The 142,247-nt window shown below is 41.4% G+C and overlaps 6 protein-coding genes across 14 annotated transcripts in view; 5 read left to right on the top strand and 1 right to left on the bottom strand.

Moving 5' to 3' along the window:
* The window catches only part of LOC101162115 (calreticulin), a 4,630-nt gene extending 3,481 nt beyond the window's left edge, over positions 1 to 1,149 (top strand). Inside the window, exon 9 of the mRNA XM_023954580.1 lies at positions 196 to 1,149. Within this exon, the coding sequence (XP_023810348.1) occupies positions 196 to 405 (210 nt within the window). The 3' untranslated portion in view covers positions 406 to 1,149. The remainder of the gene's footprint in view (positions 1 to 195) is intronic.
* Positions 1,150 to 1,738: 589 nt separating this feature from the next.
* Positions 1,739 to 22,020, top strand: eps15 (epidermal growth factor receptor pathway substrate 15). 4 transcript variants are annotated; one of them, XM_011474559.3, is made up of 25 exons: positions 1,739 to 1,867; positions 4,026 to 4,067; positions 4,604 to 4,693; positions 4,771 to 4,818; positions 4,920 to 5,015; positions 5,140 to 5,208; positions 5,468 to 5,593; positions 6,654 to 6,713; positions 7,404 to 7,634; positions 7,828 to 7,973; positions 8,169 to 8,325; positions 8,674 to 8,756; positions 12,055 to 12,127; positions 13,751 to 13,912; positions 13,982 to 14,179; positions 14,284 to 14,664; positions 14,747 to 14,824; positions 15,813 to 15,975; positions 16,083 to 16,127; positions 16,223 to 16,611; positions 17,042 to 17,111; positions 17,184 to 17,254; positions 18,411 to 18,546; positions 18,620 to 18,837; positions 20,384 to 22,020. In XM_011474559.3, the coding sequence occupies exons 1-25, from the start codon at positions 1,814 to 1,816 to the stop codon at positions 20,522 to 20,524; spliced, it is 3,327 nt and encodes a 1,108-aa protein (XP_011472861.2). In that variant the 5' UTR covers positions 1,739 to 1,813; the 3' UTR covers positions 20,525 to 22,020. The 4 variants fall into 4 exon arrangements, with proteins under 4 accessions (XP_011472861.2, XP_020558420.2, XP_020558419.2 ...); XM_020702761.2 differs by having other exon boundaries at positions 1,748 to 1,924; positions 17,045 to 17,111; XM_020702760.2 differs by having other exon boundaries at positions 1,748 to 1,924.
* Positions 22,021 to 25,179: 3,159 nt separating this feature from the next.
* ttc39a (tetratricopeptide repeat domain 39A) lies at positions 25,180 to 48,028 on the top strand. 2 transcript variants are annotated; one of them, XM_011474557.3, is made up of 21 exons: positions 25,180 to 25,426; positions 26,035 to 26,085; positions 26,269 to 26,319; positions 26,622 to 26,675; positions 32,840 to 32,944; positions 37,385 to 37,516; positions 39,742 to 39,782; positions 39,931 to 39,998; positions 40,089 to 40,153; positions 40,254 to 40,353; positions 40,509 to 40,574; positions 42,397 to 42,505; positions 42,597 to 42,664; positions 42,754 to 42,813; positions 43,179 to 43,340; positions 44,178 to 44,269; positions 44,753 to 44,873; positions 45,302 to 45,413; positions 45,522 to 45,636; positions 45,722 to 45,838; positions 46,498 to 48,028. In XM_011474557.3, exons 1-21 carry the CDS (start codon positions 25,374 to 25,376, stop codon positions 46,610 to 46,612), a joined length of 1,857 nt encoding a protein of 618 aa, XP_011472859.2. In that variant the 5' UTR covers positions 25,180 to 25,373; the 3' UTR covers positions 46,613 to 48,028. The 2 variants fall into 2 exon arrangements, with proteins under 2 accessions (XP_011472859.2, XP_011472860.1); XM_011474558.3 differs by lacking the exons at positions 25,180 to 25,426; positions 26,035 to 26,085; positions 26,269 to 26,319; positions 26,622 to 26,675 and adding an exon at positions 29,530 to 29,659.
* Positions 48,029 to 48,380: 352 nt separating this feature from the next.
* rnf11 (ring finger protein 11) lies at positions 48,381 to 67,166 on the top strand. The gene is made up of 3 exons (XM_004068370.4): positions 48,381 to 48,957; positions 63,086 to 63,255; positions 65,292 to 67,166. Exons 1-3 carry the CDS (start codon positions 48,835 to 48,837, stop codon positions 65,461 to 65,463), a joined length of 465 nt encoding a protein of 154 aa, XP_004068418.1. The 5' UTR covers positions 48,381 to 48,834; the 3' UTR covers positions 65,464 to 67,166.
* A 2,101-nt stretch (positions 67,167 to 69,267) lies between these two features.
* cdkn2c (cyclin dependent kinase inhibitor 2C) lies at positions 69,268 to 72,713 on the bottom strand. Of its 5 annotated transcripts, none has more exons than XM_020702759.2 (4): positions 72,380 to 72,713; positions 72,208 to 72,235; positions 71,392 to 71,512; positions 69,268 to 70,157 (listed from the first exon to the last, which is right to left on the bottom strand). In XM_020702759.2, coding segments are annotated over exons 2-4 (498 nt in total). In that variant the 5' UTR covers positions 72,210 to 72,235; positions 72,380 to 72,713; the 3' UTR covers positions 69,268 to 69,782. The 5 variants fall into 5 exon arrangements, with proteins under 5 accessions (XP_020558418.1, XP_023810347.1, XP_020558416.1 ...); XM_020702757.2 differs by having other exon boundaries at positions 69,269 to 70,157; positions 71,392 to 71,524; XM_023954579.1 differs by lacking the exon at positions 72,380 to 72,713 and having other exon boundaries at positions 72,208 to 72,370.
* Positions 72,714 to 76,392: 3,679 nt separating this feature from the next.
* Positions 76,393 to 136,917, top strand: faf1 (Fas associated factor 1). Its single transcript, XM_004068368.4, has 19 exons — positions 76,393 to 76,692; positions 77,919 to 77,987; positions 80,689 to 80,735; positions 82,494 to 82,759; positions 83,248 to 83,339; positions 83,658 to 83,749; positions 91,935 to 92,040; positions 98,603 to 98,689; positions 106,638 to 106,733; positions 106,808 to 106,931; positions 107,026 to 107,089; positions 107,200 to 107,281; positions 116,411 to 116,565; positions 120,147 to 120,283; positions 120,370 to 120,458; positions 123,376 to 123,456; positions 123,612 to 123,689; positions 127,543 to 127,758; positions 136,422 to 136,917. Exons 1-19 carry the CDS (start codon positions 76,633 to 76,635, stop codon positions 136,503 to 136,505), a joined length of 2,025 nt encoding a protein of 674 aa, XP_004068416.1. The 5' UTR covers positions 76,393 to 76,632; the 3' UTR covers positions 136,506 to 136,917.
* Positions 136,918 to 142,247: the final 5,330 nt, after the last annotated feature.

The raw sequence follows: 142,247 nt of genomic DNA, 5'->3' as shown, positions 1-142,247 counted from the left end.
CATCTAAGATGAGTGGAATCTCCGGTTAACCTTGTTTTGACACGACTCCTTCTGAGACTTGACTAAACATAACGGTGATCTGCCTGCTCCTTAGTACCAATCCCATAATCGGAGCTCCAACGTTCCGAAAATTCCCTCTTTTGTTTTTTCAGGTTTTTTTTTTGTTTTTAACATGTTTTTTTTTTTTCCCTTCAGGATGCAGAGAGGAAGATGAAGGAAAGCCAAGACGAAGAGGAGAGGAAGAAGCGCGAGGAGGAGGATAAGAAGAGGAAAGATGAGGATGAAGAAGAGGACAAGGAGGAGGAGGAGGAGGAGGAGGAAGACGAAGAGGAAGAAGACGGAGAGGAGCCTGAACTGGAGGAAGAGGAGGACGAAAGCCCGGACGCGGTGAAGGATGAGCTGTAAGCTCAGAAACTGCTCAGACTGTGCATCAGTGGGCCGCTGGAGACGGAAAAGGCAGACCCCGGCGTCTGACTCCCCATGGGAGGGACAGACTTTTCATTTGTTTACAAAAGGGGGGGAGGGGTCAAAAGGGGCATTTCTGTTGTTTTCCTGAGCCATCACTACTATCTGTACTAGGAAAATTGGAAAAACACAATCTATTATTGAATGTCAGGATCAGAAATGTCAGCAGAACAGGAAAAATGGGATTTATTTTAAAAGGAACCTGGATTTTTAGGAAGTTGTGACAGAAACAAAAGATGGACCGTGCCGTAGAAATGTTTGTTTACCTCATCTGTTTTGTTTGTCTTTTGTTTTGTCTGTTTTTTGTCCAAAAATGGGGGATCCTATTTAAACAGAGTGGAGAGGATCTACTGCTGTTGGGGGGGTAATCTGGAGTGGAAACAGATGCAGTCGCTTCCATCAGTTTCTGTTTGACACCGTTTCTGTCGCTGCGCATGAACTGAACTCTCAGATGTGGTTTTCATTAAGAACAGCCCAGGAGCAGTAGATCTTATCAGGTTGTTTTTTCTTCATGTGAACTGCAATTCATTCATAATTTCAACTTTTCTGCACTGCTGTACCCCAAACACTCTCAAAGATGCTCCTTTTTGTAAGACTCGTTTTGTACTAATGGAAGGAAAAGACATTTCTCAACTGTTGCAGTAGAAAGGTGCTTTGTCCAATAAAAGCCACCGAAGAATTAAACCCTTTTTTCCCTGTGTGTGAATTTAAATACTCTTGTTGTCAATACAGGAAGTTGACTTGAGTATTGTCAGCTTAAACTGTTTTATAATTAAATTTCACTCGTTTTTTATTTAATTTGACATGATACATGCTAACAAAATGTTGAATCCAACTGCTGAAATTCAAAACTTGAAAAATGATTGAAGATGAGGCAAAAATCTATTCTTTCTTGGCAAATGTGAGGGATCACTAAATGTTTACATTTGTTCTTTTACTCTGAAAAAATGTACGTTCATATTGGAAATGCCAAATTTTTCTAACAACTCAATATAATGTAGATGAATGTTTATTTCAAGCAATAAAAAGAAAAATACATTAATTTTGATATCAATTTAATGAAGATATTAATAAATTGAAAAATAAAGAAAATAAAAGATGTTAAATTTGTGACATGATTACCCCTAATAATAAATATATTTGCACGGATACATACAGTAAACATTAATATTATGTTATGTTCAATTCAGTTTTATTTTATTCATAATTAGGGTGTTTTATTTTGACATGTTCGACGTGAATTGACGTCACATTTCCCTGAAAGCTGCCCGCCTCGCGCCCGTTCCTGCGCGGAGGTCCAGCTCCGGGTTTTCCAGCGAGCCCCGTCTGCGCCCTGCAGCACAGCAGAATGAAGGCAGTGGGAAGCAGAAACACTATGGCTGCCAGTCTGTCTCTCACTCAGGTAACACTCCTACAACTCAAATGTAACGGCGCCGGAGCTCTTTGGCTTCTGACTGTTGTGAGTTCCGAAACTGTAGCGGTGTTGGTTCAAGTGACCTCATGGAAACGGGGAGTTTGTTTCCCCGCGGCGTCTCTTTTTGGAAGTTTAGTCGTGCTGTGACTCTGAAAAGTTTCTGGATTCTCTTTGGGGACGGCGTAAGGGCGTAGCTAGCTAGCTAGCATGTCGGCTAACAGCTCGCCAGTGAGTGTCGGGCTGCCTCATTAAACTTCATCAACGACGCGAGGCTGACGGAGCCCGGAGGGGTTTGGCCCCGGCCTTTGCTTGGGGTGGTCGGTCCCGACAGAGTTGGGAATACGGGACGCCTGGTCTGGTGGAGCGGCTCTGGGTCACTGACGCCTCCTTTAGTTCTGCTAAAAACACCAAGTTTAAGTCACTAAGTTTGCCGCCCAGAGTTAGTTGAATGCCGATTTTCCGTGGATGTGCTTGTTTTGTATAGTTAGACTGGGTATTTAACCTGATTTGGGCTGTTTTTAGCAGTAAAGTGGGACTGATTAGACCCCCTCTGACCTTTCGGAAGTGGACGGCGTTAACTGTTAGCTTGCTAGCCGCCGTTAACTCACGAGCGGACAAACTCCGATCTGGTTGAGCTGGGGGGGGGAAAGAGGAAGTGAGCCCGAACACAATCCATGTGTGTGCTGTCACACACACACACACACACACACACACACACACACACACACACACACACACACACACACACACACACACACACACACACACACAGCCTGTTGCTTCTGTGATGAAGAACGCAGCTGTCACCGTGGGCGGGTCCTGCCTGTGTGTAACTGTAAGCAAGTTATTTAGCATGCAGAAGTCAGGTGAGGAGGTTCCTCTAGTTACCTGAGGAGCTGTTGCCTGTGGCAACCGAGGAGGTGTCTGCCGGCTGCAGCCATCCCTCCACAGAGGAGTTCATCACATGGATGTAGCTTTGAGTCCCCAAACGTGGCCCCATGTGTGCCTTTGGCCCTGAGTGTGTTGCTCTTTGCTGTTTCTTTTTTATTCTGAGTGACAGGATGATGCAGCCTTTTCTCCCCTCAGTGCTTGTTGGAGGTCTTCAGTACAATGACCACAGTGTTACAGCCTGCAACTGTCCCAGCGCCTCCATTGTGGAGGCAGAGGCTTGTGTTGCCTGCTATCTGGCAGTAAATCATCCGTTAAAGAAGGCTAAGCGATAACCGCTGACGGCCGGCCTCTTCCACTTCCCCTTTGCCACAGAGCGTTGGGGTCTGGAGGCGCTTTTTGGGTCTGGGTCTCTGCAGCTTTGAGTGTCCTGTTGAGTTCACCCATGAGACGCCGACCGCTCTCCGCTCTCCTCCTTCAGTTCACCTGTGAACTGAAAGCCTCTGCGTCTGTTTCGGCCTCACGAAAAAGGAAATGCTGATTCGTTTCCTCTTCAGGGCCAGCAGCACACAGAGGAAAGAAGTTTTTTTTTTTTTTCTTTTTTAGGAAGTTCTAGAGGAAAGATAAATCTAGTTTTGTCTACGCCGTGACAGCTTGTTGTGTATTTCTGTTTTCCACGTCGATTATGAGCTTTGGTGGAGGAAATGTGTCCTGCAGTCGGCTCTCACCGCCATCCTCTGAAGAACCTTTAATGTTTTTTATAAATATCAAGCATCAGGCGTTGTACTTTGTTGCAACCCCACCTTCAGGGTTTAGACTGCATAGTGAAAATTTAAAATGCTTTACTTTTTCCTTAATTATAAGGATAACCAAAATCTGGCTTGAAACGGTAGCCGGGTAGCTCAAATATTTCCCGCCATTTTTGTTGCACCGGTAATGTCAGGTTGGGGTATGGGGGGGCTGTGATAGCGGGAGAGAGTGTAAACAGAGAGCTCTCAGTAATGGGGAGGTGTCGCTGGAATGGTCCCGTTTACAACTCTGAGGCAAATTTCTAATAAACTTCCGTCCTTTTTCAAATTTAGGCTAAAAGCGACGTAATCGTAATTAAACATCGTGAAAACAGATCAAAGGGTGATGGGAGTGGATCAATGAACATTTGCTCTATTGGGAATTTAAGTGTCTGTGTTTGTCATGTTTATGAAAATCTGCTTTAAGGCTATAAGAACATTTTCTAACATTGTGTAATTTTCTTGAACAGCTCTCCAGTGGAAATCCCATCTATGACAAATACTATCGACAGGTATGAACATGTACTGTATCTCACAGTGGACATATCAATCTACACATTCTATGTGGTTTTGTAAAACGTCTTATTTTGAAAGTCAAAAAGTTGAGACCTTTTCTTTGTAGCTCTTACTTTGAAAGTTCAGGGTTACATGTGACTCACCTGAGATATTCCTTAGTGTTTGTCTCTTCATAAGGACAGAGCTTTGGTGTTGCAGTGAGCTCTGATCTCTTTCATGCCTCTGCAGTCAATAAAGGACATGAATTAATGATGATTTCCCTCAAGCCAGAGCTCCCAGGGATGAGCTTCAGGGAAGACGATGGTTTCCCTTTAACCCACGATGAGGTTCAGTTGTAGGGCGTATGGATTCATGGCGTTGAGCTGCTGTATGTCACGGGGCGGGCAGGAGAGCAAGGCTAAACGGAGATGAAACAAACCGCATGTTGTTTGACATCACAGCCGCTGCAATAAAACCCAGTTTTGAGAAACACGACGTGCAGAACACGACTGACGCTCGCGGCTCTGGCGTGGGCTCTTCTTTGCACGAGCAGGTGGATCCTTCTGGCAGCGGGCGTGTCGCAGCAGCCGACGCCGCCCTGTTCCTGAAGAGGTCGGGGCTGGCTGACCTCGTCCTGGGCCAGGTAGTTTTGACTTATCCAGGTTAGATTCTGATTTACAGATTGAAACCTGTTAATATTTCTACTTACTCTCTCCATAGATCTGGGATCTATCAGACTCTGAAAGGAAGGGTTCGTTAAACAAACAGGTAGAAATCCTCTTTGGATCGTCTTTTGAGTTCTAATTAGATTTGTGACCGTCAGATCGTTCCTCAGTGACTTCTGTCTTTTTTAAATTTATTTTTTGTAGCAATTCTTCATTGCGTTGAGGTTGGTTGCGTGTGCCCAGAATGGCCTGGAGGTGGCGCTCAAGAATCTCCATGTGGCTGTTCCTCCCCCTAAGTTTGTAAGTTTGCCTTTAAGCTTTGGTTCCTCGGACTTCATTGTTTGTTAAAGTGAGGAAATATGAATGAAGGTTGATGTTTTTCAGTGTAAATGTTGTTGTGACTGATGTTTGTGTGACTCTCCAGCATGACAGCAGCAGCCCGCTGTCAGCCGGAGGAGCGGCGGCGGCGGCTGACGCTCCCTGGGTCGTCAAGGTGAGCGTCTTCCTACAGGATGAAGGGGTTAAAAATGACCACCACGGTTTAGTTTTTGCTTCCGCTTTCTGTTTTGTTCATCAAGTCACCACGAAATCAATATTGTGTTTTGTTCAATTCCGTTTTATTTTTGTCAAAAAGTTACTTTAATTTTTACATTTTAATGTTGTAACAGTTGGCCTATAAACATGGTTTGGGTTCGTTCTGTTCTGTCAGTATGTTTTCGTGTAACTACCTTGTTGCTGTTTTTATCTTCCAGCCGGAGGAGAAGATGAAGTTTGACTCCATCTTTGACAGTCTAGGTCCCGTGGGGGGGATGCTCTCTGGAGACAAGGTCAAGCCCGTCCTGCTGAACTCCAAACTTCCAGTGGACATCCTCGGCAGGGTAGGAAGCACCAGAATGCTTTCTGTTTATCTGCAAGGTTGGACCCTCACAGAACGTTGATTTAAAACCTAAAGGAAAGTAGGTTCACATCAGATTAGCGAAACATCCTCATCAGAGTCTAGAGTCAACTTTTGTGTGGAGAACTGCTCCTCACAAATAGATTTGTCTATAAGTGGTGAGCAAAAATCATATATATCCTTAGTTTTCTGGTTAAACAAGTTGACGTGTAGCCGGTGGAAAGGATAGTTTGGCGTGAAGTTAGTTCTGGGGAACCATCCCAACAATTCCTGTCTTTTTGTGTGATTTCTCACTAGACGGTAGTCCTGAAAAAACATCTCGTTCTTTCAGGGCAAAATCACAGGATCTTAACTTTGATTTTGCACATTTCCATAAAATGAAGATGCAGTGATTGGATCTATCAAATTCAATCACTTTGATCATAACCAATTAGTTTAATTCTTTCATGGGGGGGGGGGGGGGGGGGGTTGCAGGCTTTGTTCCTCAATAATGAAGAATTACTGCAGCATGACAGACATTTGCCTCATAATAGTATGATTTATTCTATCAGCATCCTGTTTGGTAAGAAGAAACCATTATTTCTGTGTGAACAATTAGGTGAATCTGAAGAGACTACAGAATAATGAAGTTTTAGTTTTGTTTAAAAAGCTCTACATTTCTGGCGAAAGCTTCTTTCCATCAGCTGAACTACAATCCCCGTTTGGGCTAAACTTTGTGGTTAAAAACCTCGATCCTGTTAAAGACCTCTTCTGATGAAAATGATGTTTTTAACAAGCTCTAGTGGCATTTCTTCTGATGATGGAGGACATTTATTAAGAAATGGAACCTCTAAATTGCATTTGTCAGTCCTTCTTTGTCTAAATTGTGAATCGGGAGCTGACAGAAGTGATGGATGGGGGGGGGGGGGGGGGGGGGGTCTTGAAGGGTCTGACGGAAGAAAAGTCATGACGTTGGTGCAGAGGTCTAAAAAATTTCTGATGTAAATCTCAGCTGGAGGAAGCGTGTCTGACCGATGCTGATGACATGGTGTTGTGTGTTGAAGGTGTGGGAGCTCAGCGACCTGGACAGGGATGGCATGTTGGACAGAGACGAGTTTTCTGTGGTGAGAAATGACTTTCCTGCACACAGATCTGTTCAGACGTGTAGCGTTCCTCCACGTATTGTGGGAGTTGACTTTGGATCAGTGAAATTCCCACATTTTCCAGATTAAAGGTCTCTCTATAGTAAACGTTGCAGATGCCAAAAATGCATAATGAAGAAAAAACAAACATATTTAAGTTGCACTTTTGTGAGAAATGTATTAAAGAAAGAATGGACACTTGATCTTGGAAAGCAAATCCTTGTAACGCTTTTGAACATCTCCACCGAGGCGGATGCTTCTTCCTCTGCGCTAGCAAACACAGAAACACGCCGACATCTTTAGTTTTTATAATTATGTATTTAGGCAGTAAAACTCCTTTATCGCAAACTTTGTACGCTTTTCCCAGACAAACATGAACATTTTCACACGAGAAAAACGTGTCCAGAATTAGAAGATTTATGTAACTTTGGCAAACTGAAAGGAGATTGATTGACAGTAGTCAACAGCCAATCAGGATCCCAAAAAAAAACGTGCAAAATTGCACTAAGAGAAAAATCTCCCAGACCGCCAAAGGCGAGCCTTACAGCCAGAAAAAGTGAACATGTGTGTGGGGTTGTTGCTGCACTTCTGTCCGTGTTGGATGGTTCAGTAACCATGTCCCGTTATTGATGGATTTCTTTTCTCTCCCCTCTGATGCTGTTGCCCCCCCAGGCCATGTATCTGGTCTATAGGGCTCTGGAGGGCGAGCCCGTTCCCATGTCCCTCCCTCCCCCCCTGGTTCCACCCTCTAAGAGGAAAAAGCCCGCCGTTTCTCCCCCGATGCCCCTGCTCCCCTCGCCCCCGTCCGTCAAAGATAGTCGCTCCTCCCACGCCGGTCCCAAGACCGCCTCCCACCCTCCCAAACCTGCTCCAGCTCCTGCCCCGACACCAGCAGCTGCCCCTGTGAGTACCGTCTGTCCTGGTCTTTTATTCTTCCGCCTCTCCTCGCGGTTAGGATGCTTTCACACCTGCTAGCGCAGAGCGATTTTCAAAGCAGCCCAAGTGAGGTGCAGGTGAGTGGGGGGACCGTGATGTGGGCCGCACTGGCATCCAGCTGTTGCTGCAGCATGAAAACCTTCTTTTCCTGCGTGGACAGTGGGTGGTGACACCAGCAGAAAAGGCCAAGTACGATGAGCTCTTCAGCAAGACGGACGGGGACATGGACGGCCTGGTGTCCGGACCAGAAGTCAGGGACATTTTCCTGAAAACGGGGCTGCCCTCTGCCACACTCGCTCGCATTTGGTGAGTAAAAACAGGAGATGCTGATGCTGAAGCACACATCTACTAAACAAAAGCCCACATATTTGAGCTGAACATTCTGTCGCCGGAGCGTCACTTTATCGATTCTCCTCCTCACATCAGCTTCTGACCCGCTGCCACCGTTCTGCCCAGAGCAGAAATCATTTTCTGACGTCACCCTCATAACTGCGTTTTCAGGGAGCTCTGTGACATCGGAGACATCGGGAAACTGACCCGGGAACAGTTTGCCTTGGCACTTTATCTCATCAATCTGAAGCTGACCAAAGGCTTGGAGCCTCCGCAGAGTCTTTCCCAAGAAATGATCCCTCCCTCAGACAGACAAAACATCAAGCAGGTCAGCCAGTCAGGCCCTTTTCTTTCTCTTTCTTCTACTTTTCTTGATGCACGGCTTCTTAATCGGTTTTATTTAACATAACACGTTTTCTTGAATGGGTCCAGTCAGCTGGACTGAACAAAGGGGGCAAAAGTAAATTTGTTTGTGCTCATTTTCGTCTTTTTCTGGTGACAGTTTTTCATCATTAGACGTACAAATGTTTTTTTTGTCTTAGTTTGTCGTTCATCTCCGATGTCAGTTTTACTTCCTCCCACTTTTTTTCCGTTTTTGCAGTTACGTCTCATTGTTTCTTTTGAATATTTTCCATCGTTTTGTTGTAACCAGCAGTTCTCACTGCTTCTTTTCCAGAGCAATGCTGCCAACCTGGCGGCTGACTTCTCTGCCATTAAGGAGCTCGACTCTCTCAGTAACGAGATTGTAGAACTACAAAGGTAATTTTAATTTGTGCATCTATTACAAGCAAATATGAAGCCATGAGTCAAGTTGGAGAAAAGATAAAAACAAACGTCTGGCTGTAGTAAAGCAGGGGGTGGAGTTAAAGAAACAAAATATTTGTATTAGATCACGTTTATCAGTATGAACCGTAGATATACTGCAAATGTTGCAGACGGAGGTGTTAAAAACAGGACATGACTGAAGCTTTTTTAGGTTCGATCATAAAAAAAGACATTTACATTTACATGCTGTATCCCAAACTGACCAGCAGGGGTCAGTGTTTCCAGTAATCCATTTTTTTGGATTTCTGAGTTCAGTTCTGTCTGAAACCGGTATAATTAACTGTAAACATGTTAAACATTAGTTTGAGATTTATTCTGAAGATTCTCAACCACCAACAGTTACAACTTTAGTTTAAGAAAATGTCTTTACCAACACTTTTTTTTAAAGAATCTTTCATGATTAGAAAGTTCTTTGCCTATAATTGGTTGGATGCTAAAAATCCTTCAACCGTTGTTTTCCTGTTTCTCTTTCTTTATTCTAGTATCTTCCACCATTTTTTGCTGCTTATCTCCTTCTACAATTTTCATCTGTTTCAACCATTCAACTATCCAAATGTTCAGCTCTTTCAGCTTTTTCCAGCTGTGACTTTTGGTCCTTCAAATCCTTGAACTTTTCCAGATATTCCAGGATTTCTGCCTCCATTGAAATCCATGGGGAATCCTTGGTGCAGAAGCTCGCTGGTTCGATACCCGGCTCTGGCATTTTCCATAAACACATCTTTTGATATTGTGCTGTTTTGACTTTATTTATGCTCAACTTTGATCATTTCTTTCTTTATTTATATATATTTTTCCAATTATTCCCCTTTAAGTTTCATTTTCATTCAGCAATATAGCATCAACCCTGCCTTTTCCTCTGGAAATGTCTGTTGGGCTCACTGTCAGTTTCTGTTGCTAGTTTCTTCCTCACACTAAGCCAGGGGTCGGCATCCAGCGGCTCCGGAGCCGCATGCGTCTCTTTCCTCCCTGAGCTGCGGCTCTCTGTGGTTCAGGAAAATAACCGTCGTGTTCTCAGATGGTCGTGGAGCCGTTAACACAGTCAGGTAGAGCGAGAGAGCAGCGGAGGGGGCGTGTCTGCAGCTGTGAACGCCGACCACAGTCTGTTATGGGATGGAAAGACGGTCAGTGGCGATCTCGTAGGGGACACATGAGCGCCCCCAAACAATCATTTCATCCCCCTAAACTAAAACCACCCATTTCCACATGAAATGAATTAAATTTGCTATCAGGGGCCCCCCACTACCCTGTCACCGTGCTGCTACGATGGCCGTATGTTGATCTGTCTGTGTAGAACACGCTGCGGGGGCGGGGCTTATGTTTCCAGACCTACCACAAACTAACAGCTGCTTCCTAATAAAAAAATAGTTGTCATCCATAAAATTAATATAATTTATTGGGTTTACTGGATTTAAAGAAAAATAAATAGAAATGGAAACGTCTGCATCAAAGGGAATTTGTTTTGACAGACAGAAAAGTCTGTGGAAAATGGACAAAAGATCAAAGGAAATATCACGCTCATAAAGAATAAAAACTAATTAAAATAAATAATTAAATAAATATCCTGATGAACTATAGTGATATATCAGCAAAAACATGTTTTAGTGCTGCAGCTCCCTGTTCTTTCATCTCAGTGGGAAACTGATCCAAATCAGAGGTTCAGGTTTCTGACTCCTGCATTAAGCTAAAAATACGTTTTTGTTCATGAAAGCTGAAAGTGAGAAGTGAAAAAGTGGTTTCCAGCCCAGCTGCTCTTCCAAACAGATCACAGTTTATGGGTTAATAGATGCGTGGAAGACTCAGAAGATTCACCATAGATCAAACTTGACACAATGATGTCCGTTTGCTGCTGTTTCAGGTTTTGGCAGCGACTTTCTCAGCCAAAGGATTCTGGAGAATGTGATGCGACGTAGGAGCAGCAGAGGCGTGAGCTTTACTGTTCTGACAGTCAAAAATATAAATGTGAAAAACATTAGAAAGATCAAAGGAAGCCTTTGGGAAATGCTGAGGAGGCTCCATTTATTCAGAAAGGCAACCAATTTATGAGCAAAAAACACTTCAGCTGCATTAATATTTGTTAATATATTAATATATTGTTTTTAATAACTATTTTAAAAAGTTTCTAAAATGAGAATAATTCCAAACCATTTTGAAAGAATTGCCTTGACAGTTGTAGTTTGTGAACTTGAGTTTTAAAAAGGAGAAAACTAACCGAAAATTCAAACTTCTTTCAGGTTTCAGTTTCAAGGATTTTGTTTTTCTAACTTTAAAATGAAATTTGCAAGTCGTCCATGTTATCTGCAGACATTAGGAAACTTCTGAATTTCAGTTTATAAAGTTAATCAATAAAATGCAATGATTATGCTTTTTCATTTCATTTCTGGCTGCAAAAAGCGGCATTTCAAGTCAAATCTTGGGTGAAAATTTGGCTTCCTTTAAATGATCCTTCACCGTCTTCACTCCAGCTGTGGAGTTTAAGCTTTTTCTAAAACCTAAATGTGACGGCTCCAAAAACAAAGCTCCTATTCCTCTGGATTTCCTTTCAGTGCTTATTTAGAGTTCTGTTTTAAATTTCTACCTTCAGAATTGTGGATCTGTTCTCGGCTTGACGTGGCTTTAAATCATTAAATGCTGTGAAAAATGAAGAAACAGGAAAGTTTCTATTATATATATTTATAAAAAAATCCAGAATCTACCTGCTTATTTCCTTATTTCTCATTTCCTTTGAGCTAAATCTATATTTTTAATCACTTAGTTTTTTCTCTGCCTTATGTGAACTTGCCGGTTTGTGTTTGTAAAAAGGTTTGCTGTTTTTTAAAATGACTTTTCTATGTTTGTCTGGCGTGACGCTGGTCTCCATGTGGGCGATCCTCTAAAGTCTGACAGGAGCTGTAGCTCCTGAAGAAGGTCCCGAACTGCTCGTGAGCTGCAGGCCGGCTCTTCCGGACTCCAGCTTCACCCCCTTCATCACTGCTCCTCCCTCCTCCTCCTCGCTACGCGTCACGCGTTCGCTCACCTTCGCACCCCGGGAAACTGACGCCATGACCATTTCTGTTGGACTGCTTCCCGCCTGCCTCAGCTGCAGGTCTCTCTGGACCACGATGGTTCAGGGAGAGGAGGTGGTCTCCTCTCAGGGGCGGGGGGAAGGAGCCTTGCTGGGACTGGTCGGCGTACCGGGCGGGAAGCGTCTCTCTTTGCTCGCTAAGTACTCCTGTCTTTTGTGCTGGAACCCCAGGGAGAAGAGCTCTGTGGAGGAGGAGATCAAGGAGAATGAGGAGGCCATTCGGCAGCGCAGCGACGAAGTGCAGGTATGTTCTCCTCCTTCCTCCTTCAGGGATCCAGAACAGACAGGTGGACTTGTGGTTTGGCTGGCAGGAGAACGGCTCTCTGCTGTGAGATGGATATTGGAAATCTCAATTTCTGTCTTTGTGTCATTTAGATGGAAACCTTCACCAAAAAAAAACGTTTTTATTTCTGATTTATTAAAAACACCAGATGACACGGATCATGTTTTGACAAAGGCAGCCGTTTCCTGGAGGAGACGAGGCTGATGTCCCGTAGTTTATTTTTAGAGCTGTGTATTTAAAGTCTGTTCTATTTCAGGACGATGGCGTCAGAATGAACCTCTAGAGAGTCCCACTATAATGCAGCTTACCTTTGAATTGATTTTTGTATTCCTAAGAGATCGTTCCATTTAGGTTTGAAGTCGTTTTCTTCCACACAGAGTTCGATCCTCCTGCATCCCTAAGAATTTGGACATTTATTTGGGGAAATCTGGATATTTTTAAAAGCTAAATCTCTTTTTACAGCTTTGAAACATTTTCTATAGCAGTGGTGTCCAACCAGTTTGTACCGAGCCAGGACCAACATTCATCCTGTTTTTTCAATTGATAATCCAATTCTGAAGGAAGTTTTATTTTGGAAAACTACTGGATTCTCCTCAACATCCGACTCCTCGGTCATCTGCTACTTTCTTTAAGCGTCTCACGCCAACCACTACATCGAAATCCCCAAACCAGCAGTTAGCAAGAACAAACGAGTCAGGAAAGTTTCTTTTGACAGAAGAAAGGAAATGGAAGAAAAACCCTCGACTTCAAAATAAAAGAACGCTGCATTTAACAGACAAAAACCAGGAGTCTTTACTCCAATCATGGATTTAATGCAACAGTTTGCTCCAACAGACCATAATAGTAATGCTGAATATTCAGCAACCGGCTGTCTAATGTCACGACGATGCTGCTAAGAAAGTTGCTCAAACTGTGGAATCCTGTTTTTTTTTGTAAATCATATTAAAGAAAAAGAAAAACTGTTTTTTATATTTATTTCTATCTGTTGAAGTTGGTTTTATTTATTTAATTTATTTATTTATTTATTTATTTAAACTTCCACTATGACAGTTAAGGATAAATCACATTTTAATGGTGCCTACATCAAATCTAGTGTACAGATAAAGAATAAAGCAGCTGCAGACATTTTACAGAGGATGAAGATAAACAGATGAACTTTAGCCTGAACAGTTGAGGGAAACTGGAAGATAAAAAAAACTAAATGTGAAACCCCCGTCAGCCTGAAAAAGTTCGGTGACCTCTGATCTGTAGCATTCTTTTTTAATCCCAGGTGTGCTTTTACCTGTTAAAATGTCGTGTTACTTGCTTTACATCTGTTGTCATTTTATTTGAAGTCTTTCTCGTCTTAAACTACCCGTTGGCCGTTAACCAGTTTTAACTGGTTAAATGGTTTTGTCATTAAAACTGTTGCTGTAGAGACGATTTCTGAGAACTCTGTAGTTTGTTCATTGTAATCTTAGATTAAAACTAATTGTTGTGATGATGATTACTATATACTTTGCTCTTCATTTCATTTTCATTTGAGACTCTCAAACATCTGCTTCCTGAAGCTTCCTAACCTCCGGTTTGGATGTTTTCCCGAAGGATCTTCAGGATGAGGTGGCCAAGGAGAACGAGGAGATGCAGCGGCTCCAGACGCAGCGGCAGAAAGTCCAGGAGGCTCTGGAGGAGCTGGACCAACAGAAGAGCTCTCTGGAGGAGCAGCTCGCCCACATTCGACGGCAAACCAGCCAGGAGGCCAAACTGGTGGGTTTGAATCTTTGGGGATGAAAGCATCTCTTTTGTGTGCTCATCAAAACGTTTCCCCCTCTTCAGATCGCTTCACTGCAGTCGGAGCACGGTGAGCAGGAGCAGAAGATATGCCAGTACGAGGAGGAGCTGGTCCAAGCGCGGGAGGAGCTGCTGGCTCTGCAGGAGGAGAGCAGGAGGCTGCAGGAGAAGGTGAAGGCTGCGCAGGAGCAGCTCACGCCGCTGCAGGAGTCTGTGCATGACTCCTTCACACAAGTGTCACAGGTCAGAAACTCCCACAGGAGTCTTAGAAAAACCAGACGCGCTCCATCCAGAGCAAACGGGGCGTCTCCACAGGCTGATGGCGTTTATCCGTGGTTACCATTTAGGTCCGGCAGAAGGTGAAGGACCTTCAGGTGGAGGAGAGGTCTGTGACCGCCCAGCTCAGCTGGAAGAGAGCCCTGGAGGACAGCTCTCCGGTCATGGTCAACGGCGCCGGGGGGCACCACGACAGCTCCCCAAACCGGGAGGATGGGCCTAAGGAGCTGAAGGTGGAGGAACCTCCTGCTGCGTGCAGACAGCAGGAGAACAGTTTAGATGAAAAGCAAAAGACCAAAGAGACAGAAGGAGAAGAGGGGAAGGGAGGTGAGAGTCCAAAGCCTCTGCAGGAAGAAGGCGCCAAACCCGACGCCCTGGATGACCTCTTCGCCTGCTTCGCCTCTTCTGATTTATACAACAGTCTTTCCAAGAATCAGGAGGCCACTGTTGGGGTAAAACGGATCCCTGACACAAGCGGAACATCATAGATCTGTAAAAATAAAACAGAATCTTTACTAAACTGTGTGTTGACAGGAAAGCAGCTCTGCCCTCAATATCTCCTCTGAGACAATCGATGATGACGAGGAGTCGCCTAAAGTCACACCGCTGAAGGTGACCAGTCTCATTATTATATACATTTCACCTCAAAACGTTCTCACCTTTGCGTCAAGTTTTGCCCAAAAATCTGTGATTTTGATGTCAGCCTGAACTACAAATGGCAAATTCATGAAAAACAGTTTTTTTCAACATTGCAGCTTTTCGAGTGGATTTGTCTCCATAGCAACTACTTTATTTTTTGGTCGCCCGGGGGCAACGAACAGGTCTAAGTAATATTTAAGAAGAATCTCCAAAAGTAAAGCTTTGGATTTCTTTGTTTTTGTGATTAGCGATTTATGTTGCAGGCCTATTCTGATTTAAAAAAAAAAAAAAAAAAAAAAAAAAAAATTTTTGGGAGATCGCCACGGTAACACCACTCAACATCTGCAAATGTTTAATTATCGAGTTTCCCAAAGATATTTAAGGAGTTGAGAGGTTCTAGATCAAAATCCTTGGGAGGAGTTTAAATTTAAAAATTATTTTAAAGCTGGTGACCTCTAACGAGGTCAGAGGTCAACGAAACTGAAATTTCATGAAGATAATTGAAACAAAAAGTTTCTTTTCCTGCATTGTGTGAAAATGTTACAATAGCCAAATTTCGTGGTTTGGCAGAAAATGGTAGGTGCTGTGGCCATCCCATAATAATTTCAAACCTACCTTTGTATTTCGCAGACATCTCTTTGGGTTTCTTTTGTGGATTATACATTTTTTGAGCCCCGTTAGGGATTTCGGCCCCCGTTCATTTATTTTATGGTTTTTCCTGCTTTCATTTCATTTTTCTTTTTCTTGGGGGGGGGGTTGTTCACTTTGCCCAAAATGCTTTTTCACCGGGTTATCTGTCTGTGCAAATGAGTTTCTGAGCGTGAACCTTTCCCTTAAATGTGCAGCAGGAAGGAGGAATGGCGGCAAAAGTGTAACCTTTTATCTAGAGAAGGTCGTCTCCACTTGGAGCGTAAACATCTGTCAGCGCCGCGCGCTAACGCTTGTCCTGGGACCCCAACAGGTGGAGTCTCCAGAGCCGGAGAGCAGAGACGACCCGTCAGAGTCTGCAGAGACGGCCGCCTCCTCTTTGCCCCCTCAGGTCGTCCCTCGCTCCTTACCGCCACAGACCAGCCCCCCATCCCTGCCCGAAATGGACTTTTTCCATTCCGACCCGTTTACCGACCGTAAGTGCTGGACGGGTTCTGTTCTGACCGAGCTGATGAAGGTCCAAGCTCCTATGTTTGACAGTCTGATGAAAATATGTCGATGACGTTATTGTTTTTCCTCGCAGACGATCCCTTTAAAGATGATCCCTTCGGAAAATCGGGCGGAGCTGGTGAATTCTTTGATTGACATTGATGTTTATGATAAAAACAGACCCTTTGATGTCAGAGGGGAACTTATCTCCTTTACCTTTTCTGTTTGGGGCAGATCCGTTTGAGGGAGATCCGTTTAAAGGTACAGACCCTTTCGCCGTGGACTCCTTCTTCGCGCAGACCTCCGAAGTCGCCTTCTCCACGGAGGACCCCTTCTCCGCTCCGGCCGACCCGTTCGGTACGACTCCCGGCATACCAGAACCGGACCTGTTTGCGTCCAAGCTGAATGACGCGGCTTCAGGACAAGCGGCGGACCCCTTCGTCTCCAAGGACTCCAATCCTCCTCTAGCGCCCAAAGATCCGTTCAGCTCCGCTCAGAACCAGGGGAACGCCGCCGATCCGTTCAAGGCGAGCCCTGTGGAGGGCGAGACGGACCCGTTTGCCTCTCAGGACGGAGGATCAGACCCGTTCAGCAGTTCTCCACCCAGCTCTGAGCTGACAGTGGTGAGTGGGTCGGCTTTGGTTCCTGATCTGATCCAAATCTGGCCCTTAGATCCCAAACACTGCTTTAAAATACGTAATCTTGTTTTGAAAAACCTTTAAAAGGTTCAAAATTAAACAGCTGAATGTTTAATAATTCATTTTAAATAAAAAACTTTAGGTTCCTTAAAGTCTAAGAGGAAAACATTGTTTTAAATTTGACTTTTTTGTTCTGATTGAAATGAAAAATGAAATCAATTAAACGAAAAAAATCTGATTCTTTAAGTAAAATAATATCAAGACTTAACTTTTAATGTTGAAATACTGCATATAAATGTAGGAGATTAAATAAGTTCTAGTGTTCAATTCTTAATTTTTTGTTTTACTTCATCAGCCCTTAAAAAATAAAATAAAGTTGAATCTTTGCCTTGTTTTGTTTTCCTTCCTTTTATAGAAGCCCCCCTCCCTCAACAACGACCCCTTTGCTCCAGGTGGTACTAAAGGAAACGCCTCCTCAGATCCAGGTATTTCCACAGACGCAGCGCCCCCTTCTGGCAGCACCTGGAACTAATCAGAATCTTTTGCTCTTCTTTCAGATCCCTTTGCTGCCGTGTTTGGTAACGAATCGTTTGGAGAAGGCTTTGCGGATTTTAGTGCCTTGACTAAGGTAAATGGTCGTTTGTTAAAACCTTAAAGTATTTGGACTCTGGCAGAAAGATCCGTTTGTTGTTCTGATTCCAGCAGGAGATTTGAAAGTATGAACATTTACACCCTGTTGGAAAAAAACTCCCACAGTTTTGTTGGAATTGGTTTGAATTTCGGGTGGAGGTAAATTTCTGATGCACTGTGTTGGTGTGTGAAGGAGTATGAGGTACTCTGTTACTCCAGAGTATTCTGATTACTGCTGCCGAGTATGGTTGGATGTTTTTTAGATTTGATCTTTTCCTGCTGCTTCAAAAAGAGCGCAGGGATTCAAGGATTCAAAGGGTTTATTGTCATATTTTTCCTGGTTCAATCAGATGCTTCCTTTGCTGTTCACTCTGAATGCCTTAAGGTTAAAGGTCAAATAAAAGATGGGGCAAGACACTTTGTTTCAACAGCCGACAGTCTTTCTTTTACGCGTCACTCCCTCCACCAGGTCACTGAATCAGAAACTTTTGTTTAGTGCAGCAAAGGTTAAGCATTGTGCCTGAAGCTCCGCCCACCCACGCAGCCTCACCTGTTCTCAGATAAGCCCGCCCACAATCGCTTGGAAGTTGCAATGAACGGCTAGAACTGAGTAGAATTCAACCACTGACATCCCCGTGTTTCTACCATCCCGGTGGTACCGTACGCTGGGTTCTAGCCCCCCCCCTGAATGAAACGGTGATGCAGGTGAAGGTACAGGTGAAGGGATTGTGGACGTCGTACCTGAAGGAGCTCAGGCATCGACTCTTTACCCGGACTGCGTGAGAGTGGCGTCCGTAGAAAATGCTTTTGCTTCCCGCTTAAAGTCAATTCAGTCGCCGTTTATTCCCAATTCGGACACCTACGACAAATCTGTCAGAGGTTTTGAACTTTTGACATGGCTCCGCCTACTTTTATTGAAACATCTGATTGGTCCGTTTATGACATAAATAACTTGAATTACAGAAAAAGGGATGAAGAAGATGGTTCTTCTGACCAACAGAATGAAAGAGTAACAGCTGTTTATCTAAGGAAGTCTGTGGGATTTTAACTTGTTGAAGCCTACTTCCTGTTTGGAACGCCAGGGGGAGGGGCCACTCAGTCCAGTTCTCCCATACAGTCAATGAGCTCCGGTGTTCTGAATGTCTCCGTTTCAGTCAAACGGACCCGACCAGTTTGGCATCAACAACAAGAACCTTTTCCAGGACGAAACCCCGCCTGCAAGTGCCGACGTGCCGCCAGCTCTGCCCCCCAAAACCGGTACACCCACGAGACCTCCCCCTCCCCCCCCAGGTCAGTACCCGTAGGCGCTACGCCTCGGCTGTCTGTCGTAACGCTCAAGCCTGTCTGTGCCCCCCCCCGGCAGGTAAGAGATCGTCTGTCTCTAGAACCGAGTCCTCCGACTCCTCCTTCCAGCGAAGAGCGCCGTTCCTCCCACAGACCGCCGGGGACTCCTCCTCCTCCTCCTCCTCCTCCTCCTCCTCCTCCCTGCCTGTCAAGGACCCTTTAGCCGACCCCTTCGCCCCCTCCTCCCCTCCTCGTCAGAGCGTACGGGAAGCCGATGGGTTTGCCAGCTTTGATAAAGTGAGCACCTCCCTCTCATCGTCTCCTTCACCACCACCTGAATCTCAGTAGTAGCTCCGCCTCCTCCTCCTTTTTATTTTATTTTATTCATCCTGCCCCCCTCCCTCCCAAAATGGACCAGCCTTCTGAATCTTTCCATTCACTGCCACTACAGTCCAAAAGGAATGAAATGAGTGACTTTGGTTTTCTGCTGCTGGTTTCTAGTTGAAGCACTTATGGATGCTAGAAGCTGACAGCCAGAGAAACGGAGGTTCGTCTTTTATTTGGGTTTAGCCCAATTTGATGATTAAAACGTTACAGTTTTAGTGCAAATGTACAAAGAATTCATGAAACCTGCAGCACTGAAATCATTTCCTGGTATTTTTGATGGCAGTGAGTGGAGATGGGAGGCTGCTTGCATTTAAACCCACCGGTTGATGAGAACCAGGAGTTTGGTGACATAAAACGATAAGCTGACAGAGATTTTAAAGCTGCTTTTAAACGGGGTCGCAGTCGGCCTCCTTAAATTATGACTGCGGGGGTTTTCTAACCCTCTTTGTACAGTGATGGAAAAAGGTGCCTCACTTCAAGTTAAATACAAGTTACTCCAAACAGAGAAGCAGCTCTTCTCCGTTTCCCCTCAATAACTTCTGCAAAAAGGCTTGACAAAAGTGTCAAAAAGCAGCAGATATTTCTTTGTATTAGACTGGGGTGTAAATATGGCGTGCACTTTCCATCCTGTGATGCCACCTGACTGCATGTGTGTCACTCCTGCATGCTCTAACACGCCATCCCGGTTTCCCTCGTTCACTGCTCTCCACTTCTGTTTCTGTCCATCTCCTCCATGGCTCCACAGTCTCATCCCTCGTCCTGTGCTGTGGACCGGTCTGTACTGTCAGTGTGTGTGTTTCTGTTTTTATATATCTGTGTCCATCAAGTTGAATAAAGTGTTGAATCAAGGGCAACATCTCTGGCTTCTGTGTGCATCCGTGACGTCTATCTGGAAATAAACCAAACCTGAGCATGCCGAGGCCCCGTTTTTGCATTTTCATCTCGTTTATCATTCAGATTTGTTTTGCTGGGGAGGAAAAACCTCTTTAAACATTTCAAATTTAATTTACAAGCCTTTCAGGCTTAACTTTATATTTAAAGTTGAGCTTTTTTTGCATCAAAGAAGGCAAAAAAAGTGATAAATGATGAAAGAAACATGCAAAAACTCTGAAAACCCCCAAACTGGTTTGAATCCACATCCTCTGACGGCATTGATGTCCAGCTTCCATTTTTCCTGTAGAGTCATGCATGCTCTGTGTCGCTCACCGTGATCATCTGCTCTGAAAACACGTGGAGGTTTGGTCCTTGCATGGTTGCGTTCACGCAGCTTTCTAAGCGCGGTGAAACCGAGTCTCTGCTTTCCCCGCTGCGTCTTGTTCCGCGCTTCTCTGCTGTGCCTGCTGGGAAAAATGAGGCGAGCAGGTTTGGTTTGGGTGAGCGGCTTTCCTCTGTTCCAGGGAAAAACCCGGCGTGTGCTTGTAATGGCTTTTATTTTCTGTCTGTTTCCATGGAGCAGTATCCAACAGAAGAAGACATGATAGAATGGGCAAAGCGCGAGAGCGAGCGCGAGGAAAAGGAGCGGCTAGCAAGGCTAACCCAGCAGGAGCAAGAGGACCTGGAGCTCGCCATCGCTCTAAGCAAGTCTGAACTTTCCTGAAGAGACTCGTCCCGCTCCGCTGGCCTGGCTCCGACAGGCGCGGCCCGGCCCGGCACGGCCCAGAATGCACCAAAGCAGCTCGGGGAAAGGATGTGGCCACCTTAGACGGCAGACAAAAAGACGGCAGATGCGTTCTGGCATCTTCCAAGTCCCAACAGAACCGGATTCAAGTTTTATTTCCTACTTTTTGGTTTTGTTCTTGTTCAAAGAAACAGCTGTGAAGAGCATCTTCCACCCAGACCACAAATGCAAGACGAATTCTCCAGAATGTCATTTCTTTAGCTTCCTAGCTTCTAACCAAACTCACTACACCTTAAATCTCACTGTGGGAAGGACATCTACACCTAAAAACCACACTGCTCTGAAGGTTTTTCAGGACCATTTTGGAAAGTTTAACGTCTGGATCTCTTTGAACTGAAGGGACCTTGTTGTTCCAGAGAACAAATGAGACGTTTGTCTTCTGGGTCTTTCTGTTCATTTCTACTCTGTTAAACTAAAATCTTCAGTCTCCTCAGATGTGAAATGCATGTAAGAATGGACAAAAAACAACATAAATGACACTTTATTTCTCTGAAGTGTGCCTCCTGACAGCAGCTTTTAAAGGGGGGGGGGGATTTTTTTAAAAGTTGAGGAACACTACAGTGATTTTTTTTTTTTTTTTTTTTTTTCACAGGCAGTTTGGCATTTGCTGCCTAAATAGCACTCTTAGCTTTGATACCAACTTTCATGAAAGTGGCCTGCAAAGGTAACGTTTCTGCAGAAAGAAAACCTTTCTATTAAACGTTTAAGAGGCTGAGGGTCCCGCTGAAGGATCCACTGTTGTCGCACAACCATGCCGCTGTTTTTCACCTGTTATTGTCTCAGAACATACCAACCAGGGGGCTCCGCTCAGATCCATTCGTGCTCGGCGTGTTTCTGGAAGACTTTTCCTCTGTGAGAAACGCTTTCGTCTTAAATCGTCTGCTTCCCAGACTCCATGCAGGGGAAAAGCCTCCGCATGTTGGGAGGATCAAAGCTGGCGTAGAACCGCACTTTCACTCCTCACAGTAACCTCTTATTTCTGTTCAACGTTTCTAAAAAAGGCACAACTAAAAGTGAGTCTTCTCTGACCAAAACTTGCACCGTCTGTCCGGATTTCTGTTCTGGGGCCTGCAGTACTTATTTTTTAATTTAACAGTTTACTCTGCAGTTAAAACGGGCCTTGCTACTTTAAGTGAATTGTAAATACAGGAATATTTGCATGTGTGATTTTACGCTAAACTCCACGGTAGTTTCTTTCAAAGGCTCCCGTACATTTAATGTTACTGTCGTTTGTACAGAAATAAACCCACAACCCCAGAAGTCTATAGGCTCGCTCCTGAAGTCTTTTTTTAAAATGCACGCTAATTATTATATTTTAATTTGTTTCTTGACTTGTAAGAAAAGCATCATGGAGACTGTCGGCCAAAATATGTCATGCATTTAACTGAAGCTGAATAATAAAATGTCTAGTTTTATGATGTGTTTGGGGTTTTCTTTTAATCTTTAATCCAGATGTTTAAAATGTGTTTTTTACCAATTAACTTTTTAATTATGACAAGCTAAAAACCTTTTCTGCTTTGGTGACATTAAGCGAGAAATGTAAGTAAAATATGTTTTACAGTGGAGGACAAAATAGTTGGTACCCCTCAGTTAAAGAAAGAAAGTCCACAATGTTCCCTGAAATGACTTGAAACGTTCAAAAAAACAAATTAAAATTTATTGAAAATTAAATCATCAAAATCAACCATTACTTTTGAGTTTTGGATTAACAGAATTATTTAAAAAAAAACAATCTTACTAAATAGGACTGGACAATAATGATGGTACCCATAACAATACTTTGTTGCACAACCTTTTGAGACAATCACTGCAATGAAACGGTTTCTGTATTTGTCAATGAGCCTTCTGCACCTGTCCACAGGTATTCTGGCCCCCTCCTCATGAGCAAACTGCTCCAGTTGGCTCTGGTTTGACGGTTCTCCAAATGGCATGTTTCAGCTCCTTCCACTGATGTTCAATGGGATTCAGATCTGGACTCATAGAATCCTCTTCAGAATAGTCCAACGCTTTTCTCTCAGCCATTCTTGGGGGTTTCTGGCTGTGTGTTTTGGATGGTTGTCCTGTTGGAAGACCCATGACCCAAGACTGAGACCAAGCTTTCTGACACTAGGCAGCACATTTCTACCCAGAATGCCTTGATCATCTGGAGATTTCATTTGACCTTCACAACTTCCAGACCCCCTGTGGCAGATGCAGCAAAGCAGCCCCAAAACAGAACTGAGCCTCCTCCGTGTTTCACAGTAGGGACAGTGTTCTTTTGGTTGGATGCTTCATTTTTGAGTCTACCAACATAGAGCTGATGTGCCTTACCAAAAACCTCCAATTTTGTCTCATCTGATCCCAGAAGCTTTGTGGCTTGTCAACATGCATTTTTGCAAATTCCAGTCTGGCTTTTTGATGATTTCCTTTCAACAGTGGTGTCCTCCTTGGTCGTCTCCCATGAAGTCCACTCTGGCTCAAACAACCACCAATGGTGCCATCTGACACTGATGTACCTTGATCTAGGAGTTCACCTTTAATGTCTTTGGAGGTTGTTCTGGGCTCTTTGGATACAGTTCCAACTATCCGTCTCCTCCATTTGTCATCAATGTTCCTCTTCCATCGTCCAGGGAGGTTGGCTACTGTCCCGTGGGTCTTAAACTTCTGAATAATATGTTCCACTGTGGTCACAGGAACTTCAAGCTGCTTAGAGATGGTTTTATAGCCTTTACCTTTACCCTGTTTGTCTATCATTGTGTTTCTAATGTCCTGGGACAATTCTCTCCTTTCTGTTGTCCATGTTCAGTGTGGTTCACAGCTTTTCACCAAACAGCAATGTGACTATTTGTCTCCCTTTAAATAGGCAGACTGACTGATTCTGGGTTTGAAAACAGCTGTGATGTCAATTAAAGGTCATACCTGAGTTCATCATGACCCCCTGGACAATAAGGTCTTTTATGGAGGTACCATCATTTTTGTCCAGCCTTATTTCATTAGTTCGTTTTAAATTCTGTTAATCCAAAACTCAAAAGTAATGTCTGATTTGGATTATTTAATTTTCAATACATTTTATTTTATTGTTACTTTGAATGTTTCAAGCAATTTCAGTGAACATTCTGGACTTTCTGTCTTTAACTGATGGGGATCAACTATTTTGTCCACCTCTTTATGCTTAACAATAAGGACAGCTTACATTCAAAAAAATCCTCAAAAGCAGAATTTTCTGTACGTTGTTTGATCTAAAAACAATTTTTTTTGCCGCACAAATGAAATCTGCATCGTGTTTTTGATTTGTTTATAGACAGTCTGATTTTCCTCCTCGTGCTTGAGAGCTCAGAGATTGAGAAATTCTTTATTGATCCCACGTTGGGGAAATTCAATTGTTACAGCAGTTCAAAAATCAGAGAAGAATGATAGCAATGTGCAAAAGAAAAAGAATGAGGGGTGTTAAAAATGTGCAAAAATAGGAAAAGTTAAAAAGTAAGTAATAACTTATGTACACTGTTACCACATAACGTATGTTATGCGTAATAATAAAATTAAATAAAGTAAAAACACAGAATATACAGATGGGCTATGGATGTGTGCTAACCGGTTTGTACATGCATATTTAAACTGTGGTATTGTAGAATCTCACTCAGTCTCAGAGGAGACGATGAAGGACTTCACTTCCTCACCTGGCTGGAAGGAAGGCTTTCAGATACCTGCAGGGGCAGGAGGACACGCCCACATGTTTACTCTGACAAAAAGACATAAGAATTTAAAAGATAAGATGCTTTTTGTTGCTATTAAGGAAAGAAACGGCTTTCAAATGACTTTGAAGGAAAAATTTGGCAAAGTAAACCTAAACCTCTTTTTCTTTCTGCTTCTGTTTCTAATTAAATGTTATTAAGATGAAAAGAAGTGTGGTAACTGTCATTATTGTTTACATTTACTGAAATTATTTTTCTTTTTTATTGACTTTTAGGGAAAGTCAAAGGGATACTTCAGATTTTTTGTAAGAAAATCTTGAAATTTGTCACAAATAAAAACAGAGAATGAATCCATATTATTCTTCAAACAGTGCAAAACCTGATTTAAGTTAACTGTTGTGCTATTTTATTTCTTTTATTTTGAAATACAGCCCCAGATGCATCTGTTAAAAGCCTTCGGATCTCCAACAACCCAGTCATTACTGTCGTTAGAATTATCTGTTTCTGCAGCAACTTTACAGTTATGAGTAAAACACAACAGGCATGGGATAAATAAATGTTTTTTTTATTACTTTTATTGTGTTTTTCTTTTTTGTTTTTCTTATTTCTGGAAAGTGCTTGAAACAAACCAATTAATAACATTGATAGTTATTGTTTGTAGTCAAGTATTTGGTTTCTTCATACTCTGCTGCTAGATTAAAGTTAGATTGTTTTGTAAGTCTTTTTAAAATATATATTTTAACATTTTAGCTCTATATTTATTTATCAAACAGATGTCTTTAAATAAATAAGAAACAACAAAAACGCTAAGATTTTGTATGTTTTGACAGTGGCGCTTTAACAGGTCGGGCTTTAGGACCAGGAGGCCGCCGGTGTGGCTCCGGTGTGAGGGGTGTCCATCATTATGCTGATGGAGGTCACACACCTTTCTTGCCTCGCCCGGAAGACGGAAGGCGCAGCGGCATTTCCCCGTCAGCGTCCGTGAAGCCTTTACGACCGAGCCGCTCCGGTCCTCTCCCGTCCGCAGCTGTGAGTCTCTTCATGCCCGCCGCTAAATCCCGCTCCGCCGCTGTTTCACCGGACCCCAGACCTGTGGCATGAGTTTTATCAACAAATGGAGACGAACGGTGAAGAAGGATGACGGGAAAAAGTGAGTGTCGTTCATGAACTGTCGGTAATTTTCGGTTTCAAAGTCAAAACATCGATTTGACTTGACTTTACAGTAGTCACGGGGGTTCTCGCCCGCCGTTTATCTTAATTACGCTAAAGATAAGATAGAAGGCGGGCTGGTCTTTATGAAGCGCGATCCGTTTCCACGCGCTTTTTTAAGGAACATCGACAATTCCCATGATGTCCGTGAAGCAGAAAGAAGCGCCTTCGGCTTTCTGGTGTCTGTCAACGCTTCAATTAGGTCTGTGTTTGAAGGAGTCAGCAGCTTGTTGGACAGCATTACTGTCGCTCTGCGGTCGGGCAGAACCATGATGTTCATGTGATCCTAATGTTTTGGATGACACTTTTATGTCTAAATGCTCATTTTAGCTGTGGTCTCACATTCTAATGTAATACCGCCTTAATTACGGCGTAATCCGGGTTCTTCTCAAACTATAATTTCTATTTTCTTTAAAATAACTTTGTTTTAAGAACCCAAAACAGTGTCTTTTTTTAAATGTAAGCATTTAGATCTTTTTTTCTTCAATGTTTATTAAGTCTCGGTTTCTTATTTATGTTTGGATTATTTTTTTTTAAATCTCCTTTCAGGGATGCCACGCAGGCACAAGACGTCCCTGATGATGTGGACTCCCCGGGCCGGTATGGTCACATTGTCCTTACAGCCATATTTTCTTACAGTCAGAACAATAAGTTGCGTCACAAAAGGAAATAAAAGAAAAGGCGCATAGAAAGACAGAAAGAAAGAAAGTTCTGCGTGGATAGATGTAGAGATTAAGGTGGCATCGGTGAAGCTGAACTGTCTCTCTGCTCCATTTTTTGCAGGTTGTCAGTCATAAACGGTCCAAACATGGATCCCATTATTACAGACTTCAAGTAAGTATGTTTTAAAATGAAAGTTTTCTTTTCAGACATGTGGCGAGTCCACATTCCTTAGCGATAACCATCCTATCCTTCCACAGTTTACTCACACGGCAGGTTTTTGTAAATTGAACTTTCACCAAAATCACCTTTTCTCAAACTCCATAAATCAGAAAACCACAAAAGCAGGAGCATGGGAGTGACGCTAAAGACGATCATGTTCCTCGAACAATTATCCCTGAGAGAACCCTTTTTGTTGCTATTGTACTCCATAAATGCCATCATGTTAATTTTTTGCTGTTGTTTTTTGATTTCAGTTTACGGCTAGAAGACATGAAGGGTTGTCCAGATCCAACAAGTCCCTCAAATGGGTGAGATGAAGCTCTGAACTTGGAAAAGATAGATACTCACCACATGAAGTCATTAATATTCTGTCAAGGTTTTTAATCTTTGTTTTTATTGGTGTTTTTTGTTGAGATGCATATATTTAAGATGAAGATGGTGAGTTTAGATGAAAAAATCTGGAAGAATTTAGTCAAGAAAGAAGAGATAACAGTAATATTTTAAATAACTTTCAATTATAGACATGTTTTACAGAAATTTCCTTTTGTTTTGTCTCAGTGAACCTTAAACCTTGAAATGATCACAGTTGTCCCCGTGCTGTAATCTATCCTTAATACTGTCATAATTAATGAGGAACGTTTTGGAGAGCACAGAAGAGAAGATGTGGATGTTGTGGAGCAGGAAGCGCTAAAGATCAATGAGGATGAAGTGAGGAAGACCTTAAAGAGGGCGAAGAGTGGAGGTGTGAAGAGTTTAGGGGAGGCGGGAGTAGAGTTTCTGACCTGGACAGACTAGAAGGTGAGGTTAGACAGGAATCTCTGTGGATCAGCATGTTTGCAGATGACACTGTGATCTTTAGTGAAAGCAGGAAGCAGGTGGAGAAACATCTAGAGAGGTGGAGGTTTGAACGGTGAGGTTTCGGGGAGCAGAGGTGAAGAAGGTCCATGAGTATTTTGGTCCTAGAACAACAGAGAGTGTAGGAAAGAGGTGAAAAGGTGTCTGCAAGCAGGTTGGAACGGGTGGAGGAGGGTTTAAGAGGTGCAGAAGAGATGTAGACGCTGAGGTTTATCTTTGGGACCAGGACTGAATCCATCACAGGAACAGATCACGGTAGACGTTTTAGAGACAGTTTGAGAGGAGGAACAGTGATGGTGAGAGGACGATGAGGTTGGAGCTACCAGGAAAGAGGAAGAGGTTCCTGGATGTGGAGGAGGGTGGTTGGTGAGGAAAATGCAGAGGAGAGGGTTTGATGATTCAGTGTGGCGCCCCCTAAAGGGAGCAGCTAAAAGTCAAAGATTTAACTGAAAGGCATGAAAAGGAAGTAAAAAACTTAAACCAGGAAGAATAAAATATGAAATAATATGATTGTGTCATCAAGTGGTTAAGGATACAAAAACAGGCTGTTGATTCATTATGAAGACTTTAGAAAACATAGAAATATTTTTTTTTTGTCAAAACTATAAAAAATGTTTTTCTATATTCACTCAGCTGATTCAATATTATTTGTGGATTAATACGTGCGAAAAGCTCAACAATGATGTTTTTTTTTCTGTTGATGTTTAAAAAAAATCATTTTATCATGAAAATCTTTACACTCCGAATATTCCTGTTGTCAGTCATCTCAGCTGCTTTTTTTAAGTTTGATTTATTTTATTTCTCTTGAAAAAATAATCATTATTTATTTTATCCTATTTTCTTTGTTTTTATTTATACAGTTGACTCACAAACTTATGACAAAGTATTAGGGGCCACCATCAAAGAAAAATAAATATACGAGGAGAAGGTACTAAAATTATGAGGGAAAATTTTTTGTAAAAATATAAGAAAAGAGTCAAAGATTTACGAAGTTTTAAAATTATGAGAAAAATGTTGTAAAATAGGGAGAAAAAAGTTAAAACGTTCAAGCTGAGAGAAATTCTTACAAACATGAGAAAAACGTGTAAAATTATAAGAAAAAAGTCAAAATTTTAATTGAATTAAGTTGAGCAGTTATTACTTTAGAATTTTACAAAGTAAAGTCATTCTTTTTAAACTTTTACATTTAAAATGTTTTAGCACAGACAATCTGACATAAACTTTGTTGCAGGACATTAAATCTCACTAAATCAGTTTTACTTTAATTTTTTTTTAAGAAATGATTTTTTTTATTTTAGAAAAAAGTATGTTTTTTTCCTTGCAGAAATACGACTTTTTAAGTCATAAATGTAGGATTTTATTTGAGTTTTTTTCTCACAATTTTACGGCTTTATTCGTTTATTTGCTTTCTTTTATGGCTTTTATCTTTTCTGCTCACTTAAATTCAGTTTTCAACATGAAAAGTTGAAGAAAAATGGAAGCCTCTGTGTTCTGACAAAGATTCAGTGCTTGAATAAAACTTTATTGACGTCTGCTTAGCTGACGGCTGCTCCTCTGAGCACAGAACCTGGATGAGGTCAGCAGATGTGACCTGAAGCCAGGGAGGAAGTGACTCTTCCTCACGCAGTGACGTGTCATCCGTTCCTCCTCCGGTTGACCTCGTGTTCGAGTTAATTTTGATTCCACACGAGGCGATGAATCAGGGTCCTCGTGGTTTTCCTGACGTGCTCACGCCTCAGACGGAGGCGCAGACTGAAATGCTTCGTTCACATTTTGAACAGAAACTCAAAGCAGGCGTTCGGATAAAGCCACGTGTGCTTCCTGCTGTGCTGTCCCCTCTCAGGTTTTTGGTTTTTTTTGTGGGGTAGTTTCAGAGTTGCATGTTTGTCCATGGGTTGCAGATTCAAACCCTTTTTATCTGGACTCACTGCAGTGTTTCTGCAGCACGTCGGACCCCAACCATCCAGCCCTGCTCCTCCTTTTTGGTCCCTTTCCCATCACAGATCCATCGTTCCAGTCTTTCCATGACTAAAGTTTTTGGAGTTTCCCATCTTACATAAAAGTCCCGGGCTGTGAAATCCTGTACATGTCGACCGCCGCCTCATATCCGTTTCAGCCAATAGGAGCAGAGAGTGCGGCGTGTGATGATCAGGAGGCGGGGCATGTTGTGTGTGTGTGTGATGGTCATCCCAATCTTATTAGGAGCTGCTGTTGCTGCTACGTCCCTCCTCCCTCCCTCCCTCCCTCCCTCTCATTCATTCCTCCTCCTCCCTCCTCGGTTTCTGCCCCCCTCCCACTGTGTCTGCAGCTACAGAGGGAGGCGCAGATCATTACGCTGCACTGCTGGTGACTCCTGCGACTCTCCTGCTGCTTTCCTTCTTTCTTTCACGCTTTGCCAGATGAAAATGTCAGGAGAGGAAGACTCTCTCTCAAATGGGTAAGCTTGCCGCCGCCCGTCACGGCCGGACGACGCCTTCGCCTCTTTTTCTGCTGCATCACGTGAGCGGGACTTTGTGCGTGGCGTTTTGTGGCGTGCTGAAAAACTTGTTGGCTGTCTGATCGGGGCCATGAGGAAAACAGCTCTGATAAGCTTTTCCCCAGGCGGAGCCCGCAAACTGCCCCTCATCCCTCTGGCCCCGCTGAATGCCTAATTGCTGGCTGGTTTGCACGTTGAGCTTGGTGCGCCCCCCCCGATAAGGATCCTCATTGTGCAACTGGAGAGACAGAATTGCTGACTTGCAGCTCTTATTAAATTATTTGGACAATGCTTGGCATGCTGCTCGTCCTGAATGCAACAGGCTCTGCTGCTTCTCTCTGCGCCTTTTGTTCAAGTCTTCAGGATCCCCCCCCCCAGCTTGTTTTCCCAATCATCCCAATATAAAGATATTGATTGTTTGTTTTCTCATGAACTTTGGCAGCACAGTGTTCCCTGTTGGTTTACCGATGAGGTTTCCCCATCGATCCAAACCGTCTGAACTGACGGCTTATGGTTATTATCTGAGGCTAGCAGCCGATCAGACTCCAACTTTTAGGATTTGCACTAACCGGACCTTCAGGAATCATTTGTTCTTGATTTTTTTCCAAATGTTTTTTTGGTTAAAAAAGGTTTAAACTACGGGAAAATGTCAGTTTTATGCATTTTCACTTCAAATTTTGACATTTGCAAATGGAATTTGTCATTTCTTTTCTAATTTTTCCTCATTTAATTTTATTATAGGGAGGAAAAGTTGAAAGCAAATCAAGTAAAGATTTAACAGACTCTGCGTTTTCAAAAAATGTTGATGTTTTAAGCAAATTTAACAGATTTTTCTCTCTCCATAACATCCAATTTCCAAATCTGCTCACTAAGCAGGAAATTATGATTAAAAAAAACACAGTCTAAAAATGGAGCAACTTACAAAGGTTTGTTTATGCAATAACATTTAAATAATATCATTCTGATAATGTTAATTTACTCTGCTGCTTTGAAACCATCTAAATGGAGGTTTACAAACGTCAGAAAATGTTATTAATACATTTAAATAAGCTGAAATGATCATTAATTTGATCAGAATTCAATGAAAATTGATTGAAGCAAATAAATGTTGATCCGGTAGTTAACTTATTTTTAAAATGTATGAAAAATGTACTGAAATATGGATATAAAAGTACCTGGAAACGGCTTACAAGAAGCTTTTCTGCACACCAGCATTATTTATGGAAGAATTGAACAAATCTATTGATACGATCATCTTGAAAGGGCTTTAACATGAGTTGTAAAGAGAAAAAAAGCACGAAAGTGACAAAAATGCAGTGGGAGCGGCCACTTAGTGGAGAATCCTCAGGTCAAACTTGTTTGGCTCGTCCAGATGGAAGCAGATTTACTTTCTACTGCCTTATTCTTGAAACTTCCTGTTAGTTTCCTTTTTATTTTATTTGCTCTAAACACAGTTTAAGGGCAGAGTGTAGGATAAGCTAATTATTATAGCTGATGGCTTTTAGTTTTGTTAGTTAAAACCCTTAGATAATAATTCAGTTTGGAGGATGAAGCCTGAAAGAACCCACTCATGTGGTGTTCTGCTGGAGACGAGTGTCACTCATCTGTGTGGGAAGCTCAAAGCAGCTGCCTCTGTGACAGAGTCTGTGCTCTTATTGTGAAGCTCAATTTGCTGCGAGTCATATGGCGAAGCCGGCAGTCACCCGCATGTCATTAGCCAGAAGAGCTCGGAGCTGAGAGGGAGGCCGTGTCCCCGCCGCTGAGAACGTGCACGAGTCTTCTGCAGCCGTGTCCCGCTGAGAACGTGCACGAGTCTTCTGCAGCCGTGTCCCGCTGAGAACGTGCACGAGTCTTCTGCAGCCGTGTCCCGCTGAGAACGTGCACGAGTCTTCTGCAGCCGTGTCCTGCTGAGAACGTGCACGAGTCTTCCTCAGCCGTGTCCCCGCTGAGAACGTGCACGAGTCTTCTGCAGCCGTGTCCCGCTGAGAACGTTCACGAGTCTTCTGCAGCCGTGTCCCGCTGAGAACGTGCACGAGTCTTCCTCAGCCGTGTCCCCGCCGCTGAGAACGTGCACGAGTCTTCTGCAGCCGTGTCCCGCTGAGAACGTTCACGAGTCTTCTGCAGCCGTGTCCCGCTGAGAACGTGCACGAGTCTTCCTCAGCCGTGTCCCCGCCGCTGAGAACGTGCACGAGTCTTCTGCAGCCGTGTCCCCGCCGCTGAGAACGTGCACGAGTCTTCCTCAGCCGTGTCCCCGCCGCTGAGAACGTGCACGAGTCTTCCTCAGCCGTGTCCCCGCTGCTGAGAACGTGCACGAGTCTTCCTCAGCCGTGTCCCCCTGAGAACGTGCACGAGTCTTCCTCAGCCGTGTCCCCGCCGCTGAGAACGTGCACGAGTCTTCCTCAGCCGTGTCCCCGCTGCTGAGAACGTGCACGAGTCTTCTGCAGCCGTGTCCCCGCCGCTGAGAACGTTCACGAGTCTTCTGCAGCCGTGTCCCCGCCGCTGAGAACGTGCACGAGTCTTCTGCAGCCGTGTCCCCGCCGCTGAGAACGTGCACGAGTCTTCTGCAGCCGTGTCCCCGCCGCTGAGAACGTGCACGAGTCTTCTGCAGCCGTGTCCCCGCCGCTGAGAACGTGCACGAGTCTTCTGCAGCCGTGTCCCCGCCGCTGAGAACGTGCACGAGTCTTCTGCAGCCGTGTCCCCGCCGCTGAGAACGTGCACGAGTCTTCCTCAGCCGTGTCCCCGCCGCTGAGAACGTGCACGAGTCTCCTGCAGCCGTGTCACTGCGTCTTTGCTCCAGAGATAACACCACTGAAAGCCCAATGGTCGACGCTTGGATGCTCTCTGTATGTCATGGTTTCAGGTCGGTCATATTTCATCCGTCACGTGACCACGCCATAGCGTGGTCACGTGACGGATGAAATATGAGGAATGTGCAAAAGCATGTGATGTCATTATAAGATTAAAATCCCGTTTAATCAAAGTAAGATTTTTAGCTAAAAGAAATGTGTTATTTTCCATTTTCAATGTGTAAAACGTGTGTAAGAACATGTAACAATGTAACAATGTGTAAGCTTGTTTCTTTTTGGTCATCCGTCTCATCTCAACATGAGGATCTCATGGACGTCTGCTTTTCTCGGGCAGGTGCTCGCGCTCCGACCTGTCGCTCGCTCTGGAGGACTGCATGGCGGCTCTGGATCAGTTCCTGAAGAATGAGTTCGAGGAGGCGCAGGCCCGCCTCCGATGCAGGTGAGGAGCTGATGCTGACAGCCAAACATGATCTGCATCGTATTTGTTTGAAGAGAAAGTCCTGAAAACAGCAGATTATGGCTGCAGGACTTTCACAGAACAAATGGTGAACATCACTCTAGTCTGCCTCTGTTAAGTTGAAGTTCCTCTTTGTCAGGTTGGCATTTTCCAAAGCTAACCTTGACAAGTATGGCTTAAATTTAAACCTTTTTTTATAATCAAGTATTTAGGATGATCACAAATTTCAAAATAAAAGCAAAAAATATTTGATGTTGGGAAACAAAAAAAGGAAAAAAATGTCTGATTGGTGTTTTTCCTTTTTGAAAACGGATCTGTAGCATCATTTTAAAGATTGTGTTCTAACCACACAACTGTCTAAGTCGTAACGTTTTGCAAAAACGACCAGATTTGATGAGGTGAAAATGTGTGAGGGCCAAACTTCAGCCGCACATTCTTTGAACCATTTTAACAACATTAAATGCAAACTTAATGAACATTTATTCACGATTCACCAATGTATCTAAATACATTTGAACCCAGGTTATTGTCAGTTTGTCCCTCTTAGCTTGCTGTAGACAGTCTCTTGGTAAATTAGGCAGACAAGGTGGTTCCAAAACTCTGTCCTGGACGCCGTTGTCCTCACTGCCAACCTTCTTCTTTTATTTCCACTTGACATAATAGAAATGAGCTAGAAAGTGTCACACGACAGTGTTGCTGTGGATTTAAAATGACTTATTACTAAATGTAGCCAATCACAATGAAGAAGGCGAACACACAGTTTTCAGAAAACGCTGGGAGCTGCATATTATGGATGTTATGGCAGGAGCCTGGCGGCCTGTGGGAATTTGAATGTGGCCCACAGGCCGGACTTTGGACGGATCAAAATGAAGCAAGGAGGTTTCAAAGAAATCAAAATAACATCACATCATCAACATCAACCTCACAATTTAGAATGGGTTTGTTCTACACTACAAAAGCAGGTCATGTAAAAATAATTCAAAAATTCTTTTTTATTTTTATTTTTTTAACTTGTCCTGTCCAACAGCTAGGCAGGCAGATGAGAGCTGAGGGCCTCTTGGGTTGGACATATTTTACTTTAACATGAGGGGTTATTAACCTTCAGACAAACCAAAGGTATGTCTGAATAAACCCCTTTTGGAATTGAGGCCAAATTTTATTAATTTCAACCATGTTTGAAAATCTTTGGTGTTGGACCGGACGGAAAAGGAAAGAGGGGAAGAAGAGAGAGGGACGTTAGAGGGGGGGGGGGGGGGGTTAGGAGGGTGATAATAGGAGGGGAAGGGGGAATAAGACAATGAAGCAGCATAGAGCAGACAGGTTTACTGGTTTTTTATCGTTACGGTACAGTTCAAATGTAGTACAAAAAGGGCGGGGCCTGTTCACACACACTCAACTATTATCAACACACCTGCTAGCTGCAAAAATGTCCACCTGTCAACATGTACACAAAACAGATAGTGTTCACACACGCATACTTATGCCTTTAAACCAACTAGTGTGAAATCTTTCATTCCTTCAATCATGCAAACTGTTAGTGCAAAGGTGAGCTAACACCTGAGCGCAGGTGAGTGTTCATGTTCTTCTAAAATGGATGGTGGAATGTGAAAAGAAGGAGGAGGAGCGCCCAGCCACCCCCACACCCATACCCCCGCCGCAGCAGCAGCAGCAGCGGCAGCCGGTACCCCCCCGACGCCGCACGGGAGCAGGCAGGGAACAATCTGCCCCCCGGGCGACCAAATCCGCCACCCAGGCCAGGGCCAGCCGGACTGCCGTGAGGCCCCCAGAGCCAGAGAGCAGGGAGGCACGGAGGGAAAGAGAGCGCCGCCCCAGCCCAACCAGGAGAGCAGCCCCCCCACCGCGCCAGGAGACCCCAGCACAGGGCCCCACCGGAGAAGGGCGCCCACAGCCCCAGACGAGCACCCCATCACCACCCAGGAGTTCCGGGCACTCCCCCGCCCCAACCCCAGGTACGAGCCCGGACCCCCCCAATGGAGACCCGCTCCGCACTCCAGGCAGCCATCCGCCCGGCCCACGGCTGGACCAGGGAGGAGCAAGGCAGGGGCCCGCCGCCCCCGCCCAGGAGGGGGACACCCCGGGGAAAAAGGGGGGCCCACAAGGGGTGTTGTAAACATGGCCCGACCAGGCTCGGCCACAGTTGGAAATTTGCCGGGGCCCAGCGCCTAGGGGCACGGACCCGAACCCACCAATTCAAAAATTCTTAAAAAAATCTGCTACCGGGGAAGAAAAATTGATATGTCCAAGAATTCTAAAGAGATAAATATTTTGTCAAACTATTATTTTGTTTTGGAAAACTTTCTTGATAAGGTTATTGTTCTTGCAAGACAGAAAATAAGACACTTTTTTCTTTTTACTCTAAGATTCAGTTTTTGCAGAGTTTAGTCAACTTTAAAATTGAAATCCTTTAAATGTCACATCATTGGTAGCCTTTGGGATTTCCTGACCCACTGAGGATGTTTTTTCAGGTTGTTGACTCTCTTCTAGTTTCTGCATTTCAAGAATATCAAGAAAAAGGCTTTTTTTGGCATAAACAGCACTTCTTATGGAGACTAGGTTTAATGCCCTTCAGCGATGCAAACGCAAACCAGTCGGGACAGAAGCTGAATATTTCTGCCTCATTCGTTCATCTTACTGCTGGAGAATCACACAAACATCTGAGCAAGAATTTTCCCTACAACAAAACCAAAATACGCATCCAGTTTCGAGTTTAGAGAAAGATCATCTAAGCATCTGAAAGTGTTGTTTGGCGTCAGCTGTTAGAGTAATAACTGACACCTAGTGACTTGAACGGTTCCTGTTTCCTGCTGATTGATTTCCTTTTTTTTCCTTCTGTGTGGAGTTTGCATGCAGTTCGTGACCCTGTGCGGGTTTCTAAATGTGTCCAGGGTGTGGATGCGGTAAAGAATGAAAAGTCAACAAATATATATTCCAGTTCGTTTACAGCCAAAGACCTTTGAACGCTGCAGGAACGCTTGGGAGATCCATGAACGGGACTGAAATCAGGAAAAACACCAAAACACGGCAGTGGAAGGACCATGATATGGATGGAAGTTCTTTCCTTTGTCAGCAATAAAACTCTGTTTTTTGTTAATCCAAATGTATTCTTAATACACAAAGTTTTTGTCTTTTTTGTTGTTACAAAAAGATTTAATTTCATGTCAGTTTGATGCTTAATGAACGTCCAACAACAAGATCCCCTGGTATCCAGACGCAGAACGACGTCTGTTCATTTTCTGGTAATTATTGACGCTCTTTTGAATGAGACGACGAAGGTGTGCCTGCCTTTCTAAAGGGATTGGAACCGTCACGAAACTCTGACAAAGGCTTCAATGGGACGTTACAGACGATGCTGCTGACGGCTGAACTCACATCACAGCTCCGTCTCAAATAGTTTTGCTGCTCCAGTTTGTTACTTTTACTTAAGCCAGTCAGACGAACTGCAGCAGACGTGTTTTGGTTACTCAGCCGGTTCTTCCACCTCTGTTGTTGCTGCGTCATGGTTGTGGTTATTGTGTTTTCTTTATATCTGCATTTTCTTTACAAGATTTTTTTATCTTTATTCATTTTTACATTTTTTTTTGCCTTTTTTTTCTCATCCGTTTTAATTTGTACACTGCAAAAACTAAATCTTAAGTAAAACGACTCTTGTTTCAAAAAAATTCTTTCCTGTTTTGCCAAAAAAAAAGATCTTATCAAGAAAATTCTAATCTAATCTAAAAAAATCTAATCTTAGTTTAAGGAAACAAGTTTAAGTGACTGGAAATTTTTTTTCAAACTAAGAATATAGAAGATGATTTTTTTTGTTTTGCTTAAGGAGAAAATCTTTCAAATTTTATGGATTTATGACTTATTTCTACGGGGCCTGTTTTTGCAGTGTAGTTTTTTCTTCTCTCACAATCCTTACATTTAACAGATCTTCATTTATTTTGTTACAGGGCAAACACGAGGACCTAAATTCTCCGTCTTGTCCTTGTTTTTTAGAATATATATTTATAATATATAGTATGTGACCTCATATAGAGAGTAAACGTAAGCAGCATTGATGCTGATGCTTCCAGGTTTTCAGAGGTCAGCAGTGAAAGGTCGCAGAAGCAGATCCACAGCATTCCTGCACACACACCTGTATGCTAACAACACACTAAGCTCTTTTTTTCACAGACGTCACTGGGGTTTAAAAAGATCTGAAACTGGTTAAACGTGTGTCTCTGCTGCTACAATGTGTGTTACGCAAACGCCCCATAAAAGCCATTAGGGAAACAATTTAAGCAGAGGGTGTGATGTGGCTGCGCAGCTGCTGCAGCTATAAATACACACAGTTTTTCTGTCTTTCAGGTTCCAGACCACAGCTGTCTGCTGTTAAGATGGAGGCCATCTTAACATATTTTATTTATTTTTTTGCAGGACAAAAGACAGCATGTACCACGCTCTAACCTACGCCACCATCCAGCAAATGCAGGCCATGATGACCTTTGACCCCCAGCACATTCTGGCGGCGGGCAGCACCATGAAGGAGGCGCAGACGATCTGTCAGCGGTGAGGCCTCCCCACAGCGTCAGAGTTACACGTCGCCTCATGCTTTGCAAAGAAACCAGGAATCAGCTGCAGAAACGAAACTCATGAACGTAAAAACATCTGAATGTTGGTGCAACGTTCAGATTAAAATGTTCACCACAAGATCAGCAAAATTCTGGCACAGTTTCAGTAGGTGTACCACGTGTAGAATAGTAGCACTAAAAGTGAGGGAGTACACTTGAAGTTTACTTTTTATCTACTATCTTTATATTGTAAACTTAAAATGTTGAAATTACGTTTGAAGAAGTATTTAGTATACTTTATACATGGTCTGTAGTGGTGGTCTCCAGCCTTTACCGGGCCACAGACCGGTTTAATGTCGGACAATGTTTTCACGGACCGGTCCGTAGTTTGCGGCCTCGGCAACACACCTCCATAGAAAGTCCTTGTTAACGAGCGTTCATTCGCATTTTGGCCTCTCAAAACTTTCATGCGTCGCCACATAAGTGTTTAAGTCTGTTTTCGGGCTCTGCGTACAAAACGCGCCGCCGTTGAGCGCGCGGTGAAAGTTAAACCGGCTGAACCTTGACCGATCGAGGGCTTGGATTGGGTCGGCACGTACGGATGGCGTCCCCTTAAATTCACACAATTGCCAACCGTTGAAGTGATCATGAAGGAGAAATTAATATTTGTGGTTTGAGCTCGACTGAAACTAGAAAGAAAAAGCCTGGAACAAGATTCAGCGCTTTGATATTGTGCACTTTTGTTGGTACATGCGTTAGTATGGGGTAGCGGCAGGCCAGTGTGAACACCGAATGCCATGGGAGTCAAATGAGTGCAATAGACACAGAACTGCCTATAAGGCTGACTGCAAAAAGACAAAAAGGGACAATTTAGAGTCATCAGTTCATCTATGAAGCATGTTTTTGGACGGTGGGAGGAAGCCGGAGTCCCCGGAGAAAGCCCACGCGTGCACGGGGAGAACACGCAAACCTTTATAAGCAACCAACGAAGCACAGACGAGCTCACGTACGCCCCCTACAGTTGTGGCAGAGCTACTGTCTACTTCACCTGGTGTCTTCTCATATAATTCAGATTCTCATTCAATATATCTACATATATGTAAATATGTAGATATATTGAATATCACCCATAAATATCTACATTAAAACTATTTGCATTGTTATCGTTCACTGAATTAGCTGTGATTAAGCAGAAAATGCACAAACTACAGTATAAAATGATGATAATCATACATATAAATGGCATTTGTAGCACAGATCAGTGGACACATATTCATTTGATTATTACCGTTCATCTTATGATGGCAGGTGAGGATGACGGATGAGACACTGCCACCCCTGCCTGCACCCCCCCCTGCTCATTTTGACCTGAAACAGCAGAAAGTGTCCCATCAGCTCTCTCTTTGTAGGTCAGCTGAGGTCAGAGCTGCAGCTTCCTACTGACAGCTGTGAAGGCTCATGGGAAACAGCGGCTGGTTTTGTGGGAGCGTCAGCTCACAGCTCAGCATCCTGTCTTCAGCAGAACTGAGCTCAAAGTTTCTAGAAAAACACAGTGAGGGCGGAACTGAGGGGCCTTCGCGGTGCTGCATCACTTTAACCCTCCTATTATCCTTGGGGTCAATTTGACCCCATCCAATGTTTATTATTCAAAAAATAATGGGTGACTTTTTTTTCAATTGCTTCATATTTCATGACTTTCTAAATTGATGGGGACAACTGATTAAGCACATAATTGCCATGATGATATTTTGTCAATGTGCTGAACACATATTGCATGCATTAGTGTTCCTCTGGGGTCAATTTGACCCGGGTAACCACAGAGAGAAAAATAAGTAAATAAATATATTTACAAGAGGAAAGAGGGGGTCACCAACATCCATCAACATGCTTCATTCTGTGAGAGTCATGAATGTTCACCCAAAATTAGAAAAGATTTGGATGAAAGATTTTCCGGATGCACTAACTCTAAAACTGAAAGTTTGTCCTGATGGTGGCGCTAGAGAACAGATCAACTCACTGATAGGTTTCATTATCAAGGGGTTATTTCTGTATTCAACAAAAAATGTGCCTGACACAAAAACCTGGTTGACAATTTTATGTTTATCATTTTCTGGAGGCAAATATCCCTGGGGTCAGATTGACCCCATGGGTAAAACGTGTTTGTAATATTTGAGGATAGTAGGAGGGTTAACAGTCTGAAAACCTTTTTGTGTCGTCTGTCAGGTACCGGAAGAAGTCCAGTTTCAACAGAAACTTCACAGAAGGTCTGTAAAGTCCTTAGACCCAAATGTGTTTTTTGTCAAACACTGTAAGCCTCTATGCACACGTGTGCACACCTCATACAGGCGTGTGCATGCGTGCACACGCGTGTGCATCCCTTCTCTGAAGATGACGCTGACATTTTGCTCTCAGAGGAACTCCATGCTGAGGTGTGCTACGCCGAGTGTCTCCTGCAGAGGGCAGCACTCACTTTCCTTCAGGTCAGTGTTTCCAGGCTTTACTGCTCTGCCTCCTTTTGGTTCATTGGTACATTCATTATATATATTTATATATATTAACATTTCCCACAGGATGAAAACATGATCAGTTTCATCAAAGGGGGAATCAAAGTGAGGAACAGCTACCAGGCGTACAAGTGAGAATCTGTCCTCTGTAATCTGACTCTTCCTTCACAGTCGCCTTTTTTTAAGCCATCTTGTCCTCTTGCTGTGTCACGGCTCTTCTTCACGTCACAGGGAGCTTCACACTATCCTCCAGTCGTCTGGATACACTAAGGGTGACGACCACAGGCACTTTGAGGGGGGTGTTAAACTTGGAGTTGGAGCCTTTAACTTAGTAAGTTGCAGCTAAATCCAAAAATGTATTTTAAAAAGAAAGAAAAAAAGTAGTGTATTTATTCAAATGAAAGAGAAGCCAAACGGCGCCATGATGGGAACCTCCTGGTGCTTTCATGTTGATTTTGGATAACGCCGCTCGTCTGCTTCCTGCAGATGATTTCCATGTTGCCCACTCGGACGCTCAAGCTGCTGGAGTTTGTCGGTTTCTCTGGCAATAAGGTGAGGCTTTGTGTGACAATATTTGATTTCAGACGTGTGCTGAAAGTCCCTCTCCTACTACAATTTCCCAATGGTCTTTTAATTATGCTAAGACAATTTCTAGCCAAAAAAATGTCATTTTTAAGACATCATTTCTGCAGAACAGCAGGAGTTATTTGTAAATTTACCTCTAAGTTGGCGTGCTAGAAAGCGTCTGCCGATATCCCATCATCCCTTTGTTTACACTCTCTCCCGCCAGCTTACAGCCCCTCAAACCCCCAAGCTAGCATTAGCCGTGCAACAAAAACGGCGAGCAACAACAAGCCAAACAGCCGTACAGTTTTGAGCCTGATGTCAAATCAGATGAGGAAAATAAAGACGTTCGTGGATCTTTAATAAAGAAATACTCAGATTTACAGTTTTAATCTAAAATTCTGTTACATATGTCCTCCACCGTGAGGAAAATGCTACAAAACACCAAAAACCACATTTTCATTGGAGTGGGTCTTTAAAATAAAAGATGGGACAAAATAAAAATCCAACAAATATCTGAAAGTGAGTGAGAAGACGTTAAATTAGCCTCATGAGTTCTCACCGCCATGCCCTAGACCAGGGTTCAGTCACCTTCAACACTTACAGCCATTCGGGTTTCCCCTTTTAGAAAAACGAGACACTGATTTGTATTTATGCTACTGTTACTGTAGCCATAAATGTAAATGAACTGTTGATTTTTTTTGGCCATAAATAAAATAAAACAAAACAAAACAAACAAAAAGCCTTGAATTTGTTCAAATCTAGAAAATGTGCCTCACAGTCTGGTTGTGTTTACAGACCTCCATTGATTGTCTTTGCTACCCAGAGCTCAGAAATCTGTCCGAAGCCGCACTGCTTGGTGGATTATTGGAGCATTATTGACCATTTCGGTGGCCTTGTGGTGGAGTGTCCTCCCTGAGACTGGAAGGTCGAGAGTTCAGATCAGTGGTCGAGTCATACTAAAGACTAAAACGGGGACCTCCCTGCTTGTCAGACTGCAGTAAGGGATTAGATTAAACCACCAAAGGGTTTCTCAGCTGTGGCTGCAGCTCCCCCTGGGGTGGGGTCAAATGCATAAACAAATGTCAATCACCAAGAGGCGTGACGGCTGATGGGACTTGAACTTAACTTTATGGGGACAGTAGTCAGGAGCTTCACGGAGTGGAACTCTGTGCTTTAAACATCTGTGAGTGATTGGAATGAAGTTTGACTCGTACAGACAGAAACGGAGACAAATTTGACACACATTTGAATTCATTTAAATTCTGTTCGCCAACAATCTCATAGTCATTTTGAATGTCATGAACATTTACAGACGTATTTAGACTTTGTATATGTACGTACCAGTCAATAATCATACTTCTATGCTTGCTCTTAAACGTCTTTAGGTTTGGACTTTGTTTTAAGGTTAAACCGGTTATTCCACACAAAATCCATTTCTTTTAGCAAAATGTACTTTTTTCCCTTAAACTTTTCTTTCTTTCTCTCCTTTTAATAAATTAATTTTGTATATGTTTTGGTAATGAATTTTCTTCTGCTTTTAGGTGTGCAATATTCTACCAAATCCCAAAATTTGAGTTATTTTGATTGTTAAAAGCGCAATAAAAAAGCGATCAGTCAAATAAATCCCTGGTGTCATTAAGGTTCAGTCAGACTGAGAAGATGATGAACTTGATTTAATCAAACCAGATTTTCAAGAAAAACATATATGTGAGGATCTTTAGGGTTTAATTATCTGATGGATCCTTTTGCAGAATATCTTAAACATACTGACTCGTGACCAAACTCCCTTCTGTGCGTTTGCTTGCAGGAGTTTGGACTCCAGCAGCTTCATGAGGGCTCTGCAGAAGGCACCTTCAGGTCTTTCTTGTGTAACATGCTCCTGCTGTGTTATCACACGTTCATGAGCTTCATTCTAGGTGAGCTTTGACACATGCAAACCTGCACACGTGCTGCTTCAGAGACGCAAATAAGAGGGTTTTCTGACTGTTTTCTGAATCTCTTTGGCAGGAACTGGAGAAGGAGACGCTGAAGAGGCAGAGAAACTCCTGAAACCATATCTTGAAAAATATCCCAAGGTTTGGCAGAACGACAGTCACCATTTTCTGCTAAATATAACATGTTTTTTATCTAAAGTTAACTTGTTTGACCTTTTTTTTATCTGTAGGGATCCATCTTTTTGTTTTTTGCTGGTCGAATAGAAGAAATCAAAGGCAACCTGGATGGGGTAAAACATTTTTCCCTGCTGAAAACGATATTGTGCTGCGCTGCTGTTAGAAATATCATCATGACTGCAGCAACTGTTCTGTTTGTTATAGAAGAAGTTTCATGACTGCTTTTATTGAGAATGGAGGGTTTGAGTCAGGCCACCTCAAAACTGATCAAAAGAATGAATGAAATCTGCTTTCTGACGCATTTATGAAACTGAAACCAAGTTCCACAAAGCTATATTCACATTGTCATTATTGTTATTACACAGTACTTGTTGGGGGGGGGGGGGGGGGAACCACAAACTTGTGATTAATTGATAGAATTCTAAAGACGTGAATGATGAATGACGCGTCACACCTGAAACCCCCGTGCTCCTCTCAGGCTATAAAGCGGTTCCAGGAGTGCTGTGAGGCCCAGCAGGAGTGGAGGCAGTTCCATCACATGTGCTACTGGGAGCTGATGTGGTGCTTCACCTACCAGAGGCACTGGAAGATGGCCTACTTCTACGCTGACCTGCTTAGCAGGGAGAACTCCTGGTCCAAGGTGGGAAATAACACTTTAAAAATACCAGCATCCTCTGATGCCAAGGTGAACCACTTCAGACTGTTTCATGAGGTTTACTGCTGTGGCAGTTTAATGCTTTTATACCCTCTAGTTTTTAGGTTTGGGCTTATTTTATTCAACTGTAAAACTTTGGATTTTGCAAAAAAAAAGAAAAGAAATCTAGAAGGAGCTGCGTTTCCAGAAGAAAATGCAGGTTGATGCTATATCGCTGAATAAAAATACAACTTAAAGGGGAATAATTGGCAGAAAAAAGCAATACAGAAATGATCAAAGTTGACCATAAATAAAGTCAAAACAGCACAATAACAAAAAAAGATGTGTTTGTGAAAAAGGACAGAGCCGGGTATCGAACCAGCGAGCTTCTGCTCCAAGGATTACCCATGTATTTCAATGGAGGCAGAAATCCTGGAATTTCAAGGATTTCAAGAACCAAAAGTCACAGCTGGAAAAAACTGAAAGGGCTGATCATTTGAATAGTTGAATGGTTCCAATAGATGAACAATTGTAGAAGGAGTTAGGCGGTAAAAAAACGGAGGAAGATACTAGAATAAAAAGAGAAACAGGAAAACAATGGTTGAAGGATTTATAGCATTCAACTTTATGGTATTCAACCAACTAGAAACTGTTTATAGAAACTGTTAATAAAACGTGTCTCAGTCTATGAAGAGGAGAGAGGGTAGAAGATTAAAGCTCTGCTAAATTATGTCTTTTCTATGTGTAAAGAAGTTTTGTTTCTTGAAAAAATGCAATCAAAACACTAGTGATTTTGCTCAGAGAGAAAGTTTTGTTACAAAAATCCAATTTTGTGTCCTTCAGGCCACATACGCGTACATGAAAGCAGCTTACCTCAGCATGCTGACGGAGGATGACTGTCTAACCTTTGGGGAATCTGCTCCAACTCTGTTCAGGTAGGAGAGCAGATGCTGCTAAAAAAACTCCCCAGACGTTCTTGCTCTCACTGGAAAGTGCTAGAAAAGGACTAAAGGTCTGGATAAAACCACAACTCCCAATCAGCAGTTTGAGGAACGATTAGCATGAAAGCAACAAGAATAAAAGGCACCAAATTTGGCAAATATATGTCTGAAAAATATATCATGTAAAGAATTAAAATAAAAAAAGAGAATGTATTTGGCTTTAATGTTAAATTACTGATCTTAAAAACTTTCTAAAAACTGACACTCAGAATTTTTTTTACAGAAACGCAAAAAACATCTAAAACTTTTTAAAAATGGTGCAAAACTTCTTAAAATGACAGCGAGGCTGCAGGTCTAAAGAAAAACTAATGTCAAAATGTTTTTTACCCCGAAAAAGTTTTGATTTTGTCAGCTTCTGAATAACAATATATTTGCACAATAAATGCATGTTCGTGTCTGCACTACGCTGTGATCCAGGCAGGTTCCTGGGCTGAAGCAGAAAATCGCAGGGAAATCTTTACCAACGGAGAAGTTTGCCATCAGGAAAGCCCGCCGCTACCTTGCAGAAAACCCGATTCCTCTTCCTGTCGCTCCTCTGGTCAGTACCAATCGATGCCTTTGAGCTGCTCCAGCGTTTTAACAAAGAAATAGAGTAACAAAGCAGGAAGGTGGCTCCTGGATGTAGTGACTTCTTTGTTGCTTCTGCAAATGTAAAAAAAAGCAAGAAGCAAGTCAAATCTTTGCCATAGTTACTCTAGAAAAGCTGCAAATACAGACCTATAAATGCTTCCTTCAGATTTTAGGAGAAACTTTGTGCTCTTTTTTTGATTTAAAATGACAAAAACAAAAATCAACATATGGAAATCCCAAAGAGATCAGGTTAGTCGTAAAGCAGCATGGGGAGAAAATTACAAACAAGGAATAATTTAGCTGCTGATGTCAAGACTTTATCTGAGTTTATGGAACTAAATGGTTGAAGGATCTGCAGGAATGACCGTTTGTGGTGCGTGTTTGTTTGTTATCCAGGAGATGATGTACATTTGGAACGGCTACACGGTCATTGGAAAACACAAAGAGTTAACTGAGGGCATGCTGGCAACTCTGGACGAAGCACAGACTGCGCTGGAAAGCTCCCCAAGTATGCAAAAACACTCGCTTGAACTCGCTTTTTGGGTTCCTTATTATTTATTTGTGTGATTTATTTGAAACTGTGCATAAATTCCCTTTTTAATGCATCTTCTATTAGGGTCGGAGTACTCCACAGATGACCAGTGCTTGATAAGCTTCTTGAAGGGGCTTTGTCTCAAACACATGGGGCACCATGAGGAGGCTGAGCACTTTTTCACCCTGGTCCTCTGCAAGTCAGTAGACACGAGTGTGGGGTTGGGCTGTGCACGTGTTCACTGCTAATCTAAGCATCCGCTGCTGTTTGTCTGTTTTCTGCAGTGAGGGTCAGATCAAATATGACCATTACCTGGTTCCCAACGCTCTGCTGGAGCACGGTCTGCTGTGTTTGGAGCAAGGCCGGAGAGCTGAAGCCATGAAACTCTTAGAGGCAGCCAAGTGAGTCTTGTACCTGCAAATTACCTGCACAGAAAAATCCTTTTTTAAAGACCCACTCCGATGATTATTCTGTTTTTGGTGTCTTTAACGTGTTCTTTGTGACATTTTTCTCTTGATGGAGGACATTTATAAGGAGAATTACAATTGCATTTCTGAACATTTTATTTATTTAAATTGTTGCGAATCGGGAGGAGACTTCAAAATGCCGTTTATAAAAGAGCTTATTTGTGAACGTTGAAAATTAGATCAGAGTTCTCGGCAACGGGGATGGGAGGGCGGAGTCGCTCCACGCTAATGGTCCCGCCCACAACTCTGAGGCGAATTTAATGAACTACTGTCACTCTGCAGAAACTATGTCCTAGAAAACGATACAGGTTTTATGACTTTTTGGCTAAAAACGACATCATCGTAATGAAAAGGCCACTGGGAACACTTTGAAAATGGATCCATAGATGATCGGAGTGGGACTTTAACCTGTTTCCAGTGTTTAAGTGAAAAGTATTTTTTGATTTGATCACATCATATTCAAGCAGACTTTAAAAAAAATTTTTAATTTAATGTTTTTTGGTTTTTTTTTAAATAAAAAAACAATATAAAATGCTTTTCCTATATGTTTGTTTTTGAAGCGTAAATATGTCAATAAATGTGTTCTATTCCAGAAACAATTTCAAAAATTACTCCATGGAATCCCGGACACACTTCCGTATTCAGGCTGCTTTGCACAAGGCCAAAGCAACGGAGGAGAATGGAGTCCAAACGCCCTCAAGCCCATGAAAGGCAGCAGACGGGGACGCCAAGGCATCAGTCCGTCAGAGCAGTTCTGCCGGTTAGCGGTTTGTGTTTCTTCATCCAGAGTGTAGGAGGAAGAGGAGGCTACTTTTGCCCCCGTGTTCTGCCCTATAGATGCCCATCTGTTCATCCAAAATACAGATCCAATGAGAAATCTAAAATATGCAAAAATGCTTATGAAACATTTACTGAGACCATCCACACTATCCATGTGTGATGTTTATTCATCTCTTTTTCACGACCTCCACATGACAAAAACATACATGTAGCCAATAAACCCTCTTCGCTCTGCACCCAAGTGGCAGGCGCACATGAAAAGATGCACATTTGAGTTGCATGCAGAAATATTTCTCAAAATGCATGGAAGGAATTTGGAAAGAGGGAAGTTATCTAATCTTCCAGTGATGAAAAGAGAATTTGACCTGTTTCACCACAGATTTACAAAAATGAGCTTCGACACAAACGTCATTGCAGGACCGCTGAGCCTGCTCCTTACTTTAGTAGTCATTGTCTACAAGTAAAGTTTTACAGATCAAAACTCCTCTGATCAACCAAGTTCTGAAAGTTAGATTAGTCGGTAATTAAATACACGCTTGTGTCATTTTTAGTTTCTACCTAGTACTTGGAACTTTCTTCTCGTCTCTCCACTGAAAAATGGTTCAAGTATATTTTATTTTTTTCTAGTTTTGACACACTTGCAAACAATTCCTATTTTTTGTAAATGTGGTATTCGGTGCATTTCCATGGCACCATCTGTCATTTTTAAAGACGTAAATGTTTCTCTTGGAAAAGCCATCCTTTCTCCACTGATCTACAAGAGCACACAGACCGCGTCTGCCTGCTGCATGAAATATTTGTGGTTTGTCAACGTCATTTGTTCTGTCTTAATCAGCTGATCTTTCAAAAAAGACTCCAAATTCTCTGTCAAATCCGTTTGTAAATAGGCTCCCCTTTTGAATGATTACTGGTTCGGTTACTAGGAAAACTATCTGCAAAAGGGTTCAAAAACACAAACTGAGATGGTGTCAAGTGTTGCAATTAGAGCACGACTGTTTTAATAATAGACGAGTACGATTTGGGATCCGACTGATGACTCGGAATCAGTTTCAAGTTGTCTTTTAATGGTGATGGAAATTTATTGTTATTAGCATCCCAGTTGCGATCAGTCGCTAGAATATTTCCATAGTGTATAAAAAGTTGCTTTTTAATTATTGATGAGGCTTATTTTTATGTTGACCTGGGGTGGCAGACAAAGCTGTAAAAAAAAAAAAATCGAACCCAACATTGTGTTTATACGAAGCTGTATGATGGCATGGCTGTCAACCACAAAGAATGACTTTCCTGTAAATGTCACTGTAATTTATAATAAATTGTTGAGAGCAAATAAATGTATTATTTGTTGTTCCTTTTCTTTCATTTCAACAAAACGGATTTTGCCACAATAAAATATTTGCAGAATAGGGCCTTGCTAAGCAAAGATCAGTGATGTAAAAATGCTTTAGATGTGTTAATATGTATTTACTATGCATAAATATATCAAATTCTAGTAGTTTGTTGATGAATCATTTAAATTTGGGCTCCAGGTTGTGTTTTACTGCTGTTTTGAGGATTTGTTTATCGGTTTAAGCTCTGTTTATATTTTCAGCATCGGACAAAGGGACTACAAACATGATTGGCTTACACACAGACCAGCTCTGACGTACATGAAAGCCCATTGGTTTAAATCTCTGAGGGGGCGTTCCCAAGTGTCGCTACGTCACCCTCTTTTGTCGTTACTCAGCAGCTGCCGTGAAATTGGAAAGTCCCTAACAGTTGAATAGGTTTCGGGCAGAAAATTGCGGTTGAGTCCGTCGCTCTTGAATGAGCACTTGTTATATTCGTTTGGCGTCGTTTTCAAATATGAGACTGGCGTCGCCTGTTTGAGCCGCGAGTTGGTTTCGAAGCGAACATTTATGCTCCCCGCCGAGTAGCTAGCGTAGCGGGCTAGCTCTTTGTAAGCTAGCAGCTAGCTCGGGGATGTGTTGTTGTTGTTGAGGCAGGCAGCCCTCCCGTCGTCTGGGAGAGGGGGGGTCCATCAGCTGTGCATGGAAATACGCCCTTTCGACGCCTTCCCAGACACTGATTCAATTCCGCGACAGGAACGGGGGGGATTTGGCTGTGGACAAGCGACGGAAATCGAAGGAAAGGTTCGATTCTAGAGGAAGGAGATGGGAAATTGTTTGAAATCTCCGACTTCTGATGATATTTCGTTGCTTCATGAATCCCAATCGGACCGGGCCAGCTACGGAGACGCTGCTGACTTCGACCAGGAGCCCCCGCCCCCTTATCAGGTAACTTTACATTTTAAACATTTATCGTAGCTTTCTGTCTTGCATCTTCGGGAGGAACAATCAGTGGCAGCACGACAAATGCCCAGATCCAGCATCATCCTCCGACTTATCCGTCCCCTCCTCCACGGCACTGAAACTAATCTAATCCGCTTTGTTTTATCCAGGGAGCTTGAAGTCATGTCGTCAGAAAAAACTAACTATGATGAACTTTTTTTGGTTTGTGGGTCATGATGAAGAGGCACACATGTGTGTGTTTGTCCCTTTAATGACTTTGTCCTCTGCTCCTCCAGTCAAGAACTTGTGGCGGACTAAGAGGCCTTGTTTCCCGCATTAGATCCTCCACAGCCACGCGGGGGGGGCAGCTGTTGGTGTAAATACATGTCTGTGTCAAACTCCTGTTTGGAGATGCCCTCCGTGATGGAAACGGTCTGTTCTTTAGTCAGAATGATAGACGTTTAAATACAGAAGAGTTGAGTCAAACTCTTTTAACTCAAAGTTAATCAAACTAATTATTTCTAAAATATTTGTGACTTATTCTAAGAAAAGCGGATGAATGTAAATGTTCTTGATGAGTTTTTCCCCCCATGATATAAATTCATAAAAGTGGATCACATGTGTTTAATTCTTTTGCTCTTATGTCATTTAACAGATCAAGTGGGATTTGGTTTAGTTATAGTCTGTGCTAAATGATTGTTATGGGTAAATCAGGGGGTGGAGGTGTAATTAGTTAAATTTAAGTTCACAAAGTAAATGTAAAGACCATTTTTGGCTTTAAAATATTCTGACATGTCCCATACATCCACACCTGCACTGACAGCTGCTGGGGTCCATATTTAACTCCTTAATGCCTATTAAACCCCTTAGTTACCTTCATTTAGCATCTGCTTGAAAAGCAAAAACATAAGGGAAAGGTTGGTGCTGCATCATGTGTCTCAAATATCCAAATGAAGAAAAGGCTGAAAAGACGGAAAAAAGAGACAAAACACTGAAGATAATACAATAGGAAAACCACATACCTTTCTATTTTGCATTTTATTTACAATAGACAACAAAAAGAGATGTTACATCTTCAGCCTGGATTAAAGACATAAACAGGAATCCTTCCATCTTATTTTTTTTTCTAATGAGGCTAAATGAGATTTGTAAACCCCGGTGACTTATTAAAGATAACAGGAAAAAAAATAAGAGAACAAAAGGAAATAAAGTTTATGAAGGGGTTGTCAATGCTGTCTTTATACAAAAAAAATGGGTTGTAACAGTAAAAAAAGAAATACCAGTAGTATCTAAATCTGTTCTCACAGGGGTGATAAATAAAATTCATTTGTGCAAGATTTGGTAAAAATTGTTTTCTTTTATTCTTCATTAATAAATCCATTTTCCCTCGTGAATATTTCTGAGACAATTCCAAACCAACCATCCAAAGTGGGTAGAACCTGACTCAGCCATCTTCCTGTACCAAAAATAACTGGAGTATAAATGGTACAAACCTCAGAGTCTGAGAGCAAAGCAGTATTGGAGTGTTGACAGCAGCACTTTGGGATGTCCTTCCCAGAAAATAAGATAATGGGGACTAATAAAAGGGACACACACTTAAATGTTCAAAAAAGAAGGAAGTTACACGGGAACAGAGCGAGGAAACGCGCTGCTCCCCGGCGGTAACCCATGCGCTTCACAGAAGCAGCACCAAGCAAACCAGCGTCTCAGCATCAGGTTTCTGTAAAAGCTGCATTTTCCATGCTTAAGTCCATTTCTCCTAGCCCATAAATGTACGTCAGAAGCCCTCGAGGAGCAGACTGTTGCAGCTTTGCAAAAGAAAATTAGTTTGACTAAAAACAATAATTGAGTAGATGCAAAGTCAGCTATAACGGACAGTGCTCAGGCAGCAGGTTGAATAAAGACATTTTCCCTTCCTGTTCTCAGTAGCACATCATAACTTTCCACATGTACCTTTATTTTAAGGTATAAGAGTCATTGCGTTTAGTGTGCATTTAGGTCAGCCAGCTGTGATATCACAGGAACACCTAAATAGTGCACAGTCAGTGGAAGAGCTCTCAGCCCTCCATTGTGTTGGGAAAGTCTTTAAACAGTGCAGTGTGTTCATACCAGCAGCCTTTCATAAGAGGGTTACGTCCTCCATGGAAGTTTCTCATAAAGGACTCTTTCAAACTTGCCAACGTCTCCCTTGTGACCACAGTAAAAAGCTCCTTCACGGCCCTAAACCTGCTGAAGAACATTTGTGTCTACTTAAAGTGGAGCGCGGCACACTGCATGGAGAAGCAGAGAACAACTGAACAATTGCCTTTTGAAACTGAAGTACTTTTTTTCCCATGATGCTGTAATGCAAGTAACCAAACAAGGTCCGCCATAAAAGACTCGGGGTCCTAACACACATAAATCAGTCGTGGGGTTGGAGTCTGTTCCATCTGTTATCAGGGGGGGTGAACACTAATGTTTGCACAATGTCAGTAACAGCAGATGACTGCATGTGAAATCTCTGCACAAGTGTGTCACTGATCTGCCTTGATGACCAGACGTCATTGTTTTGACCACAGCTCTGTTTACCTGTTGGGACTCACCTGTGAATCACAAAACACCTGGATCTCTGATATTTACCGAACGTTACCGGTTGTTATGCTGAGTTCTCCATTCAGCTGAAGTTTAATTAGCTAAAGTTACAATTTCATCTGTTTCATCTGTTATTTTATATCTTTTAAATAAAAAAGAAAACGGAGGTTTAAAGTTTATTGGCCAACATGTGTATAAAAAAATATCAGAATATTGAATAAATTGGCAAATATTGAATGCAGAACATTCCAAGTTTTTCAACTACAGGGAAGTCCATCATATAACACATGTAGCAAACTTGATGTGTGGATTTAATTATATATGAGGCCAAAAACCATTCCGAAAGCTTTTGCAGTGGTTTTTATTTCCATCAATTTTTATTTTGAAAGTTGATGGTTGGATAAGTTGATCTCGGCGGTGTAGCTGCGCTGACTTTGGGTGGATATGAACATTTAAAACCCAACATTTCATTTTGAAGGCAGGACATCTCTTGAACCGGTTTCAACCCATCATGAATGATTATTGTATTCCGTCTGAAGGTCTTTCTCGGTTGAAGATGATGGTTGGAGAAGAATATTAAGACGGGAGCAGATTTTTCCGTTTCATGTAGCAGACCCCTGTGTTTATCTTTAACCACAGCAGTCGTGTCTATAAGGAGACTTGAACTGTTTGCTCCTCCAGAGCATAACTTTAAAAAAAAAAATGACCTGAAGACATTGTTTGGATGGACTTTGTGTTGATGCCGAGTGTTTCAGCTCAGTGGGAGGAGTGACACGGCCAGAGGGAGGTCATTTCTGATTGGTGTGTGTGTGTTTCACAAACGTGTTGTGTGTTGAATGTCTGGATTTGACTAATGGTTGGTATAATAGGGGCTGACTCACTGTTGTGGGACTGAGCTGTGGGAGTGAAGGAGGCCTGGTGTGCTTGCATCACTGTGTGTGTGTAAATACCTGCTTCTGTGTCTGAATTTGTCTTGTGTGTTTGTGTTAATATTTGCATGTGTATATACATTTGGATTTCTTTTGTGAGTATTTGTATGTGTGTCTGTGACGTATACTAATATAGCTCTTTACTATCCTCACACATGCGCACACACATTTACACACTGATAGTGGTCCTGCTACCTAAAGGCCGTGCCACAGCCACTATGTACATTTTGCTCGTATTGCACGGATGAAAATTGGTCATACGTGAATATATGTAGAAAAAAATGATAAAAGTTTTGGTCTTCACATGAAATTTGTAATTTGTATCACGAGTGAACCACTGAAGAGATACGAATAAATTATTATTATTAATTCTGATACTTTATTTATCCCACAATGGGGAATTTCTTCTCCACATTTGACCCATCCCCTGGGGCAGGGGTCTCCCAAACCCCGAGCGGGGGCAGGCCCACTAGGTAATGTTAATTGCTCGCCAATATATAGTAATATATATTGATGTGGTAATTGCCCCAGTACCATTCATTCCAATCGAACCTTGGATTCCTGCATGGTAGCCTCTCACCTTACCAACCGAGCTACCCAGCCGCTGAGATTACGCAAAGAACACGTAAATCAACTTAGAACATGAACCGTGCATCATTATTGCGCTGTTATTATCTATCAATTAGTGATTTGTGCGTCAATTACTTAATATGAATTAATATGAATGCTGTATACGCAATATAAAAGTTAAAATTTGAAAAGTGGTTCATGCATGAAAAGTCTATTAGACAAATGTGAAACGGTCATGGAAAGACACAAATTTGTGTATGCATCCCACAAAAATCACGCACAATTGCGTAATATTTAGATAATAATTTCGTATAAACTACATAAAATACGAATAAACTGTGTAATTCTCAGCTGACCAAAAATTTTGAACAGCTCAAAACCAAATTCACGTAAAGAACCGTCGGGCGAAACCCTCAACGGACAAATGCGCACATCAACAAACCCAAGAAACACTTATGAATGACGTATATCACACATGTATAAGACTGATATTTCATACGTCCAAAATGTATGCAGTGGCTGTGTGACACGGCCTTAAAATTGGCGCCAACCTATAATCACCAGGAGTAATGTGGGGTTTAGCGTCTTAGGTAGAGGTAAGATCGGGCCTAAAAAATCCAGCCCAGCCCGACCCGACCCAGGCCCGCGGGCATTAAAGCCCAACCCAGCCCAACCAATTAACTTGATTTGCAGGCCCAAGCTCGAAGCAAACCCGAAATTTCAATTTATCCCATAGTATTTTTGTCAGAAAAAAAAAACAAGATTTCTTAAGGTTAAAATATCTACATATCTTTATGATCATGATAAATGCATTTGCACAACGAAATAACGTTGGAACACAGAATAAGAGGCCAGACGAAGTGAGTGAAAGAGAGATCTTGATGCGGACTCGCTTCATTACGCGGAGAAATACTGCGTCTGCACTTCCTGTTTAGTAGTTATATAGCAATGACCTTACAGTGCCTTCTCTGTTTTAACCAAATTATTTATTTATAACAAGTATTCCTTAGTTTAGTATCCACACCGTTTTAGTATACATTTTTATAAACATTTATTTATTAAAAAAGTCACACTTAGAGAGAAGCCCGACCCGACCCGAACGTAATGATTATCATTTTAGTCCCCGACCCGACGCGAATTTCGGGTCGGGTCGGGTTCTGACTCGGGCTTAAGATTTTACCTCTAGCCCAAGGACACTTCCACACATGGGCGGGCAGGTAATTGTTTTTAGTTGATGAAAATGTAGAGTAAGGTTAGGATTTTTTTCAAAGACGTTTTGTGTTTGCACCAGATTTTGGGCCCGTAGTGGCTCAGCTGGTTGAGCAGGTCGTCCAATGATCAAAGGGTCGGCGGTTTGATCCCTGCTCCCCCCAGTCAACTGTCATTGTATTCTTGGGCAAGACACTTCACCCTCCCTGCCTCCAGTGTGGCTCCACTGGTGTGAATGTGTCTGAATGTCCCAGTGATGCTCAGAGGGAGCGTAGGCGCCAACTGGCAGCCACGCCTCTTCCATCACCAAGTATGAATGAAGAATGGACACATTGGAAGAACTTTGAGCGTCTGGAAAAGGACAGATAAATCTAGTCTATTAATAGTATTATTATTATTGATGACATTTATTGGGACTTCCATCACCCACTGTGACTTTGTCTGAAACTGATTTTTAAACACTGTCACCCTTAATGTCAACCTTTATTTGTTTTTACAAAATTATAAGGAAATGTTCATCTGAAATGTAAACTGGTAAAAACGTTAGCTGGGATCTTTGTGTGTTTTTGAGAGACCTGAAGGCAAGCAGACAATCGTCTTCATGTTTTATTCTACAGTTTTAAAGAGCCCATGTCATTCTATTCTTAAGCCTTTTATAGGAAACAATATCCATGTATGGATAATGTTTCCTATAAAAGGATTAAGAACATTTAGGTAAATATTTTTACCTTTGGCACTAGAGCTGGTGTAATCAACAATTTCCTCGATTGATTCGATTTACCAGAGCCTGGATTGAATAGATTCTTTCAACTTCACTAAGTCAATTCGATTCACATTTGGATATATTTTTATAGAAATACAATAATAATCTATATCTGTTTTGAAAATATTCATTTTATTTTGCTACAGTTCACATACTGTAAAATGTATTAGTGAAAGAATAAGCCAATCAGGTTGTTAACACCGTGCAGCGTTACACAGTTTCTCAAACAGAGAACCTCCAACAAAAATGTGCAGATCATTATGGTCTGCCTCTCCTGATAATAACACCAGTGAAACATCAATCTCTGGTAACATATACCGCCTGTTAATGTTATGCAAACAGGCTCAGTATGTGGGAATCACCTGGTAGACTACTGGTTGTTTGTCTTTGAGTCGTAGCCTCTTCTTCCATCTCTTCTTCCATCCCTGCACTTATCCCTTATACATTTACATAGAAACATTCCACATACAACTTTTCTCGTGTAGCACGCTGCCAGACTACTTTTAGCGCTAAAGTGACGGAAAAATAACCGAGAGAAACCTGTCGATTTTCAAAACCAGGAATTTTCATAATAAAAGAACAATCAAACGTAGTCATTTTGCTCCCCTGACCAAACTTTACAGCTTTATTGATCGAAGGTGGAGCTGAGGGAATCTGGTTGTTTTTCAAAATAAAAGATTGTCAAGACTCAATAGAAGAAAACTGGCATAATTATTTCTTCCTCTGCCTGGTGCCAATTGATCGGCCCGGTGGTTTAGCACAAATGGTTACTTTTAAAATAATGTTTCCTTACAAGAGCCTGTGAGCATATAAAGCTCATTCAGTCAGCAATGTATGTTTACGTCGAATGAGCCTTAGCATTAGCCATCCTACGGGAAATTCCATTACACATTAGCATCTAGCTAGCTGACTTTGGTGCCGTTATGCTTTAAGTAGAAGGCATAAAAAAGGAAAGGCATAAAAGGCAGATCTCTACTTTTATGGAGGGATCAATTATTGCTTTATTAAGCTTGGATCGATTCAGATTGATTTTATCAGCCTTTCCCTATTTGGCACACAAAAGAATGATGTTTTAATGAAAGTTGGTTATTTTCCTCCCCGGAAGTAAAACGACTTGATCTCGTAGGCTCCGCCTTTCTGTCATTATGACGTCAACCTAGGGCTGGCCTCAGCAGCATGTCTGCGTCTCGCCCACAAAAACAAACAACATTCGAACTTTAACAAAGATGGTTGTTCATATTGTGCATATAAAACAAAAGCATTTAGCCGATCACTGCTAGCTCCACTGAGAAAGTGGGCGTGTGTGTTAGTCTGGGGGCGGTCCTGACAGTGCAAACTCTTCCTGGAAGGGGCGTTTCCCCACTTTGTGACATCACAATGTGAGAACCCCCTTGTTTTCGTGGATTGGGAGGGGCGGGTGATCAGAGAGCTGGTTTTTAGAGGAATACTCAAACGCATGAACAGTTAAAAATACCACTTTGGGGTTGTTTTTTGTTAACATAAAATGTTACAGGGGTACACATGTTTGTGATAAAACAGTCAGAATCTGATTATGACCGAATACATAACTGTTCTAAAAAATACTCTGATTGCTTCTGTTGAATAATGTGAGTTCCTGTTCGTTGCAGTGATCCTTGTTGTGTGCTGCCTCTGACACATTACCTACTTTTTTGTCCAAATATGGAGACAAAAGCTCCCTGTAGCAGAGGGGAGCGCTCCTCTTAAACAATCATTGTGCTGCCGGTCAGGGGGATAATCTGCCAGAATTACTTTTAAATGTGCATATTTTTTAGTTCTCAGCTACTGCTGTAATTGAACATTTATGAAAAGGTTCAAATTCACTGTTTATTTCTACGTTTAGAGCTCATCTAGTCTATTTATTTAATGAGAAAATTAGCATTTAGTGTGTCAGTTTCATGTGGTAATTCATGCAGTAAGCACATCCTGTAAAGCTACAGTTGAAACTACAAGTTTATATACACCACATAAAAACACATATGCTTTTGTTTCTCACCATCAGACATAAATTAAAAGTAAACTTCTGTTTTAGATCAATTACAATTAACAACATTATTTGTATTTGCAAAATAATGACACTAGGGTTTTTTATACACGTTCTTATTACTTTTCCTTAAAGTCAAAACTTTACATACATTTCATTATTTGCTACTATTGCCTTTTAAACTGCAGTACTTGATCCAAAGGTCTTGAATTTCCTTCCACAAGCTCCTCATAAGATTTTGTAGGAATTATGGCGCATTCGTCCTGACAGAACTGATGACACTGAGCCACGGTCATAGGTCGCCTTTTCAGCTCTGACCATAAATGTTCAATAGGATTAAGATCTGAGCTCTGTGATGCCCACTCCAAAACATTGACTCTGAATGATTAGAAGACCATCAACAGATAATCCAGTTATGATGGCTGATATTTACTTTCGCTAATGTATAGTATTGATAAAAATTACAAAAGCAAATGGACTAAAGTCTACTTTGGGGATGATGGCAGGAATAAAATGCTATAAAGTTGTGGTCCACCGTATGTAAATGATTCAATTGTTTGATTTTTCGACAGTCTCATTTTTAAACTGCATTTAACCCTAAAGCGAACAGATGCATTTCAAGTAAAGCCTGCACCTCCAGACAAAAGAGGAAACACTCCACCAAGAAGTGATTGTAGTCACTGTGGGTGTGGCCATAAACCACAAAGTGACTAGACGTGAGTGAATAGATTGCAACAGTTGAAACAAACAAAACACCACAGATTTGGCTCTTCTTTTTTTTTCCATTTAGTTTTTTAGAAAACACATATTTTCCCAGTATGGATGTGTTTGCAAAAATACAAAGTTGGATAAATCTAGAAGATGTCATTTATATTTTAAACATTAAAATAGACATGCTTTTTAAATTGTTTTTTAAACGAGTTTAAATCTTTTGTTTTGAGGTGATTTCACATCATATTTCCCCTGTGAATTACCGGTAAGTATGTGTAGCAATAATGTAGAAGTAATGTGTTACTAAAGACAGTCGCCTAGGTTACTATAAACTGTGGTGATTAATTCCAAATAAATTATATGAAGGTTTTCAAAACTTGAGCTCATTCATCAAACATCCACCCCTGGATTTACTGTAGTTAGAATTTATGGGACTTGTAGTACAATCAATCATAAAAACACAAATGGAATACAACAAAAGATGCAGTGTCAGGACTACACACGGTGAAAATCATAGAAAGCATTGATTTGATTGATTTCAAGCATTGTAGTCAAAGCAGTAAAGAATTTACACAGATTTATCAAACTCAATACAGAAATGTTGAAATGTATAGTTAAAGAATACAGAAAAAAAACAAAAAAGTCACTTAAATCACATTTTGTTTAATTAAAAACAGTGATCATTAACTAAAGTCAAGTAGATTTTGATTTATTACTTGAAAAGGAGCAGGAAGAAGTGAGTTTATATAATCCCACTTTACTGAGTTCATCATTTGATAGTTTGACAGTTTTTATAATCCGGTTCTGATCCAATAGATTATTTTCAAGTAACAAAATGATTGATTATCTTCAGAAAATATTCATTCCTGATTTCAGTAAACTGTAACCGTTATGTAATAATCTTTGATTATCATTAGAACACATGATCACAATGAACCAGTAATTATTGATACACATTGCAGATCAAGTAAAGAAAATCAATAGTTATTGATCATAATTCAAACATTTCTGTCATCATTATTACACATTACAATGTAACACTCATTGATTGTCATTAAAAGAGCTTTGATTATTTCACCACAATCAAGTTCACACATTTTTGGAAATAATTTGGAATTATCCAAACACTTATTGATGTGAAATCAGAGTTTCTTTATATCTTTTCTTGAATATTTGGACATTGAGCTCATCACTGAACCCGTCCAGAGTTTAGTTTCACACACCGACACACAGAAACTTTTCTTTGTGGTTCTTTTCAGTTTGATCTGGAAGTTTCTACATCCCCTCAGTTTTTAACCTTCGTTTTCTAAGAACTGTTTCTGGATATTGAATGGTAACGATTTCCCACTGACTGTATGGAAGTTTTTGGTGTAAAAATCCACAAGCTCATGCGGTTTTAAAGTAAATAGTTTGTGTGATCAAGATATCCGGCTTTATGTACAATTCTGATCAACAGAGAGGATGTAGTGAACTTTTAGAATTATTCCCTCAAATGTCTATACAGTTTGTCAAATATGGTAATATTAAGGAGCAGTACAATAAATATTTACTGTTGTATTCTAATAAATGTTTAGATTTATTTATGATTGAAATACTTTTTGAGACTTTAGTATGTGTCGAGTTATTTCTTTTCATTTTCATTTTCAGAAATGTGTCTGATGTGAGGCTTCCAACTTAGTTTGTCATCGATTAAAACCCCCTTTAGAATTTGATTTCTGTAACACAGAAATTTTAATTGTATTAATTATTTTAATGAAGAGCTTGGTATTGAAGTAGTTACCAAAAACACCACTTTGGTTTTATCTAGGTTCAAAGATACTTTGTTGTAATCTATCCCTGATTTATTTTGTTTAACTCCGTGTTTTCCTCATTGATAAGTTCCCTATGGTTGTCTGTAGAATAGAATATGTTTGTGTCATCAGCAAATAATGAGTTTCATAAGCTTTGAAACATTGAATATATATTTATGTAAATATTGAATAGTAGAGGTCCCATGATTGATCCGTGTGGGACACCACAACATATCTCTACGGTTTCTGATGTAAATTCATCAATTCTTGACAAATTGTTTTCTTCCTGTTAGATAGCTTTTGACTCAAGTTAGTGCTAGTCCTCTTATCCCAGACACTTCCAGTTTGTCAAGTAGGATGATTGAGAGTCAAATGCGTTTTTAAACCATTAAATATTCCAACTGCATATTTCGTCCACAGCAGAGGTGCTCACACTTTTTCGGCATGTGAGCTACTTTTGAGTCGACAATGTCTTGAAGATCTATCTGTGTGTGTGTGTGTGTGTGTGTGTGTGTGTGTGTGTGCGTGTGTGTGTGCATGTGTGCGTGTGTCTGCGTGCGTGTGTGGTTGTTCGCTGTGGTCTTCTGCCGGGGACTTGACGTGCCGCAGGACAGAAAGCGACTTTCTGATGACAGACAGAATTTGGGCTCAGTGAATGTAAACACGCATGTGCAGTGACGTATGTATTAGAAGATGTCCAATTGGCCGTTCTGCATGTCAATCAAGTCCCGTACTTCTCGTGAGGATTTTGATTGGCCTGTGGATTTTTTTAGAAGTACATTTTTTTTGTTATTTATCTTTGCTGGCCTGCGATTTACCGTATTTTCCGGACTATAAGTCGCCCTTTTTTTCATAGTTTGGCAAGGGGTGCGACTTATACTCCGCAGCGACTTATATTAGAAATAAATTGAAATAAATACATCGTTAACCCTCCTGTTATGTTCATTTGTGAGGAACAGAGATGATGTTACTGGGTCAATTTGATGTATGAGGTATGTTAAGTGTTAAGAGTATGTTAAGTGACTCAGAGAATCAGCAAACTTTTTTTTTACAGTAAGATCTTGAAGGCTAACAACATAATATTCTATTTTCCAATGATTTCATAGATTCAGAAATGCAATAAAATGACAACTGTTTCTACAAAAACAGGATGAAAACAGAGAATTAGTTGGACAATGATGCTTCATGAAAGGAATAAATAAATAAGTTTGAGAAAAAATTACTGTGAAATTATTAGATAAACAGTCTGCTATGATTGTGTCATATAAGGTTGTGAAAGTTAAAATGCGACTTATAGTCCAGTGCGACTTATCTGTGTTTTTTTCTACTTTATAATGCATTTTTGAGCTGGTGCGACTTATACTCCGGTGCGACTTATAGTCCGGAAAATACGGTGCCCTCATGTCGTTGAAGATCGATCGGTCGATCCCGATCGACGTAATGAGCAGCCCTGGTCCACAGCATCAATGACAGCCAATGAGGTTGATCGGTTTTCTCTAAAACCATATTGGTTTTCATTTATAATGTTATATTTATCAATAAATGTAACCAATTTATCATTAAATATTTTTTCTAGAATTTTTGAGGATTGTGCATTAGTTAGTTAGTTTTTTACACTCACTATGTGTCATTTTAGTAATTGTGTCCAATCCTGCAATGAGATTTTCACCCTTAATCCTTCAAAATCTGCCCTTTGTCATCCGTTCAGTTTTAATCTGATTCCTTTGTTCCTTTTTAGCGGTTTAGCTGCTGTTATTTTGCTTTTTCATTTCACAAAATAAATCACTTTTTTTTGTAATGTTCCTGCAGATGAGACGCCCTCAGGTCTGGAAAACTGTAACTGGTGGAAAATGCATTTCTGTATTAATGCCCAAACAGTTGATCAAATCCTATCCCGTGATCTGCGTGCGGGAAAAACGGCGTCTTCAGAGTTTTGAACATCATCAGATTTCTCATCCTTTCCGATTCCAGATTTTTGTTTGAAACCATTTTTTAATCGGCCGCTGTAGCAGATATCTTTAAATTACAGAACCAAATACTTTGGTTCCAGTCGACGATGACCTTAGTTTCTGCAGAATTGTTTGGATATATTTCCAGGGGTTGACATAGCCCAGAAATTTGCACTGGCCCACAGGGCCAGTAGTTTTTGAAACTTACTGGCCCTGCCTGAAAGTTACTGGCCCGACACCGCGCATAGCGGGACCCGCCGCTCCGCAGGTGCTTGCAACTTTAGGGGGGTCCGGGGGCATGCCCCCCCGGAAACTTTTAATATGGTGCAATTTGGTGCATTCTGGTGACATCACTTATTTCTACACTTTTCAATGACTGAAAATAGACCATATCAAATTTAAATCTGCTCTAGTCTGTTTCAGATGTTTTGAAGAGAGCACTGCAGTGTAGTAGTTAACACTAGTTCAGAAGTTTTCATGGTGCTTTTAACGGCAAATATCGCAATAAATCATAAACCTTAAATGTGTTAAAACAATCTAATGGCAGCTTGAACCATTTAACGAATCAAATAAATCCCTTAATGCATTTGACCAATCGGATGGACGCCTTCACATTGTTGACCAATCAGATGGAGCCCTGTTATGTTAGATGTTTGTAACCTATGTCAACGTGGGTCATTTGGAGTATAATTTTTAAACTGGGAATGGTTATTTGGTTATTTTGCTGTTTGTTTATATACCGCAAATTATATCGTTATCGCAATTTTAATCTCTGATATCGCATATCGCGAGTTTTCCTCATATTGTGCAGGTCTAACTGAGATCATTCAGCTAACTAGAAATACTTACTGCTTACAGTGTTGTAAAGAAAAACTAAATTAAGTAGTTTAACATTCTACTGCATTAGAGTCTGAGATTCAGGTATTTGGAGTTGCCTTTAATTCTTTGACATTCAGCTTAAAGCTTAGTGCATACAGTTTCATCTTCAATGCATTCATTAAATATCTTGCTGTCCATACTACTAATTATACCCACTACTCCATCTAACATATTCCTTTCTATTCCTGCCATGTCTTCCACATCTCTGACATGCTTCAGTCTCTCTTCAGTGACGGTGTCGGATTTATAATCAAATGTAATAATAACCCACTGGCTTGTGCCTTCGTTGTTGCTGTTTAACATTGTTTTGTATTGAATTGTTACATTCAATAAAGTTTGAAAAAAAAAAGTAGTGAGCGCGTGCCGCGTGGTGCTCGGCAGTGAAAGCCGCGCGCGCGCAGGCGGGAGAGAAGGAGAAGTGATCAAAGGTTTCCCATAGAAACCCTTGAAGTCTGATCGCAGGACTAGCAGAAAAACTACATTATGAAGACGAGGTAAATCTACACGTTTTCGCAAAATTTACTTTATTGAAAAAGGTGAAGAATGTATAAACCGTTAGATATTTTAGTGGCCCGAGCGGACAAGTGAAAGTAAAGTCTTGTGGTCCGTACTGCTCGAAAAACAGGACCGGGCCAGCGGACAAATGGCTATGTCGAGCCCTGATTTCCCATAATTCCCTTGTGGCCAGGCTTTTGGACCACCTTTATATTCTAACCATACAACTGTTGATTACCCTTAAAAATGCTCCCGTTTGCCTGCAGGAGCAGATCCATGTGCCCGTTTACCACCCGACGCCCAGCCAGGCCCGACTGGCCACTCAGCTCACAGAGGAGGAGCAGGTTCGCATCGCCCAACGCATCGGGCTCATCCAGCACCTGCCGAAGGGCGTCTACGATCCGGGCCGGGACGGATCCGAGAAGAAAATCAGAGAGTAAGTCAAAGAGTTGACTGTGTGGGAGATGCAGACATGAACGGTACTCGACAGATCCCCGGCTGTTACGAACTCATAGTTTTTTGTTTTCTGCAATGGAGTAGAACAAATAAAGTTATGCTTCAAAACTCCAGATTGACTCGATGATCCCTGAACTACAGACATGTTCAGATCCTAAAGAACCACAACTCCTGTGCAAACTGCTGTTAAACATGTAGCAAGTACAAATAAATTGTTCAAATTGTATAAAAATAGAAATATTTCTGCATATGTATACACATTAAAAGACAATGAAGTTCAAACAGGGGATTTCTCAGGTCTTTTGCTGGTCTTTCTGGGAGGTGTCCTTTTAAGTAGGTCAGAGGTTGACCTGAGATGCCCTCTGCTGGTCTGACGTCCCAAAAGGAGATAAGTGTGCCATCACATCACTCTGCCTGAGAGTTTATCTTCCAGACTTACTTTTAAAGTCCTTTTGATGAGAAACAGGCGTTAGGAAGGTGAAGCATCGTTATTATTTCTCATTCGAAGATGGTTTTTTTTAGATCTCCTATCTGGTTTCCAACCAGGGCTTTGTTCTAAGAATGTGGCTAAACAGAGCCTGAGCCTAAAAAGAAACACAGAGTTAGTTTATTATTTTATTTAACTTGTCCTGTCCAACAGCTGAGCAGACAGATGAGAGCTGAAGGCCTCTCGTGTTGGACAGATTTTACGGTAACAACAGGGGTTATGAATCTTCTGTCACATTAGGTGTATATTTGAATAAACCCCTTTTGTAATTTAGGCTAAACTTTATTTATATTAAATATGTTTGTAAGCAAGTTGCTGGTATGATGGCCAGGAACCGCCATTGCAGCAAAAAAAGAAAAGCAACTGCAAATAAAAAAGGAAATGCGAATTAAAAATAAATGCTGCAAATAATAACCGCCATGACTGCAAACAAGAAAAGCCACAATGGAAGTGAATGGGGGGGTTGTTTTGCCGGTTTCACCTCTGTGTCTGCCTGCAGCTAGCAGCCCGTGGGCTTGCAGAGTCTGATAAGATCTTTAGTCTTTGCTCGGAGTTTTGCACTTTGTTGACGGTCCCTTGGCAGCTGGTTCACTACCATGTCTCCATTTACTGCTGGAAGAGAACAATTCTTGTTAATCTTTTTTCTTTTGAAATGCATTTGTAGTTCACTCTGTGTTGATACAAAATACACCTGCAGGCTAAAAACATTAGCTGGAAGCTCCTCCCACATGCGGCCGCTCAGGAACTCTTCCATTGTGGCTTTTCTTGTTTGCATTTCTTTCTTTCTTTGCATCGTTTTTGTTTTTTCTGCTGTGATGGCGGTTATTATTTGCAGTTTTATTTTTTATTTGCATTTCCTTTTTTTTTTTACATTTGCTATTCCTGTTTCTGCTGCAGTGGCGGTTCTCGGCCACCGTATGCTGGATGTTTATGATCATTACTGTCAGGTTTAGAAGTAATGAAAATCTAAAAGGGGCGGGGCCTGTCCACACACACTCAAATGTTATAAACATACCTGTTGGCTCCTAAAAGGTTCACATCAACATGGACACATTATAACTAATGTTCACACACGCAGAGTTCGCTGTCATCTTCATCCAGGAGAACTGTGAATCCATCACAAACACGCTAACGGAGCAAGAAAACACGCCATCGTCGGTGACACTGTGATGTCATGGTTTGTGGTCGACACATAAAATTACTTCAAACATGATTTAATGAGGAAAATGTTGATGGTTTATTAAAAACAAATGCATTTAAATTGTTCAAACACAATGCATTGTGGTCCATATTCCCCAATCTAGTGAGCATCTATGCACACTGGATTTTGCAGAGACTTCTGGGATAGCTGGGAACTCCCTGGGCAGAAATAACATGACTCCTTTAATGTTTGAAGTCATCAATCAATACTTGCTGCATCTTTATTTAAGGTTATCTTTCCTTTTATTAAAAGGAAGTGTTTTTTTTATTATGGATTGGGATTCATTGTGGACGGAATGGTCCTGAAAAGCGTGGGTTTTCTTCCACAGGTGTGTCATCTGCATGATGGACTTTGTTTATGGAGATCCCATCCGGTTCCTGCCCTGCATGCACACCTACCACATGGACTGCATAGACGACTGGCTGATGAGGTCCTTCACCTGCCCGTCCTGCATGGAGCCCGTGGACGCTGCTCTGCTGTCGTCTTATGAGACCAACTGATGATACAAACACGCGACTTCCACCTTTCAAAATCATATCCCGGATTAGTAATACGGTGGCGTGAAACCGTGTAGGTAACTCTGCCTGTGAGAGCGTGAATGGATGGGAAGTGCTGGACTGTGGTGCGTTTGTGTGGGTGTCTGCGCTGCTCCTCAGCGGGCCTGCTGGACAGGACTGGACCTGAGAAAAGGACTGAAGAGATGAAGGCCAACATTGGATTTGAGGTCAGTGGGTGTACAGGAAGACTGACAGCGACGTCAAGCAGACGGACGGTTGGGAACTCCCTGCGGTCTCCTTTTAAATATGCCATACATGCACACACGAGCTCACTTTACTTTCTGCCTGCTGTTGGAAAAGAGGGGGCTCTTCACACCTCCATGATTACATTGTGGGCTGGTTTTCTATTTTATTTTTTTCCTTCTTTATTCACTTTACTTTAATGAAATTAGACACTGGAAAAAAACAGCCGGTAAAATGTTTTCCAGTTTGTTCAATTAGCTGCAAAAAGTGCAAAGACGCAAACAGGAGTCCTTCTTCTTCTCTGTTGACGTACCATAGGACTCTTTGGCTTCAGTGAACTGGTCACGACTTGTCTTTTTGTACAGATGGTTCCTGTAAAAAGTAGTGATTGTGGCTTATAAAAGCTGTTTTTTCCTTTGGTTTGCCTGTCATCATAAGGGCTCTTTCCCACCGCTGTTTACCAACAACACAAGGAAGACAGGAACCACAGTCCTGTCGCTGTCGGCTCTATTGACCCCAAAACAAGTTTGTCCCTCCAGTTCCTTTAGTTCTCCCAATGAGGGGGGAACAAACCCAGGTGATGCAGAGATTCTAGAAACTATTCAAAAGGTAATCAAAGGTAAAATACCATGACATACTTAGCAGTAATACTTCTATGTTTTTCTGTTTTTATCATGTACAACAATTCATTTTTCTGTTTTTATTTCCATCAAACGACCTTCATCTCAGTGATTTCATTAACTTTCTCTCCATTTGACTACGAAAGCACAACATCAGTGAGTCACTTAGCAGGTTGGCTGTCAGCACCTTAATTTTTATACAGTACTTTAATATTTTTCTTTTTTTGGTAACAAGATTGATCTTCATGGCCTTAGGTTCTCCATGAGAGCTGCTGAACATCTTTTAAAAAACAAGACGTGGGTTTGAGAGCACAAGTGCCATTGAGCTGTCAGCAGTCCTCATGAGCAACAAACACTAATCAGCTGTCTGAATTTTTGGGTTTGGATCAGCGCCCTCTATTGTCGTTTACCTACATCTTGCAAGAATTGTTTTTTGTTTTTAGCAACATGAGGAAAGTTTTCATCTCTGTTCTCATGTGTCACACTTCCTCCTCTGTCTTCATGGCTGCTCACATAGTAACGCTGCACACTGAGAAAACTTTACTCTCATCTCCTTTATTTTTCAAACAATGACTTTGCTAAAAGTAAAAAGTTCCTCACAGGATATTGAGGTCTCTGCTTGTGACTCTGCGTTCAAAGAGGTCTTTTATTTTGAAATCAAACGGGGGAAAAATGTTTCATTGTGCAGAATTTTTCTTTTTGCTCTTCTAGAATAGAAACAGTTTCCCATGCGAGTCCGGTATGTGTGACGTGTCTGAGTGCTTGTATATCTGTTCCCTGTTTGTAAACTAAATATGCATATGCTCTGTACTAAAGGAAATAAATAGACATTGCAAAAAACAACACGTGTCATTTTAGTCATGTGAACAGAAAGAAAAAGGAAGAAGTCAGTTTTTAATGTCAGTTTTATAGTGCAGGCTATTTGATCCATATTCTCACAGTTTAAGGTTTATCTTGCAATATTTTACAAGCTAAAGGTTATCTAATTTATTTTAAAATAAATAGTTTCACTTTAGATTGACATATTTAAGCAGCAAAACACATGTAGGAATGCTTTTAAAAAGATATCCAGTCAAGAGAGGGAAACAAACGAGTTATTTTGTGTTTTTGGTTCATATTTAAACGTAAATATACATATTAGACAGTATTTTACAGTTTGAATTAACAAGAAAAGCATATCTCAACCTTTAATCATGGGGTTATACTGACTTATGAAGGACTTCGTTTGCATCAGTTTACCAATAGCAACACACGTGAAAACCTGCCTCTGGTTTTCTTCCGTTCGATGAACTGACATATATTCAGCGTGTCATGAGTTCTGGAAACTTCAGCACAAATATGACAATATTGGCCTGTTTGGTTCTTACCGTTCTGAACTGAAACAGTCATACTTGGACAGAAACAACGTGATGGTATCAAAATGAGAAATGTCAAATGTAAGAAGACATCCGTCTGATAGTCTACACAACATGCAGTGCTGTGGTGTTTACCATAAATATGCAAATAGTGTGAAAAACATTGACTTTTGTGTCTATTATACTGAACATGTGCAAAGAAGTAAAGGCTTTTTTTGGGCTGAAGGTTTAATAGAATCTTTAAAAATCTTACTGGTTTAAAAACACACTGAAAGAAAGTCTTCATGTTGACCTTAAAAAGGAAACTAAATGTTTGGTTTGTTGCTTTTTAATCTGTGAGTGCAATCAAAGGTTATGTGTACCTGAAATTATCTTCAAAAAAACAAAGATTACTAAGTTTCAGACAACGTGTTTCTCCAGTTAAAATAAAAAAAACACAAGATTGTAAAACAGTGTAGTTTAGGTTAGAAAATCAATGCCATAAATTAAGAAAAAAATGCCCTTTTAGGTCTAATTCTTCAGTTTAATCTCCTTCATAATATCTGTTTCTAGTGACCGATGCTTTTGGATGAACACCAAATGACTTCAACTATTTTCTCTCCCGCCGAAGGAAAGTCCCGTTCTTTCTCTTCCATTACTGTCACTCTTCCTCTATCCTGCAGCTCTCCTGACAACTTTTTTAAACAAAAAACTCGAATTTAGATTTTTTTTCTCCAATGACTTTATCTTATTAATGTAATGAATGCAATGTTTTTGCTTATAAAATCGCGTTTGTGCCAGAGTTGATGTGCTTCCGACGAGTATTCTAGTTTACAAGTTTCAGTAAACGCATCATCGGTTGGGATGACAGTGACATCAGTTTGAAGGATCACTTCAAATCGATAACTGGAGACCTATCTCGTTACTTAATAAAGTTTTGAGAAAAAAAAGTTAGAAGGATCAGTTTGAAGTTGCGTGTTTGACTTTTTTTTATTATTTAAGGTCGTCCCGCTTTGTTCCGACAAAGACAGTTGAACGAAGCCGTGAAATGAGAGCAGACGAAGCGCCTCCTTAAACCTCCGGCCTTGAGGAAGTAGGTCCCGATCGCGCTTGGAGCAGCAGATGATCCGGCGCGTGAACTCCCGCGCCTCCAGTTATGGAGCCGAAGTGCGTCGTCAGCGCTTTCTGTGAAGGTGTTGGGAGACGGGCTGATGTGATGATGCCGAAGGAAAGCGGGGACTGTGGGGAGAGGCTGGAGCGAAGGGCTGCCCTCTGGAGCTGCAACATTAAGGGAAAAGGCCCAAACTATTTTAGCTACTTTAGAGTTCAGGCGGACACGCCAGCTTCTGCTTTTTACAGAGGAAGCTTGTTACGGTGGCCTAATGCAGCCATTTTGCGGCTTGAGAGCTTTTTAACGTTCAGGGACACAAAGTGTTTCCACATCCAAGCTCCCACTGCAACGTTTCTGATTGCAAGTTTGTCCTAAAATTCACCCTGGCGCCTTATTTATCATTTGAAAAATAAAGATACAACTCATCCATTCATGAAACACACCTATAGAGTCTTAAATTGATGCATTTAAATGATGGTTATTTCACAGTAATCACAGACTACATGCTTTTGAGTCACTCTATTGTAAAATCTTTTAATGTGAAGTCGCAGGAAAACTTGTTTTTTGAGACAAAAAACGGAAAGCGCAAAAAAGGAGCTAATAGTTAAATTACTTGCATTTGAAACAATTAGAAATCAACTTTTTTTCAAGTAAAACAATTCAGTCAAATTTATTTAGTTAAGCCTAAACAATTTTACACAAACACAACCATCATTGCTTTACCTCGGTGTACAAACAAACCAAAAAATAGTGTAATGCTTCTTCATTAAAAAATTAAATTGTACATCACAGCGTTATGTTGTTTTTAACTTTATATATCAAGTTTAAGCAATGTAGAAACAGAAATGTAGCTTTAAAATGAATGAAAGAATCCTCCTAAATGCTGTTAGTAATCTAGGGCGGCAGGTGAAGTTCAGGATGACCAGAGTTTAGCTTCTAGAAGCTACAATTGTCACATGTGAGATTATTTCTAGGAAAGACGTTTGATTTTTATGCACTAACATCCGTTTCCTTTTACTCTGAAATGGGATTCTCACGCAGGTGAGCCGAGATCAGTTCAGCGGCCTCCTTTCTCTTGAAGTCGTGCGCGAGCTGCCAGGGGGAGGAGCCTTGAGCGTTGGGCGCGCGTGGATTGGCCGTGAGTCCAATCAGCAGTCGGACCACCTCCAGGTGTCCCTCCCGCGCGGCCAGGTGCAGCGGCAGGTTCCCTCTGTCGTCCACGACATTCACATCTGCACTGTGCCTAATTAACACTCTGACGGTGTCCACGAAACCCTCGCGCGCCGCGTCGTGGGTCACGGTGAGCTTTAAAACCGGGTCGCGCGCGTTGGGGTCCGCGCCCGCGTGCAGGAGAGCCTCCACGATCCCACTGTGCGCGAGCTGAACAACCTGAGGGGCAAAAATCCAACTAAAGATGAAACCTAGAACTTGGTGGCATGAATCAGCAGACCTGAAGGCCGCGACCTGCGCCTAAGGCCTTCCTGCTGTTATAGCTGACAATCATTTTAGACTCATAAACGTGCAGTGTCGGCACAACATATAGGCCTCTAAAGGCATTAATATAAGTCTTTTGAATCAGTAAAGTTTAAAAGTATATTACCAATTGCACTATGCATAAAAATAACTTGCCTTTTGTATAAAATAAGTTAATTTAGTTTATAATCTAACTTTAAATAGTTTTTGTTTAGTGAAACCTGCCCGTGTTTAAAGGAAACTAACTGCGCATGTGTAAACTGCACATTAGCGCTTAATACGACTGGTAGTTTGACCCTTTTGGGTCAAGTTTCTGCCATATATAATTTATTTTGGAGCGTCATTTTAATTGACACGTCCTGTTTTTGAAAGCTCGAGTTTGTTTGCGCGCATGCGCGCGCTGCCAAAGGCCTCCTGTGTTGGACATATTTTACCGTTACAACAGGGGGTTATGAACCTGGTTTAACACACGCACGTGCACGCACGCGCCCATTCTTTCTTCCTCCTCATCTCATGGGTCACTGTCTTCGTCTTCAATGCATATGTTTTATTAATATAAATACAAAAATATGCTAAAATTTTCTTATTTTTCTCTTAAACTCTTTTACAATTTATTTTTGTATATATTCTTTCAAAAGGTGTATTTGTTAATTACTGTGTGTACATACTTGTGCCAAACTCCATGCTACTGCGACAAGGAAATTTCACGTTCGTGGGATTAATAAACAAATCTAATCTAAACATCATTCAAATAAAGGGGCACTTATGAGGTTTAGTTCTAACACGGATAACTGAAAATAGACTTTACTGAATGCAAATCTGTTCAAGAATAATAATGAATGTAGAGATTTTACAAAAAAATGTTATCAATTAGAAGTGAAAACAATACATAAGAACACAAGAAAATAAAATTTTGCTGAAGAAGCACTGATTTATTTATAAAATATTTTCAACAATCTGTTTCAGAAAAACCTAAACAAACTTGTTAAAACTATTAAAAAGGGACAAAAGCAGTAGGCCTCACATCCTGTTTAAGGAAGTCACTCATGCTTTGTAGCTTTGTAGTTCCATAGCAATAACAGCAAGAAAATGTGAGAAAAATTCGACAAAATTTACGTTTCAGACGATTCTGGTTAATTTTTTTACCGACCTGAAGTGCACTTCTGTTGAATCTATTTGGCCCATTGACTTTAGCCCCTTGCTGTAGCAGCTCCAGCACATGTGACAGCTCCCCTCTGGCTGAGGCACCGCAAAGCTCATCCTGCAAAAACCTGGAGGCCATTCTTGTCAAAAAGTGAAAATAGTTGGTGGTTAAAAAACGACAGAAAACTGGAAATAAAACGAAAAACTGAATTTGGAGCAGATGTCTGATGCAGCTCAGTGCCGCTAATGGGTCTGAGCCTACGGCACCTCCTACGTTCAATGGCAGAGCTCGCACTTTGTTTTACTTGGAAAAAAATAAAGATAGCTTTTCTTTTGTTAGAAAGTCTCTTTTTTCAATAAACAATTATATATAATATATTACTATAAATTAACAAATTAGATTTGATCTTTTAGGCTGGAAAGCAGCAAATTATTTTATTTGTGTCCAAATTAAAATACCCATTAAGGTTAATGCTTTTATGGGCAGCATCTCTATTATAGTGTGCAGCTAGAAATATATTTTCTTTTTTTGGGGGGGGGGAGATTGTTTAATTCATTTTTCTCTAATATATTTGGTCCAAAACTAGGAAAATATAACCAAAAACGCAGCATTTTATTTATGTAAAGCATATTTAGTGTGCAACCAATTTTACTTTGTTTCATAAAGTAGAACCAGAACAAAATAAATGATAATTATTGTCATGAGCCGCTTTTTAGAGTTGAAGCGGACGTTTTCAGTGCGCAAAACTCTAAAAACTAAAGCCGATTCAGAAAATGCGTCACATTATTTATGCGCCGAAGCAGAAATAGAAACTAGACTCACATCAAACTGGACTCGAACCATGTCGTTCCTGAAGAAATGCGTCCCGTTTTAATGATCAATTCGGTAACAATAATAAAAAAAAACGATAAAAAAATAAAAATAAAAGAAATGGTTAGTCTGACCGATTGAACGCCACAACATGGCTAGCTATTCAAATATATGATGTCATTACCTGTCCCTTCCCGCTCATTTTTCAACACTCCAGAATGTAAACATGGGCGCGTGCACACTCGGCCGTGAATTGATCGATGCGCAGCATCAAAGAGGTCTCGTTCAACAGCGGCCGTTCATTTCTAGAAACACCCCTTCGGGTTTCCGTTTCTCTATGACTACAATTCGGAATCAGCTGCAAACGCCGCCTTCACCCCTGAGAAAAACAAGCCTTCTAAATGGAAAAGGAAGTCAATGTTTGATGCTTTCGCATGGAGCGATAACAACACGAGCGTTTTTGAAATTCGTCGCCTAAAAAATGAGGTGATTTGATTGGACAAAACAAAAATGCCCGGCGGAACTTTTTTTATTTAAACGGAACAAAAAAACGTTGAAAAATGCGCCGCACGTGCTTCTAATACGGACGTGTCAGTCCATGAAGTCGCAGCAGCCAGCATCCTCACAAATTTAAAATTTAATTTGATTTATTTGTAAATATGTAAATCTAATTTGTTTTAGCGGTGTTTTTTTTCTGGCAGTCCTCGTGTGTGCATCAGTTTTTGCTTCCCCCGCCCGCCCCCTGCTGATAAAAGAAGATTAAAATAAATGCCAGAAACATCCAGATAAACTAAGAACAGCGTGTCGCGTTTATTTATTTCAAATTGGAATTAACATTTTGAATTATTTAAACAAACACCTACAAAGACAGTTTGGTTGTGATAATATTTAAAGGCTTCAGGGTGTGGTGTGTCGACACAGTGGGGAGTGCAAACAGTTATTTAACATTAGGAGTAACTATAAGATCAGATAGATAGCACCATCTTCTTGCTTTAAAAAGAATATGATCTAATTTCTGAAAATGGGTTGACATGTGATATTTATTTTTTTATTGCTCGACATAAACCAAATAAATCTAACTGTTTTGTAGATGTTGCGCAAGAGTTGCAACATCTCTTTTGATGATTAATACAAAAAAATCACAGAGAACAACACAGAACTAACAAAGTAATCATTTTCAAAAACTGTAAAATCAGGAAATCTTTAACTGCTTTTCAAAAGTTTACATGGTCTTTTATTTAAAAATACCAGGCCTGGTGTCACGGTCAGATAAGGAGAGGTGATGGGTGATTGAAAACAAAGCTTTATTGACGTCAGAACAGGCTGAACGGTTCCGGGTCAGAGCAGACTTAAACAGAAAACAAAATGATTTGATTAGGATACGAGTAAAAAGAAAAGAAAATGCTGGTGCTTTTGGAAAAGACAGGACAATTGTGACTGTAAGAACAAGCCATACTAATGTATGATCTCTAATCAAAATAGTTCTTTAAACTTGTAGTAATAATATTTTTTGTAAATGAGAAACTATTCAGACACTCAAGGTCAAACCAATGATACTGTTAAAATGTGAAGTAAAAGCATTACGCTCAGCCTCTTAGATGAAAGACGTTGTTCACCTTTTGGCACATCCCCTCAGGCACACGTGTCAAACTCAAGGCACGGGGGCCAAATGTGGCCCTCCATGTCATTTTATGTGGCCCGCCAGAGCACAAAGGTTTTTAATTTCTTAAAATAAAAATTGGTGTGTATTTATTCATATCTAGGGGGAATAAGACTTGAAATATCAGATTAGGCTACCACTGTATACATTAGGACTTAAACACTGTCTATATAACCTAACCTGACAGAATCAAATGTAAAAGGATTTATGCTAAAGTAACAAGCAAACATATGTTTTCTATGCAACTGTAATTGTCACTTTAAAATGTTATATATATAGTAAATAAATAATGAGTTATTTCACATTAAAGTTACGTTTATTTTTCCTTACATTTAATACATTTATAAGTTCTATCTGGCCCTTTGATGTGGCCCTCAGTGAAAATGAGTTTGACACCCCTGACATGGGGGTTGCCACAGCGAATCAGCTTTCAATGATTCTAGCAGAGATTTAGAATGAGTCTTGTAGATTTTTAAGTAGCTCGTTGAGCTGCAGCCTGCTGCACCCTCAGTGCAAAAAGGGAACGCTACAGGAGGTCCACAAGGTTAGACGGGACAATGACACGGTATAGAGCTGCTGCTGTATTGACTTATTTATTTATGACGTGGACTTTCACTATTTTTATTTTTACTGCTATTTTTATTCTTACGCTTGCTATTTGTGTTTTCTAACTGTCTTTTCTAACTACCTCTGGGAAATGAACCCTGGTTTTCCAGGCGCTGGTCCTGCAAGCGGCCGGCTGCTTGGATAAAGAGAGGAAAGTACAATGGATAAATACTGATAAACTTTGGTCCTACTGGATTTACTGCCAATGAGTAGCATTTCCATTTTACTATTATTTAGTTTAATAAAATTGCATTTGAATCTGTGTTTGATTTAGGTGTCACAGTCAGTGAGGGGTGGATACTACTTACAGTTAGTCAGTTTGACTATTTAAATGTAAACAGTGGTGGGGTATGTACCACATTGAGGGGGAACGAGAAAAAGAGAAGGAGACATTTGTCCCAGGAAATCAGAAGAAAAATCATAGTTGGGAATTTAAAATATAGATGCTATGAGACCCCCTCCCAGTTTGTTGATGCCCCTGTGATGACGGTTTAACATATTGCAGATTTTAAGGCCCACATGACCGCAGCCAACCTTTCCAGACACGGCTGCAGGAGGAAGACTGATGACAAACTAAATATGTGAAAAAACAGGCCGGTAAACACACAGCCCAGAGCAACCTTTAAAGACATTAAAGGTCAACTCCAAGGTCAAGGTATCAATCTCAGATCCCACCAGTCATAAGAAAAAGTGGACTTCAAATGGAGACAACCAAAGATGACACCACTGTTAGAAGAAAATATAGAGAAATTACCATGATGCATATTGAAAAGCCAACAAAACTTGTGTGGGAATTTCCTTTGGACAGATAAGGAAAGGTTGACGCTTTTTCTAATCTGTGTTGACTGAAGCAGAAATGAAGCAAGAAAAGGAAACTTCTTCTGGTAAACGTGGAGAAGGCTTTGTCATGTGTAGCATGCAGAAGCAACCCAGACTGTCTTGTTTTTGTGCAAAGAATATTAAAACCTGAAGACTAAAGGGTCCCTCTGGAGTGAAATATCTGGCCCAGAGAGTTTGGGGCATTGCTCTTCCAATGATCCAAAAATTCTGATCCAAATTCAGGTGAACATTGGTGGAAGGAGGTGAAGCAAGCCATCTGAAAACGGTAACCTTAAATACCAACTGTGAGAAGTGGACCAAAATATCTGCTGAGAAGAGTAAAAGTCTGACCGACTGCCAGTTTTGCTGGTTGCAAAACAATGTATTTCATTTGACCGGTTTAATTTGTTATTTTTTATGATTCTGTTGGGCAAAAATTCAGAAGCAGCATCTCATTTTAATTAGTTGATTATTATTTTTTTTATTATAGCCTTAGTAACTTTACAGTCTGTTGTTTTCTTTTATTACCACTGTAAAATCACTTGCTGTGTTTATAAATGCAGTGATTTGGCAATATTAAATGGTTATAATTTTATGTGTTTATAATTGTGAAGCACTCTGTGATTTTTATCTGAGAAAAGTCCTATAAAAATCAACATTTACTTACTTATTTACTGTTATACAGACACAGAAAAGGACACACCGTAGAGTAACAGGATAATATTGTCTTGTGATCAATTATGGGATATTCTGAGGCATCACTAAAACCTATAGACAGGATTACTTCTTCTTTCATGAACTAAAATGCAGATATGTACCTTTTCTCTACACAGTACGGTATATGGGCACCAAATCCGTCACTTTCCACTCTTTAAAAAACAAGAGTGGAGCAATTCCTATCAATATATGATGGAACTACATTTCCTTCCTCCGTTCAAAGTGTCACCATCACCCAGCACGAGATTACTTTTTCTATTCTAAGCTAACATGCAGATATTTTATCCCCCCACAGCATAGTCACTTTATTAAAGAGTCGCAGCACAAACGGCTAGCATGTCTCTGAACTACAACTCCCACCCTCATTTCAAAGTTTACAGCAGCCGAACTCACTTTACGGCAAGCCGTAAAGCAATGGGTTAACTGAAAATTATTAAAGGAGATAACTGAGCTCTGGATCGTTACTTCACTGAATTTTAACCTCTTGGAGCTTCAGGATCTTCTGCACTTTGATAGTGGACGTTTACCACCATTTCACTCGCAGACTCCTCTAAGTATTTAGTTTTATTCATACTCAGAGTCCTGTGAGGTGAAAGGCGAGAAGAGCCATCGCTTTTTTTTAGCCAGTCATTGCAATGGCCTCCGATAGCGCCGAAAGCAACATGGATAGAGAAATGATTCTTGCCGATTTCCAGGTTGGTCTCTTTTGTACATTTCAGATTTTAATCTATAAACTGAAATATTCCGCCTACGACTGTTCAGAGAAACGGTACTGCTGTCAGCAACGACAGCACGTCTTTAAAGCTGGACTAGCACCTCAAGCTAGCAACCTGACACCGAACACTCGTCAACTCCGACCAAAAAATGTCGATTTCTCAAATTTGATAATTCGAATGATTTGTTGTCTATTTGTTTTGGTTTGATTTCCGTTGTCGTGTTTGAGCTAGCTTCCTCGCGGAAATGTTAGCTTGTGGCTTTTGCCGAACATGTGTTTGTTTACATACTGTTGTTTGTTTGCCAGCGGTTGAGATTCTCGCCTGTAAATAACAGGAGACGTTTAGTTTTTTTTGTGCCTCAAATTCAAGATGTTAAATGCATTTCTTTCTTAAAGTTTTTGTTATTGACTTTAAAACCATTGTTGTGTTGTTTTTTTGGGTTGGCGTTCGATTTTAAGACAGTCTACGCCAAATAATTAGAAAAACATTAAATAAAATGGTAAAAATAATTAGATCATTATTATGCATTGCCATACTTCTCCTCAGAGAGGAGTTTAGTGATGGAAAAGTTTGATCTTAATTTATGAGTTATAAAAAACATTTTGTGTAGAAACCAACACTATTTTGTATCATAATAGGTTGTTTTTTGGGCCTTATATTACATCTATAAATGTTTTTATTTAATTTGTGTTTACTTTGAAAGTAAAGAGATACTTTCCTCTGCACCTGTAATGTATATAATGTAATGTAATCCCACCATTAGCTTTGGCAAAACACAAGTTATCATTTTCAACTATTATTTAGATTTGATGTACAACAATTAGCTTTAAACATTTAGAGTTCAGCATTTAATCTCTGGCATTGTTGTCAAAAGTTTGCTCATTTGTGTTTTCCTACTTTAAATCTCAGAATGTGTTCTGAGTCAACATAAAAAAGGTCATTTAAAACAAAAGTGTTAGAAACAGGAAGTGCAACATGTCGACTTGCTTCTTTGTGTAAAAATGTGAGGAACATTGATTCTAGTCCGTATAGTTCATTGAAGGTCTTGACTGCATATTATTACACAAAGTCACATTTTGTTTCCATGACTTTTAGACATTATGTGTAAATAAAAACGGCAAGCAGATCTTATTTTCATGGAACTGACGCCTCATCTCAATGTGCATTATGCTGTTTTCTAATTGATTGTCTTTTTCCACTTGCAGGCTTGCACAGGAATTGACAACATTGCTGAGGCTATTACTCTGTTAGAGCTGAATAACTGGGATTTAGTGGTAAGTTCATTATCTGCAGGATTTGCCCCGGAACAGTCAGTTGTTGCAGTTCAAGAGGGCACCCTGCAGGCTCCAGAAGGAAACCTCTAACGTCTTTAAAAGCCCAACTCGCTGTCCACAAACACTGAGAAAGAAGGAACGTGTCCCGATAGATTTGCTTTATTCACGGTGGGCCCTTTAAGCAAGCAGCCTATTGGAATGGGTCAGTCTATAATTAGATTGATCCTGGCAGGAGCTGAGAGCAGACAGCAGTCAGAGAGACTTTAGTGGCTGGACGCTGCAGCTGTAAGGCTGATGACCTGCCGTACCTTTGCAGCAACAGTTGGTTGGCTTTTTCTTGGCGAGCAGACATGAGGAGTATTCTAGTAAAGCTCAAATCTAGAAGTATGGTACTTTCCCTAAAGTACTTTTCAGTCAACAAATGTGTAGCAGATTAGAATGTGACTCATCCAGGCGACACTTGTGTACCTCGCTTGAGATTATATTCGCTTTCTAACAACTTTACTTCCTGTTTTATTGTTTTAACCTTTTTTATGCACTTCATTATTTATTTTTTATTTTTTAACAGATATAAAATATTCTGGTGCAAATATATTTAAACTTGGAAATTTACAGCAAATATTTAAGTTCTCCGCTGTACTATAATCCTACATTCACCTGCCTATATTTATATGCTTTGAGTCGCACACTTTGTGCTCATCTTGTTTTTCCAGTGGAGTCTGTCTTTACTGTCAGTAGATAAATTGACATGTTATTCTTATTAAGTGAATAACTGACCTGTTGTTTGTTCGCAAACTAACAGCAATTTTACTAAAGCTTTTCAAAATAAAACTATACGTTTATTTATTTTATTAAAATTCCACACAAGCAATTTTCTCTAAGTTGCATCAGATAAATGGGAGCCGGTTTAGCTCGTGCTGGTTTGCAGCGCCTTCCGTCCGTGAAACCAGGGTTCGACTCCAGGCTGCTCCCTGTTCCCTTCTCCACCCCTGTGCCGGTTCCAAGCCCGGTTTGAGAAGGTTGCGTCAGGAAGGGCATCCGGCGTAAAAAACATTGCCAAATTTACCATGCGACTTGTTCGCTGTGGCGACCCCTGATGGGAGAAGCCGAAAGAGGAAGTAAGTAAGTAAGTAAGCATCAGATAAATGAACATTTTAAAGTTTAGTGTTTTGAAAAATTATGTTACAAAAGCGTATAATAATCTTAAATGTTTACAAATGGTTTATAATCTGAATTGATCAGTTTCACTAAACAACATTTGCGATACTGACTGGTTTACAATGCATATGAACATCTTCATTACATTAGCAGCAGTTTTTAATTATCAGTCACAACTGCCCTTACAGGTGAATACGGAATTGGGCAAACCAGGCAGGAAATCTTAAAGTCGCAGACCGCTATGGGAACCCGTGGAAAGAAACTGTTCATACACATTTTTCGCTGTAGGCGACGGGTCAGTCAGAGCGAACACATGCAAGAGTAAGGGGGGGCATAGGCACATTTGTTGTTTTTTTTTCTCCAACCTCCCCTGAAACCTTCTTGCTGCCGTTCAAGTGCTTCCGTCATGCTGTGAGTGTTAGAAAAGAGGAAAATGGACAATCAAGAGTGTCATTTGTGTGGACGTCCTACACACCACTTGCGTATCACCTGCACACCCTGTGTGTGGCATTCGCTCGCATAGGAGCCAGCATGCACACCAACCTACATCTAATCCTATTTCATTTTACATGCACATCAATGGTACGTTCCATTTTTCAGGATGCTTCCTTTAAGATGCAGCTCCTCTGTATGACCCCCCCTGGGGCCCGGGCGACCCAAAAACCCCGCAGCATGTGTACGGGTCAACCAGCGTACAAGTGCATAAGAAAAGAAAACTTACAAACGTCACATTTACTGAAATGCCCCTCTGTGCTGCACATGTAGTTTGCATTTAAAGAATATCTTCTCTTCATGTACCGGCAGTTGTTTTTAATAAAAAGACTAAAACTGAAATGACAAATGACTCGTTAGGACCACAGAACACAAAGAAAATAAAAAATATGACCTAAAACATTATTTATGAGCCAAAATAAGGAGGAAAATTAAGAGACAGTTTTAGCTTTAAATGTTTTGTTGCTTTGTTTAGAAAATATCTTAGAAACTCCCATCAGGAACCTTTTGTCTGTTGATGTTTGTAATGGAAGCTTTTTGTCCATATGTTATCATTATGTAGCACAAAAGCAGGGCGTGTTCAGTCGCTCTGGCTCAGAGCAGCAACCTTTAGGCTGCGTGCTGTTCAGGAGGGATCCAGGCTCTTGTTCCTGTGAACAAAAGCTGATGCTGGTCGTACGTTCAGTTCTCTGTTGTGATGGTAGCTGCAGCTGCTGTTTTTGAACAAGCACAAACACACACTTTTCCTCCATCCGACCCACAATCAGGACAGAATGAGTGAACCTAAATGGAGGTTTATGAGTCATGACAGGGACAAATTGAATAAGTAAACCCTGACATTCTTCAGCTTCTACTTTAGCAGCCGACTTCTGTGTCTGTCATCAGATTGTGAGATAAGCGGCGACCCCCAGGTTTACATATTGCAGTTTGTAATTTTTGAATGTTTTATTTGAAAATGTGATGTAGTTAGTCTTACTCTTTTTCTGAACTGTCAGACAAACACAAACACAGAATATCAAATCTGCTTTGTTTACGTCTGTTTTTATTACAGGCTGCCATCAATGGAGTCATACCCCAGGAGAATGGAATCCTACAAAGGTAAGATCACCTGGACAAAGGTGTTCTCTACCCTGGTAGTGTCTAAATATCAGAAATCATCCTTGAGTTTGTATTTTTATCATAAAAAGGACTTCATATAAAGATGGACGAGGGCGTCCTGCTCTGTTCTGAAGTGAGGCTTCACAGCAAAACAGTGGAAAAAAGCTACAAAATAAAAGTCTACAACTTATTTTTACAGCTCCAAAACAGATGAAATAAAGCACACAGACACAAATGTGTTATGACATCAACATATTTGCTTATTGAGGCCTATTTATGAAAACAAAGAACTTTGAACTCAAGATATTCCTTTAAAAAAAAGATGCCCAAATCAACAAACTTATTTTGAGGCATTGCATCTTGGGTGGAAAAAAATAAGTAAATAAAAAAGAGACAATCAGTTTTTATGCTTTCGCTGAGTCCCCGCTGCTATGAAGCCCCTCCCACTGGGTCCAGACGGAGCAGCGGTTTTCTTCTGCCACAGAACAGGGCAGTCGCTGCTCCTCGGCGGGAAAGACTTATTCCTGAAGGATTCCATAGACATTTCTGCACAGTTCCTCAAAATAAATAAACCGGATCTCTCATCCTCCGCGTTCTCCGTCATGAGGTCAGGAAAAGCTTTGACGGAAGCTCCTCCCACACATGGCGGGGGAGCTACAGGTTGACACACTTCTGGATAAACCTCAAGCAGCAACTTTGACGCACATTTAAACACAGACGGGTTTAAATGACGCCTTTGTGAACGAACCATTGATTTAAATGATGGGGGTGGGGTGGGTCTGCGGTACACGTGTATGCCGAACCATGATCTCTCCAAGTCATACATGACAAGAAAGAAAACAGCCCTTTTCCAAAATTCAAACAGTCATATCCGGTTATTGCTTTTTTATATCTTCTTCCTACTTTTCTTGAAAGTTTCTCCTGACACGTCATTAATCATGTCTGTAACTTTCTGGTCAAACTTGTCAAATTGGAAAGCTTCATTTAAGTTTGGGTTCTTCAAGTCAACCGAACACTCGCCAATAGGAAGAACCGATCAGTCAAACTGGAGACTCGGGCCCCGCAGAGAGCTTTTTGCCATTGCTGCTCTTTTTTCAGATTGCTGGGAATTGAAGCTGCCTGGCGATGTTACCAGCAGCCATCACATTTACCAGGCGGCTGGCGCTGGTGTGGAGCGGCTGACACCGTTCAGTTAGCTGACCGATACCGGAACAGAATCCGAGCCCACCTAGAAGCATCACTTTCACCCTCTTGTCCTCCGAATCCAGGGGGATTATAAGCGTCAAAAAGGATCCAATAGTCAACGTTGCTTGTTTAAGGAAGTGCTGCTCATGACTGTTTTAATGCCACAACCCTGATTGTAATAAAAACAAATATGCTGGTAAAGCTTAGAGGCTGGGAGTGTTCGGTGGAGGAAATATTTGTTACCAGATAGAAAAGTTTAAGCCAAATGTACACTCTAGGTCAGTCTGTGGACACAGGACCCGGTTTGTCTCAGGACAATTTTTCAGTTTATGAAATTCCTGGTTTCTGATTGTTTGAAATATTTATTCATTTACAGTCAAGTTATTGGTCATTGCAGTTATGGTTTTATGAAATATAAATGTAAAGTTGTCTTTTGTTGTCTCTTATCCAGAACATCCATGAAAATGAGAACTGCTGTCCTTTCCTGGATATATTATATCTAAAAATGTTGTTGAATTCTGCCAGCAATGGTTCCCAACATCTGCAACCTTTTTGATTTTCCTGTTTTTACAGCAAATATTCCAGTGAGGCGAGCCAGGCCACAGTGTTTGGACCTCCGAGCCGCTCAGAAGCAGCCGACGCAGCAGCCGGAGGCGCTGTTCCCCCTCCATCTTCATCGTCCTCGTCCTCCTCCCCCCCGTCGTCCTCCGCTTTAGCGTACTGCCCCGTCAACACCTCCTCCAGACACATCGTCGAGCGCCAGCCGCGGATGCTCAACTTTAAGGTGGAGTACAGGCAGCGCTGTGTGGAGCTGGTGCTCGAGGAGGGCAGCACAGTCGGTGAGCTACTCTCTGAGGTTTTTGGGGTTTTAACGACATGTTTTCTGTGCTGGAAAGTCAAACAAAACACATTGGTCACATTCGAGTTGTGGGCGGGACTGTGGGGGCAGGAGTATATCCCAGCATTCCTTTGTTTACACCCCCTCACAACCCCAAGCTAACACTACAAAAATGGCGAGCAATGTTGGAGCTTTCCAACCGTTGTGAGACGGGAGCCAGGTCAGACCAAGTGGATGCATCAGAATTGGAGCAGGGCAGGGGGATTTATGGCCCCGCCCACTTCAGGTGCTGCGTCTTAAATACGAGCTGTTTGAAAATCTGCTCCTGATCCGTCACAACTCGAATCAGAGAAACTCTCAAACAGTTTTAATCTCAAATTCTTTTATTTTTGTTGTCCGTTGTGGGAGAAACGCCACGAAAAAATGCCCAAAACCTTTTTCATTGGAGTGGGTCCTCCATAACGGTCGTGGCTTTTGTCTCATCAACAGGAGAAATCAAACAAATCCTGGAGTCAGAGCTCGGAGTCCCGGTGTCCAAAATGCAGCTGAAGGGATGGAAAAGCGGCGACGTGTCCGATAGTGTGAGTCAATTACCAGTATTTTGTTTGGAGAAAAATTCCCCTTCTCCATATAAATAGTTTATTTATTATCCCATAAAGGAGTCATCCGATTCTGCAAAAGAACACATTTTTAAGAGACATTTTTTTGATTCAATCACAATTTTTTTAGGCCACAGAACGGACTCTTCCTATTATACCATTAAAACAATTTTCAGAACAATGTGTTTAGAACTGACTTGTTTTTCAGGAGCATATTTCACTACAGTGAAAAATTAGACCTGTTTTTAGAGTTTTTTTGTTTTGTCTTATCTATGTTTTTTTTTTTTGGTGGATTCTCAGACGGTGCTGAAAAGTTTACACCTGCCTAAGAACAACAGCCTTTATGTCCTGACCCCAGACATCGCACCTACTGCCAGCACGAGCAAAAACAGGTACTCATTCTGCTGCTTATTAACTCACCTCTGCAAATGTTAGAAGAGCCTTGTTGTTGTTGCTTCATCTTTCTCCTGGAATCCCTACAACAACAAGAACTGCTACTTTTACCAAATCTCAAGCTAACCTAAAAAAGTTACGTTGATGTACTTTTATTGAAATTTCATTTTGTGACATTGTTCAAGAAACCAATAAAACCAGATGTAGCAAATCTCAAAAAATGTTATTAAAAAAGTGATACTTTCTATAAAGATTCCCTAAACATTTAAACCCCTGAATGAATGGCGAGCAGTTAACATCACTCAGTGAGGGTCCTTAGGCAAGACCCTTAACGCTACCGCCTCCCGAGCGCAGTTCAGCTGCAGCTCACCGCTCCCCCAGGGGATGGGTCAAATGCGGAGAAGAATTTCCCCATTGAGGGATAAATAAAGTATCAGAATCTCCTTCCAGACAGATGAGACACACATGCAGTACCTACAGGTAAACACCAGGTGGAGCCCTATGTCCAGGAATAGCAAAAGGCACCGTTATTGTTTTATGAAGAAAGCTCTCACCTGCTGACGCACATTCATTTCCTCAAACCCACTGTGACATTTTCAGGAGCATCTGCTGCCAAAGCTCTCATTTGTTTTGTAAATAATTGATTCTATTATTATTTGAGATTTTCAGCATAACATTGTTGCTGGCTGAAGCTTGATTCACATTCTGCACTTTAGAAATTATGCATGACGTCCGGAGCTGCATTTATCCGTGGCTTTCAGCCAAATGGCATCACAGTGTGGCATTTTAGTCACAGCCCAGACCCGGAGAGAGCTCCCTAAAGTCACAACATTGACTGTTCCATCCTGTAAAACCAAATTGGTAACCTTTTCTGTTGGTCGGTGAACAATCGCTGCAGGATCCAGTCATAAACTGCTGAAGGGAATGTAAGTTTAAAAAGCGTTTTCTTAATATGGATTATGAGCTCACATCAGCGTGGCTTTAATTAAACAAGGAAAAATGAATGCCAATGTGCATCCATGATTTGGGTTTAAAAGATACTTTCATGGTTATAGAGTCTGTTTTTTCTTCACCAAGGCTACAATGACTCTTTAACACCAGAGATGTTGCCGGCGACACATAAATAACACGCTCTCTTTGACTGTTGACGTGATCATCGTGAATCCGCCGATTCTGCGTAAACACTTGACCAACGTCAAGCGCTGCATATCAGCGCAGAGCTGCTTCTCTGGACTTCAGAGTCCGCTGGAAGAACTTGAACTGTGGAAACGGTTGAAGACTTACAGCAGTGGAAAGAATGTCAACACTGGAGCTGAAGGGTTAAATCAGCAGCAGCAGGAATGTTTGAGTGAATTTTGGCAGTTACTTTTCATATTTGTTTTATTTATGCATTATAGTAGTATAAAAGTAAAGATACGGTATGAATTAATAGTAGAACACAAAATAGTTTTGTTTGCTGATGATTTAATAGCGTACCTCGAACAATCAGAAACATCATTTCCTCATTTTATGGAAGTGTTGCAAACATTTGAACATTTATCAGGATATAAAATGAAAATTCTCAAAACTCAAATTTTAAAATTCAATTACGTTCCCTCTGAATGTATTACAAACAACTTTAAATTCAACTGGAATATGAAAAGTATTAAATATTTAGGCGTGGAAATAACATTAGATTTTCAAAATATAAACAGTAAAAAATATTCTGCAGTACAAGAAAAGATCCAAAAAGAAAAATGGTCAACACTGCCACTAGATCTCAGCTCTAGAATTGAAATAGTAAAAATGAACATTTCGCCCCGGTTTCTATTTCTCTTTCAAGCTCTACTAACACAGGTCTCTAACACGCCATTTACAACGTGGGACAAAACAATAACCAGATTCATATGAGACAATAAAAGATCCAGAATAAAATACGTCAGCCTCCAACTTCAAAAGAATAAAGGAGGTATGGCACTTCCAAAGCTGAGAGAAGACAGTATCGCCTCACAACTATGATACTGATACTGCTGGTGTAATCCCCAGTATACAGAAAAATATAGAATATAAAACTTTACAAGAACCCATTCAAAACATTATTGGAGATAAAGAACTATATGAAACAAAGAAAATGCATCTAGATCCCATAATAAAACATACACCAACTGTATGGGTCAAATGCTACAAAAATACAAAATCTTAAATGGTGCAAAATAATTAAAATGGTAGCATATGATGGGCAATTTAAACCAGCTGAATATGACCCAACTTTTAAAAAAGGATGCACAGCTGGAGAGTTTTGAGAACATGGCTAAGCAATTTCAGCTTGAAAATCTGGATTTATTTTAGATATTTACAAATGAGAAAATATTATAAGACTTAAATAAAAAGTGCCTCGTCTGTGGATGAGTGTGGGATCATTAAACAATAATAAAGGCATACAGAGACAGCAATACTAAAGTGATCAGTACACTATATAAGTCTCCAATGGAGTATGACAAAAACACAACTTTAAAAGTTAAATGTAACTGGGAAAAAGAATTAAACAAAGATAACTGAGCAGGATTGGTTGGACATGTGGAGACACCACAATACCTCCACTGGATCACGAACATGGAGAGAGTTCACCTGAAGAACCTTATAAGAATTTTCATAATACCGAATCTGAAGAACAAACAGTTAAAAACAAATCAGAGCTGTTGGCGCGGATGTGGAGAAATAAATGTAGACCATTCTCATGTATTTAGGAAGTGTTCAAATGTAACAGGATTTTGGAAGATGGTGTGTGAGATAACGGGCGAGATGCTGGGATATACAATTCCTCCGGAACCACAACTGTTTTATTTGGACATGTTCTCAGGAAACTCTGTCCACCAAAGTGACAAATACTTATATAAAGTTATGTCACTAGCTGCTAAAAAATCACTGACCAGGAACTGGGGCACTAAGTCGATCCCATCAAAGGAGCAATGGACTTCAACAATTAACGACATCTATTCAACGGAAAAAATAACATTCAGGCTGAGACTGCAAGAGGCACCATTACACCGAAAATGGGGGGAAAAAATAGACACTTTACAACAAATAGACACAAGAAGCAACTAGAATTGACCCTTGTTTTTGATTGTTATTGTTTTTGTGGTTTGTGTGTTTCTTTTACATGTAACCAAAACTAATAAAAATAAATTAAAAAAATCAAATTTGGTCTAAATGTTCAATCAACCAATCAATTTATTATTTGTGAAGCACTTATAAAAGCAGAGGCAACCAAAGTGCTTAACATAAAATCACTAAAAAATAAGATCATAACAAATCAATCATTTATGCAGGAGTTAAGCTCCTTAAATAAAAATGTTGGGTTCTTGAGCAGAAAACCCTTAAAACCGTCAAACATATATGGTCACTTGTTCTCTGTGCAGCCAAAAAAACCAACCAAAAAGCGCGGCGGCACAGTAGCTCCCAAGCAAACAAGCATTGTCATGTCAGCCAAACACTTGTAAAATAAGTCATTTGGCAGTGTGCCTCTTTGCGTGCTAGTTAGGCTAAGTGCTAGTTATATTGTGTTGGCAGCTAATGGCCCTCATCTCCCTCCGCCCCCCTCCCCCGCTCCCTCCTCATCTTCTCACCCTCATACGAACCGCCGCGTCTTTTTAGCAGCGCCGTTGCCTTTCCTCCAAGTGTCATCGATATCATTTTGGGTGTCGGGAGCTCATTATTCGGTGTCGGCTATTTTCAGTGCTGGACAGTTGGGGCTGGAGGAAATGGGTGGTCCTCTGTGTGTGCGCTCGTGCAGTTGTGTGTTGGTGCGTGACCCTGTTGTCATAATGGGAGATGATAGGTGACAGGTCGCAGAATTTAGGGGGAGCAGCCTCCTGCTGTGAGACCAAACAAGCTGTTAGCTTGTGATAAAAATAAACCGCAGTCACACCCAACAGAAACACACAATTCATCTGCAGAACCTGCAAATTTGTTGCAGACGGCGGCTCCAACAGGGGGTTCGAACCTTCATCGGATGTTCGGCTGCCGTCATAGCTGCACACATTTAAAAAAGGTTTCTATTTTTATATTAATACACCAAAGCACATTTGTTTTTTCGCATTGCAACAACTCTATGACAGATTTAGTATTTCTATTGACAGCGTCAGTAAACAGGTGTTCATAAAATCAAAGATCTGTTTTATTTTCATGCGCTCATATGATCTAATCCTCGTGGCTCCTCTATCTGCATGCCTGCATGAGATTATCATCTAATTAGCATAAATACAATCACATTTAAATGTGACCACTTCTGATTTATTTCACTTGTAAATAGTTAAGTCCCATTATTTCCAAATAATATCTCCTCAAAAAGCCAGCTATGATTTCTTTTTCATTTGTGCTTATTTTTAGTTTTAAAATTGTGTTTTTTTTTAAATAATTAATTGCCCTTTAAGTATGTTGTCTAAATTTAATTTTCTAAATCTCTTTGGTTGTAGTCTAAATGGGATGTTTTTAGATCACATTGAAAAATAACTTTTTCCATTTATTCTTTACATCGATTTTGTTTTTTTTGGTATATTTTGGTATTAAAACAGATTTAGAACGAATACAGATTTATTCCACATGAGGGAATGGCTGCAGTTACTTTTGAATAAGTCAAACAATCGGTGTTAAGCTGGGCTGTGGATGCTAAAGTAGCTGCAAAAGATTCTAAATAGTTGGTTCGTGTTTTGCTTCAGAGCTTTTCCAGAGCTAAATTAGCGCCTTAGTTGTGGAGTTGAAAAGGTCAGTCGTTGCCCCAAATCCCAGTCCGTTATTTGCTTCAGATTGTTGCTAAGTAAAAATGCAAATGTGCCATAAATGGTAATAACTCTGGCAATTGCTTTGTAGAGCTTGGCTCATGTGGTGCACACACACCTTAAACAAACCCGCTGATTAAATAGTGCTGCTCTGTCATTATGGTCGCGCTGAGCAAACTCCTCCTGGTTGTCTTGTTTGATTAGAAATAAATCTGGAGGCTTTGGAAGATTTTTCCCTCTGAGCTGTTCTCTGTCCCAGGTATGTCTGAAGACTCCCCGTCTATCCAGCTGTTGTTCTGGCAGGATTCTGTTCTCCGGGGCCACTGGACTTAAAGAAGGTTGATCCAGACGACGTCTGGCTGATTATGGGAGAAGCTCCTTCCGTTCTGTAGTGTGCCGTCGGTGAAAAAGCCTGTCCAGAGAAGGCCGTGCTGATGAGCGCCTGTGAACACAAGAGACTGCTGAGGAGGAGCTTATCTCCTGCATAAATGATGAAAGCCCGATGAATATTTTAATGGAGCCCTTCGTGTTTATTCTCCTCTCCGGCTCCCGGCAAGAGTGTTTGCCCATGAAAGGTTATTTTAATTTGAACTCTCTGAAGTTTTAAATTGAAGAAATGATTCATTAGGTGGTTTGCATGTTCTCGTCTTTGTCCAGAGCTTCATCTTTTGTGTTGGCTGTGGAAGCTGGTCAACTTAGAACCATCCAGTTAGATTGCTAAGGAGCTCATGGGCAACATGGCCGATCAGAACAGAGCGGAGGCCGAGCCCTTCCGCCTTCTTCTGCTCTGTTGTGGATGTAAAATGTGGAGAAGGTAAGAAGACGGTGTGGAGTTTCGCTTTCGGACGAGTCGTTTCTGGAGCCGCTGACATCCTCAGGATGTTTGAGGGGAAGGTTAGGGATGCTGGTTATAGGACTGTGTGCTGTGGCATATATGGGTATTTGTATTTTCCCCGTCACATGTCACTTTGTGTGTGTGTGTGCTCATCCCTGTGTCAAGCAGTTCTACTTTAATAAGGTCTGGCGTCTGCTCTGTGCCGGGGGGACGGGCAGCTTAGGCGGCGGGCTTACCTCCGAATGAAACCAATCTGCTTTGCCTGCTCTTTCCTGGCTGCAGAGCGCTCCAGCTCGGGTGTCCATAAAGTTAAATGACATTTCCCTCCCGCCGCCCTCATGCCATGTCAGGTGCCTCCAGAGATGTTGTGGGCCGACCTAGATGTCACAGTCTGTGTGTGTTGAGCGAGGAAGAAGACCTCTGATGGCAGAGACAAACACACAGACATTTCCACCCTGCACTGCTGCGAGGAGGCCGGAAAACACCGCGGCTGCTGCCTCTGTTTTCATAGGAACATCCCTCACTTCCAGACAGATGGCAAATGACTCATTATGAAGGGCAATTTGGTTTTTCTGCTGGGTGTTTTTTAAGCAGCTATATTTGTACCATGGAGCAAAAGCAGCGGATCTGCCTTCTTCAAAGTCAATTTTGAACAGAACCCCGTACACGCACACCAAATGTTTTGTCCTCCTGCCATCAAAGGCGCCTAAGATGTTCTCTCTTTGCTTGGAAGGACAGAGTAACACTTAGTTTACCCTCCGTCTCTGCCTATTTAGGAGTCTAGCTGCCTGCCAGAAGCAGCTCGAGACTCTGTCCAAACATAATCACGATATTAGCGAGATCCTTATTTATGTGTCCCTGCGCCTTCCATTCCTCCCCTCGTTCTCCAGCACACACCAATCTCTCTGCGCCTTCTGTTCAGCCCCTGTTACATATGCAGCCATCCTTCCCACTCCACACATTTCCAATCTTCTCTAGTTAGCTACAACAAACATTACATTTACATATTGATTTCATAGTTTTAGTAAATGTAAATATGCTGTCATTACAGTAAATTTGAGCTTCTGTTAACATAAGCTCGTCCAGATCTGCACAGATTAAGGGTGTGATTGCATAATTAATATGTGCGCTACATATTAATTCCCTCATCCCTCTCTTCCTCTCAACTCTTTCTTGGTGTCTGAGCCCTGATTAAGTGCCTGTTTCGGCCTCTAAGCCTCCCACTGCTATTCGCTCTCACAGACCCTGGGTTTGCTCAAAATGCTACTTAACCTCACAAGCTTTTTGTAAATGAAGCCTCGAAAAGTTGATTCCTCCTCCGCCTCTTTATTTCAACTGCGTCTGTGAAAATGCTGCAAAGAACTCTGGGAAGAACCGACGTCGGTCCAGATGGAGGCGCGGGGAATTAAATGATTTACAAAAATAGGAGCGTTATGCAGGAATTTATTTTTTAAATAAACCAAGTTAGTGAGCACATTCTCTATCTTCCCTTTGGCTGAAGGGTCATTTTTGTTTAGTTTTATAATATTCATTTTTTTGTTTTTAGTCTTTTTTTTATTGCACAGTACTTTCTACCAAACGTGTCATCAAAATACTTAACAATTAAATCCCCATATACTATATAATGTGCTCTATTCCTAAACGCCTATAGCTGTATTTTTATTTGAAGTCCAAACATTTGCAGTTTTTCTGTAATTGAATGTCATACAAGTACAAATGTACCACTGAATGCCATTTTCAGCTAAACACCCACCTGAGATCTCATTAGATCCCATAGATGAGTTCAGTTAATGCTTCTCCTTTAGTGCCACAGTAAAACGGCCTCCTCCCACCACAGGCTCTGCAGGTGAAATGTCCAGGTTGTCCTTGTTTACTCTGCAGTAGCTTAGTTAGCGGTCCTGCTGGTTGGGGGACTCCTTGCTGTTAGAAGGCGGGCGGTCGTAGCTGTGAGCTCCTGCAGAGCTGAGCGGCGCTCTGGCCAGGCTTGTTAAGACACAACCAGCTAAGTGGGTGACTGGCTCTCTGAGGAGACATCCAGCGCCCTCTGGGCCCCCAGGCTACCACCACACCACAAGTTTCATCCTGCCCCGTCTTGGACTCGGTCGTGTTCCGTGATAATGTTTGCTTTCCTTTGCATCTGTTTTTGATTTGATTTTTTTTTTTTTTTTTTTTTTGAAATGGTTTATTTCAAGCAATCAAGTAAGAATAATACACAAAAACAATACATTCATCAGTTATACATTCATACAAAGACGTGTCAAACTGAGGATAATTAAACATAAATGAAATATTGCTTGTAAGGAAGTGGAAGGAAGAGAACTTCTGTAATCCCCCCCGTTCTACCGTAACCATTTTATTACATGGTTTATCATTATCCGGTTCATAACGTCTATCAGACAGAATTAAGAATCCTGAAGTATCAATAAATCACATAACAAAGATGAATGACTTAATTATCATGTAAAAATAAACATAACTATTTTAGAAATCAACATAGCAAATGCAGATCAGTTTTTTCCTTTGTCACTATCCCATGTGCTTCCATTTCCTCTGGGTAATTGTCATCTTCTTCTTCTTCTTTGTTTTTTTTAGTGCTCTTCAAGAGTCGTTAAATCAGAACTTCCTGCTGATCATCAGCCACCGCGAGGCTCAGAGAGACTACAGCCTCAACTTCCCGGGCTCCAGAACCATCCAGGAGGTACGGCGCAGAGACTCCACTGCATCCTCTACAACAGTGGTACCGGTCCACGGGACAGTTGGTACCGGGCCGCACAAAACAAAACACGCCATGCTACATTTAGAATTATTATTTATAATCAGACTCTGAAGGAAGTTTTGCTTTGAAAAACTACTGGATCCTCTCCACCACAGCCGAGTCGGTCGGTCTCATGTGGAAAACCCATCCGCTACTTTCACAAAGTGACTAAACCGACCGCAAAATGGAACTTGGAGCCCCTAAGCTAGCAAAGTTAACAACAACAAACGTATTTGGAAAATGTATTTTGGCAGAAAAGATCCAGAGTGGAAACGGAAGAAGACAGAAATCTGTGTTCAACAGACAAAACCAGGAGTCTTTACTCTAAATATGGATTTATTGTGACAATTGTTCCCACAGACCATAATAATGGTGCGTAATAATCAGTGACCGGCTGTCTACTGTTACGAGGATGCTGCTAAAAAAGTTGATCACGTTCATTATCATATTTAGAAAATATCAGTTTCTAAATTCCCCTTTTATCCATTAAGTCTGGTGAGGCTGAAGTTTCTACTTTGACAGTCATGACTTTAGGGAAAATCTGCATCACATTTTAATGGTTCCTACACAAAATCCAATGAAGTTTAAAGCGGCTGCAGATTTTTACAGACGATGGTAAACTTTAACGTTTCTGACGGGAAACTGGAAGCTAAAAAAAATCGGACGCCCACTTCAGCCTCTTGCAGGCGGTCTGTGAAAATGTTATCTGACATTAAACCGGGCTTTGGCCTGGTTGGAGACCACTGATCCACAGCCCACCAGCTGCCTCCTGTCTGATATTATCGACTCATTTCAATCTGTTTCCTTCTATTTTCAAAACTCTCCTGGTCTACTTAGACCGCAGTTTCATTATTCATCTGAAACGGTCTTATTTTCGTAATTACTCGTATCGCCGCCGTGGTCGCCGTCGTTTCCACTTTGTCTTTTTAACTTCTTGTTTGCTTTGCCTGCTGAGCCAGAGACCGTCTAAACGACTGACCGCTGTTAGAACTGCCTGAGTAGCAGACAAAACCGTTGTCATCTGAAAGAAAACAGCGGCTTGGAAAATCCATAAAATATTCATCTTTGATCAAAATAAAAAGCTTTTTCCGTCTGATTACGGAGGAGCATTTCAGAGGCTCGGTGAATGTCTGTGAGCTTAAACTACCGTCACTGACAAACGGGCATTACTGCTCCATACGGCGTCACCTCACAGGGAGAGACCGGAGTAGCTGTTATTCATTATTCACAACATGCAGCCAGCTGCTGCATTTTAGAAGCACTATTCCCAAAGACCAGTTGGGAAGTTGCGTAATAAAACACACTTTATTATTTGTTTTACAAAAAAATACAAAATGTCAGGTCAAACACAGTTTTTCATTTTTGGTTTCTCCCTTTTTCCTTACGGTTTTGTTTTTTGAGGTTATTTTTTCAAACTTCATTTGTCAGCCTTTTCCTCCACAGTATTCAGTTACAGTATTGTTGAATTGACATTTATAGATATGGACCAAAAATGTGTATTTATACATAAAGAAATACAAAGTAAGGTCTGACTAAGAAGTAAAACAGAAAAGAGAAGAAAGCACCCCCCCTCCCCTCCCCAACCCACTGAGGCTCCTAAAAGAGATCACTAAAAAGAGAGAATGATTTTTAACAGTCTCAATTTCTCACATCCAATTTATCAAAGGGAAATGTTTTCACATATTCCATGTCATGGAACATTTTGGTTGTATTGATTTTACCCTGAATCTGAGTTTTTCCAGAGGCTCAGATTCGTCTTTTAATCCAATATTGATTCAGTTTTCAATAAAACAAACAAACAACAATAATATGTAGTTTTTAAAAACCCTTTTCACATAAAACCATGAATTAATAATAAACTTTTGTTAAAGATAGTAAAAAAAAATCTTATTTTACAATATAAAAAAAACAAAACATTGCATTAACAGGAAAGTTAAAGGATTTGATGACTTTGTGTCTTCAGTAAAGGATTCAATGCCAATTTAATTAACTTGAATTCCAGTTGTGTCATTTTTAAAAATATTTTCCATGTTGACAAAATACTACATGTCAAGAAACAAATGAGGGCAAATCTTTGAGCTTCAGTCCTGCAGCCCGGTGTGGGTCAGTCCCCTCAGTGATCATCGGGCTCCTTGCAGGGCCTGTAATGGTGCTAATTGAACAGATTAGTGGAAGCAGCGTCTGATCTGGAGCTTTTCCTCACATTCACTTCTCCTCTTTCGCTCTCTCCTTCTCTCTGCCATCCCTCTTTTTCCCTCCTCTCCCTCTGTGCTCAGGCAGATGGTTTTGATGAGCACCCACTGTGAACCTTAAGTGTTTCTGCTGGGATTACAAACACTGGGGAGGTGCTCCTGCGGTGTGGGAGGGGGTACCGCGGTCACAGAAAAAGGAGTTAAGACTCCTTTGCCTCCTCCTCAGCCTGGTGGGGGGGTTGTAAAAGGCTGTAGGGGACGGAGCCGGGACAATGTGGGCTTAAACAGGCCTCCGTGTCGCTGTTTTTTCCTTACACATGCTTTTCTTTAGACTTCTCAAGGCCTCCTGTGGTGTAGGATTTAACCTACATATATCAAATGTTTACAGCGTGGAAGGGCGGTTTGAAAAAACTAGAATTTTAGCTACAGGTGCCAAAATGGTTATCACAGTGACAGCCTGGGTTTACCTGCTCATCCAGATTCCCTTTGAGCTTTTCTGCCACGTTTTTCTCCTCCTCATTATAAAAGGAGACTGAAACACAGAAGTAACCCCATATTCAGTCTCTTTTCTGCTCATACTGTGTCCACTCGCACATATGGACTCCACTGCAGACTACCTCTCTCACCATTCCTGCTTTTGTCTTAGCCGGAGACCAGCCAATGAGCCCCGTTTGTGCATATCAATGGGGAAAGACTCTGGTCTTTTTGTTCGTTTGTGCCGTAGACGCTGGCTTTGCCTTTCTGGCTCTCCGTGGCCTCACCCCCCCTCCTTTTCCACTCCTTCTTTTACCGTCTCTCCATCTCAACCCAGGGCTAGGGTAGACTTTCATTGGAACTGCCAGACAAGAGTGTGGGGGTAAGTTGCTGGCTAGCTTCTGAGCTAAGCTGGAGAGTAAATGTTTGCCAGGGAAGTAGAGGGTAGAATAGGGATGGCTGCTTGGTCTTTGGGTTGTCCGTGACCAGACTAGTTGTCCTGGGGATTTCCCTCGTCTATTCCACCCCCCCAGTGCTGGGCCTGGGGCCCAGACCTGCTACGCAGCTGGGGAGACCTATATGAAGCAAATGCAGACAGGGCACACAGAACTGAGAAGTGGAAGGTTGGGTGGAGAAGCTAAAGAAAGAATGGCATCTGGTGTCTAAGAGCTGAAGAAAGAGGGAGACGGAGGCCTGTGACTGTTAACGGGACACCTCTCCTGCCCTGTGATTCGCTTCCAGCTGGGGATTACAGGCAGATCGGCCTCCCCGTCCTCTGGATCAGTCAGGGTTATTATTGGCAGCAAAGCCAGCCTCCTTAATGTTGCGTTTAGCTGATTCCTACATTTAAATTCCAAAATTCACTGCTCAACTGATGACTGATCCTCTGCCCTGTGACGGCTCCTCGTTGACATTTCTTTGTGGCTGAACGATGTTTGTCATGAGCCTCAATTGTCTTTTTAAAGAACTCCTCCTAGTTTAGGGAAAACTTTGTACATTTGTTCCAATTTAAAGTAAAATCTGACCTTCATGGTGTCATGTAGTTTGTTGCATGCGTGTGATGATGGCTGCAGTGGTAGACAGGGGGCAGCATTGGACAATATTGTCTCCAATATGATGGATGCAACAAAAAAGGGAAAAGATGTGCTACTTGTAGAGGGTTAAAGTCAATGTGGCGTTGCTTTTGTGGTTTTTATTGACATTTTAGATCGGTCCTCTGCCTCGTCAGATGCTCATGCGTGTCTTCAGTTTGCATGCAGGTTGTGGTTTTGTCATTTGAGGCAGAAAGAGCTGCTGTTGAACTGTTTTCTTAGGCGATATTGTCGTCTGCCAGGTGTCTTTCAGCGAGGATCTCCCCTCTCCTCCCTCCTCACCTTCACTCTTCATGGTGGGCGTTAGTTTGTTGTTTCTCTGATGCCGCTTTAACCTCTGACTGCAGCCTCTTCATTACTAGTGTTTATGCCTCTCCTCTTCCTCCCTTTTCCCCTCTATTCAGCGGCCGGCCAGCTGGTCAGTCAAATCCCTGTAGCCTGGCTGGTCAAACATAGATATTACACTCTGTAATAACACTGGCCACCCGCTTTGACCTCGGCCTGCTATCCTGCCCATAACTTCTCTTCATAAGGAAAGAAACCAAGCAGTGTGCTGTGGGATTTAGGCTGCAGAGAGACAATAGGTGGACTGTGCCACTCATTCATCAGCGCTCGCCCGCCCGCCCGTGTACTCATTTTGTCTCTCCTTATATTTAAACCAGAATGGTTTTGTTTGAGAAGGTCGCCAAATTTTATAATTCCTTTGAGAAATTTGTCAACTCTTTGAACTTTTTTTTTTTAAGAGTCATAATATTTTAAAAGGTTAAAAATGTGATTAGTATTTAATCAGATTAATCTTCAGAAAATGCAATATTGATTCATGAAATCCTTTAATCTATTTTAATCTATGGTGATTTCTTGTGTTTTTAGGCAAAAAATGTTTTAATGTTTAAATGTTTTAAAATGTTTTAATGTTATTGATAGAAGTTGAAATGACCAAATATGCAAAAAAACAAAATTGTCTTGAATGGAAATTGGATCAATTGAATTGAAGTGAATGTGTGAATCCCGATCCTATTGATCCGGTGTTTGAGCAGTGAGATCCAGCCATAAATCATGGACTGAACCGATAATATTGCTTTTGGGCTTCTGCTGCTTTTCCTCTGAGTTTGAATCTGTCAGTAGTGTCCTTTAAGTTTCCACCTCTCTGACCAGCAGCCATGAGCACGCTCAAGGAGCCAGAACACCTCATGGCGTTTTACAAAGACGGGATTTACACCGTGTATGGAGGACTCTGTGCTGGGCAATAGTTGTTTTAGCATCAATGTCCAGCCCCGCGGGCCTGAACGGCCGAATTCTGCCGAACAAACGCCCCATTATCCGCCGTCAGCGCTGCTCAGACACCAACACGGCTTTGATCAGCTCTGACTGGCGCACATCAGGCTGGCGTTGGGGCTCTAAACCAACAACCCGCTGGAGGGTGTAACGCCGCGTTAAGTGGGACGGGCGCTGCTGTCTGCTAACTGTTTAAAAGCCAGGAATGTTATTAAATGATGCAGATACAGCGTCCGTGCATGAATGGGAGAAGAGAAATACTGTTCATTTCAGAGCGTTGGGCTGTTGTCGCTGGGAATTAGCTGTGGCATCCGAGGAATGCTAATAACGCTGCCTGGGTTTTCTTTCCTCTTTTCTTTTCTCCTCCTCTTCTTTTGACTCGTGTCCTCCTTTATTTTCTGTTCAGATTTTTCCTCCCCTGTTTTGATACGAGGAAATCTGATCAAATCTATTGATGCAACAACCGATAACACTTCTGACAAGTTTGTGAAGTGTGTTTGTTATTTGGAACTGAGCTTCCCCACAATCACGTTATGATCCTGCAAAGAATGATGTTCAGTTAGGCGTCACATTTATCAGAATCATAGTATTTAGACTTTTCATTAGTACGTATACTGCAGAAGGAGGTAGCCTAAAAGTAGGAAAAGAACACTGATCTTAAGAAAATCCCTAGAAAGTAGTAAAATGATCTGTCCATGCAGAAGTCAACAAAAAAATCTGATGGTAAGAAATCAAAATCTAGAAACAAGGAGTCCCACACGAGCATTCAGAAAGGGACAAATAAGCTAAAAAAGGAAACTTTTGGATAGAATTAAACAGCCCAATTATAAGTATTTTTTCATTTGCTTGTTCTCAGCAAATGTTTTCTTTTTTCAGTTTTTAGTGTACTTATTTATTTGTATTTAGTTACAGTGACAAAAAACTAGTGGAAATGACCCATTTTAGAACAAGACATGAACAAAATGAGAATACTATCTTAGTACCATTTAAAACAAAATCGTACTTAAATCAAAATGTTCTATTGTCAAGAGTATAGAGATAAAGAATTTACACTAATTCTAAGAATTGTTTCATTTTCCTAAATAGATTTATGTTCTTAAAGTGCTGGGATGTAACTCTTTTTTTTTTTTTAAATTCTCGATTGTGCTGACTTTGAGAAAAGCTTGGAAAGATGGAGAGCAAAGATAAGTTAAAGATTTTCAACCCCTGAAAGTGTCAAATAGTTTGCAGATTACGAGTATTTATCAGAGTCCACAACCTTCAGACCAATCAGGATTTGTTGGTTTCAAACCAAGAAGAATTTGTGAAGAAACAGAGAATATTTCTAGGTTTGCTTTATGCTCCTAAGGTTTGAATACAAGCCAACTTCCTGCTCCGAGTTTGTATTTTTCAATAAAGGACAAAGTTTTATTGCAGTAGCCTCCAATTTAGACTACAAGCAAGTTAAACTAAACTGTCTTTTTCTGTTTCCAGGTGAAGAGGAACATTTCCGACTTGACCAACATCCCAGTTCGGCATCAGCAGTGGGAGGGATGGCCGGCGTCTGCTTCGGATGATTCTGTAAGATCCACAAAACACCAAGTTACTATAACAAAAGTCCCATAAATGAGAAAAACTCAGGTTAAAGTCGATTTATTTTGAAAATGCTTTTCTCAATAACATAATTTTCCATCATCCTCGCTGTCTGTCAGAAGCAGCAAGTAAGATGTTAAAGCTAATTAAGATGTCAAAGTCCCGGGTCTCTATTTGTGGACATTAAAGCTCACATCATGGAGTGCCGCTGACCTCTCCGTCCCAGGGCTGCTCTTCCCAACCATTCACTCTGCACACAGTGGAGCTGATCAGAGCCCGCCCTCATACAGGACCATGAGAAACCTCTGACCCCTTTTGTTTCACCCTTCTTTGACGGCATATGTGTTCCCATGCTAATGGTTTGGGACGGGTTACCAATGCCGCATGGCGAAGCTGCCCGGGTGCACGTTGTTGTGTCAAAGCCCGGCTAACGTTTTCCTTGTGGCTGTATTTGTTTTGGAAAATCCATGTTGACTTGGCCTTTTTTTAATCTGTACATTGTCACATGTGTCCTGTGCAGGAAGGGTCCATCATAACAAATGAGCTTTAGCCACACGGCGATATGCTTTTTGTGTTACCTTCTCGTGTCCTAGATGGATTTGCAGGAACTTGAAATTATTCTGTTTTGGTCAAACCTAATGAGGGATTTCAACCTTTTGGGAAAAAATAAGTTATTTTATTCTGCTAAAACAGTTCTGTTTTAGCCACTACAGCTCAGATGATCCAACGGTGAAGCCCTAAAACACACCGTACTGCTTCAGTACAGCTTTGTCGTTGTTTATCTGACTACCGGAGGAAAAGCAAAATGTTGTTTGTCAAAATTTGTTTTAAATCCATCAAAAACTGTAATTACCTACCTTTACATTTGGTATCACTGAAAATGTCATCTGTTGATACCTAAAGGAGATGTGGTGTTCCCTCATTTATCGAGGGGGTTGTGTTGTATAGATAACCTGCAATAGGTGAAGCCGCCTAAAACTCCTCACTACACACTTTCTACACTTTTCTCTGTTCAAACCTTGATAGAAAAAAAAGTCCAGTGTTCTAGAATGAACCCAAAATTCTGCTCGCCTCAGCAAGCCGATGGCACTCCGCCCAAAGACAGAGTAGATTGATTGACAAGGTCACGAGCCAATCAGGTGGCAGAACATGTTACGTTGCTTAAAAAGAACAAAAAAACGCGCTAAATTGCACTAAAACAAATCCTCAAAACAGCGAGGTTGCAAAAGGTGAACCGTGACTTATCAAAGGAACACTGTAATTCTGTAGTATGCTGTGGTTGGGAAGTACTTACGGTAGGTATAGAAATATTTCTGCATAAGACATTTGCATTACTGTTAGCCATACTCCAACGTACATATACATAGTACACACCTATTGTTTGAGGATCGTCCCTGGATTTTGGTTGGCAGCCAGGCAAAGGACGATAAATTTGATGTGGTCGTGAGCTCCGTCATTTCCTGACGAACACGCCTCGGCCGTGTCTGTTCTCTCTTTGAGGAGAAATATTAGGGAGCAGAGAGACGACAAAGAAGAATAACGGCCTCTGCACTTACCATAGCCCCCTTGTTGAAACGTCTGAAGGTTTTAACAGGGAAAGCCGGCGGCCTGGCTGGCCTAGTGGGCGGGTGGGGAGCCAGCATTTGCGTCTCGCTCATTAGCCCAGGCTCATCTCTGGGGGTTTGGGTCAATACCGACGGCAGAGGCCCATATTGCTTTTAGCTCTTCACGCTGTCCGACTTACAAATGATTTGACGACCATTTAGCTCTGTGTTCAAGTGAGTGGGATCCCTGTGGTTACCTCGCTTATTTACTTTAGCGTATTTATTTGCATTTATGTTATTTTTTTGGTGTTTTCATTTTGTTCTTTGTGCAGAAAACATTATGACATATTTAGGTGTAACGGCACAAACCATGTTTGATTGATACATGTGCAAAATGTTGTTCCTGTTAGTTTTCAGAACAGGTGATTAAAAATTCTGTGACATTTCTCCAAAGCACACTTGAGGCAGTGCAGCTGTCCTTCCATTTTTGACAAATCAAATATTTCCTTTTATGTGTTCACAAGTATACAGTTTGTAATATAGTCCCGCCTAGCCAACTGAAGGATTATGAGAGGAAGCACACTGTCCTTGTGTGACTGTTTGTCTGAGCATTTGTTTTCATTTTCTTTGGGTTTAGCACATCACCAGAGCCTCCACAGCATTGGAGAAAGTTCCCGAGCAGAGGGAAGTGTGTTGGGCTTTGCAATAGTTAAAACTTGACGGAATTCACTTTATTCCAAGTAGATCAAATCAAATACTCTGGCATTATTTACAAATACCATGATGTAGCTCTGCCTCCAAATGCCTCTTGATTCTGGAGGCTTTGGAAAAGCTTTTCGGAACAGCGCAGAGGATGATGACAGGGGTCTTCACAACAGCTGATCTGAGAGGCCAACTGGACTCCAGCATCCTCTGCTGATGGAGCTACACTGATCAAGCCTTCTTCTGTTGTGTACTTTGAGTTTTCCAGCTTTTTTCCTCCAACAGTTTGGCATCAGACGTTCCAGAAAAGGCTTAATGCCATCAGAGAGGTTTTGAATTTCTGTGCTTTTTATCCACACCTGTTGCTATGATCGACAGCCAGGACTTATTGCCTGTCATGTACCTGCTCACCAACCCTCCTAGTAGATAATTCTTGACATTTATGCAGTGTTTCATGGTGTTTGCTAATGTATTAATGCCGAGTAGCCTCTGAGATGCCTGGCCTCGTAGTGCAGCGCCCGTTTCCCAGCAGCCAAAAAAAGGAATCATTCTGCACCTGATTGGGGCCTTTGGAACCAAGAGTTTATTGAAGAGGGCCCTGTGGTTACCGTAGCAACAGACTTAACCAATACCCTCCAGCAGATTGTAGGCCAGCATCAGAGAGCCCTCAGAAATGATGTAGCTCGACATTTTGTGGAGTCTTTTCCTTCAAATTAGCCGTCTGTGTAGCTGGGAGGACGTTGAAGTGTTCTTCAGAGGAAATGTTCTCCTCATCTAGAGTTTAGTCTCATTTAAGCATCGGTGAATGACAACATGCCCTCTTTTTTTTTCTTTTTACATCGCAATAGCGCAAAACTTCTCAGAAACCACCTTTGTGTCCTCCTCAAAGCCCCACCCTGCCTTTTTTTCTGTCAGCGTTGTGTTGCTGCATAAACAACATGGTGGAGTAACGCGGTTTACTGTGGTTGTGATAGCCTTCTCTGCAGCTGTCAGCGGTAATTATCTCACTCTCACAGCCAGACACCCAATCCAAACACTGCCGACACTAGAAAAGAAAAATGAAACACGCAGAGAAAAAAGGAGGGAGAGGAGCGGAGAAAAAGAAAAAGAATAGCAGAAGAGGGTAAAAAGAGCCAAGGGGGGAGATGGACAGGAGGGTGGGGATAACAGAGGGGAAATTCTTTCCCTGTATCTGCCGCTGAATGCTTCCAGTCTCAATGCAAGTGTTAATTAAAAGAATCCAAAAAAGAGGAGCCAGTTCCTTTTGTGTGGAGATGAGAAGAGGGTCACTTGGGGAGGGGGGGGTTAACCTCATCCTCCCCGGACCTCGTGCCCTGCGGCGCATGAACCTTGTTTCCACGTTTCACCACTGAAGCGCTGAGCTACACTCGTGTTCTTCAAGATGATGGACGCCATTGGGTCAAAGCGAGGAAGACGTCTGAGAGCCACTCAACACAAGCCCCCCTTTTCACTTCCCCTCCTTCATTAATTCAGGCTGTCATTGAAGCGGGAAGTGACCAACTTTATTTATACACTTAAGTCCTCAGCCAAGAGCCTCTCTTTCAGAGCAGAAAACGATTTTTTGAGATCTTCTCAGAAGTTGCTGTTAAGATTTGACTGTCAACCAGAGAACAAAACCTTTGAACGATTACCTTTGTCATTTACATTTCTCTACTTTTCCCTAATACCTTCAGCCATCCAATCCCAGCAGCCTTTGATCACAAACATGGTGTTACCATCCACTCCGTTTTCCAATCTTTCAAAGGGGCTGGAAGAAAAAACATCCCATTTCAACGCCTGAACATCCTATCTTTGCTGCTTTTACATTTTCTCTGCCATTTTTCATTCTGTGTTTGCAAGTTATCAGTGAGGACATCCTGAAGGTCTGCTCGTGTGTGGTTATGTCGATCAACCGAAATCAGATCTATTTTTATTTGTTGCAATTTCAATTCAAGAAATTATTGAAAGAAATAATCAAATGGATAATGTACATATTGGTATAAACGCTGCTTTTGGTTAGTTTTTGATGTAAAAGTTCCTAATTTTATCAATGAAAGATCCAGTTGTGTAAAATCATTTTTCTTAACCAAACAAATGTGGTTTTGGGTGGACGTGTATAAGTAAGAGTGATATGTAATGTATCCACGGTGAACTCCTGTGCATTTAGGCTTCACTGAACGTCATGTTTTCATTTGGGACTCCACCTTGTGAGTGATGGCTCCTTCCATTCCTATACTGACTCCAGATTGACCAGAGTTGGAGTGAAAGACCCACTCTGATGAAAATGCTGTTTTTATCGTGTTCTTATGGCTTTTTCTGATGGAAACCATATATAAAGAAAATTAAACTTCAGATTGCATTTCTGAATGTTTATTCAAATAGTTGTGAATCAGAAGCAGAAAAGCAAATTGCATCGTCAGAAGCTATGTCTTACAAAACAACAGAGGTTTTTTTGATTTTGTCAAGAACAGCAGAATCAAAATTCAGACCACAGAGAAGGTTTTGACAATAGATCAAAAGATGATCGGGACTTCAGAGCCATTGGTCCATCTCCTGGATTTGTGTTCTTTAGTTGCACTGGGACTGAATCTACTGACTTGTTCAAAAAAAGTCATTGAAGGCTTTTGGGAAATACAAACAAGTCAAATTGTTAAGGTAGTAAATGGGAAAACCAGGTTAAAAGTCCTCTAAAGTAGACGATGATGTACTATTTTTATATGTACACAAAGATGTTCATGTATGCCTGGTTGGAAATCAGTGTTTAGGATTTTAGTTTGAATTAACTATGGAAGCATGACAGTTGTTATCACATTCTGTTTTTGTCACAGAATTTAGTTTTATAGTGTGATGTTTTCGTAACCCAGTCCTTGGCGATGCTCCGTCCTTTTTTTAAATCTGAATGTCTCATTTGCTCAACAAACGTCTCTCCGGTACAAAGTTGGTTAGGGTTGAATTGCACGGACAAAGACGAAGCAATCCAGTTGAGTGTTCTTCGTAGGTGTTCCTCCTGCATCCTTGCTCTGACACCGACGTGCTTTTCATTGTCAAGCAAACACTTGCTTTGAATTGGTGACATAAGAAACACAATCTGTTTCTTCTGCATTGTGTGAGTGCAGTGCTGGGCTTTTCAATGAGTAATCGGTGAGGCACTTTTACAAAAAAAAGCTGATGTGTGATGTCATTCCGGGTTTGCAGTTTAAATCGCGCTAGGCAGTCTAGACGGTGCGCTTAAGACAACACAGAGGAAGAACACTCATCAAGATATTATTCTTTCTCAAATGTCACGGGAGATACTGGCTTTCTCATATATCATCTCATTTGTTGCTGCGCTGGTGGGAATTATAAACACAGGGGTCAATATTAGAACCGGCTTCAGTATATCCCCACTCGTCCTCCTGAAAGCTTCAATAAATGGCTGTTTTTCTATTAAAGATCAGTGTGACAGAACTCATTTTCTCCGTTTAGCAGAAAAATCGATATGTAAACAGGGAAGATGGTTTGACTTGTAAAGAAAGAAACTCGCCATTTTTTAGTTCTAAGAATTTACATGTCCGGAATAGTTTCACAAGGATCAGATCTTCAAAATAAAAAATGAAAAAAAAAAACCTCATATGAGCAAAAAATTTGGAGAAAGTCATCGTTACGAAAAATGAAATTGATGTAAGGCCTGTACATCCATTTAGCGGTTAAATGTAAAAATGTTTTTGGTTTTTAGGATAACTTTTGATCTACAACTTTGGTTCTTTCCATGCATACATTTCTAATCATCTTTGTTGGTTTGTTTTTCGTAACTTTAGACAGAAATTGCATCTTTAAGCATGTTTTTAGTAGAAAATGTGTTTGTGTGCTTTGGATCATCACTGTTTCATTACCCTTTTTGTTCAAACTGTATCTGTTAGACTATTATGGTTTGGTGTTTGGTTCTGCTCAGTTAAAACTAAATGCAAAATGAGCCCAAACCAGCATCCTTCCACCTCCATGACAGACCGGTGTCTGTGCTGGGAGAAAAAACAATGTTTGACATTTTTTTAAATTATTTAATGTGGTTTGTTTATATGTAAAAATGCAAGACTCTCCACAAAGTTCTGTCAATATAAAGTATTATTTTTTAAAATGATGCCATTCTTTTTATAGTCTTTTATCTTATTTTGTTTAATTCAATTTTATCTATATGACCCAATATTACAACAATAGTCATCTCAGTGGGCTTCATATCGGTAAGGAAAAACTCCTAAAAAAAAAGATTCTGGAAAAAAATGAAACCTCAGGGGTGTCCACACGAAGGAGGGATCCTCCCCCATGATGGACAGGCCATGAACCAGAACTCTAGGAGAGAATTAGCTTATCTAACTCTACAACTACATGTTTCTATAGATGGGCTTCATCCAGATTGTCTTAAACATCCAACGTAAAAATAATACATTCAGAGTCTAGATTCAAGTCTTTGCTTTGAGAAATGTTGAGTTAATTGTTCTTAAGCTTGGAGTATTTGGGTTTGATCTACAGGTCTATATGTCGGCTGCATGAACTTATGTCAAACCAAAAAAAACATTAAATATAAAAACAGGAACCTCATTAAAACTATTAAAAAGGTGTTAAAGTTGTTCAACAGAACCAACTCTGCTGGTCACACGCTGCTTTTGCATGTTGGAATTGATAAAGTCCTTCTTCAGACATTTTACTATAAATAAAACATCTTTAAATGAATGGAAATGTAATATTTAACTTATTTTTTTAAAGAGCGTGTTGGGACAATAGCAACACACAAGGTGTTTTTGTTTCATGCATTTTACTGAATATCGCCTTGATTAAACTAGAAAATAGAGTTTGTTGTGTTGGTCACAGTTGCTGACAAGCTCTGCTGGTTACACCATTCACTCCTGTCTCGTTTTGGGGAGAAGCTCCCTTCAGTCTGTGCAGTTCTTTTCAGATTCAGTCGGCGTTGCATGTAATCGTCTCCTGATTCACCCGTGTCCAGCTGTTCTTTGTGCGTCTTAGTACCTGACAATGGAAGCAGATCAGAGGACCTCTGCGGGGTCGAGCAGCTTCTTTGCCGCTTATTACAGCCAGCTTCCCTGCTTTCCCCTCTGTTGTTTAGGAGTGCATTCTCCCAGAAAAGTCTTTGCTTCTGGGCTTTCTGATGGCCTCTTGTCAATTAGTCAGTGGGTGAATAAATGGTTGCATTATTCCTCGGTAATGCAACATTCAAGCAGGCTTTGAGAAATGCTGACCGGTCATTCATTAGTAATTGTGGACCTAAACAAACATCCGCAGCTTCACGATGTCTTTAGTATTTTTTAAATAGTTCTAGAACTTATTCCAAGTGTTATTGTTCTTCCAAAATAGTGCGTTTATTATCCCCAAAGATCTGATACAAGACACTGTAGCTGTAATGAGTCCCAGCTGACTTTTTCAGGCTATGGATTTGGGAGCTCATTAGTCAGTCACACCTTTCCAGAAAACCACTGAAGGTGTAGAGAAGCAGCTTTAGTTTAGTTTAGTTTAGTTTTTAAAGAATTTGGTTTATAAATCATTGATTTCAAGTGGAATTTGTTTTTTGGTTAGTTTTATTATAGTGAATATTCAATTTATGAATAATGGAGTTAGTAAAGCATTTTATTTATGAATGGGATTGTTCTTGCTCATCAGACCAGACATAATGTTCCTTTTTCTTGTTTTTTGGTTCGTAGATGACACTAGCCCTCTCTGGAATCAGCTATCCCTGCCATCACCTTAGTGTTTGTCGAAGATCCTCACCAGCCAACATGCAGGAACCCACAGAAGAGGTGCTTCACATAAAAGCCGACGTGCGTTTCCTCCGTTCTCCCTGAGGACAAGCTAACGTCTGATTTGCCTCCAGAGTGCAGACGTCCACATGATCAGCGACAGCGAGGGCGACGATTTCGAAGATGCTTCTGAATTCGGTGTGGACGACACAGAGATGTTCGGAATGGGATCCTCAACCTGTCGGAAATCTCCTATGAGTGAGTGGACGGAAAAGCTCATTGAAAGGGAAGTGAAACCCTGGCTTCATACTGTAATTCCCCGAATAAACTGCTTTTTTTTCTCTCTCTGTAGTGCCAGAGAATAGTGAGAATGAAGCAGATGCCTTACTTCATTTTACTGCCGAATTTTCCTCAAGGTGAGTTCTGTGTCAGGGACTGATTTGAGGAATCTTTATATACCAAATGGCTTGAATGTAGCCATGTTTCCCATTTGGATTGAAGAGTAAACCTGCTCTGTGTGTGGTAGGTATGGAGAGACCCACCCAATGTTCTTCATAGGCTCTTTGGAGGCAGCGTCTCAAGAGGCCTTCTATGGCAAAGCCAGAGATGTAAGTCAACTGTCCAGAATGTCAGATGTGCTTTGATCGCTAACCTTTTTGCTGCAAGTGTGTGAAAGGAATTATAATTTTCTTTCTTTCGAATGTTTTATATTTACATCTTTTATGGATATATTTCATAAACTGACAGAGGGGGACTGCAAACGGAGTAGGATGTTATTCATCCTTTCTCTGTTAAGTGAAAAGCTGTATTACTCCTATATTTTGATTTTAAAATTAAACTTGTGGGACTTTAAAACCCCAATAATAAGTGTTAAAACAAGCCCTGATAAATGACTACATTGATATTTCCAGTTCACAGTATATATGTTAACTCTGTCACTTCATAAAAACAGTGTATTATTATCTCTGAACACAGATCTGGCTGTTAAATGATCTTTTCCTGTCACCCAGATTGTGGGAAGGAAAACATTCTCATCATATGTAACCTGCAAAGGCTTCTTAATTGCTGAATATTGGTGGAAAAAATGGTCAAATCAATAATTTAATGTCTCAAGACAATAAAAAACACTAACCTGAACCTTACTTTGGTTTATAATTTAGTCAATGGAACTTCCTATGAACATGTCTGGTTTCACAATAACCTCTGTTATTATGTGGTAAATTAAAACCTTGCGTTTGGAACTGTGTGATAACCCTTTGCTGCTTCAGTGGTAATTAAGAGAGAAGACCAGAGACGACTAAACAAGTGCAATGGATTATTGATCCTCAACTAGAGAACAGTTCCCTGTAATTTACTGCTCTGGAACCGTTTGCTAACAAAAACATGTTAGGTTAGTATCTTGGAGCAGTCGTTGCTGCACATCAATTTGAGAAGAAATATTTGACACAGTTTTAAATCCAAACAAAACTGTGGTCAGTTCCTTTCAGACTGTTCAGTGAGCATCCAGCTTTATTTAGTTGAATGCTGTAAAGCTTTCAATCCATTGTTTTCCTGTTTCTCTTTCTTTATTCTAGTATCTTCCTCCATGTTTGCCGCTTAACTTCTACAATTTTTCAGCTATTTCAACCATTCAACTATCCAAATGTTCAGCTCTTTCAGCTTTTCCCAGCTATGACTTCTGCTCCTTCAAATCCTTGAACTTTTCCAAAATGTTCCAGGATTTCTGCCTCCATTGAAATCCATGGGGAATCCTTAGAGCAGAAGCTCGCTGGTTCGAAACCCGGCTCGCTGACATTTTTCACAAACATATCTTTTATGTTATTGAGCTGTTTTGACTTTGTTTATGGTTAACTTTGATCATTTCTTTCTTTATTTCTTTATATATATATATATATATATATATATATATATATATATATATATATATATATATATATATATATATATATATATATATATATATTTTTCCAATTATTCCCCTTTAAGTTTCATTTTTATTCAGCGATATAGCGTCAACCCTGCCTTTTCTTCTGGAAATGCAGCTCCTTCTAGTTAGATTTGAATTTGTTGTTGGAGCAATGCCTTCTGGGTAGGACAGAGCAACATGGCGGTGTCTAAACACACGTGCCGGGTGGAGTAGAGACTCAGCCGTGACACATGGAAGCCGGTTGGTGACTGAACCGCCAGGCCTTGTTTTGCAGCCGCATCACCTGTGTGCAGTCAGCGGGTTTACGGCGACCCCCTCCTGCATCGTGACGTTCTCTGTAGTCAGATGTGAAGCCATCTGTCCTGACAGCTGAAGCTTGGTCAAAACCGCTCATGGAGATGAGATGGTTTCAGATGGCACTTGAACTTGATCCATTTCTGTTGTTTAAGAAAATACAGGGAATGACATTGCTTCATTGTTTTCTCTGTCATGCTCCTTTCTCTGTATCTTCTGTTATGGAGCCTCACATTGACCTGATTAGCCGGTCAGGAAGGAAAACGTCTTTTGAGTTGGAGACTCAAACCTCACTTCATCCATCTGTGGTGGATGTTCTTGACTCATGCAACAGAAAAGGTTGCCTTCTCCATGTTTGGTTGCCTTTAGGCTCAGAAGTCACCTCTTTCAGAGCATCCATAATTAATTACTCATGTTGATCAAATCTGGTTTATTGATTTGATTTTGTTTGTTTTTTATGCTGAAATTGCTTAAAATAAAGACAAAATGCACCAAAAAGAGACATCAATCACATTTCACATTTCCACTGATATATACTGCACACACAGGACACATTAAATAAAAATTAAATAAATAGAGTTGGATTAATCGCTTAAAATGAATCAGGCTATCATCAATTTTTACACACTGCAGGTTAGAAGTAATTTTCCATTATCTTTGCTCTGATATTTATGCAGAAACTGAACAAACTGAATGTTGGGGTTAGGAACCCCTAAGAAAAATAGTCAAAGCATCTAATTTGTGTATGTAGATTGTGTTTTTAAAATGCAATTTCTGTATATTAGTGCGTGTTTTTTTCCTCTGTAACTTTGCATCTATGACATTGTATAACCCCATGACTCATTTTCTGAAATTTTACCCTCGTCACCGTGGCGACGGGCTTTATTTTTAGCGGTCCGCTGTCCATTTTGCTGTTCTGCAGCGTTGCCCTTTTAAGAATGCTTGTATCTACTGACAGCTTGTGTGGATTACAGCCTTATTAAACCGTGAGGACATGGCAAGATGTTGGGGGTTCAGATCCCCAGGAGAACAAAGGAAGAGGGTTATATAAATGACTTAAAGGGTACAATTATCAACACGGTCCGAACTGTGAGATGAAAGCTTTTTTCCCCACTCGGTGGAAAAAATGACGCGTAAACATATTTTCTGCTGGGAAATTTAACCCTATATTGAAGCCTGGCATCGTGCCTTCATCTCAGCTGATCTCCTCTTCTAAGCCAGCACAATATGGCGGATGTGTCTGTGGTGATTCACTGTGTGTGTGTGTGTGTGTGTGTGGGTATGTGTGTGTACTGTACCGCTGTGCTGTACACTGCACAGGGCCACAGAAATATTTATTTTCACCGCATTTCGCTTCACTCTGACTGAGCTTGATTTAGCCCGCCAACTGTGCGGCGGTTAAAATGGCTTTAGAGAAGCTGTTGAGCACGAGGACTTTTTATGAAAAACGGAAGCGATTTCTTGTTTGTCATGTTTTGTCACAAGTAGCCTGGACGACAGGCCAGAACATGCTGCTTTTGATGGTTTCACAACACAGTAGCATATGTGCACACATTACAGCAGCCATTCAGCCGTCTCTTCATTCGCTGTTCGCCTTGTCTTGTTAAAAAATCCTATTTTTTCTCAGGGAAAAGGCCCAGATTATTACAAGGACACTGGAATGGGGGCAGATTTAGCAGATAACTTTGCTGTTTTATAAACAGAGGAATCAGTGGCACTCTCCCAAAGACGGGGAAAGCTAATCACTAAGCAAAACACTGCATTTGATGAAGTGTTTCTAAAGGTGTGTGTTGGGGCTCTGTTGAGATGGACTCAATCCATCCTTAATGAAAATGCTTTGGGCTGCAGAGCTGAGCTGAACTCTCCTGGGGATCAGCGGCTGGTCGGAGCGCACAGAGAAACGGGCCACCCATCACCAACCACGATCCCCGCTAAATCCCCATCAACGCCGTGGTTAATCACTCTAACCCCGCTCTCCACGCCGCTCTCCTGTCTGCCACACACAAAGACGCATCAAAATTCATAGCCTTTCTGGAGTGGGGAGTTCAGGGATTTATCACTGCCAAGTATCCACTTTAAACCCTGGCAGTAGCTCTCCAGAGTCAAGAGGAAAGAGCAGCCGCTCGGCGTACGACACTGAGACGTATACATTTACCAGATCTATGTAGAGGGCAGAGACCGCCAAAGAGAATTACCATCCAAACAGATATAGACTGAGGCAACAAAAGAAAGAAAATAAAAATTCATGATGTAAGTTTTTTCTCACAAAACTGTCTATTGTTTAGGTTACAGCCTAGTCTTAATGTGCACTGATGCAGGATATATCATCTTGAGATGACCTTAATTATTGAGAAAAATAAACTGAAACTCAGGAAACAGAAGCACTTCTTGGAGTTGGCCTGCATTATGAACACAGACTTGATCTGTCAGACATGAGGATCCTGTCCTGACTGTCCTAGCGTTGCTGAGGGTCTGCAGATATAACACGATGAATGTCTTTTACTGTACTCCACCTTGGAAGCACACATAAAGTATTGATGAGCTGAAGCTGAAAGCAGCTTTTAGAAAAAGCTTAAAACAAAATAAGTGTGGCTGAGTTAAATCAAGACGATGCTAAATCAAGTCCTCTTTTCTCACAGAGAAGAAGGGGTCTAAGTGTAGGGATGTCCAGGGTCTGTCTAGTTTAGTCTAGCAGTTAGTTATTCCTATTTTATGACTGATTCTATGTTTTTGTACAGTTATTGATGTGAAGCCCATTGAGACAACTGTGTTGTGATATCGAGCTATGTAAAAAAGATTGAATTCAATGAAAGTGTAATGGGCATAAATACGTTTGTGAGTTGTAAAGATGGAAAAATCAGCTAAAAGCTTGTCAAGATATATATATTAAATTCAAATAAGTCTGTAACGACCACAAATTTTAAATTCCAGGAGCTACAGACTAAACTTTAGTTTAAATTAGATGTTGGTCACCAGCTAAGGTTTTTTAGCCCACAAGGAGTCGGAGAAATCCTCTCCAAATCGGTTCTACGTTTGATTAGTCCGGTGGAAGAAAACTAGAATGAGGACAAAACTGGTGTATGAATCTACATGAAGGGTCCTGTAAAAAAAACAAGAAACAGCAGGTTTGTTTAAACAAGATAGGAAACAAGATAGGAAATGTTAAAAATAGGAATCCTCTCTACTTTAAAATTTTAAAGCACTAGATGTCATTTATAACTATTTCTTAAGGCAGAAATATATTTTTTTAACACAATGTCTACATCAATGGCACAAAGACATTGATGAGCTCTAAAAGGACCAATCTTTATAAGATGACAGATCGAGGCCTTTAGGTTGGTTTCATTTGTTTGATTTTCGATCAGATCTTCTGTCGTCGATAAATTAAACTTCTCGACCACATTCCAACATATGGCATGGTTGAAAAAGCCTCTCTGATCATTTTTATTTATCCATTTTCAAAGTGGTCCCAGGGTTCTTTTAATGATAATTTTGCCATTTTAAGCCAAAATCGTTTTCTAGGACATAGTTTCTCCAAAGCGGCAATAGTTCATAAGAAATGCGCTCTGAGTTGTTGGCGGGACCGCTGGTCACCACTCTGCGGCGCCCATAACTGAGAGCGATCTGTTTATGCGCTCCCCCAACCTAACCTTACTGCTGCAACAAAAATAGTGGTCAATATTGGAATCATCCAGCCGTCCAGTCCTGATCCAGATTCCAGCTCAGACCAGGAAAACAAAGACGTTCATGGATCTGTGTGTCTGACAGATGATCAGAATGGAGCAGAGCTGGGAGCTTGTGGCCCCGCCCAACATATTTTCTACATCACAAATGAGATCTTTTTCAGACGACATGTTTTCCTTTTCTCATGATTGACAACAATTTGAATAAAGAAATTCTCAAAAATGCAAATTTATGCTTAATTATCTTTATGCACATCCTCCATCATGAAAAATGCCACAAGAAAAAAACACCAAAACACAGATTTCATTGGAGTGGGTCTTTAATATTATTCATATTGGGCTCATTTTCAATGACTAAAGTAACAACATAGCTGGATGTCAGTCATGTACACAAATGTATGATTCTGATCCCAAAGATGGCGACTGGATTAGATCAAAGCATCTTAATTATTGAGCTCGATTTGGTTTTTTCTTGCTTTATGTAGTACCTTAAAAAAACTGTTCTAAATATTAAAATGTCAAGATAAATCTATGTATTTATTCAACAGTGTTGAACACAAGATTCACAAACGTAAGACTTACTAAAGATTTCCTGAACATTCATTCATCTTCTTCTGGTTTGTCCCTTTCGGGGTCACAGGGCTGCTGGAGCCTATCCCAGCCGCTTAGGGGCGAAGGCGGGGGACACCCTGGACAGGTCGCCAGTGTGTCGCAGGGCTTTCCTGAATCTATGTTACGGTTTTCATCACCAAACCTGATTGAGCTTTTATTTAAACCCCTAAAAATGTGAAATTTTACACTAAATCGCCTCTAATCGCATCTGATTGCAAAACCCAGTAGTTCCATGTTTGCTATCTGACCAATATCGTGTTTTTGATTTTCGATGGGCCAAAAAAAAAAAAGAGAGAAGCAGAAATGCCCGAACTCTCAAAAGAAAAAAGGTCCATGAGCTTCACACCTCAGTTGTGCAGTCTGCATTGTGATATGAGAACAATATCTTCTGGTATTTTGGTTTTTATTAATATTGGCTTTTCTTGCCGTGCAGACGGCTTTAACAGCTGAGAGTGAAGGACTTGGTCTTTGGAGGTGGAAGGGTAGGATTACATCGGTTTCAATGTGGGATTTCCAGCAGAAAACTCACCTCCTGTATTCTGAGCACTGTATTTTTCATGCCATTTAAAAAATAAAGGGGCTCTATAGGGGGCATGTAAATAAAATGTACACGAGAGAGAATGAATCTGGAGACTTCTGACTCACTCTGTAATAAGAAAGTGAATTAATAGAAGAACTCAATTGCTGTATATATATTGTTTTGTCATGTAGACTATTCCACACTAGAGACTTTTACCAAATGAGGGTTTATGATGTAATGAAAGGCTGTGGCTTTGAAGGCAGACATTCAAGTAGCTTTTTGGTGTACAAAATCTGATCTTTTAGGAACTCTTGAGTATTAAACGGAGCCCTTGTGTAATTTCTTGTGTTGGAGGTAAGAGAAACATTGATGAAACATCCCAGTTTGTTTGCTGTATGAAACCGTCAGTTTTCTCAGCACAAAGGCTGCTGGGATTTAGGTGAACAGGTGTGAGGAAGGGCTATGGGGTCACTGTCTCTCTCAGGTTGGAACCAGTAATTTAGCTGAACAGAGGGATTTTCTCCTCCCCGCTAAGACCAGCAATACAAAAGATCTAAGTTGAAAGCGGAGAGCGAACAGAGGGGTACGGACAGTTTAACTAAGATGAAGGAGTTCAGTTGGCCAAAATGCCTACATTGATTAGTCTTTACACTTACTCTAATTGAGCATGCATGTGTGAGGAGAAATCCTTCACTTGTGCATGCGTGTTGGGACACCAGCGTAAAAGTGTGTTTTTTTTTCTTCTTTCCCCTCCTTCTTTTTGTGCAACTCTCACTTTTTTCACACTCATTCCTCCCTCAAGACAGAATTTGCTTGTCTTCTCAGCATGAGTGTTTAATCTTTTCAGGCTGTTGAATCGGCCCTGTGAATGAGTCCCGGCTCCTTCCCTCTAGGAGCCCTGGAGATTATTCTAAAGCACTAATCGTTGAGCAAACACAGCAGTGCTCCTCCATTCCCATTCTACACAGTCCACAGTATAGCACAACTTCTTCTTTCAGCCCCCTCCCCTTCAGATTTTTACGCCTTGTGTAGATTTTTTTTCTTTTTTTGCTTTTTGTCGTACGTAGCCTGGACCACTGCTCCTGAGAACCGGACCCCTCAGCTCCCAGGCGCCCGCGGTTAAAGTGAACCCGGCAAAAAACGCTGCTTTTTGTTTTCGCTCTCTTATGGGAGAAGTCACATGCAATTTAAAGTGCATTATTTTCAACATTGCCCCCCCAAAACCTTTTATGCGTGTGGTTGTGTTTGTTTTTTAATTAGATTGTCTGTAAGGAAAATCTTGCAGGCTTATATGATGATGTCAATATCCTTGGATTTGGAGCTTCGTCAATATTGTCTGGCCTTGCTGCTACTAACCTGAGCAGGCTGCTGGCATTTGGTGTAAAATAAACAGAGTGATTTGTCTGTTTTGCTTTCTCCATATCCTCAAAGAATTTTATTTACAGCCCTCTTCATTTGATTTAGAGTGGTATTTGCTTTTTCTTTTTCTTTTGTCTTTGTGAGTTGAGGCTCCGCTTCGGTCTGTCAGAGTCGAGCTAGCTCTTCATCCGCCCGTAAGCTGTCAGTGATGAGACGCCCACAGGAAGCTAAACAATTTTATACAAGTCAACGAACATCTGCACAGCGTGGATTTTAAAAATCCATTTACTCCAAATCAGCTGCATCTTTAATTTCAACATTATTCTGAGAACACTTTCCTGCTACAGAACACCTCACAGTGCCTTATGTAATGTAAATTACAATAAAAATAATAGTAATCTCAATAATAGCCTCAGTATACAAAAAGTAAACGGGGAGAAACGGTCCTTAAAACCAAATTAAAACATGAGGAAATGTGAAAGCTGCATAAAAGCTCAGCTAAAAAGAGGAGTTTTAAGCTTTTTCCTAAAAAAACTACCTCAATGGATGGAATTCTATGACTTCATGTTCCTTATGATTTTATGTTTACGATACAATTACCGATATGAAGCCCATTGACATGACTATTGCTGTCATATTGGGCTAGATCAATAAAATTGAATTGAAATTGAATTGATTTTTTTTGGAAAATGCAAACCCATTGATTATTTAATCAATTATTGCTAAGCACTGGATTTTGTTACTTGAAATGAATCTATGAGATCAGAACTGGATTATAAAAACTATCAAATGATGAACTCAGTAAGGGGGGGATTATATAAACTCACTTCTTCCTGCTCCTTTTTAAGCAATCAATCAAACTTTACTTGACTTTAGTTAATGATCACTGTTTTTAATCAAGCAAACGTGATTTAAATGATTCTTTTGTTTTTTTTTATTTTCTGTCTTTTTAATTTATGCATTTCAGCATTTCTGTTATGAATTTGATAAATCTGTGTAAATTATTTATTGCTTTGACTACAATGCTTAAAATAAATCAATAAATCAAATCAAATACATAAGTAGATTTTTCCAGTTAAAGAGATTTCCTTGAGTTTTTATTTATTTAGAATCAAATAAAGATTCCCTCTGTTCAGTCTGGATTGAAATGATGGAAAATTTGATTTTTGGCCTGTAATTCTGCTTTTTCAGAAGCATGTTATAGACAAACATAACATCCACAATGTTTGTTTATTTTCTCTTAATAAAAAGTTCACTTTTATCAGGAAAGTTTGAAAAATAATAAGTGGATAAAGTATTTTCCTATCTTTGCTTAACTCTTGATTGTTGTGCTTTTCCACAGAGAAAGCTGCTGGCCATCTACCTCCACAATGATGACAGTGTTCTCAGCAACGTATTTTGCTCACAAATGATGTGCGCCGACTCCATCGTGTCCTACCTGAGCCAGAACTTCATCACGTGGGCCTGGGACGTCACTAAAGAAGCTAACAAAGCCAGGTGACCCAGCGGTTCCCAACCATCATCACAGATTACACAAACGGATTCAATGCTGGGTCAGGTTTATGGGTTAGTTTTGGGTCCTTTATGTTCAAAAGATTCTGCTTGAGGTTTGTTTCTAAAACTTCCATCTCGTAAACTTTGAGAGTTTGCAAAACGGATCCAATATTTCATACAAAAGCTAAAAATATGGATGACAATCACAATGAAACACATAAAAGTTCCAAAAGGTTTTTTATTTTTGCCCCGCCGCAGCCCTGCTTATGTTTTATTCATACGTTTCTGACAGTCTGGCAGAGCAGACTGTTTGCATTAATACTGAGGTGAACGTAATAAAGAAGATATTGAGGTATCTCACCATGAGAAGAGCCTGATTTTGCCATGCAGGGAAAATGGCTGGAGTCTGAAGCGTGCCGTCATCTTGTCTTGTATTATATAATGAATTGTCCCCAGAGAGACGGTTAATGTGGTTTTCATCTGTCCCTCTTCCTCCTCCTGTTTTTCCCTTTTTAGAACTGAGGAATTTTGGACTTGACATGTTAAAATATCTAAACGCGCTCTTGTTGTGTATGCAGGAAGTTCTAACAGAAATGCTGGAGCCTCATTTAACACATGAACTGCATTTAAGAATCAGATTGACATGTCCTTAATTGCTGGCATTCAGCGCTCAGTCCACTGCTCACACCCCGTATCTCTGTCTTCTCACTCTCCCCTCAGCTTCATTCTCTTTTTGAAGCTTGGAGGTGGCGTGCTAACAAAAGGCGTTGTGTTTGCACGGGGAGGCCCCTGATTGGGCTATCTTGACTAAGCTGACTGAATAGAGGGTCAGTGGGAGATGAAGGACTTCTTCAGAGTCCACACATCTCTGTGTCTCTATTTGTCCTGAAAGCAAAGCTCCAGTGTCAAGATTTAGAGATTTACCGCTCCGAGCAGCGCTGGTCCACAAACTACAGTTGCTATTTTCTACAGGATGTTGAATTTGGAAGATGCTCATTTGCAGAACCTAATGCAAAAGTATTTTTCTTCTAACCTCATGTTCATTTGTGCGTCATGATGCTGTCTGCATTCCCTGAACCATCCAGAGCCTGCCCTCCGCTAGCCGTGGTGTTAAGAAAGACTTCCAGCATGGTGTCACCCCCTTTTATTATTCCTTTTAAAGAAATTCCCTCCTTCCTTCATTCCCTTTTCCTTTCTGTTCCCCTGGCCTCCTTTGCTTTTTGCCCCAGCTGGGCCTTTTTATTGCGCACTGAAAGAGCGGCAACATCTGGAGCTTTTCTTTGCACACAGCCAGTCGCAGCTTTGCTGCTAACGCATGCATGCACATGTGCAAGGTAACACGCTCACTGCTCCACATTCTCACGCTCTCTGGTTGATCCAAAGTGAGCCATGATTGGCATTAGCCAAACAGGCTGTTGGAAAGATATCCTAATGGTGTGTGTGAGAAGGTCGTCAACCTGCTGATACTGGAATGTTTTATCCTAATCAGATGCCAGCGTAATTGCCACTTGTGGGAAATTAACGGGGCGTGTTTGTGAATGTTGACCCATTAGCTACCGTCTGTGCGGGAAAAATGTTGACAAATTAGCAGTGGTTTGTGTAGATTTGGATTCTTCAAACGGCGTCGCACCAAAGTAACCTTTGCTAACTTTAGAGCAGGTTTTTTTTTTCCCGTCTGCATATTTTCTGTCCACGCCTGACTGCTCCTTCTGACATCCTCCACATTGAAAATATAACTGGTTTAGATGATGAGCAAAATTTGAAAAAAGCAAAACGCGCCCACGCTTGCTCTGAAAGCGAGTCCTCGACACAGTAAGCAATCGGAGCGTCCGGTTCCCATACCTCCAGCACAGGTGGCTGGCACAAATATTCCCTGCAGTGCTACAGTACTAGTTTGAGTCATCAGCTGCTCACTGGAGCAACTGTCAGGTCTCGACAGTCAACTCGCATCCTAATACGCCACATTGATGTGAAGCAATGCGGACTGACAGTCCAGAGAAACATTAACTCTTTTGGCGTCTGCATCTGCACGAAGATACTGAGATGGGACGGGTGACAAATTAGAAACTGTCAGTCTCATTAGGCATTGAAGCAGAGCCCTAAACACATTAGTTGCAAGTTGCTTGCAGGTGTTTCTCCTCCTCTCAGCAAGCCTCGTTCTAAAGCCCGGTGGGCTGGGACGGACTCGGATTGCATTCTTTGTCGGGTTATATTCTGCTTGAATGAGACACCTGAATGCTCACCTCACTTCCTGATAGCTTGACGTCTTTAGTGTGTCCATACTTGTGCTTCAGGTGAAATACTATCAACCTATCGATAGCTATATACTTCATGTAGTCCTACTATTTCATAAACATAACTGGTTCACCCTGAATTTCATGGCTTAACTGTAGCTTTGTACAGCCGGAATCGACCCGTAACGGCAGTTGTGACTAAGGCAAAACTATTTCTTTTACCCCCTGTCTCCAACATCCCTCCCTTCTTTCCTCTTCTTTTTTTCCATCCGGTCCAACGAAAAAAGGATACAAATGTAATTCATATAAAAATCAATAAAGTTTAGCCTAAATGACAAAAGGGGGTTCATACAAATACACATCTAGTGTGTTAAAAGATCCAGAACCAACTGTTGTGACGGTAAACTCTGTCCACCATGAGAGGCGTTCAGCTCTCATCTGTCTGCTCAGCTGTTGGACCAAAAAAAAAAGGATTTAAAATGAGGTTACCTGTTCAGGTAGTGTCCATTGTTGTCCGCCCTTTCATTATGGAATAGAGTTTCTCTGTGGGAAGTTATCGTTTTCTAACGGGGTTCAGAGGTGAGAAGGAGCAAATGTCAGGTTTAAATAATCTGTCAGAAACACTCAGTAGTTTGAGGTTTAGAAAAGTCTTTTTCTGTTTCTAGATTGGTCGGCCTCTTTCTGTAACATCCACATTTTCAGCTTGAGCCACATGACCGCCTTCTCCTCTGTGAACTCTTCTGTGGTCACATCCCACAGCTCTGACTTTCTCTTTTAATGAGTTACACTCCTTCTTGGGCTTCTTCCTTCTTTTTTATCCACCTTCCTTCCCTGACCCGCTGTCTCTCTATCCATTCCATCACTTCTCTCTTTTTACTACCCAGTTATTAAAGTAGATCTTATTAAAAGGCAGGAGAAAAAGCTAATCTATATTTGCATTCAGTCTATAGCAATTCATTAATATTATGACATTTACAGGGAGCTTGGTGGGGCCCTGGCTGCCTGCTACCCTTTTCCCTCTCTGAAATGTTAATTTAAAAAGTTCTGTCTTTGTAATGGAATAAGAAATCCTCTCTTGCCCTATCAATTCTGGGCGTCTGGTGAGGAATACTAATTCTTCTTTACTTCCAATTGAGATAGCATGTCACTCTGATGGAATAAGAAAATGCAGAATTGGTTTTAAAGTCCTTAATGCCAGGAGTTGTGCGTATTTCTGTGCTCTGATGCAGCTTTATAAAGTGTGTGCGTTTGTGTCGGCTCCAGGAATGTGTGTTAGCTGACGTATCCTGTGGATGAGCATTGGGTTTAATGGTGGCAGTAGTGCGTTTCATTCATTTCTTTGTCTTTCAGGTTACTCACCATGTGCACGAGGCACTTTGGCAGCGTGGTGACACAAACCATACGGACGTACAACACGGACCAATTCCCCCTGCTCCTTATAGTTATGGGAAAACGCACATCCAATGAAGTTCTAAACGTTATTCAAGGTCATTTTTAAACAACATTTAGCACCACTAACTACCATGAAATGTACACACACGTTAATGAATGGGACGATTTTTTTTAACCTTAGGCAATACAACAGTGGATGAGCTGATGATGAGGTTAATGGCAGCCATGGAGATCTTCACAGCACAACAGCAAGAGGACATCAAAGATGAGGTAAGGTTAGAGCCCATTCTGTGTAGAAATGTTTCACTTCTTAGAATCTTTTGTCTGCCACGTTGACCCTGTTTGTTGTTGGTCTGTTCCAGCCTTTTGTTGAATGTGTAACCCTGTGGTAAAGTGAGACGTCCAAACAAGCATCAGCAGCTCCCAAACGCCAAGAGCCGCTGATGCCTGAATGCAGAAACTGTTTATTTCCTCTGTTTTTGTGCCTCATTCAATCTGTAGCTTTGTCTGAGTTCACTCACTGCTTACTGCACTTGATAGGGCGTTTGCCAATTTGTCCGCGCGTCTGAATCCACAATTCCAAAATCCAGTTCCCTAGGAAATTTCCCAGTAGTCCCTGCAAAAACAACCAGTGTGCATCATTGCGGTTAAATTCTTTTCCTTTAGAAAAAATGCATCTACATTCAGTTTTTGCCATTAGAACATTCATAAATAGTCTTGTGTTCATATTTCTTAGGTTTTTTTGTCTGCTAGACATATTGTCTTGGACATATTGTGCAGAACTGTCATAGTTCATTAGAAATTTGCCTCTTGAGTTGTGAGTGGGGCCATTGGCACCGCGCCCCCAATTTCCGTAGCTGGCAGCTTTGGGCGGGGAGCTTGTTCCCGCCCAGCGTATTTTCTACATAACAAATACAAACCTTTTCAAATTGCATTTTACAACTACTCCTGATGTTCAACAGTTTGTATAACGAAATACACAGAGAAGCAATTTTGATCCTAATGTTCCTAAACGTCCCCCACCATCAGAAAAATGCCACAAGAACATGTGAAAACCACACTTTCATTGTAGTGGGTCACTTCAATCAGTAATTACACGCTGCTCTGGTCCTTAGGCCCTGCTTGATCTGGTCTTCCTCACCTCCTACGGAGAACCTGGATCAGGTGTGGTGTTACCAAAACGAAGGGAAAGTGTTGAAAAGAAGCAGAGCTGCAGAGTTGGACTTGTTTAGTTACCTTCTAAAAAATAACCTATGATTACACTTTACTCAGACAGACGGGAACATTATGGTGAATGGCGTATATAGAGCTTTTCTACCTACAAGGCCCAAAGCTTTACAGTCACACACACACACAAGGTGGGGTTCAGCGTCTTGCCCAAAGACACTTCGACACACGGGCAGGCAAGGCGGGAATCGAACCTTGATAGAAAAATAAAGTGTTACAGAATGAAAACGATTGGCTTTGATGAACTCTACATGTTCTGTACAGCCGACACAGCGTGGAGGACATTGATCCACAGTGGTCTACAGCTAGTCAGGATGCAGAACACGCGACCAGTGTGCCTAACAAAATGTTTTTAAAGAGTATGCTAAATTGCGAGACCGCAGAAGGTAAAGCACGATTTATTCAGAGGAAAAAGCACAAAAGCTTTCCATTCAGATGTGATAAAGACTTTGATTGGGAGTCGTTTGGTGTCTTTCCTCTTGCAGATTTGTAGTTGGGTGCTGGTCAATCAGTCAACTAGACTTGGTTTGTACTTTTAGATGTGAAACGTTTGCCTAAAAATGACTGGAACCTACCTGGATGAACAAGAATCGACACAAACATGTTCGTCTGTAGCGAAGTTGAAATTCAGAGCTCCTGGAAAAACGCCCGGCAGAATAATGCTTGCAGCTTTTTTGTAAAAAGTTTTTTTTCGTGTAATCACTAGACCAGGGTTTTTTTTCCCCCATGATTTCAGCATTCTGAACATTTATGTATTTTTTTGTGTTTTCTGTCGTTGGTGTCTCGTCTCTGTCACTCTTTCCATTCCTCGTCTATTACCAATGTATCTTTATTTGACGTGTGTCACAGTGGATTATCTCAAGGAGCCGAAGAGTCAGTCAACCAAGACAAACTGTAACAATGCAGCTATGACTCAAAATGTTTCTCACTAAAAAGGAAATAACTGGCGAATATTTTTCTCACACGCAAACTGAAGAAATCTTCATTGACATTTTGAAGCAGTTCTGTGTCGTCTTTGTATTTTAATGACTTCCTGGATTTTATTTGACACAAAAAAGGTGTTTTGTGCAGGAAGATGACTTCATAATGTGAATAACTACGATCAAAATCTATTAAAATCAACGTAATGCTTTTGCTATTTTTATTGTACTTTTAAACGGTTTAGATTGTATGACTTGTGGAAGGTTTATATGAACAATTTTGCTTTATTATTGTTTTTTTCTTTGGTTAAACCCTTTGAAGTCCATTCTACTTCATGAACTGCTGTGTGACCTGTTTGCGTGACTCGGGTCCGTCTGTTGACAGTAGGCGTTTTTGATGCTTTTGTCTCGTCCCGCTATTCTTTTTACAGTTTCCTTTCACCGTTGCTCCATTATGTCGGTCAAAAGCACAAATGTATCTTTGCATGTTCTGTTTCAATGCAACAATCCGCACCGTCGTTGGGCTCAGCCACCGCTTTTCTGCTCAGTCGCCTTCTGATGGTCACAATAAGCCTACTTTGTCATATCCGGGCCGGCGCACAGCGGGAGCCTTCAGAAAACGGGGAACTAATGGCTGTGCGACGTTAACACAATGGATCCTCGTATGTAGACACGGTCTTTATAAAACACTTTGTAGCCACAGCAGGTAGAAGGAGAAAGGCCTATTCCCTCTGTACAAACAGGAAGAGAGGGGCAGAATGAATGAAAGGGAAAGGGAGGGTGAAACTGAGATGAAGAAACATAAAAGAGGTTCAGGGTCTGTTAAATGACATCCCAGCCACAATGAATTCCACTCTAGTGCTACTCTTTCATAGTTGATGTTTGTACATCACCACACTTTACAGGCTGCATTTTCTTTCTCTTCCTGCCTTCTGTAAGTGGCCCCACAGCTTAGATGTTTTGTTCCTCTGTTTTCCGTTTTGTGTGTGGGTTTTTTTTTTTTTTTTAATGGACACAACTTTGATTCTCCCGCTTTGCAGGATGAGCGAGAGGCCAGGGAAACGGTGAAGCGGGAGCAGGACGAAGCCTACCGTTTGTCTCTAGAGGCCGACCGTAAAAAGGTACGGAGTAAATCCCCACAACCGTCTGGTCTCAAGCTTCTTATCCTTAAATCCGACCAACCGGGTTTTATCTCTGCCTATACGATAGCTGCTTTTTGAATGACTTCCATTAAATGTTCGAACTCTTTGAATGAAACCTCTTCCTGCTTCGGCAGAGAGAAGCACAGGAGCGAGAGGAGGCAGAACAGGTACGCCTGGAGCAGATGAGGAAAGAACAGGAGGAGGAGAAGGAGGTAAGCACAGCTGTCACATTCGGCATTGTTAGCAGTGCAAAGCTAAACGGTAATAGGTTCTGCCGGCGTGCAGTGACTGTCTGAATTGTGCTGCTGTGTTTCTGTCTCTTTGTCTCGTCAATTAGATTGTGGTTTGCCTGAAACCCGACTGTCCACCGGAGCCCGGGCAGTCTGGGTTTACACGAAAATATCCATTTCAGAGGAGCGAATATTTCTAATTACAGCTCGTTCGTGTAAATGTCAACCTCCACACAATCATTGTCCCATTTAACTGTTAAAGCACACAGCCTTACATTCAGACTGAGTGAACAAAAGGCCGTCCTGTGGACGGGCTTGTGCACAGTGTGGACACACACAATCTAAGTAAACACTCACAGGTGAATGGAAGGCAAACACGCACATGCATACGGGCAGACACAATGTCATGCATACAGGAAAATAATTGTCAGGATGGAGCCGGTACTCCAGTACGGAGTAACACGGCGTGGTCCTCGCTGGTGCTTGTTTACCTAACAGCAGAGCCTGCAAACGCTGGGAGATATTGGGCGACCCGGCCCGTTCGGATGATTTGTCACTTAAGTTAAACACTCGACAACAAAGGAGTCACAAACCCGCCCATCTTAATTATATTGCTGCAGTCCGCATACCATTCTGCGTTCACAAACACTACATTGTCTGTCCCGTCACCGTGCTAATAGTTTTTTCATTACATATTTGGTGTTTTGTTGTTTTTCAGATATGCGTTCTGCTGTTACATTAAGAAATATGAACCATTTTGACTAAATTGGTGCTTTTTCTACATGATTTCCTTTTTAAAGAGTAATTAAACTATTTTTATTTTCAAGTCTTCATGTCAAAAGAAAACCCGTTTAACCAGTTTTAGAACAAATTCATCAATGTTGTTTTTTTTAAATACAAAATTATATTTTATATACAAATCCCTTCCTTGTAAAATATTAATCAAACAGCTCATTCTTACAACAATTTTTGTTTCTAAAGAACTTTTTAAAACCAATCCTTCATGCTTTAAAAAAAGAATAGGCTGTGATAAAGGTGTTTCCCATCAACTCTGGTTGTAGGTCAGATTATCTGTCCGCTGGGATCGACTGAATTAAGAAGCAGCATCCAGTTCAAGCCATTGACTTAAATGAGAACTGGACTAGGTGAGAAATGGAGAAATGGTTTATGCCTTGGACACAATTGCCATTACGGGAGGATACAGGCCGTCTGGGGGTAAAAAATGGGCCCATCTGCACAGGGCATGCAGGTCGTAGACCACTTGGTGAACCGGTAGAGCAAAAGTGTTTGTGCACATGTTTTTTTTTCTATGGACATGCCGTGGGCGTAGTAAACACTTATGGGTAAAGTAGGGGTTAGCAGGGGAGAGTAGGTCACGTGGTGCGATTTTTTTTTTTTTCCACCTTTCAAGCCCCCCAAATCCTGCTCACTGCGCCAGGGGCCCATTAGTGCAGCCCGACTGTTGGAAGTGAGGAAATTAGACAATCAAAGCTTAGTTTGTGTGGGGATCCAGGCACTCGCGCTTCACGTGCACACCCTTGAGTATAGGATTTGTGCGCAGTCAGTATCGGGTCAGTACTAGCGCCCTGTTAATGTCTAGAGAGCGACAGAAGGGCTCCTTTCAGCTGCATCACCTGTACGTCACAAGTGCATGCATTACATTATCCTTACACATGCTATTTTGCGATACACTTGCCTCATGCACGACAACGGGACGCTCCAATGTCATGGCGTCCCCTGAGGTGACCATGAGAGCCTCGAAGGAACTGCTAGACTCACCTGTGCTCCCCTTCCGTGTGACTACAGTCTTACGAAATGAAGTCAATTCACGCCGCTGTTTTTTGCAAAACAGACGGCGCCACATTGGAGCCAGACGGTGTCGTGAGCAGTGATTGGTCGGCCATAGCAACCAAGAGAGTAGTCCTACTTTTATAAAATATCGTGAAAAAAGGAGGATTAACAAGAACGTTTTAAAAAGGTAGCAGAAGAAGAATGATTAGTCTGACAAACACAATGAGGAATAACTGTTCATCCCTCAATAGAAGTCTTTGGCGCTTTGGCTTCTTGGAGCCAGCAGGTATTTCTTGCTTGGAACGCCAGGGGGGAGGGGCCACTAAGTCCAGTTCTCTATACAGTCAATGGTTCAAACTCATGAATTCTGTTTGACTGGATGACGACAGGAGCCAGGTTTTATTTCATCTCCATAAAGTGTCCGTCACAGGGATCTGTCTGCTCCTCAGCTGTAGCATTAAAGACAGGCCCCAATGTTGTTCCCCCGTCTAAAAACATTGAGTCAATCTCTGGAAATGGATGGATTCAGTTTGTTCAGAGTTTCCACTTGAGTCTGAAGAAAACCTGCAAACACAACGGAAACGGCAGTAGCCACCGGAGAGATGGGGAGGCCTCCTCTGTGATTTTGTGCAAAGAAAACCAAGATGAAAGCAGGAGGCTGTGAATTGGGGGTTTGTATGGGAGCTGACATTATTATTTACCTCTTTTATGGGGTCTTAGCATACAGTTGTGTGGCTGCCTGGTGTTCCTCTTCCCCCTTCTCGTTATTTGTTTGCCTTCTGTGGTTAGCCGAGCGCAGCCACATGAATAGACCCAGAGATGCTCCTGATTATTTGCGTGGAGCCACCGAGGCCCGAGGCTCTGCCAGACGCGTGTCCCGGTTTCTTTGGGGACGCTACCTCTCCCTCTCCCTTCACGCTTGTGTCTGTGGTCGACTCTCAAGCAGTGCACACTCCTGTCTGTTATGAGTGCGTCTTTGTCCCCGAGCGGCCCTTTAACTCAAGTCAGCATCAGTTCGTGTACCTAAGGGACCTGACGGCGGAGCGGCACGCGCCCCACCCTGCCCACCCAACACCAGAAGCTGCTAATGAGCTACTGTTGTACACTCTTATGAAATATAATTGCATTATGGTGTGTAAATAAAGCCGGGGCGTGTTGTCGCAGCATATGCTCCCAGGCCGGCCAAACTGGAACAACAAGCAGGGGAGGAGGAGGTGAGGGAGCCGAGCAGAAAGAAGTGCAAGGCTCCGGGGAGCAGCACAAGCACCTTTTTTACAGCTCAGGAGAGTTGATTAACTTTGCTGTGAAAAGTTTGCGTTTGTCTTTGTGCGTGAAAAAGCCCCCCTTCTGCTTTTGTCGAGGAAGTATTGGTCAGATTTGCTGCAGATGAAATCTCCTCAAACGAGGCTTTAAAACAATCACTAGTGTCACTGAGACACTATCAGAGTCTGCCTGAGAGAGCAAACAGCAAAAAAGCGTCGGCAAACTACGCTTGGCTCTTTGAGCGCACTGATATGGCAACCTTGTAAGCAACTGCAGGCTTAAGGGAGCGGGGTGAGACGCAGGACAGCTAATTTAATAACATTCTTCGAACAAAATGATTGTTTAATTAATGTGAAGCTGAAGCGCAGCCATCATACTCTTGGAACAACTTCTTGGCTTGCCTTTCACATGTGTTTAGATAGTGTGTCATCATCTGTGTGGCTGCCAGTGTTACTCTTGAGTCTTGGTGCAAGTTTTATATAAACACGGATTTTTTTTTCTTTCCCTTCTGTATTTGGGAAGAATTAATGAAAAGTCGCTGGCTTTTATTCAGTTTTCATCTTGTGCATGTTTTTGTGTTTTGTGTCCACGTGAATCTAAAGTTAGACCAGCTGGGAATGATGGGATCTTTGTGGGTGTTTTTGTAATTACAACTGCAGTTAAAACCACATATATAAATAAAATATTCTATTATGAAAAAGAAAAATGTGTCATTTTTGTGCAGCACCAGGATGTTGTTTGGTCAAAGAGCTGAAATGTCCTTTGTGTTTCTTGTTTTCAGGCGATCCGCTTGTCTTTGGAGCAGGCTTTACCTCCAGAACCCGATGAAGAATCGGGAGAGCAGATCAGCAAGTTGAGAATCCGGACACCAAGCGGCGAGTTTTTGGAGAGGCGTTTCCTGAGCAGCTGTAAGCTCCAGGTCCTCTTCGACTTCGTGGCCTCCAAAGGATACCCCTTTGAAGAATTCAAGCTCCTCACCACTTTCCCTCGTAGAAATGTAAATACTGCTAAACCTTCTCTACTTTAACTACGCCATACACGCATTTTTCTGCCGTCACGTTTTCAGAGCAAAACACAAACCGTTTCCTTTAAATCCGATCTCCAGATCAGCTGGGAGGAAAGTTGGTTGCTATCTCAGAACACTTTGACTTTGATCTGTACCAGACTTCATTTCTGCAGAGAGTCCACCAGATTTACCAGGTGTGGAAGCTCACCTGAACTCCGGTGGAGACTAAGCAAGTGGCCCGCGGTCCGATTCACTGCAAATGAACCCTGGTGTGTTTCTGCAGCTGTGTTTATGGAGATGGACTCTGCAGATCAAAGAATAGAAGGAAACCAAAGAAAAAAGTAACATTTTGAGGGAATTAAAAAAAAAGCATCAAAGTGGTATAAATGTGATTAAAGCATAATTGGAAAATGTAAAAAACACCAAAACAAAGCTTGTTTGGCGCAGAATCGCCTCTGAAGGAGAAGCTCGGTGAACTACTGAGTAAATCTTTTCTGACATTTTGGAACCCCCCCACTCAAACTTAGATGGAAAAAAACTAAAATGATATTCCAAATAACTTTTATTCTAAATTTTCTATCAAAAAAATAACTGCATGAGCTGCCACAATAAATAGCTCTTAAATAATCATTGAATCCAAAATAAAAAGAATTAATTTGAATCCTGTAAGGTTTTTGAAAAGTAAAGGGTAATAACTGATAATGATGAAAGACTTGGATGTAATGCTCAAAATGCAGTAATCAAAGCCCTTAAATGAATAACTTATCAGGTGGACAACTTGGTTTCTAAAAACGAAGCATCTTGTATTTTATATATGATGATCAGAGTTTGTTTTTCAGGAGAAAACGGTTTCAGACGCTCTCAGGATGACGTCATCATTTCAAACCTAAAGTACAGACATCCTTAAATAGAAGCTGAATGTTTTGACTCCAGATTGGCTGAAATAACTGAAGTCTGCTGAAAATGTTAATCGATCGGGAACGGATCATAAAAGAAGGACATTGACCACAGCTCAGCTGCTGGGCGTGTAAAGGACTCTGACGATGGCGTTTCAACAGAAGCTCTCTCCGTCCGTCATTGGCTCTTCCAGTCAGACCTGAGCTAACAGAGGACAAACGATAGTCTCTGGCTTTTTGAATCATTTCACTTCCTGTTCTGTTTTGGAGCAGTTGCAGTGTGGCTGTGTCACTGCCTTTGTTTGCTTGCACCTGTGACGGCGAGAGTTAAGCCGCCCGTTTATCCGCGCACCTGCTCACCGCTGCTCTTCGGTGAATATTTACGAGCGCCGCTCGGCCGTGCGCGCAGCGCTCCACGACTGTTAGGATACAGTTGTCAGAACTAACAGAAGTATTCTCTGTGGTGTTTCTGTTAAAGCCTGGCAGCACTGGAAGAGCTGCAATCCGTCATTAGAGGACTCGCTCGCCACGCTCTCTGACTGCAGGCTAATGAGGACTGTTTTAAGCACCAGTTTAATTAGCCGTGCTGCTGAATTTCCATGAAGGGGTGTGTGTGTGTATGTGTGTGTGTGCACGTGCACGGGCCTGCCCAGGCAGTGTGCCACCGCAGTCTGGAGAGACAGTCGAAGGCATTAAAAAAATAAAAAATCACCTCCAAGTAACGCTCCCATTAACACGTAGCTCGCACTCCATGTCGTCACGATGCAACACATGCACAAATATTTTCAAGCAGGCACATGCCCCAATCACAACTTTGTCACTTAAAGGATTCACAGTTGTCTCTTTATAATCAAGAGTAAACATGTGTTTGAGACAGAGATAAAGATGTGTCTGCATCTCAGATGAAATTCCAGAGAAAACCGGATGGGAGGATTAGAGGAGAAGCTGGAGGAGGACGGGAACACACCAGCCGGAACAAAGGGAAGATTTCAGCAGAGAAACAATCTGAAAGAGAAAAGGATGGAGAAGATATTAAAAAGTAGGAGATGGTAGATTATTCCAGAAAGCAGAAAGGCGAGAGATTTGGGGGGGGAGGGAAGGAGCTCGGTGACAGTGCCAATATGAGGCTGTGAACACAGGCCCCCGTCTAATCCTGCAGCTCTCTGTTGTAATTAAATGAGAGGGAGCATCGAAAGCTTCCACCGGGTCCAGACGCTCTCACTGTTGCTCTGCCAGGATCAGGGGATGGAGGATAGACCACTATTGCATTTGTAATGCGCCACAACTCTGGAAACCTCCTTCCCCTTTCTTCCTCTGAAACTTTCTGCTCTGCCACTGTTTCTGTCTTTGTGATCGGACAAAGATGCTAAAATAAACCGTACGTATCTGGTACCGTCAGTTTTGGGCGTTTCTAGGTGAAGCTGCGTCGGCTTTCCTGCAGGTCTCTGACTGAACGTCTTCACGTTCAGGACTGGAGGTCCTCCTCGCCATTTGGTATCGGCGGCTAATCTCTTCAGCCTTCACTACAGCAGGCCTTACACTGGCATCATTTGTACCAGGCTTAGCCGTGCTCAGCAAACTCACCCGTTTGCATGACTATCAGCGAGTTGGAGGAAGAGGAGGGGGATGCCTCCGTTGTCCACATTTCATTCAAGAATCCCCCTCGTCTATTCTTTGGTACTTGTTGAGCACAGCTTTTGAAAGGCTGGAGGTCTCCTGCATGTGACTGCAGGTAAAACCATCAGCGCCGCTCGTCCCGTCCGGCCGCTCGCAGAAACCCCAAACGATGTCAAACAAGTGTATTCGTTTCCTCGCCGTGATACTGTTCTTTCTTTCACCGTCCTCTAATCGTTCCTGCAGCTCTGGCGGGAGGCTGCCAAAGTGGTTTTTGCAGTGAATGTGAGCTACAGAACAAACACACAGCCGCAGAGGAAAGCCTGGCTCCATACGGGATGGATCCTGCAGATGTTGAAGCGGCTGCTTTAGTTTATTGTTGTCTCTCAATCTGCTGGACTCACTGGAAGCTGGGCAAGCTCTTTGTTGAAAGGTTTTTATTCACAGTGAAGCTGCGTTCACATCAGTTTCCTGAACAAATGATGTTTTCTCAGCTGATCTTAAATCTGTACCCAATGTAAGTAAAATAGTACATATTTACATTTGATTCTTTTCAGCTTCACCATCAAAAAAACATCAGATTAGTCCCAAAATCTTGTGTTACTGTTTGTTTTTTATGTTGCGCTAAACTTAAGAACTTTTTTTAAAACAGAAAAATTTGTTAAGTTTTAAATAAATGGTCTTTTTTGACTTTCTTATGCTAAATCCTAAATGTTCTGCTGATGTAGGAGAAGGAATTATTTTTAGGGGTTTGTTTGCAGGACAGCTGCATTTAACCTCTTCGGGTGCCTGAATTTATTCCCAACTGTATAAAAAAATATTTGTCAGTGTATTTTTCTTTTAGGGTGATGCTAAATTGAGTCCTGGGTTCAATGGTTTGCTGCAAATTATGGACATAAGGTGTGAAGGGGTTTAAAAAATGCATCTTGATATATTGTAAAAGCGTTCCCAGTGGTCTTTTAATTATATCTATGCCGTCATTTTCAATGACATAGTTTCTGCAGAGCAGAGCGGTTGTGAGTGGGGCCCATTGGTGCAGAGCAACTCCGCCCCCTTCTTCTCCCCGTTGCCGAGAGCTCTCTGTTTACAGGCTCTCCTGCTACCTGACAGCTCCTCACACCCCCCAACCTAACAGTAGGCTAAAATATACTCAGAATTGAAATTTGAGCTCAATTCTCTTGATGTATGTTCTCCATAATGAGAAAATGCCACAAGAACACGTAAAAAACAGGAAAAATGAATCACATGGGCTCTGATGCTGATGAATAGATTCACTGGTTTGGATGCAAACACATCTTTCTGAACTTTTCCAATGTTTTTAACGGTTTTCCCCACAGTTGTTTTTGATTTAATCACTTTATTTTTTAGCCATATACCTACCCCCCCCCCCCCCCCCCCCCGCCACAATGCTCTCCTGCCTTTCTCCTCCCTTTGCCACCTCTCACTACTTTCTCCCAACGCCCCCCACCCCTCGTCCCGGCTGTGTCCCCCCCTTTGAAGTGCCGAACTCCTTTCTGTCCGTCTCTGTTCACGCCCCAACGCTACACGCTGTCAACGCTCCTGGCAGCGGATAATGATCTCCCACTGCTTTTGTAATGGGCCAAATAAACACTTGACAACACTGCTCTAAAACAGACAACTTATTTGGTTTTAATTAACATAGCAGGGCCTGTAATGGCTTCATTAAAAATGCGTTATTTCAGCTGCACGTTTGATTACGTTGGAAACGGACATCTCCAGGGCCTGTGTTTATTTTCCCTTTCTTTCCTTTCACCGCTCCATGTTGCTGAGTGCCCCCCCCCCGTTATCGGCGAGCTTTTCTTGGTTTCTGGACGGATGTGGAACTCTTAGTTAGTAAAATCGACTCTGTTGGAGTCTATCTAATAGCGGCTGAAGCTCACGGTGGGTATCAGCTGCTAACATTTTTCCTTGTAATTTTTTTTAGAAGGAAAGAGAGACAGAATATCAAAGATTAGAGAAAAGCACCATCTGTCCTCTGGTTGTGATCCAGTTTTTAAAGTGAGGCTTTGTACTGAAGAGCTCTGCAGTTTTTCTGACTTTTCAATGGTTTTTCACGTGTTATAAAGGGAAGTTTAGGGCTGGGCAATAAATCGATTTTAGGAATAAATTTGAATTAGTTTTTTTAGGAAGATTTATTTTGGGGGTAAATCTGGATTTTATCTTGCCAGCGCTCTGCTTTCTTGGGCTTCTGTTGTCCGGAGTAAAGTCAGCCCACCCGCTTTCTTGCAGACGGTAAAATGGCAGCTAGCGAGGAGACGCTTGTTCCTTAAACAGGAGCAGTTTCTTTGGGTCTATGGAACTGGGACAGTTTTCTGAAGTCAGACCTGGAGCCACAAACCACCAAAAAACAACAAATCTGTTCGATTGCTTTTGCTACCTAACGTGGGAGTACGACAAATTTGAAACAGAGGCACTCTGTCAAATACAGAAATGTTTAAAGGCTGCATCCAAATCACTTTCCTGCCCCTCTGGCTCCTTCCTGTTGCTCCAATTATATTTGAAGCTGTAGTGGCGTCCAAAAGTTATTTATTTGAGGGAGGCGTAGCGACTGCATCCCTCTGCTGGTAGGGTGATCTGCGTCATGCTTGTGGGCGGAGAAGAAACGCATTTCTTTACGTAGGTGTGCTCTAAAGCACAGACGTTGCATTTAAATGTATTTTTTTTATTAATCAAGATGAAATTTGAATGACTTTTTGATTTTAAATGACTTTTTTTAAAGTTATAAAACCACTGGCAGCTGTACGAGAAACTTAGATGACAGGTGACTATTGATGTGGTCACTGGTCCAAATGTCAATTTATTTTTTCGTAGGATAAGCCCCTTGAGATGTGTCCTCCAAATTTAAAGACTATTTAGTTGAATTCAACCCATTGTTTTAATGTTTCTTTCTTTATTCTAGTATCTACCTCCATGTTTTGTCTCTTAACTCCTCCCACTAGTTTTCATCTATTTCAACCGTTCAACTATTCAAATGTTCAGCTCTTTCAGCTTTTTCCAGCTGTGACTTTTGTTTTCTTCAAATCCTTGAACTTTTCCAGATATTCCAGGATTTTTGCCTCCATTGAAATAAATGGGGATCCTTGGAACAGAAGCTCGCTGGTTCGAAACCCGGCTCAGACATTTTTTACAAACATATCTTTTTTGTTATTTTGCTGTTTTTACTTTATTTATGGTCAACTTTGATCGTTTCTTTATTTAACTTTTTATTTATTGCCAATTGCTACCCTTTTAGTTTCAGTTTCATTCAGCATATTGCATTCAACCCGTGGATTTTCTCCGTCTAGTTTCTTCTGTATCTCGCTGCTTGGGGGGATCGAAGTTGAGGGTAGGGAAGCAATTCGGATTCTCTTTATGAGATGATCAAGCTGACGGCAGCTCACAAAACACACCGACCTTATTGCTTTACAAACATTTTTACAGGTTTTATTTAGTTGTGTTCAGCCCAACTTCCAAAGATGTTTAAATGATAGTTTTTGTTAAGTAGATTCTGTCATTTGTAATTTGGTTTGAAATCAAAAGATTTGATCTTTTGGTCCCACCGCCCAGCCTAACTTTCTATCCAGGGTATTTTTTTCTCATGAATGTGTCGCTACAGGACAATTTTTACACAATTCCTTATTTCTGAAGGTTGATTCAAACGTGTGTGGAGAAAGTTAATGACAGAGCTGGAAGCTGGTTGAGTCTGACCTGTGTACACATGCATATATGCATGTATGCATGGCTGTGGAGGCTGCAGAGGAGAGAGGATGGCTTAGGCAGAGCACAGCAAAACAACAGCTTTGTTTGTTGACAGATGCCTCCATGCGTATGGTCTGTTAATTGGATAACAATGTAAACAAACACCGATGGCGCCCGTCTCCTGTGTCAGTGTGGCATCTTTCTCTTTCAGAGTCAGATGCTGCTCTCTCCTCCTCCTCCTCCCCCGGTGATCTTCTGAGCGCCGTCCTGATTGTTCTCTGCATCTGCGCACGCACACACCTGCTCCACCCCAAAGCCTCATTTACCCTTACCTGATGCTGTGGTGTCACAACAGCCTGTCGGGTTCATTAGCATGGCAGCCATCGGTGGCGCCCCGCTCCCGAGGTGGGAAACGCAACAGAGCGGCCCTGTTGGTCGTTTGTCCTCGCCGCTGGGATGGGATATGTTTGCGGCGCCCCTCCCTGCCCGCAGCAGAGCCCCCCCCCCCCCCCCCCCCGCCTAGAAACCCGCAGGGAAGTCAAGCGCCTAAATGACACTTTGAAATGAGGACGAGATTAAAAAAATGTGGAGTCAAAGATCCCAGCATGCACTTGGTGTGACATTTCCAAAACACCTTTGGGAGATGGAAAGGCTATGTGTTGCTGATATGTCATCGTCACCCCCTCCCCTCATCCGCTCGCCCTCTTTTCTCCTCCTTTTAACCTTTTCCTACAGTCCACCTCCCTTTAGATAAAAAATGGCGTTTAAAAGGATTCTGTTGAAGTGAAAGCAATTACTGTGAGAGATGTGGTGAAAACCATCAGAGAGAGACGTGGCTCGGCTCCTGGGCCGAGGTCTCGCTTCATCCGAGGGAGACTTTGCTTGTTGGGAGAAACGACCTTTACGGCGCTCGTCTCGGCCCTTTGACCTTCAACAGCAAGAAGAGGCGGCGGGCTAATTATCCCGCTGCCAGGTTCGAGTAGGATTCCTAATGCAGCAGTCATTAGATAAGCCCTGGACACATCTCCGTGTCACGCCGCCTCGCCCCGTCAGCCCAGGTGTTAGATTGGCCTGATGTAACACTACCCCAGCAGTGATTAGCTCACATAAGCTAAGAGGCGCACAGAGAGGAGGTGGTGGGTGTCAGGGAGAGTCAGATTGTCCTGTTTTCAAAAACACAGGTCGGTCAGACGGCCTCCTAACTGGATCTGCTCCGCTGTGGGTGGCTCTGTATTATTCCTCTACGCTCAGACTGTTTCTGTCCTTTAAACCGATGGCCCCCAACCTTTTGTAGGACCAGTTTTGGACCGATCCAAACAAGGCCAAAGTTCATCTTTCATTTTTATTCAAACCTTCTGGTCTGTGAAAAATCTAATTTAGAAAAAAAATGCTTTTATTTAGAATGTAGTTAAAAAAGATGGTCTGAAAATGTCTGCAGACATTTAACAAATGAAGATTCAATGAATCAAAGTCTAAAATCTAATAGTCAACATTACAGTGTCCTTTACATAAACCAATATTTTAAATATTCTATTATTTTAAATCATTGTGTATTTCTCCACTATAAAGGACATTTTTTATACTTCTGAACAGATTCAATTCCATTCCATTTTATTTCTTTAGCCCAATATTTACAACAATGTTCAATGTCAATGGGCTTCATATTGGTAATTGTGTCATAAACATGATGTATCCATGATCAGAAATTAACCCCACGCCGTCCATTAGTTTCTGATAATCGATACCTTGAAGGGCGCCATCCCGGTTCTATCATGGTCACTTATGACAGAAACATTCAATCTCATTCCTTGTCACAAATTTCATCGGAGTGAGTCTTCAAGAAGGCAGCAAACGTATTTAGGACATGTGACCAAGGCAGAAAATCCAGTAGGTTTTTTTTTGTCTACGGCCGGGTTCTAAGTGACTCACGGACCGGTGCCAGTCCACCACCCAAGGGTTGGGGACCCCACCACCTTTTCCCAGCTGAACATAATCATTATTAAAGAAAAAAATGTTCTCATTTCCCCTTGGTAGCACACACACCTATACACACACTCACACACAAACAAACACTTGGTTCTGAAATCTTCATTATTTTCTCTAAATCAAAGCGTCTTTTAAGAAAACAAACGCCAAGGAAGCAAAGCCGCCGCTCTCATTACGACCTGAACTTTTTTTAAACAAGCTGCTAGAATAATAACACACGACACCAGTGCAGCACAAAGCTACACTCTTCTGCAGTCTGAGGACCAGAGGGTGTGGCCAGACGGTCGCAGAGGGATGCCGGAGGCTGCGAGGGGCGGAGCCCCCCACTGGCGTTACGCGGCCAGAAATCTGATTTCCCAGCTGTTTTTACATAAATCAAGCTTACAGGTTTATAGTGTTTTAGTCATTCAAAGATTTATTGTTTTGGGTGTTGATGGGCGTCGTCTTGTCTCCCCCCAGATCACCCAGCTGGAACCCGGGTCGACCCTCATGGAGGCCAAGCTGTTTCCTCAGGAGACGCTCTTCCTGGAGGCTAAAGAGTAGGAACTGACGCCGTCGTGGCTGTGAGCATCCACGGACTGATGAACTGACCGGACGCACAAAAGTCACCGAGCACGGCCTATTACCTTCCAGTCTGCGTCCACACACACACACACACACACCCACACACACACACACACCCACACACACATGTCCATTCAGCGACACACACGTCTCTGCCCTCGGTCGGGTCGCAGTTCACGGAGGAGCAGAGGCGGTACCACAAGCACACCGCCAAACCTCCACCGTCCCTGAAGCGGCCCGTCTCTTCACAGCGCCATGTCCCAAAACTGCTGAGTCACACTTCCCACAATGCATCTGCAGACAAAAACAGCACTGAGAGACTGAAAAGACAAGTCTTTGTCACTAAAGAAAATTTAAAAAAAGAAATAAAATAAAAAAAACATGGACTTTTTCCTGGTTTCCTCATTTAACACGCTTTAGTTTTTCCTTTTTTAGGAACACGATTTTTTGTCTTTGGGCGGGAAAAGTTAAAAACAAAAAAGAATCTTCTGAAGTGGTGTTGCTCTTTGAAAGCTTTCCATCTGCATTTCCACCATCTAAACTTTTCCCACCGTTTCCTTCCGGTCCTGTCCCAACGCCCCCCCCCCTCATCTCTTGCTGTTGTGTTAAGGGGGGGGGGTCCTGCTTCTAGCATCCACTGCTCCATAAACTGACAGATTTCCCTGTTTTTCTTTCTTGTTTTTAATAAGTTTGATGCTGTAATAGTTTCAGTTTGATATACATTATATAAACTATATGAATATAAACATCCATGTGTGTCCTTCAGAAAATCTGTTAAACCTTTTTCTCTTCTGTTTCTCTTCTTGAATTCTGCGTAGTTCCTTAAAAAGAAGATAGGATTTTTTTCCTATAGATTTTTATTTGGCGTTCCAAATATACACCTTAAAAAAGCAAATTTAACCCTCCTGTTACGTTCTGGGTCAAAATTGACCTGTTTTGAATTAAAAATCTTTTTTTTTTTTAAACATAAGTATTTTTTTTACTTTGAAACTTTTCCTGTTTAGTTTGAGTCTTATCAGTATATATATTAAAATAAACCATAAACACACGTTTATGTCACAAAGGTACCATTTGGGTCAAATTGACCCAGATACATCAATGCTTTTGCACAGAGACAAACATAACAGGCGGATGACTTTTTTTTTTTTTTAAATTCAAATGAAAGATTTTTAAGTAAGTATACGCCATTTAAATAAATAAATTTGAAATTTAGGCAAAGAGAAATCAGAAAACCAAAAATCGGATTTAAAATGAATTCCCAAATATCTGCGTTTCCATTGACTATGAAATGGTGCAAATTGGATTTGGGATCATAAATTCGCCGAATGGAAACACGACAACTAAAAAAACCTCATTTATAGGACAAACGTTTTCCCGCTCGGAGGAGGCGGTGTTTGAGGCGTTTCCAAATTGACATATTTCACGAAACTGCAACAGAAACACTTAATTCGAATTAAATGAGTCATGTGACCAACCACTGGATGGCGATGCTCTTCTTGGTAGGAACTGCACAGCGGGCGCCATCAGAGGCGCCTTCTGATGGCGCCACCATCAGAAGTTGAGCGTGTCGTGTGGAATTGTGGGATCCACGGCTAAAATCACCAACCACCATTTCCCAAAATGGCTTCATCCGTAGCCCCTCCCACGTGTAAGGAGCTCGCCGCTCCACGGCCTGAAGAAGACGCTGACGTCTCCTTTGATGAGGAGGATGATGATGATCAGCGCTAGTGCCGTGGCAGAAATGTGAACGGATCTGCTGTCAATCAAAGTATTGTTCACATCCGTCGCCGTGTTGTTGAATGACTCATGATGCGTCAGCTGGTTTGTGTTTATTTGCATGAATAGGATTTAATAGTAACCATGTTAAAGCCAAATTGTGATTTTTGACATTTCTGGAATTTTTATAAAGTTTTGCGCACAGGTGGAATAGAAACGCAGCAACTGTGGTGGTGTTGCACAAATAAATTTATTTTCTCGAATAGATAAAAAAAAGGACAGCCTGAGCAGCGGCGTCGGCGTCCGGCTTCTAATTTGACTTTTCCTAACAAATGTTTTCATATCCTTCCTCCTTCACCACCTGCTAATACCAACCATGCAACGTCCCGCCTCTGGCGCGGCGAGATCAACAACGGCTTAGTCCTCCATCTGTAGCAGCTTCTTCTGTCAGAAACTAGCAGAGTCTTAGAACTCCACCAGAGGAAAAGCAGCTGAACTGTGCCGTCATGAAGGACGGTGGGGGGGGGGCTTCATGAAGGGAAAACACCTGAACACACCTGAACCTTAAAAAACTCACATTTCTGTCTCTGTTGTGGTTTCAAACTGACAGTGGATGGAAAACAAAAACCAGCAGTGAAGTTTTATTCCAGTGGAGCTACAGTAGGACGCTAAAATGATCAATTCTGCTGAATAAACAGAAAAGATTTCAGCTTTTTCTACAGTTTTTTAAATTCTAAATAGAAGTCTATAGTTGTGTTTTTTTTCCTGAATTTACAAAAAATAATCTTGATTTGTTAAGAAAAGGAAAGATTATGTGAGGACATGTATTAGAAATTCTGATAAATGTACCAACATTTCAAAGCACTGGGACATTTTTAAAATCTAAGTTTTGGAATTGACCATTTTATTACAATTTTGAAATTGTAGTTTCATTTTGCTTAATGCATAATTTAAAACGTAGAACGCTATGCTGAAGTGAAATTTCATTTCCACATTTTATTTAACAATAAAGTTATTTCCTAATTATTCTGTGTGCTTTTAGGATTGTATTCATAAGTCAAATGTTTTACTTTATTGCTGTGAATGTGTGTAATCATTTTGGAAGGAAGCTAAAAGCTGGCAAACATTTGACCTCTTGAGTTTTTATCAGTTGGACTCACAGGTTCCTGGCTGCAGCGCGAGTCTTCATCAGCGTCTGGTGGACTCGATCCGTCAGCCTCGAGTCGACCGGCCGAGTTTCTGCAGAGCAGCGTGAGTCGACTCCTTCCAGTCCTGTCGTTTTCTCTCAAGTTTCCCAAAAGTTGGATGTAAATGTTCTCATTTCTGGTTTTCTAAAGAAGTATCATTTAGTTTGTATTTTTTTTTAATTTTTTTTTTTAACAAAACAAAAGTTTTGGTGAAAGACTTTAGGTGAAACGGCTCTGAAGGTCCTGAATTTCTTCCTCCACAGACTTTAAATCTGAATTTATCGGTCTCATTTTTAAAGATGGTGCCTCTAAAATTGACCAAAGTGTGACTCTTTCTGTCAAAATTTTGATCCAACCTTCATCCTTTTGGGATTTGGGCTGAATTTTTGTCTTTTTTCATCTAATGCTCCTGTCAGGTTCTTATTTTTTATATTTTGTTAGCCTCATAATTTAATCCTAATGTTAAAAGATCAATGAAAAGTTTTTTAAAAACTGTCTTTTCCCTGAAAACTAAACAGAATTTGGACACTTCTGCTATTTTTAATATTTATAGGTTATCTTTATCTAATTGACTGAGGAGGAAAAGTCACAAAAAATTCCATTTCTTTCTTAAATTTGATAAATCCGAGCTCTAGTGTGACTCTAACTCAGGAAAAATAAAATAAAAATGTAATTCTTAAGAATTGTTTGAATCATTTTTCTGTAAATGTATATATTTTTATTTTAAATTTTTTAAAGCATATGAATGACTTTTAAAAGTAACATAATTTGCATATATTTCAGATGCTGCATTTGCCATGTTAATTTCTAGAATAGTTATTTTTGACGTAGTACTAAGTAATTCATCTTTGGCATGTGCCTTATTGATACCTTATTCTTAATTCTGTCTGATAAAACCTAGGAACCGGATATTGATAAATCATGTAATATAATGGTTATAGTATAACGGGGTGGAATTATATAAGTTTGCTTCCTTCCACTCCCTTTCAAGCAATATTTATTAAATATGTCAAATTATCCTAAGTTTGATTAGTTAACGTATGAATGTATAACTGATGTTTATATTGCTTTTGTGTATAACTTCTATTTGATTGCTTGAAATAAACCATTTCAAATCAAAAAAAAATTCAAATCAAAATTCAAAGAAGTGTCACAGTTACTTGATTTGCTTGGTTGATCATTTTAAAAATGAGTCATTTCCTGATAAATAGTTGATAGTTTTAACTGAACTCTCTTTAGCTTAAACACCAACAGAGTCGGTGAGAAGTTTTGACCTGAAGACCCCAAAAAGGCACATTTTTAGGTTTAGCCACACTGCGTGTGTGTGCACGTGCACAGACACGTGCAGCCTGCAGCCAGGGCGAGGCCAGGACCGTGTGCAGCTGAGTGAGCGTGAATGTGCGCGTGCTCGTGAGGCAGACAGGTGCACCTCTGCTCCTCGTGACTCCTCGGGGAGCAGCAGGCATTCTTCAGCTCCTCTGGACTGTGAGAACCATGCGGGCTCGAACATCCGTCCTTCTGCGGCGCGTCACCTGTGCTGCTGTTGATGCTGATGCAGACGGAAGGGCGGACGCTCCACCACAGACAGACCTGGCCTGACTTGTCCCGAGTTTGTGCTGCAGAAATGGGTTCATCGGTTTCACGTGCGATGAAGAGTTTCACGGGAAACGCCGTCAGGCTCCTTCAAAATAAAATGTCAGAGGATGCAACAAACTTCAGATTTCTTAGGAGGAAACGTGAACGTTAAGAAGCGCCGTTTCTCTGTCACTTTATCATTTAGGATGCGAGGAATGTGAGATTATTTATTTATGGTTTTTTAAACCTTTAGTCCTCCACAACAGAACAATTTTAGCACACAGGAGAATTTGGAATTTAACTTTTTTATGGGACGAGCTGTTTGCTGACATTAAAAGATGAATTGATCTTTAATATGATTAAAATGGATTCATCAAATCCACGGGTTGGTTTTCCTTATAAAAACAGATTTTCTGTTCGTTTTTAATGTAAGAATGCATTTTAAAAATAATGTGATATCGCTTTAGAACCCCGTGGGTCGAGTCTCCAGTGGCGTTCCTGACGGCTGCATGATGTCTCCATCAGCAGACATAAAAAATGTCTCCCCGTGTTGCCCCCCCCCCCCCCCCCCCCCCATCAGCTTGCAGTCTCGGTTCTCTGGTGACAAAGGAGGAAAGCGTCCGTGATGTTTAACCAGCTCCTCTGGGGTCAAGAATGCAGGCAGCTAGCTTGGCGCGGGAACCAAATCCCCGGGCCGTCTCTCTCTCTCCGTCTCTCTCTCCCTCTCTCTCTCTCCTCCCTTCTTTTTGAAGTCGGACCCACGGAGATCCCAGAGAGCTCGGCGGGATCCTCATCCGTATCCTGGACCGGCCTAACCTGGAGGGGTCACCCCAAAGTTTACTTTCTCAGAGACGCGGGCCCAGCCCAAAGAAACAGAATCTATGCAGCTTAAACTGTTGGCTGCGCACAAAGGGGGGGTCACCGTGGCTCTTCTTCACAGAGACACAAAGGACACGGACAGACTTTGATTTTTGTCTCAAAGACAAAAGCGGCTCTTCTTCTGTACCTGTGTAACAAATCTGATTAGCTGCGGCTTTAAAATGCCTTTCAATGATTTAAAAGCTTAAATGTCTGCTCCAACTTTGGGTTTGGTTTTACTTTAAGAGAAAAAACTGGTCGTAGACTAAATCCATTTTGGTTGCAACTTTAGTCTGAAAAATCGGTTTAAACTGGTTTTAAAAAGAGTTTATATTTATTATAGTGTTTAGAAATCTGTGTCCATATTTTTAAACCAGTTTTCGCT

This window comes from Oryzias latipes, chromosome 4 (genome assembly GCF_002234675.1).
Source record: "Oryzias latipes chromosome 4, ASM223467v1".
Lineage (NCBI taxonomy): Eukaryota > Metazoa > Chordata > Actinopteri > Beloniformes > Adrianichthyidae > Oryzias > Oryzias latipes.
The sequence above is the reverse complement of the archived record's forward strand: the minus strand, read 5'-3'. Positions and strand labels throughout refer to the sequence as shown.

Excerpts from the sequence above, each read along its gene's own strand:
- eps15 (XM_020702760.2), top strand. The coding sequence starts at position 1,814 with ATGAAGGCAGTGGGAAGCAGAAACACTATGGCTGCCAGTCTGTCTCTC. Across the intron at positions 4,819-4,919 it reads AGGGTTCGTTAAACAAACAG|CAATTCTTCATTGCGTTGAG; the intron begins GTAGAAATCCTC and ends TATTTTTTGTAG. Across the intron at positions 6,714-7,403 it reads ACAGAGACGAGTTTTCTGTG|GCCATGTATCTGGTCTATAG; the intron begins GTGAGAAATGAC and ends TTGCCCCCCCAG.
- ttc39a (XM_011474557.3), top strand. The coding sequence starts at position 25,374 with ATGAGTTTTATCAACAAATGGAGACGAACGGTGAAGAAGGATGACGGG. Across the intron at positions 44,270-44,752 it reads TCTGCTCCAACTCTGTTCAG|GCAGGTTCCTGGGCTGAAGC; the intron begins GTAGGAGAGCAG and ends GCTGTGATCCAG. Across the intron at positions 45,414-45,521 it reads TGCGCTGGAAAGCTCCCCAA|GGTCGGAGTACTCCACAGAT; the intron begins GTATGCAAAAAC and ends ATCTTCTATTAG.
- rnf11 (XM_004068370.4), top strand. The coding sequence starts at position 48,835 with ATGGGAAATTGTTTGAAATCTCCGACTTCTGATGATATTTCGTTGCTT. Across the intron at positions 48,958-63,085 it reads AGCCCCCGCCCCCTTATCAG|GAGCAGATCCATGTGCCCGT; the intron begins GTAACTTTACAT and ends GTTTGCCTGCAG. Across the intron at positions 63,256-65,291 it reads TCCGAGAAGAAAATCAGAGA|GTGTGTCATCTGCATGATGG; the intron begins GTAAGTCAAAGA and ends TTTCTTCCACAG.
- cdkn2c (XM_020702757.2), bottom strand. The coding sequence starts at position 71,523 with ATGGCCTCCAGGTTTTTGCAGGATGAGCTTTGCGGTGCCTCAGCCAGA. Across the intron at positions 70,158-71,391 it reads TCAACAGAAGTGCACTTCAG|GTTGTTCAGCTCGCGCACAG; the intron begins GTCGGTAAAAAA and ends TTTGCCCCTCAG.
- faf1 (XM_004068368.4), top strand. The coding sequence starts at position 76,633 with ATGGCCTCCGATAGCGCCGAAAGCAACATGGATAGAGAAATGATTCTT. Across the intron at positions 83,340-83,657 it reads GCGGCGACGTGTCCGATAGT|ACGGTGCTGAAAAGTTTACA; the intron begins GTGAGTCAATTA and ends GTGGATTCTCAG. Across the intron at positions 106,932-107,025 it reads CTGTCGGAAATCTCCTATGA|TGCCAGAGAATAGTGAGAAT; the intron begins GTGAGTGGACGG and ends CTCTCTCTGTAG.